The following is a 144,179-nucleotide window of genomic DNA, read 5'->3' on the forward strand; positions in this document are numbered from 1 at the left end:
CCCTTCACCACTATAGCAACTCATTCAATTGATGAGATGAGGTATACATCTCATAAGCAACAGTTAATAGCATTGAAATATTTATATCATTATTACCACAAAGGTAATATTTATTGTAATATGGTATTATACATCTGTAGGTAAATTAATTTTATTTCTTAAATTGAAATTAAATATATTTGCAATCTATCGAGGCAAATATTCTAGAGCTACTCTAGGTGGCTTATAATAATAAAAAAGAAGAAAAATGAAAAGATAGGTAAAATATCTTTCTTTACATCTCATTTAGCAGTTACAATCTGTTCCTTAAATCAGAAACAACACCAAATGACCATATGAGAAAGAGGGGGGGGGGAGAGAGGGAGGGAGAAAGAGAGAGAGATGCTGCTAAGATTATTTGTTTCTGCTGGTTTCATTCAGATAAAGTTTTCTCTTACAGCTTTACTCTCATGTTGGAATGTGTCAGGTGCACCAAATTTGATCATAAATGGTTGAAAAATGATTCTAAAGATCAAACTGAACAGGTTTGGCCAACAGTATCCTAAACATGGTTCCAATATTATTGTCTTGACAGACAATGAAGGATGCAGTCCTATAAACATTTATTTGGAATGTATGTCCCATTGAAAACCGTATGATATATTTCTGAAGAGATATGTACAAGATTATGTGGTAAGGAAATCACAACTTCATTGAAAAACAAATAAGTAGAAGATTAATCAACTTGGATAGCCCAAGGTATATAGGTCCCAGGCTTGTCTCTTGGAATCTAAACAAGAAAGGAACATGAAAAATTAATCATGTGATTGTTTAGTATGAAATAAAACATAATTATTATAGTCAACATTCTAGACTGCATATTTAACTTGCTCGATAAGATATAACACGACATACTGTGGCTTTGTTATGGGCTGCTACAATTACGTGCAATGTAATAGGTCAATATAATCCTGTACACAAAGCATTTTCCTCCAGTCTTGAGAGCAATTAAGGAGAAGTGGGGCAAAGAGATAGAACACTCTGTATTGCTGCAATTTGAACCACGTGGGAGTTTTCTACAACAATGCATTCTATTAGTAGGTTGTGAAAAATATTTTGAGGCATAAAAATACCATAGAATGCTATTGTAATAAAATACATTTGTTTTGCTTTATTTTAGCTGCTCTTTTGCAAGTTTAATCTTAAACATTTCCAAAATATTTGGAAATCTGAAATCTGCTTTTGGTTAGTTTATTGACTTACTCTATATATCTCCATATATTTCCTGAATCTTTTGTAAAACCTTGGATTCAAAGCTTTGCTCTATCATTTCATGAACACTGAACCCGACTGTCTTGAGCAGATAACAAATAGAAGTTTTGTTTTGCTCCAAACCGAAGGTCAGTGTTTTAAGAAGGCAATTATAAAGTTACAATTGCATACATACAAATCCATGATGCACGGCATTTATGCAACATATTTCAAATGTTCAGATTACTTTGCTATGAAATGAACTTTTTAGATTTAATGGGCAAGAAAATAGCATGATACTTTATTTTACTGAATTGCATAACAACACACCTAAATTAAACTTCACAGAAACTCTCATAATATTTGAGCTGGTCCTGGACAAACTCATAATACTAAATTTCAGAGTGCCTAATTCATCTGAATGATAGAAAGCAAAGATAGCAAAAAAAAAAACATTTTAGATTAGTGATATCAGTGAATTGGTGGTTCGTTCAATCTTTATTACGGTCAATAAAAGGCAGACAGAGTAATATAATGGAGTTGGTGATGGGTTACCCATGGGCAATTAAAGTTCACCTAATTTTACATACATCATAGCAAAATTAGGTCACATTCAAAGAAACTATTTTGTACTGATTTAAAACAGTGATTGCATATTTTGAAAGATTATTTTATTAGGCAAGGTGTTATAAATTGAGTCTGTGAGTTCTTATAGAAGATGCAGTACAGTAAGAATATGAGCTATAGTTTCAATGGCCCTTGTCCACAGGGGCACAGTCTCAGCTCATGTACTATATTTCTTTTGCATCAGTCGTCCAAAACTGCTGAGAAGTGTGTTGTAGCGTGATTTTTGGGATGGGTATTTGATATAAATATCCTGTTGCTTTAAGAGGGGGAGTTTGATTATTCAAATAAACATTCTTGAGAAGAGCAGCCTGATCTTGCTGGATTTCCAGATCTTTAATATGTGGTTTGTGCAATAAGTGCACATTCATGCCCCATTATTTTAAAAAATTGGTGGTTCAAAAGGGGGGGAATTTTTACAGCTTCTGCAGTAAAATCACAATAAACTAATATAGCAGAGTTTTAATCACATCAGGCAGCGGTATGATTAAATGCCTTAGTGATTTTGGAAACACAAGGAGAACCAGTCAGAAAAGATTGTTTAGTCCAGGCAGACGGTGAATGTGAAAAAGGAATTCAAAGTAACTCTTCCTTAATTTCACTAGGTATCAGTTGACTGGGAGAATTCCTCTGGCAAGCTTTCAAGCTTCTGTTACATTATGCTATGAGCAATCAAGATTGTTCCGGTAATCCAAGTGGTTCTTTCCTAAATTTGCCAGCTCACAGGGCTTGATGGGGGTGGGAAGATGCAGGAAGACACCCTCCCCCCCCCCCATCTCTCTTTCTCAGCTTAACTTTTTCTCACTTAACTGAACAGTACTGAGCATTTCAGACGATAGTTTTATACTCTTTCATTTACAATCTTTGCCCTGCAAAGTAGAAATGAAGGTTAGAGCAAAGGATAGAGGAAATGACAGGGCAGAGTCTTACCATCTCTGTAAAATAATCAGCACAGGCCATGCGAATCCGCTCTACAGTCAGTGGACTCTCCAGTGGGAACATAGAGTTTAATCCTCTTTCCTTCCGTGCAGCACCTACTGCGTCTCTTATAGCAAAATAGACAGAGGATCCGAGGAATAATCCAGATTCCCCCAATCCCTGGAGAAAAATAAAAATAACCAAAGGGGAGGGGAGAGGAATTATTGGTGCAACATTCTTGTACAATTAGTGTTTTAAGGCTATATCGTACAATAATTCCACACATCTGAAATCAGAACCAGTCATTCCTATTCTGATAGCAGCATCCTAAAACTTTGGAATATTTTCAGTGCATAAAAGACGAAGTTCCTTGTGAACCGGAAATACAGAAAATGTATTACAGTTTGTAGAAATCGTATCCATTTCTAGACATTACACACTGCAGATACTGAAACTCAAATACTATGGCCACCAAATGAAAAGAGATGACTCATTGGAAAAGACTCTGATGTTGGGAAAGATTGAAGGCAAATGGAGGAGGACATGGCAGAGGATAAGATGGTTTTAGATAGTGTCATCAATGCAGTGGGCGTGAGTTTGGGCACACTCCGGGAGACAGCGGAGGACAAGGTGAACCTGACCTGCTACAATCCATGGGTTCATGGAAAGTCGGACAAGACTTAGTGACTGAACAACCTCAAATGTACTTAAAGGGTTCTTACAAATCCAGCTTTCACAGAAAACAACATGGAAGTATTTATGGAGATCTTGCATTTTTAATTTGCATGTTAAGCATGTTAGTAAGTATTAAGCAACATCCTCTTTCTTGGTCATCAATAAACGTTTTACCTGTAAATTGCTTTATAAAATAAAGCTGCTTTTCTTTTCAGGAAAATATTTATGTTTACTATGTGATGCATAGTTTACACATGATTTTGATTCCTTAAGTCTATTTTACTACTTTTATAAAAAAATATAAGATTTACTGCATATAGTGAGACTACTGAACCATCCAAATTTAATGTGCTTTCAGTTGAAGCCAAGCTACCTTCAAAAGTCTATCAAAATTGCCTCAGCTATTAGACCGAAATACTACACATTTTACTTTCATAGATACTAGTGGCTAACAATTTCCTGTTTGTCTAATAATCTTGCTTTCTAAATTAATATATAGATCTTACTGTCCATATGTAGGGTTAGTCTAAAAATGTTCTGCCCAGATCATTTTGACATGGAAAAAGTCCCTGTTTTTTTTTTTTTTTTTTGAATATCTGATGTTGATGTTTTGTTTTTAACGTTAATTTAATTGAAGGGTTGTTCCTTGTGCTCTTAATTTTATTGTATTTTATGTCAACGCTTGGAGTCCTGTGCTTGGGCAAATCTAAATTGTTACAATAAAATAAAATAATCATCATGGCTCCTGGAAAAGTAAGTCATAAACCTGGAGCAGTCTGCAAGCTGTTTTTTATCCTTTAGAAGAGGAAAACAAAGCTTAACAAAACAGAGGCTGCATCCTTCCTCCTACTCACCTCCGTCTTTTGGACATGATCAGGGTCAAACCAAGTTCATATCTTTGCCTAATCCTATCAGACTCAAATTGACCCTCTCTGGCCCAAGACAAAAACCTCTTGTAATCCCATCTTAACCAAAGAATATAAGTCTTCTCACCAGCTCATAGTACAAGCCAAGGGCAATCCTGGGAAGTAGTCAGTGAGGTGCAGTCAGGGGAGGCAGAGCCTCACCACTGTCATCATGAAAAGAAAAAAAATTAAAAGGAAAAAGGCTGAGCTAGTTGCTGCCAGAGTCACAGTGGATGACTCTGCTTAGTGCTTAACTGTTTAAAAAAGCCTCTTAAAAAGCGCCCTCTACAGGAGGAGGCGGGAGAACCACGTGCCTCATTTAGTCTATCTTTATGATCACTCGAGCAGAGCTAAGCAAGGGTTAAAAGGCGAAAAATTCCTTATGTAGATGAGGCACTTGGTTCTCTCACCTCCTCCTGTAGAGGGCGTTTTTTTTAGAGGCTTTTTAAAACAGTTAAGCAGAGTCATCCATTGGGGACTCTGGCAGCAGCTAAACCAGCCTGACCTCAGCAGCTCTTGCCTTTTTCCTTTTATATTTTTACATTTTCATCATGGCAGGCAAGAGAGAGTTGAAATCCTCTGTGATTGTGAAACAGCGGGACGCCTCCATGTCGGACATAGAGGCGGGGCGGCCAAAAGGCACTTTCTTTCTTTTTGCCTCACCAGCCATAAACCTCACCGCACGTCACTGGAAGTAGTAATAACATAGTAATAATCCTCAAAGTTCCATCCTCAATCAGCCTGAAGACTCAACATTCTATTTCTTTTAACAGTGGAACATCCCTGCCTTTGCTGCCTTCTTTGCCTAACAATAGGTGCACTAACAAACTCCTGCTTACCTTCCACAAACTGGCTTCCAAATCCGATCTATAGAATTTCCTGCTTTATAGCCCTTAACTTCAATTGAAATATTTGCTTTCCCCATACTTTGGGATCAGTGGTGGATTTTCATTTTTTTTTACGACCAGTTTGCTCGTGCACTTATGATGCTTCTGCGCATGCACAGAAACATCCAGGGGGGTGGGTGGAGCCTCCTGCCACCGCCACTACTGGTTCACCCGATCTGGGCCAAACCAGAAGCAACCCACTTTTGTTTGATATCCCCTCTTTCTTGTAAACCAGGCACCCAGCAATCATTAAATAAATAGTTGGCATTTTCTTCTTGGGGTTGTGTTCCTCGCTTCACTGAGCTGAGGTGGCGCAGTGGTTAGAGTGCAGTACTGCAGGCCACTTCAGCTGACTGTTAGCTGCAGTTTGGCGGTTCAAATCTCACCGGCTCAAGGTTGACTCAGCCTTCCATCCTTCCGAGGTGGGTGAAATGAGGACCCAGACTGTGGGGGCGATATGCTGACTCTGTAAACCACTTAGAGAGGGCTGAAAGCCCTATGAAGCGGTATATAAGTAACTGCTATTGCTATTACTGCTATAATCCCAGGACAATCTATATTATTTGCTTACCCTGGAGGAATAGATAGCAATTGGATTTGTTGAGTTTGGCAGCAAGAAGATTCTAATCTCTTCTGGAATATCACAAAGACCCGGTATCTTATATGTGTCAGGACCCAATGTATACTGCTGTCCTTCTGGAGAGAATTTTATTTCTTCTGTTGTATACAATCCAAGTCCCTGAACAAAGCCTCCTTCAACCTGAGAAAAATAAAATACACATTTTCTGTTTTTTATATATTTCTTCTAAGAAAACAATAACTTCTTAAGTTTGCCGTACACTAAGTATATTTCCTTGGAAGTTTGTTTCCCTGAATGTGAATAGGCTAGTGCTGTAGAAACAATCTTTTTTGTATTTCTGCAGAGCAGTAATTCTAACAAGTTTCTTAAACTTGGAGATATATATTGGACACTTCTGTTGACTTATGAGAATCCACTAAAATGAAGGATAGGATAGATGATATCCTGACATGATAAATCACACGTCACATTATATGCTGGCTTTCCATTCTTGTTTAATTATTCCATCCTATCCCAGGATGCTTTGGACTTAAGGAACTTTCCACAAAATGTAGAAAATGCATATTGGCTTTCTATTAACTGCCATCCACTCTTAATTTATATTCACATAGGAGGTTTCTTATTATTTATAATTTTCTTTTAAAGATTTATTTGCCAGTTAGGGTTTTTTCTGTTGCCCCATCATATGTACCTTCGAGACAGCCTACCGCCACATACCTCCCAGCGGCCATTAAGATCCCACAGAGTGGGCCTCCTTCAGATGCCGTCAGCCGGTCAGTGTCAGCTGGTGGGCCCCCGGAGGAGAGCCTTCTCTGTGGCTGCTCCGACTCTGTGGAATCAGCTATCTCCAGAGATCCGGACCTTACCCACTCTCATGGCCTTCAGGAAAGCTGTTAAAACCTGGCTGTTCCGGCAGGCCTGGGGGCTGTTGACCTCATTGTTGAGGTCCAGCCCCCATTAGAATGAATGCAACTGGTTTTGTGATTTTAAACTGTCTTTTTTTTCTTCCTGTTTTTTTTCCTTCTCTTTTTTTTTCTTTTTTTGTAAGCCGCCCGGAGTCCTTCGGGATTGGGTGGCATATAAATTTTAATAATAATTAAATAAATAAATATTTCAACTTCACCACATAAGCAATATTTATCTAGAATTAAAGGAACAACAGCAAGAAGTGGCTCTTTGGTCCCCTGCCCTTCTGCACAATGACTTCTCCATTCCAACAAGTCCATTCCCACCATTACTGAAGGAAGACATATTAATTAATTTATTAAATTTATTCACAGCCCATCTCATAGAGAAATGACTTACAGGATACATTAATAGTAGTCTATGTCCCAAAGGATAAAGAGAACCTCTTTCTCAAACATCTATTCTGAGAAGTCCACGGGTGCTTGAGATTTTGAACACAATCTTTTTCAGCTGCAGCTGTCAATGAATTAGCTACTACACTTTGTTCTTCCAAGCACTGCTTCTGTTTTATGTTTATCAGAAATTCCTTTTTGCAAATATTTCATTGCTATAATCTTAGGCCTTTTGCCCTAATTACATCCCTCTTTTCTTCCATTTAGTTTTTTTGTTCCTGAAACAAATCACATATATTGTAGTTTGATTGGAAAGAGAAAGTTTAAAAAAAAGATGCAAAAATAAAAAAAATGTCTTACAGTAACACGTTTGTTACTAATTGTGACACCAGGAGCAATCTGGAAATAAAAATGCCAAGATGGACTAAAAATTAATGCAGATTTGCATTATTTCTCTACAACCATGGTGCTTAGAAGCTTCTTAATATTAAAATGTGAAACAATACAAAAATAAAATAAAATAAATCAATAGTGTAGATTACCAAATCTATAAGAATGCAATACGATCAATAAGAAAAAACTGAACTCTGCATCGGGAATATACAAAAGCATCACACTCTTGTTTAATTATTCCAGCCTATCCCAGGATTGATAAGAAAATTATACGGTAACATTTAATTTATCTTTTTACTTACCACATTTTCTATGTATTTACTACTACAATTCTCATTGTCATGAGATTTAACTGGGCAAAATGTTATATCATAGGGCAAAAAGCTACTTTGGACTAAATAGAAGAATGTGTCCAAAATCCATGACTCCTAAGGGAATTAAATTTGGGCTACTAGCAGCTGCTGCAGTCACATGATCTTTATTTTCAATATTGTGTGACAGTTCCCCAGCCAGTCTCACAATCTCTTGCTTCTTCTTCCATGTAACAGCAGCCACTTCAGAGGTGGTATTCATCTGGTTCTCTCTGGTTCGGGTGAACTGGTAGCGGCAGTTGGGGGAGGCTCCGCCCATCTGTAATGCGTGAGCGCTGCACATGCGTATGTGTGCTCACATTTGCAAACTGGTAGGGGAGGTAAGTAATTCCCACCGCTGAGCCACTTACTTGCCTGTTAGAAGGGAGAAAGAAGGGAGGGAAGGAGGGGTAGAAGGAAGGAAGGAAGGAAGGAAGGAAGGAAGGAAGGAAGGAAGGAAGGAAGGAAGGATCTGAACAATAACATGCAACTGGGATTCATTTCCTTGATCTTTCAGGAAAGGTTGTTTGCTTGTAGTTACAATAAATAGCTTCTCGGCCTTTTGGCTAAGATCAAGTGTAGTGTGTGTGTGAGAGAGTATGGGTGCAGGGGTGGGTTGCTAATCCCGTTCCAACCGAACCGGTTGGAACGGGGCCGGCGGCGTCCTCATGCACGCGCGCAGTTCACGCATGCGTCTTAGCGCCTGCGCGATGCTCCAGCTGCTCGCGGAGACTCGTGCAGGCGCTGTATGTGCCATCCAGCTGCTCGCGGAGAATCGCACAGGCGCTGTATGTGCCATGCGCCTGCGTGGAAGCGCAGAAGCCTTTAAAGACCGGTAAGGAGCGCGGGTGGGCGGGTGGGCCCTTCGCCGTTCCCGAAAGTTACTTACTTCCGGGTTCGCCGACCAACCGGTTCGCGGGGAACGCCGCGAACCGGTTGAAACCCACCCTTGTATGGGTGTGTGTGTGTAGTTACAATAAGGTGGGAATTTAAAGTACATACCTGCCCTATGTCAATGCCTGGATTGATGCTGAAACTACCATCTATGACAATGTCAGTTCGGAGATTCTGTTACAAAGAGAAATTATCATCAAAACATTGTATAGCAGTGCAGGAAAAAAATGAAAAACTACGGACATTCAAGCATATGATATTATAAGGACAAATATATTATTACCATAAAATTTGGGGAAGTTTTTCCAGCAGGCATGATAACATTTGGGGGCTTGGGCTGGAAGGCACTGCACTTTTGAGCTTGTCCTTCTGGAGCCTCTAAGTATGGCTATATGTCTGCTACGTTATGAAGAGAAATAGGCTAAGGGAGGGAGGATCCTAAGCACAATATTTTTCTGCATTTGATAGCTCTAATAGGATCTGTTCTGTCCAAAAAAACCATCACCAACCACTTGGGAGTTCATGAGAACTCTTGATCCAAGCCAGAGACTGATTTCCTCCACAGCCTGCACATGGAGGAAAACATCCCTCAGCCTCTTAAGGTGGTTTTTTCCTCTCTGAACAAAGGTGGCAAACCTCTTCCTCGTTGTCAGATGAGAAATCACATTTGGTGGTTTCGCGATGCACTGTGACAGCTTGACGCATATTTTTCGGGCTGCCATGCTTCTGGCGAGTGACAGTAGACTTGGTTGACGATTCTGTTGCTCTGGCCTCATCCAATGCCATCTGTAGTGTGAGGTTCATCTTGGCCAGCCGCCGCCACTGTAGGTTGATGTCCCTCACTCCGCAGATGATTCAATTGAGCAGCAACTTGTCCAATTCTCTAAACTCGCAGTACCCTGAGGCCTTATGAAGAGTGGCAATGTGCTGGTTGATGGTCTCCCCTTCTTTTTGGCTTCGCAAATTGAATTCGTGCTGCTGCAAGAATTTGGACGGTTTTAAAACATAGTACATCTTAAGCCTGCTCTGTAGCATGGACCAGGTGACCATCTGTATCGGGGTTGGCATGGACAGTGCGTTTACGGTATTGAAAACTTCAGGCCCACAGCAACTCAGGAAGAGTCCGATAGGCCAAGAAGGTCATTGGCCTCCATGAAGCACTCAAATCTCATCATGTAGGAGTCCCAGTGCTTTGTGGCTGGATCGTAGGGAGTGGTGGGGCATGCATTGTCATTGTGACAGGCCGAGGCAACTTTGAATTTGCTGCTCAAAATGTTGATCACTCCGACTGGGATTTTGCTCATCACGTTGTCAGCTCTTTTTGCCTAGCTGTCTTCTGACTTCTGGAAGATGTAGATGATTTGAACTCTTTTCAGTCAGGATTCAAGCCTGATTATGATGCTAAAATGGTATTGATTCTGCTTGTTGATGATCTCTTGGAAGCTCAGTATGGGAAAATGCATCCATTCTGCTCAGCCTTGACCTCTCAGTTGGGTTTTGGTCACTGATCATGGTGTCCTTCTATGCTGGTTTAGGGTATTGGAATGGAAGTTATCATAGTATAGTGGTTTTAGTCATGTCCTTAGAGCCGCTTCCAGTTGGTGTTAGCAGGGTGGGAAAAGTCAAGCGTGAAGTTCTGCTTTGTGAGGTGCCTCAGGGCTCTGCATTCTCCCCATCCCAACTTAATATCTACATGAAACTGCTATCATCTGCTGGCACAGGATGCCATATCATCAATATGCTAATAATACCCTATTCCTTTCCTGATGCCTAGAAACTGTAAAGGTCTGGGTGAGGGTTCAGTTTTAAGCTACCCTCACATTGTCACTTACTGAGATTTTCCATCTTTAACCCTGTCAAAGGTACAGTTCAGAGGTGGGTTCCTACCAGTTCGCACCTATTTGGTAGAACTGGTTCGTCAAATCTACCGAACCGGTTAGAAAGGTTCCACAAGTGGACCCGGAAAGCAGGCCACACCTACAGAAGAGGCTCCAAAATTTTTTGAAACCCACCACTGGTCCTTGGATATGATTATTCTATACTATCATGCTCATATTTATAAAATTCAGTGCCTCTGTGAAAGGTAAGGATGACTGCTGCGTTTGTGGTGCAATCAGAACATTGCGTGTGTTGAAGTTGTTTTAAGGCAAACCAAAGATGCCTTTTAAAAAACAAGTTTACATCCTATTCTTATGCATGTCAGTGCTGTGTGTGAGGTGATTTAAGGTGGTTCTGACAAGTGTCGTCGGCATCTTCATATCTGGTCACATGGGTGGCAAGCCACTCCCATCCGGTCACATGGGCAGCAAGCCACTCCCACAAAGGAGGCCACACCCACAGAGTAGGTTTGAACAATTTTTGAAACCCACCACTGGTACAGTTCCCCAGTCAGTATGTAATTTTGCATTCCTACTGGATTTACAGTAGGAGCAGGTAGGAGCTGTAATGGGAAGGGGTGTGTGTGTGCTTTGCACAGTTTCATTCCTCAATTGCACCCAGATCTGGACTGGAAGGTCTTACTCGCGGTGACTTATACCTTAATTTCTGTTTGGATTATTATCACTTGCTGTACATGGGGCTGCACTTAAACAGGACTTGGAAGCCGAGCTGCTCCAGGAAGCGGCAGTGTGGGCAGTCTTTGGCATTTCTTGTTAAATACTTGTATGACACTTCTGCTCCACAAGCTGTACTGGATTCCAGTAGGCTTTTTGGTGTGATGAAAGATGCTTATTATCACCTATCAAGCTCTACATGACATGAGGACAGGCTACTTATGGGGCTGCCTTTCTCCCACTGCTCTGCCCAGATTTAGTACAAGGTGAACTATGATGTGATTGGGATCATTATTTTATTCTTGAATGCTGGGGATTTTAGCAATAGCAATAGCAATAGCAGTTAGACTTATATACCGCTTCATAGGGCTTTCAGCCCCCTCTAAGCGGTTTACAGAGTCAGCATATCGCCCCCAACAACAATCCGGGTCCTCATTTTACCCACCTCGGAAGGATGGAAGGCTGAGTCAACCTTGAGCCGGTGAGATTAGAACCGCTGAACTGCAGATAGCAGTCAGCTGAAGTGGCCTGCAGTACTGCACCCTAACCACTGCGCCACCTCGGCTCTTATGTGATTAGTGTTTCAATCCTTGTATACCAACTGGAGACTCTGTTGTGAGATGAATGATCATATCAATATTTAAGTGTTTGTATCTTTGAAATACCTGCTGATAAATGTTACGATCTCTCTATGTTTATCCTTCAAAATGTTTGGTGGTTGAGAATTGCTTCAGCAAAAAACCCAAAAGGCAGAAGGGCTACCCCGTAGGCTATCCCATGGTTGAGCAGAAGAGTGGAAATTATGGTCCACTTTCGGACTGGACTTACCTTATGGTCACCAGTGAGGCAGTCAATCTCAACTTCAGAACACGCTGCAGCAAAAACGTAATATGCAAATGCGTGGCCTTCTCCTTTCTCCCAGTCCATATTGACAACATATCCCCTGATGGGAAAAGGGGGGGGGGGAAATGAGAGAGTTTCCTTTATAAATCTTTTCAAACAGACGTACACAAGTCATGTGAAATGATCAAAGTATTAAGATACTTTGAAAGAAATAAAAAAAAAAAAGGATCTGGGGTGAGATTAAGAAGCTCCCTCTGTTTCAGTGGAAAAAACCAAAATGGAAATTGATTGCTAGATAGAAAAAAAAAACAATGCCAGTGGTCATTTCCTGCTGTATCTAATTAAGGGTTCATAAGAGACCTGGAATTTGCTGTGGTAACTTCTGAACTGCCGGAGTTTGTGACTCAAATAAATAGGACACACAGCTTTTGCCAAACATTAACACTGTTACACTGAGCTGCTCCAAAATGATAGCCTCTGCCTTTCCCTTTGAGTCAGTCAGTGACGTGCAGTCAGGGGAGGCAGGGCCTCACCACTGTTATCATGAAAAGAAAAGAAAAATTAAAAGGAAAAAGGCTGAGGTAGTTGCTGCCAGAGTCACAGTGGATGACTCTGCTTAGTGCTTAACTGCTTTAAAAAGCCTCTGAAAAAGTGCCCCCTACAGGAGGAGGTGAGAGAATCACGTGCCTCATTTAGTCTGACTTTATGATCACTTGAGCAGAGTTAAGCAAGGGTTAAAAGCCGAAAAATTCCTTATGCAAAGGAGGCACGTGGTTCTCTCGCCTCCTCCTGTAGAGGGCGCTTTTTTTAGAGGCTTTTTTTAAACAGTTAAGCAGAGTCATCCATTGGGGACTCTGGCAGCAGCTAATCCAGCCTGACCTCAGCAGCTCTTGCCTTTTACATTTTTACATTTTCATCATGGCAGACAAGAGCAGAGTTGAAATCCTCTGTGAAACAGCTGGAAAAGGTATGTGGGTCGGAGGGAGGAATTCAAAATTATTGTAATTTGTAAGTAATTGTAATTTGTATTATTATAAGTAATGTGTGTGTGTGTGTGTGTGTGTGTGTGTGTGTGTGTTTTACCCACCTCTGCTGGCGTGCGGACTGGCACTTTATTTGTTATTTTTTATTTTTTAAAGCCATGCCGCTGCGCCGGCCATAGAGCGGGACGCGTCCCGCTTTATGGCTGGTACAGCGCGGGACTTTAAAGCCATGGCGCCACGCCGGCCATAGAGCCCCGCCGAAGCCCCGACGCTGGCAGACATAGGTTGGCTTTTGCTCGCTTGTCTCACCGGCCATAAACCTCACCACACGTCACTGGAGTCAATTAATGACTTTTCCCAATCCCAATTATAAAATATTTTTGGACCTCATCTGTTGGCATATTTAAAACATTCACATTGAGCTAGACAATACCAGAAGGAAATCCTTCCCTTCTGTTTCTCTGTGCTCTCTCCAGAGAATTAAGGTACTATCAACCTTCCCTTATGTCAGGATAAAACGTATACAGGTATTACATTTTTCTGATCTCATTATCACTTCCAATCAGGCTCTCTTGTGCATCAGTGCCCAATGGTTCTGTTTCTAATTAAGATGATTATTCATGTGCAGAGTGTGATAAGCAAGTCAATAGCTTGTTTCATCCTTTCATTTTCAGATTTGGATCTGTTCCGTCTGTATTCATGTCAGAAGCACCAGCAAAGCTAACTGAAGAGTGCTGCACATTTGAAATGATTTGCCAGTAACAACATTTGTTGTTGCCAAAAGTAGTGCAATTTTGGGTTGCTCCTTTAATGTCCCTATGGCTCTGTTAAGGATTACTGGGTTAAAATTCTTAAGAGTTCTATTGCTATTGTGCAATTGAGCCTTGTTTGAATATACTTGGCCATCAACTCTTTTTCATCATTTAGCGGAGAAGGTCAGATAGTAACAGCTGCAGATCACATGGTATTGCACAGGTACAGTAGATGCAGGGTCATTTGCATGCAAAAGAAGTGTGGTTGCTTGACAATGTAAAATAACAATGGATTTGTAACTGGCTGACCAACCACACTCAACAGGTAGTCCTTAATGGAACTGCATCGACATCAGAGGTGGGTTCCTACCAGTTCGCACCTATTCGGTAGAACCGGTTCATCAAATCTACCAAACCAGTTAGAAGAGGTTCCACCAGTGGACCCGGAAAGCAGGCCACACCTACAGAAGAGGTTCCAAAAATGTTTGAAACCCACCACTGGTCCTTGGATATGATTGTTCTACACTATCATGCTCCTATTTATAAAACTCCGTGCCTCTGTGAAAGGTAAGGATGACTACTGCGTTTGTGGTGCAATCAGAACATTGCGTGTGTTGAAGTTGTTTTAACGCAAACCAAAGATGCCTTTTAAAAAACAAGTTTACATCCTATTCTTATGCATGCCAGTGCTGTGTGTGAGGTAATTGAAGGTGGTTCTGACAAGTGTCGTTGGCATCTTCATATCCGGTCACATGGGCAGCAAGCCACTCCCATCCGGTCACATGGACGGCAAGCCACTCCCACAAAGGAGGCCACACCCACACAGTAGGTTCGAACAATTTTTGAAACCCACCACTGATCTACATGGAAGGAAGTATACAGTGGTGTACCCCAAGCCTCTGTCTTACACCCGGTACTCTTCAATATCTTTCTAGTATAGGGCCTTTGAGAACAATCTTGTTTGCTCTCGCCCTCCCAAGTCTGCAGTGATATTCAACACGTGAAATCCCCATTAAGTCCTGATTTATCACCTTTGCTATTAAAAAAATAAAGCCATTTAGGAATTTGGAACAAATTGCTTACTTGAAGAAGCCAGTTGCAGAGAGGCTGATGCTTTCCTCGTAGGCAGCTTTAATCTGAAAGAAGTAAATAGTTAAGTGGAAACATTTGTAATGCTGACAAAAAATGTATTTGTGCATAAAAGGAAACCAAAATGGGGATATTAAAGGTCAGCCTTCCTTCTTTGCATAAGAGAGGTGTGAAAAAAAAAACCTCATGTTGAATTTGTTCGCTTGTACATCTAGGATTACTTTCTAAAAATGTATCTTTGCTGACATTAAGCAACTTCCCTGGATCCACATCAATTTTAAGACTAGGTGTAGAAGATGCTTCTAGACAAAGTTGCATGAAGTAGCCATCTTGGCTCAAACATTAATTTTATGAGTACTCACACACTTTCTACTTCCAGTGTTCTTGAATGTACTTATAGCTTCTTACTCTTTTTAAAAAAATCTTGTCCAAAATGTTCATTAAAAAGGGAATGGACTATCTCCAAAGAATACTGAGTTGGTTATTCTATTCTTAGGATCCTACGAGAGAGCCCATTGTGCACAGAGCATCAGTAAATATCACACGTCACCAGAATGAGTTCATTGCTGAAATTAGACAATAGCAATAGCAATAGCAGTTAGACTTATATACCGCTTCATAGGGCTTTCAGCCCTCTCTAAGCGGTTTACAGAGTCAGCATATCGCCCGCACAGTCTGGGTCCTCATTTCACCCACCTCGGAAGGATGGAAGGCTGAGTCAACCCTGAGCCGGTGAGATTTGAACCGCTGAACTGCAGATAGCAGTCAGCTGAAGTGGCCTGCAGTACTGCACTCTAACCACTGCGCCACCTCGGCTCGACAACTTAAAGTTTGGACTTTGGACAACAATCCAAAGTTTAGTGGTACCAAGAAATGACATATATCACCAATGCTTCCTGTTAGATAAATTTAGAATTGCTGACTATTTTGATATGGTGTTCTCTTTAACTTCTGCGCTGTTCCTATACTTATAGTTAATATATTAAAAACTATTATCCTGAATAGGGTTAAAATTATTCTGTTTTAAAAATGTAAATGATACCTACCCAATCTTCCCACTTTCCTTTAGGATTTTTTTTAATGATTGGCTCAAGGCGCTTCATTAGAATTTGACAAGCATTCTGTAGAAGATGATACCAAAGAAAACAGGGAAAATTAGTCCCAAAGAATGCACATTATTGTTAAGATGTTATCCAAATTTTATTTTTAAAAGGCACATTTAAGTGTTGCATAGAGGGATTGCCATCTTTTTCTGCAAGAATTGGGACATTTTTAATGTTAACTTGAATAATTGAAGGATTTTTTTCTTAACAGAAACTATAATGTTGTTAAAAATTTTCTAGCATCACAGAAGCTCACATGCCAAAATGCAGTACAAAAGAATACAACACTGCTTTACTAAGTGCACATTGTAACAGAAAATGTGAGTACTTGTTATGGGGAAAGGAATAATACAGCTGTTTAATTATTTTTGAAAGCAAATATAACTGAACTTCAATTGCTTTTCTGCAACTAGACAATGACACAGAGCAGCGGGATGAAGATGCTATTTTACACTAAGTCAAAATGAATTTCTCTGGCCCAGTGCTGTTTGCTAAAGCTTTCCCAAGCAGATTCTTTAATTCTCAAAATTTTCTATCAGCTTTCTGCAATCTTTAGCTCAGACTTGTTTGGCTATTGCAGGCATTAGAGCTCAATCTCTTTGGAATGGAAAAAGATGTTTAGCAAAAACTGCTCTATTTTGTTTGTTAATAATGCTGTAGCAACTTAAATCAGATAATACCTGTTTCTTTTATTAAGGTATTAAAGAATGAATTTGTGATCTCCTGTACGCCTTAAATGAAACATGGAAAGATATTGACTAAGTTCATATGTTGCAGTAAGTTATATTTGGTATGATCTATAAAATTACAATTGTTTTTTGTATTTGCAACTCTATGATGGTGAAGTTTTGAATTAGCACTAGGAAGACACAGGTTCTAAATCTCGTTCATCCTCAGACATGGAAACTGAGTGGGTAATTTTAGACCAAACACTTTCAGCCCTTCATAGAGCATTGCTAGGGGGTGGAGAAGGGGACGGGACATTATGCATCTACATAGAGCTCTTGAAGTAAAGATAGAATGTAAATCTAATAAATAAACACTCCTTGACCTGTTCCCCCATAAATGCTGCCTGAGTTCACACATGTCAAAATCTAAGAAATCATTTATGCTTCAGGGTGATGTATGAACTCAGTTTCTGTATAAAGGCAGAAAAAACTTCCACTATGGCTGTAATATAGCTATGAAAACAGAAGGATCTTTATTAGAAAAAGATGGCAACTTCTGGCAGCGTCTATCTTTTAAACCCAAAAATGTAAACAATTTAATTGGACGCCAAACTATTTCTTTTAAGACAAACGTCCTATATTCCTATATCAGGTTGGAACATTTTAGTAGTAGCAGTAGTAGCAGTAGCAGTTAGACTTATATACCGCTTCATAGGGCTTTCAGCACTCTCTAAGCGGTTTACAGAGTCAGCCTATCGCCCCCACAGTCTGGGTCCTCATTTCACCCACCTCGGAAGGATGGAAGGCTGAGTCAACCTTGAGCCGGTGAGATTAGAACCGCCGAACTGCAGATAACAGTCAGCTGAAGTGGCCTGCAGTACTGCACCCTAACCACTGCGCCACCTCGGCTCTTTTCCCATCAGCACTCCCTACTCTCACAGCAGGAAGCCTCTAGAGGCATAGATCTTTCCCTTCACTAATGGTTTGATGATGATCCTTTAAACTGCAAAGACTCTTATCATTGAGATTCTCCCCATCTTTCAAATCTAGCAGCAGCTGGGGGGGGGGGGGAAGGAAGGCTCCCATTCACAAAAAGGTAAAGCTTAATGTCAGAAGGATTAAGTTCCATCACATTTCAAATGAGTTGAAAAGAACACCACTGATTTATGCATCTAACCTGGACTGCTTTCCCATTGACATCTGCACCGATTGATCCCCCGGTAGCAATTGCGTTCGGTATTGTGACTGTCGTTCTTTCATAGTGGTGTATGTAAGATAGCGGTATCTTTAATTCATGGCTAGCCACCTTGTAGTTTTAAAAAAGAAAAAATATATATATATATATTAGCATTTGTAATCTCCCTGGAGTTACAATCCAAAAGGCAATTACAAATTACTACTACAGGGAAAGCTTTGTTTAAATAATTTATTATTATAAGACGTAAGTACAGGTAGTCCTCAGGTCACGAGACTGGAATTTCAATTGTTAAATATGTGGTTATAAAGTGTGGGACCTCGTGTGAACTCCTTGCTTAGCACTGACAAACCGGGCAGTCCCCACTGCCATCAATTAGTGGCAAACCCTGCGGGTTGTTAAGTGAGGACCTCATGTGACTGCAACATGGGAATAGGTCCTCAAAACCAAATACCAGGCAAGCAAGCTGGTGGGGAAGGGATACAGGTGGGTGCTAAGGAGTGGATGCCATGGAGTTCAGGCAGGCCGTTGCTATAGACAGAAGTTAGCAATAGCAATAGCAATAGCAGTTAGACTTATATACCGCTTCATAGGGCTTTCAGCCCTCTCTAAGCGGTTTACAGAGTCAGCATATCGCCCCCACAGTCTGAGTCCTCATTTCACCCACCTCGGAAGGATGGAAGGCTGAGTCAACCTTGAGCCGGTGAGATTAGAACCGCTGAACTGCAGATAACAGTCAGCTGAAGTGGCCTGCAGTACTGCACCCTAACCATTGCGCCACCTCGGCTCCTCAGAGTTACAGAGTGCAGGTGATGTGGAGGGTGCCCCAGAGTGAGAACAGGTGCCGCGGGAGATGCTACGGAGTGTTGGCAGGCGAGTGCTATGGAGTATGAGATCTCCACCTGGGATCCTCTAGAAGAAAAGGATCAGGAGCAAAAGCAACTTGCAGGGACAACTTGTGCCATCCTGCCACAGAGTGCATAAAAGAGATGCAGCGGACAGTCATTAAGGACTCTGGCTTGGTAGGTGCCATGGATATGTACAATATCCCCATGCCACCTGGGGTTGTCTAGAAAAAAGAAGACAGAGGCAAGATTGCCTTATGAGAGCAGCTTGTGGTCTCCTGTCAGCTTTCCCATTGATTTTGCTTGTGGGAAGCTGGCAGGGAAGGCCACAAAGGCCGATCATGTGACTGTGGGATACTGCAACCATTGTAATTTTGAGCCAATTGCCAACCTCCGAACTTGTAATCATGTGACCATAAGGACACTGCATTGGTTCCACCACAAAACCGCGTTCGACTAAAGCGCGCTCGACGAAACCGCGTAGCTGACATCATCACAGTGCAACGAAAAAAGCACGCTGTAAATGCTAAAGCTAAAATTAACCCCTAAACCTAAACCTAACTCCCCTAAACCTAATCCTAAACCTAACCCTAAACCTAACCCTTAACCTAACCCTAAACCTAACCCTAAACCTAACCCTAACCCTTAAGCTAACGCTAAACCTAATCCTAACCCTTAACCTAACCCTAAACCTAACCCTAACCCTAACCCTAAACCTAACCCTAAACCTAACCCTTACCTTAACTTAAATCGGCTTGCTTTCAAAGCGCTATTTAAAGCGCCCTTTTTTTTCTGCGGACGCTGTTGTTGCCCTGCTGATGACGTCAGCGACGCGGTTTAATCGGGTGCGCTTTAGTGGAGCACGGTTTTGTCGTGCCACGCACTGCATCAATTGCAACTTAGAGCACCGGTCATAAATTCCCTTCATTCAGCACTTTTATAACTTTGAATGGTCACTACACAAACAGTCGTATCCCAGGGACTACATGTAATACATCATATTATTTCAGCACAACAACATATATACAGTAATGACTAGAGATTATTGACACTCTAATGTTGAGAACCTAAATGTTTAAAGATAGAGAAAAAGAAAAAATCATAGTCTTAACTACGATTTGAAATAAGCGTAAGGTTCTTTACGTTTTACATCCACAGTAAATATAGTGTTAAAAGCAATTGCAAATTACATCAAATTTTTATTGTACAATAAAGATTTCTGTCTTAAACTGGATTTTAACACTGTTACTGTCGGTATTGTTACTTATGGATTGTGCGTGTTAAATGAAAAAAGAGGCAAAACAAAATAAAAAGGGACAATGTTTTAAAAAAGGAAATAAGGCTATTTGATTTCTAATTTCCCTTTTTGTGCCTCTACTAATTTGCAGTGTTAATAAACTTTTAGGCCTCCTTGGAAGTCAAACTATAACCATCTACATTGGCTAAGCTGCATAATATATTTAGTGTATGGGAACTATTCTTGGTTAAATTCACTCAACCTTCTATTGTGAATATGTATTGTTAATTTTGCCATTGTTGCATATTCTCCAAGGTTAAGTTCCCAATCGGATATTGTCAGAATTGAATCTTTTTTCCCATGTTGAGCAAAATTTATTCTTACTGCTATAAGCATGTATATCTCACTAAATTATGATATTTATTGTTAATGTTTTCTGAGGTTATTGTACATTCAGTGAGAAAAAAAAACACACTTCAAACGTCCACATTTTCTGCATTGTACTATGTCTATCTTTCAAGCACAGGTAATCCTTAACTTATGACCAAAACAGAGCCTCTCCATTGTGGCTGCAAGTTGTGACAGTCATAAAACGGTCACCAACCTGATGTTAAGGCGTTATTTTGCAATGGTCATTAAGTATACCCTGAGGTTGTTAAGTGAATGAATGGTTTGCTATGGGCTGGTTTTGCTAAAAAACGGAAGTAAATGTCAGTGTTTGGCAAAATCTTTGTAAAATGTGGCTAAGTGATTGATTGCAAGATGCTGCAAACAGTCATAAATGTCGACTGGTAGCTAAGCGCTCAATGCTTACCATTGGGGGTGTGGTGGGTGACCACCTGAACTTGAGGTTTGAGGTTTATTTTATTTATATGCCGCCCTATTCCCTGAGGGACTCAGGGCGGCTCACAAACCCAAGGGGGGGGAGGTAAACACAAGAAACTACAACAGAAAAGGTACAAGGGAATTTAAAAGACAGCCAACAGTCACCCGATTCGAGAGGGGAAGGGAACTCATCAACCCCAGGCCTGCCGACACAGCCAGGTTTTAACGGCTTTTCGGAAGGCCTGGAGAGAGGTGAGGGTCCGAATCTCTGTGGGGAGCTCGTTCCAAAGGGCCGGAGCAGCCACAGAGAAGGCCCTCCCCCGGGTAGTAGCCAGATGACATTGGCCAGTAGATGGAACCCGGAGGAGGCCTAATCTGTGGGATCTGATGGGCCTTTGGGAGGTAATTGGCAGCAGGCAGTCTCTCAAGTACCCAGGTCCAATACCATGAAGGGCTTTATAAGTGACGACTAGCACCTCACTTCAGAATTGGTTCATAAATATCCAGAGGGAGATCCAGCATAACTTCGAATGGTCGCTAAGCATCAGTTGTCAGTCAAGAACTACTCGTAGTTTTTATGGGTTTTTTTTAAGTCTAGGTCCAGTACAGGTGATAAAGTGTTCCTTCTGATTCATGGCATTTCCAACATTTATTATTATATGATTTACCTATCTTGGAAATTATTGATAGATGTGTGTACTATCTAGAAAAAAATTTGTGTCCAATTTTCTTTAGAGTTGTAGCTCAGGATAGGTTTTTATGGATTTGATCCCCAATTCTTCCCATTGTTGTGACTGTTTCTTTGAAAATTTTCATCCATTTTATCATACAATGTTTTATTTGGTCTGTATCTGTGTCTTACCAAAGTAGGAGTTTATGGTTCCACCACAAATCCGCGGTAGACTAAAGCGCGCTCGACGAAAGCGCGTACGTGACGTCATCACAGCGCGACGAAAATGGCACGCTGTGAGCGGTAAATTTAAAATTAACGCGAAAACCTTACCCTAACCCCCCCAAACCTAACCCTAAACCTAACCCTAAGCCTAACCCTTAACCTAACCCTAGACCTAACCCTAAACCTAACCCTTAACCTAACGCTAAACCTAACGCTAACCCTTAACCTAACCCTAAACCTAACCCTAACGCTTAACGTAACCCTAAACCTAACCCTAACCCTTAACCTAACCCTAACCCTAACCCTAACCCTTACCTTTATGTGAATCGGCGTGCTTTAATTTTATTTTAATTTTAATTTAATTTATTTTTAATTTTATTTGTCGCGCTGCTGATGACGTCACGTACGCGCTTTGATCGGGCGCGCTTTAGTGGACCGCGGTTTTGACGGGTCACGGGAGTTTATATCTGTGCCCTAACAAACAGTATTGGTATGCGAGAGGGCAGAGCGGAAATGTTAGGCAATTTGATAAACAAACAAACAATTTGATAAACAAACAAACATGCACATTTACAGTATTTGTGGGCAATAAATATATTGTAATCCATATGCATCCTATAGTAGCCATCCCCAGCTGCTGCCTGTCCCCTGAATTGGACATTCTAGAGAGACATGATGGGGGTTGTAATTCGACACATGGAAAGGGCACTCAGTTTGGAAATATTGCTTTATGCAAGTTAGGAATATTAGACTTTAAAAAAAAAACTTAATTACCTGTAACATCTTGGTATAAAGTCCTTGTCCCATTTCAGATCCACCATGGGATAGTAGTACTGACCCATCTACATAGATATGAACCAGAGCAGCAGCCTACAAAAAAATAGAAATGCATTTATTTACTTACTTGACAAATGTTAGTTTTGATCTTTTAAATTAAATCTTGTTATATAGAAGTAACAAAGGAACAAAGTATCCTTTATCTAGTATATCATTTTTCCCCAAAAGAGTTTAAAATGAGTGATAAAATCAAAGCATAATATTTTAGTATTGGGATACATGTTACAAGTCTGTTTGGACTATTGGAAACTGTGACTTCTAGTCCTCCTTTGGGCAAGGAAACCACCTGAGTTGCTCTTTCTGAACCCTACGTAGAAGGTGCCAGCAAACCATTTCCAAAATGTTGCCAAGAAAGCTGGATAGATCTGCCCTTGTAGTCAACAGGAATCATGATTGACTCTTAAGATGGCTAAAAATAATAAAGATTAAAGAAATAATTCTCTAAAACGATGAGATACAGATTGGACTAGGTCAGGGATCTGCAACCTTAAACACTCAAAGTGTTGAAAACACTGGGAGCCACAAAACCTGGGTAGGGTGGCCAACTCCATGTCACTCACACTCACCCAGTCACATGGCACCCTAGCCACACTTACCCAGGGGGTCATTAGGGCAGAGAACCACATTGGGAACCACAAAATCTTTCTCTCTTTCTCTCCCCTCTCTCAGTATCTTCCCCCTCTCCCCCCTCTCTGTATCTCTTTCCCCTTCTCTGTATCTCTCTCTCTCTCTTTCTCTCCCCCTCTATGTGTCTTTCTCTCCCCCCTCCCTCCCACTCTCCCCCCCTCTCTCTCCCCCTCTCTCTCCCCACCCCTCTCTGTTTGTGTGTGTGTCTTCTCACTCTCTCAGAAAGCCCAGTGAGCTTTCCTTGGGGATCTTCGCTATTCCATTTCTTTCTTCTTGGCAACTGTTTGGAAATTCAGGCTGGTCGAGGAACAAGCATGAGCCGTGGGGGAGGCTTCCCTCCTCCTCCTCTCATGCTTCTCTGGCCGGCTGTGGCAGGGCTGGGAATGTGTGCGCAAGTGGGAAGAATGTCATCAAGTGAGCGGCTGGGCTCGGCCAAAGTGCAGCAAAGGCACACGGCGGAGCTCCCTTTTCCCGCTTCCCTGAGCTTCTTAAAGCCACGGCTGGGCACTGCAGGCCCATCCCCCTTTCTATCATCCCCTTCTCCTGGATCCCATTCCCACCCTGCCAGCCCTCATGTTAACGAAGCCGGTGCTGTTTCTCCATCCCCTGCCGTCGTCCTTACCTTCTCAGGCCAGGTGAGGAGTGACTGGAGAGGAGGATGAGGGGTGGGGCCAGCCAGTGATGGGACAGGGAGCCGCAGCAGAGGAGCCGCAGGTTGCCAACACCCGGACTTATAAGTTATAAATGATGGGCTGGAAAACCTCTGAGGGCTTTGCTTTATTTGAATAGTGAAGTAACAAATTTCTTATGGTATGTTGATTTGCATCTCCAGTAGATCAGTTTCAGAGGTGGGTTCCTACCAGTTCGCACCTATTCGGTAGAACCGGTTCATCAAATCTACCGAACCTATTAGAAGAGGTTCTACCAGTGGGCCCGGAAAGCAGGCCACACCTATAGAAGAGGTTCCAAAATTTTTGAAATCCACCACTGACACACACATACACACACACACACACACACACAAACACAAACACACAAAGAGAGAGAGAGAGAGAGAGAGAGACCGACTCACAGAGAGAGAGAAAGAGAAAGAAAGGAAGAAAGAAAGAAATAAAAAAGAAAAAAAGAAAGAAAAAGAGAGAGATGAAAGAAAAAAAGGAAAAAGGGACAGAGAAACGAAAGGAAGGAAAGAGAGAGAGAGAGAGAGAAAGAAAGAAAAGAAAGAAAGAAAGAAAGAAAGAAAACACATGGCCAGCTAGCCACTCCCACCAGGTCACATGACCGGCAAGCCACTCCCACAAAGGAGGCCACACCCACAGAGTAGGTTCAAATTTTTTTTGAAACCCACCACTGATCAGTTTACTACTATTAATCTATTAATGTTATGACATTGTTCAAAAATTATAATATAGGTAGTCTTCAACTTACAATGATTTGTTTAATGGCAACTTAAAGTTATTCCAGCCTCAGAAAAAGTGCCCACTGAGAGGATGAAGGTTGAAGCTGGGCCTGGGGAAAATGCCCTTCAAGTCACCAAAATGATTTCTATAAGATTTACCTTTCAAGGTTTCTCAAATAATTAACATTTCTAAATATTGAAAAGTAATCATTTTGTAAAAAGGATTGTAAAGTATAGAGTTGTAAAAACTCTATAATGAAGGTAATATTGTTCCTAAACAACATATCATAAGAAGTTTGTTACATATAAATATACAGAATATATAAGAATATAGTATATAGCAGAAGAAAGAACTCTGCCCTGCAAGTTTGGAGAAAAGAAAATTGTTTCTCGTGGTGGCATTTTCCCAAATGAAATTTACTCATCCCTTCAAAACTGCTGTTCCTTTTGCACTTATTATTTTACTTTTTGGGAGGATCACATTCTGAGAAGTGAACATCTTGCCTGGTGGTAAAATGTTTTATTGTATCCAACTGTAAACATCATGGGGATGATTGCAATTCCTTTCTTCTTCCAGTAATTTTGTTTATTGAATTCTTCAGCAGCTTCTTTTCTGATGTAGTAATCAGACTTCTTCAGGCATTCTTTCCAACATGCCAGCAGATTTCTGGCATCCACCTTTTCTTTGTAGGGAGTTTCAGATATCGTTTTGTATAAATTCACCTCCCTGACCTTCAGCAGAGACACAGAAAATACTTTTAGTTACTCCGTATCTTTAAAAAAATCATATAAAACGTGGTATGTGCGTTTATATATTCCGCATTAATAACAATTACCATGCCTTTAGTATGCTAAAAAGAATTACTGTACTCCAAAGGTCCAGTCCACAACAGACATCTGTTCTTTGAGCGGAAAATGAGGATCCAGGAAGACCATCAGATTATGTCCCAGTTTGGGGTGTTAGGGGGGAGGGGGGGCGGGGGATATATAGTATGTGCTAGATTTTATAGTAACGCGATTGCACTTGTATACTGTTGCTCGTTAATTTCACTGTAAAAATAGGACAAGCTGAATATATTAATAGATAGTAGAAATACACCGAAGGGAGGAGTAGAGGGATAGAAGAAAGAGGGGTAGAGAGGGTGGGAGAGAGGACGGGAGGGAGGGTGAGAAGGAAGGGAGGGAGTGTACTGGGAGAGAGGAGTGATAGAGGGGGAGGGGAAGTAGGGTAGAGGGGAATGTTGGAGGGAAGAAGGAAAGTTGGAGAGGGGGGCGAAAGAAAGGGTGTATGGAGGGTCGAAGTGGTACATTGGGTTTGTATTTTGGGGGGTATTGTTGACAAGAGGAATGGCTGTGTTTATTGTTTAATGTTATATGGCCCCGGTTATGCACAGTATATATGTGACTGTACGAAATGAAAATAGAAAAATAAAAACACATTTACATTTAGATTATGTCCCAGTTCTAAATGGGTTAATGCAATCAGAGGACCAGAGGGGACGTTTCCTAGAACTGGGCAGTCAAAGAGCTATAGCTGAGCTGCAATGCTCAGCTTGAGTTGTCCTTCCCATCCAAACCTCCACTGTCTCCGGGGATAGGACAAGGCATTGCTTGGTCGTCCAGGGTCCAGATGTACAGCTGAATATAAATCACCATACTGATGATTCCAACCTTAAAAGTTTCCCACTATAGATATTAAACAAGAGCAGTGACAACTCGGTGACACCCCACAAATCAGGAGAGTTGGGCTTGACTTCTCTCCCCTCAACCTCATTATTATTGCCACGTTGACTCTGTCATCAGTGCTGTCTCAGTCTGTACTATGCCCTAACCTAAAAAGAGCCCGTATATTTTCTTCCTGGATTCTCAGTAATTGTAACCTGGCCATCTTTTCAACAAACCTCTCCCAAAAGATTGAAGACTGGACAAAATATTGTGCTATGAATAGACGTGGCAAGCATGCTAGTCATTGTGCAGAATATACACAGACTCTGTCTACCAATGCCTTGGCCTTCCTTCTTACCCTGTCTTCCCATACATGCTGCCTTAGGCACACTCTTTTCTGCCTGTGTTCAAGATACATTATGCTAAGTTTAAAAACATTTCTGTTCAGTGTTCTGCACAACAATGAAAATGTGATTTATTATGTTTCCTAAACATAATAGTATAAACACACAAACACACACACACACAAACACACACACACCTGGACATTTGTGGCAAAGATGGGAAGAAAAATACTGGTGGTAAACAGGAACTTTGTATAAACAGATCAGTATATTGTAATTAGAACACGCACATAGTTTTCCTATGTATTCCTGTGGTGGATTTGCCCCCCCCCCCCAAAAAAAAGATACTAGCTATAGGAAAGCAATAACTTTCATAACAGATTAATGTCCAACTTTGAAATTGTCATTTTGATAAACACAATATGAAGAGTCCATGATGGCATGCATGCTGGAAGTGGCACACAGAACCCTTTCATGAGCCATCGCTCGCTGCTCTTCTGGGTTCCGGAGCACCAGTCAGCTGGTCTTCACACATGGTGGACTGCCATAAACCGGAAGAGCAGCCGCTTGGTGTGCATGCCCATCCTGGGAACATGATCTTCCAGTTTCTGGCACATGCTTGCGTGCCGGCCACCTGGTCTTCTAGTTTCTGGCGCGCATCCACGCACGAAGACCAGCTGGCCGGTGCTTGTCTCGGTGGCAGGCTGCGGAGGAACACTTCATTGATACTCTTCTGGTTTCCGGCATCCTCAGTAATTACTGGGGAAAATATTCGGGTTTCTCTTCAGATCTTATACATCTTTTATTAGAAGGGATTCCGATCCCTCTCCTTTCTGTCAATTCTACTATGCAAATGAAGACTGATGTATCTGTGTTACATTTGCAAAAGCAACATTATTGTTAAGGTTCCAAATAGCATCCAAAACCTTTTTTTCACCATGCCCCACCTAAGCATCTCTAAAATCCTGATACCCCCCCCTCCCCCGGTGACATATAATTCTTACTTTACTCAAAAAGTGAACTCTACTCACGTGGAGAAAGCCTAAAAGGCTATTAACTTGGTTTAAACAAGGTTCAAATTGCACACACACCCGTGGAGGAGTGGGCCCCACGTTGAGAATCACTGCTCTAAACACACTTTTTTTCCCCATTCCTTTATTTACCTTATCAGGTGAAAGATCAAGGCAATCAGCCACAGCTGATATCCACATCTCCGCACTTAAGGCTGATTGTGCAAATCCAAACCCTCGAAATGCAGTATTTGATGGTAAATTTGTCTTGCAGGCCCATCCCTGGCTTCGGAAGTTGGGGATATCATATGCATTAAAAGATCTTAGCACCACATACTCTATTACCTAATGGACAGGAATAGATAACAAACCGGTTAATTATCGTATCGTATGGAGTTACTCCATAATATTCTACTTATGTTCTTGCTGTCACTATCTAGCTTCTATTTTTCTTTCTATCTTTCTATCTTCTATCTATCTTCCAAGAAGCTATCGCCTGACATTCACCAGATAATACCAGTGGGGAAAGACAGTGGGAATTTATACCAGTGCTATCATTTATCATATGGCACAGAGACAGGGAGACTACAGAATTCTGCCCACCTCCTTTTTTAAAAAAAAAAAAACTTCCAGATTTAAAACATGGACATAAAGCATAGCAATACAGTAGCTTGCAACTATGATAAAACAGAAAAATCTCCAAAATAATACAATACATTGGCAGAATACAAAGTGGGGTTGATCTGCTACAAATGAAGAGCCTTTTCTATAAGGATTATGCATACGAAAAAATTCATAAGCAGAGCACAAAATGTATGGATGAAGGTGGAAAATAAACACCCAGTTTATAATCCAACTCAACTTAGTTTGTTATTGTGTTCATTAAGCAGCGGAAGGCAAACATGACTCTGGGCGTAAAGTTGAAATGAAAAGGAGCAAATCATATCCAACAGACCATAACCATGCAGATTCAGCTACTTTTAGTTATTATATGCCTTGTTTTATAGAGGTAGTCCTCGACTTACGACCACAATTGGGACCAGAATTTCCATTGTGAAACAAGGATGTTGTTAAATGAATTATTACAACCAATTTTTACAACTTTTGTTTGGCACAATTGGTAAGTGAATCACTGCAGTCCTTGTGTGAATCCGTCTTCCTCCATTGGCTTCAGTGGTCAGAAGCCGGCTGGGGTAGGTTGCAAACGATGAATGTGTGACCCAACGATGCTGCGAATGTTGTAAACACCTGCTGGTTGCCTAGGGACCAAATTTTGATCATGTGACCTTAGGGATGCTGCGATACTTGTAACTGCAAGGACTTGTTGTAAATCACTTTTTTAAAAATGTCACTGTAACGTTAAATCGGGGGTGTCCAAACTTGGGAACTTGAAGACTTGTGGACTTCAACTCCCAGAATTCCCCAGCCCTCTTGCTGTGTGATTTTTATGAGCTTATTTTATGGTAGTCGTAAAGCGAACAGTACACTCATAAAATAAGTCAATTCATTCCTATGTGCTGGAATCTGGCAAAAAATACTAAATTGCCGTCACATGTCCATGGAACAGAGCAACCATAAAAGGGTTCACCGACAAAAGGGCGACCAACAAAAGCGCACCCGAGTAAACCGCGGTGACAAAACCGCGAGTTGTAAACCGCGCCGACGAATAAGCTCTGAAGTGCACCAACAGCGCGCCGACAGAAGTGCACTGTAAACCTAACCCTAACCCTAACCCTAAACCTAACCCTAAACCTAACCCCAAACCTAACCCTTACCTTAACTTAAATCGCGCTTCTGTCAGCGCGCTGTTGTCGGAGCGTTGATGATGTTGCGGTTTTAGCGCCGCAGTTTTGTCGGCACACTTTTGTCGTGTGCGCATTTTCGGGTCACGCCATAAAAGCGAGCCAGTTCCCAAGAACCCAAAATGTGGCGCGGTGGGGTGTGCCATTGGAACTCTGAACTGGTTTAAAAGAACCTTTTGTTCTAAGTCTCTTTGTGACCTTGAATGAGGGTTGAGCAACTAGTTTTATTAAGTGAGGACTATTTGTATTGCTGGGTGATAAATCCTCTAATATCATTCAGAAATAGAGTAATTAGAGCTCTGTTAAGATCCTTGTAAAATTGACGACACTGATGAATAAATCCTACCTATTTTGATTCACAGGGACATACCTGCCGTGACCAGGATATATATCTTTTTGTATCTACTTTCCGGGCACTGCTCCCCGAAAAACACTGCATTAGACTAGAGCAGTGATGGCTAAACTTTTTTTCCCTTGCATGCCGAAATTCCGTGGGTGCCCACATCCATAATGCAATGCACCCCACCCCCGCGCATGACCCCGTGTTTCCCCCATGCGCGCACGTGACTCCTCACGCTCTCCTGTGCATATGCGTGACCCCTCCCGTACCCCATTTTGGGCCTAGCAGGCATCTCTGAAGGCCCCTGGGACCAAAATTAGGGTGTGGGGAAGCACCTCACTCCCCCATGCTCCCCCCACCCCCATGCATATGTGTGCAACCCCTTCCCCCATGCATGCGTGACTCCCACGCATACACGTGCATCTCCTGCATCCCCAGCAGAGACCCCAAAATCAGCTGGCCGGCAGGAGACACACATGCATGTGCAATGGAGCTAAGCTGGGAGACGGTCCCATGTGCCACCTGGACTAGAGTGTGCGAAAGCCCTTCTCTATTTCAGGATTTCCAACTGCAATGGGATATACAGTTGGTACTATGATATTGTCACTCTGTCAGTCAGGAAAAGACAGAGGCTTTGCCTGCATGAATTTGGTGTTCTGCATCCCACACCTACTGCTTGAACATCAGGGTTGCTTGCTTGAAATCCACTGAAAGAAAATAAGGTGAAGGCCCTACAGATGTGACAGCTTGCTATAAGTTGCTCACCTCTGTTGCTTTGCATATATACTGAGAGCTTCTGCACAAGAGACAAATTCCTTGTGTGTCTAATCACACTTGGCCAAATAAATAAAGTATTCAAATATTCTAACATCAGCAAATATAAAATTGTTTTTCTCTCAACCAGCACTAAAGTTGTTGTTTCGATCTATGAGTCTTCTGTTATAAAGAAACCTACCATTTCAGATTCATCTGGTGTACATCCAGCATTTGTGAAGAGCAGAAGGTCAACAGCTTTAATTTTGCCGTCTTTCATGAATCCCACCTAAAATCAGAACAGTGTATTGTTAGAAACACATTATCTCTTCCATCCGAATCCCCTGAAGTTTATTGGGCTTTTCTCTGGGCAACAAAAGCACCAGTATTTATTACATCTTTAATGTTTTTCTTCAACAATTTTGATGGTGCTGAAAGGACAATAAGCTGTGTGTCAGATAAGCGTTTTTTTGTAGTTGGGGAGACCATTTGACTGCTGATGTGTCTCCACAGGGAGTCTTCTTGATAGCTACTCATCTCTTTTGCTTAGGATTTTGCTCCTAAGCAAACTCTCTGGAAAGAAATAAATTAAAGAAGGGAATATTTCAGCGATCTCAAACTATTAATAGATTGGCAGCTATTGCAGATGATGAAGAACTTAACACGATACACTTAAAACTGCCCAATTTTTTAATCTTTCTCAAAAACAGTCACACATAAAACATAAGTAAGTAAGTAAGTAAGTAAGGTTGGTAGGTAGGTAGGTAGGTAGGTATGTTGAAAGAAATGTCCTTCTGGGTTCAGCTCCAAGTGGGGAAAAAGACACTGGAGACATGGAGGCTGCTTGGAAAGATGGTTTTAATGGTGGACAGGGCCACGTGGCTTGAGCCCTGAACAGAAAAGGTGATCACATGCTTCAATGTTGGTGGAGAAGAAGAGAAGGGCTGAGGGAGGGGCTTGCTAGGCTTTCTATACCCTGTTTAGTCCCACCTCTCTATTTCCTGTTCCTGTGTAAGAAATGTATTCTGACTGGTTGTCAGACACCCATGGGGCCATGCAGGGGGCTACTCTCTAGGCTGTGATGAGTTCTCAGTTGCCTTGTGGTCAGTTGAGTAATATCCCTTCCCCCTACAGCTGCAGTGAGGAGAAGTCTTTATTATGTAAAGTGGGCTGGCCTGGCCATCTTAATGGCCCATTAGCTGGGAATGGGCAGAAAGCTATAGGCAACTATTCTGTCTTTTGAAACATGTTTCTTTTCACATCCAGAGAAATATTCTGCCTTTTCAATATTTCCTAGGATATTTCATTTTTCTGGGAGAGGGCTGGATGATAACTTCCCACAGGTAGGTAGGTAGGTAGGTAGGTAGGTAGGTTGATTCTGAATTGGAAATTACCAGAGCATGCATGAGAGATACTGACCGAAATAACTCATAAAGATACTTTTTTGCCTGGGGTTAAATCTGCCCTATGTCTAGAAGATGCCTGATTTCTGCATGCTTTCTGCACAGCTTAAGACGTTGTGTACAGCAGCAGTATAAGGGGACAGAGTAGACAAGGAAGAGACATTGTGTTTTTGCTGATGGGCAAGGACAAAGTACGTAAGTCTGTGTAAGGTAATAATTTAGGTATATAAAAGTGCTGCCATTTAGAATCAAAATAGCTTACTTTATATTTTCCATAAAGCGGATGTCGGCCACCATGTATTAGCATGTCATATTCTCGCTCCAGGATAAAACGAACTGGGCAACCTGTTCTACAAAAATGTATGCAACATTATGATGAGTTGCAAGGACACCAAAGAGCATATGCCATAGTGCAGGGATTTCCAAGCCTTTTGTAACAAATTCTTATGGGCATAAAATATCTATGATAGACACGTTAGTGATAAAATTGACACTTATCAGCAGGCAAACAGATTCTTCTCATTTCAGTTCACATTGCTTTTCAACATCTCTGTCTCTCTGTCTCTCTCTGTCCCTCCCTCCCTCCCTCCCATCCCCCTCTCTCAGCAAACACAACACATGGCTGGTCCCAATTAATTTTATAGTCTGCCTTTCATGCAAGAATGCAAGCGCCAATCTGAACACCAGACTAGAGTTTCAGTCTCACCATAGCCATGAAAGTCAGATGGATGACCTTGGGCCAGTCATTCTCTCTCAGTCCAACTCACTTCACAAGTTTACTAACGTGGGGGAAACAGGAGAAGGAAGCTGTGATGGATAGGTTTGCTGCCTTGAGTTATTTGTAAAAATAATAAAGGTAGGATACAAGAGGGGGGGGATGGAGGGAGGAAGGGTGGGAGAGGGAGGGAGGGAGGGAGGAAGAGAGAGAGAGAGAGAGAGAGAAATTAGTGGTGTACCGTGACCCAACAAAAACACGCACGACAAAAGCGCACCGCATAGCTAAAACCGTGACATCATCAACGCGCTGACAACAGCGCTTCGACAACAGCGCGTTGACAGAAGGGCGATTTACAACAGTGCATCGGCAGAAGGGCGATTTAAGTTAAGGTAAGGGTTAGGTTTAGGGTTAGGTTTAGGGTTAGGATTAGGATTAGGTTTAGGTTTAGGTTTAGGGTTAGGGTTAGCGTTACATTTAGGGTTATGGTTAGGGTTAGGGTTAGGTTTACAGTGCCCTTCTGTCGGCGTGCTGTTGTCGGCACGATTCAGCGCTCATTCGTCGGCGCGGTTCAGAACTCGCGGTGACAAAACCGCTTTTGTCGGGCGTGCTTTTGTTGGTGAACCGTGGTGTACATAATGCTCCTTCCTTCTGTGTTTCCCCCACATATTTTACTATGAGGAAGATGTGGCTGAGAGAGTGTGACTGCCCCAGTATTACGGTATCAGTAACCTTCTCTGACTAGAGATAGGCAGTGCAAGTCTAACATTTTAGCTACTGTACCTCACTATCTTTTATCTTTTAAAAATATATACAGGCAAGTGCAGCCCTAGGAATACTATTTAAAAAGTTATGCTTGAAGATGGTGCTTTGGTTTATAGCAGTGATGGTGAACCTTTTTTGGCTCGCGTGCCAAAAAGGGGGAGCGCAGGGGGGGGTGTCGCACGAAGGTGTGCTATACCCATAATGCAAAGCAAGACTCCAGCAATATGCATGACCAGCATTCCCCCCATTTTTTTCATGCTTTTTTCACCCTCCCCAGGCTCCAGAGGCTTTATAGGAGCTTAGGGAGGGCGAAAACAGCTCCTTTGTCCCTTTGGAGCTTTCCTGAAGCCTCCGGAGCACAAAAAACTGGCCCTATGGGCAAACCAGAAGGTTTTAGCCCTCTGGAGTCTTCAGGGGCCTTCTGGATGCTTCCCTGAATGTTCCAGAGGGCAAAAACAACCCTACGAGCAAACCGTCATTCACTTCCGGTTTGTCTGTAGGGCTGTTTTTAGTCCTCCGGAGCCTTCAGGGACCTCCAGGAGGCTTTCCTGAAGGCTCCGGAGGGCTAAAACCGGACCTACGAGCAAACTGGAAGTCTGTTCCTGAACGTCTGGTTTGCCCATAGGGTTGGTTTTTTGTGCTTCGGAGGCTTCAGGGAAGCTCTTGAAGCCTCCGAGGTGGCGGGTAGGGGAGGCTGTTTTCGCCCTCCCCAGGCTCCTATAAAGCTTCTGGAGCCTGGGGAGGGTGAAAAATGGCCTCAAAAAAAGGCTGAGGTCAGCTGGCCAGTGTAAACATGCGTGCTGGCCAGCTGACAGGGCAACTCCTCGCATGCCCTGACAAATGGCTCGGCGTGCCACCTGTGGCACGCGTGCCGTAGATTCGCCATCCTGGGTTCATAGCATTCTGATTTTCCATTAAATGACTAACTAGAATGATAAACATAAACACAGGTAAGGTGCTGAAGATGACAAAGTTGTGTGTGGATACACTGGTGTTTACGGGAGACACAGTTGGAAATCAAGCCATTAGGTATCAAATGTTTTATATATGTTTTCATAAGCAAGCAGTATCAATATTATCACAATTTCCATATATAACAGCTTAATAGACATCAGGTTTCTACCTAAATCCAAAGAAGATGATGTGTGCGAACTGGAGCACATCAACAAATACTGTATCAGATTATAAGGATCTTTAGCTACAATTCATTGATAACTTAATTGCCACGTTCAAAAAAGCTGGTGAAAGAAAGAGAAGTGCGATAATCTAATTTATATGGAAAGTACATTATAGTCAATACTCTACTGCTATTAAGTATGATGCAACTTTAAAAACAGTTAATTTTTAAAGCAGCCACCTGTCTTCTTATATAACATGAGAAGGATGAGTCTCAGTGAATATTCAGTATAGGGGTAGAGTCTCTGTGCCTCAGAAGTGGGTTCCTACCAGTTCGCACCTATTCGGTAGAACCGGTTCGTCAAATCTACCGAACCGGTTAGAAGAGGTTCCACCAGTGGACCCGGAAAGTAGGCCACACCTACAGAAGAGGTTCCAAATTTTTTTGAAACCCACCACTGGTCCTTGGATATGATTATTCTACACTATCATGCTCATATTTATAAAGCTCAGTGCCTCTGTGGAAGGTAAGGATGACTACTGCGTTTGTGGTGCAATCAGAACATTGCGTGTGTTGAAGTTGTTTTAACGCAAACCAAAGATGCCTTTTAAAAAACAAGTTTACATCATATTCTTATGCATGCCAGGGCTGTGTGTGAGGTAATTTAAGATGGTTCTGACAAGTGTCGTCGGCATCTTCATATCCGGTCACATGGGCGGTAAGCCACTCCCACCTGGTCACATGGGCGGCAAGCCACTCCCATCCGGTCACATGGGCGGCAAGCCACTCCCACAAAGGAGGCCACACCCACAGAGTAGGTTCGAACAATTTTTGAAACCCACCACTGCTGGGCCTCTATAGCTCTACATCCTAAATAAATAATTACTTTTCTTCATAGAAATTGATGTCCATAATAGAAAACCAGAGAAAATAAACAAGAAACCATTAAATATGTGAACTGGGTTTCAGTTATTTGAGATGGTTGCTCTTTAGTTTAGCACTTACTTCTTGGCAGCCACTGCTGCTGCCGCTGCATAAAATGGAGGCTTAGTTGTTTTCCCACCGAAAGCTCCTCCAACTCGTTTTGAATGGCACATGATCTTATTGCTCTGAACATCTAACACAGAAGCCACCGTCGTCTATAAAAAAGAAAAGCATTCCCAGGTTGGTCTACACCTGTCAAGCAGCATATTGCCACTTAACAATTTACAGCATGTATACCTAGCAGGGGTGGGTTCCTGCCAGTTCTAAGCTCTTCTATAGAAGAGGTTCCACAAATCTACAGTGCCGTTTAGAACCGGTTCCAGCTCCCTCCCCCCACCCGTCTGCACATCATCAAGATGAAGAGCGAGAGGAGGAATTCTGGGAGTTGAAGTCCACAAGTCTTAAAGCTGTCAAGTTCGAACACCCCTGGGGATTTTTTCTAAAGGGTTAGGGGTGCAAGGATCTTGTAACTTGACAGCTTTAAGACTTGCATGCTTCAATGCTAGAGTTCCTGAGCCAACATGACTGGAGGAGGAATTCTGGGAGTTGAAGTCCACAAGTCTTAAAGCTGTCAAGTTTGAACACCCCTGGGGTTTTTCCCCCTAAAGGGTTAGGGGTGCAAGGGTCTTGTAACTTGACAGCTTTAAGACTTGCACACTTCAATGCCAGAGTTCCTGAGCCAACATTTTGGTTGCTAAGCATCAAGCCACTCGGTCACATGGCTGGCAAGCCACTCCCACTCAATCACATGGCTGGCAAGCCACTCCCACCCAGTCACATGGCCGGCAAGCCACAAAGTAGGCCACACCTACAGAAGAGGTTCTAAAAAAAATTGAAACCCAGCACTGTTTAAAGGTAAAGGTTCCCCCGCACATGCGTGCTAGTTGTTTCCGACTCTAGGGAGCGGTGCTCATCTCCGTTTCAAAGCTGAAGAGTCTATCCAAAGACGTCTCCGTGGTCATGTGGCTGACATGACAAAATGCCAAAGGCGCAAGGAGCGCTGTTACCTTCCCACCAAAGTGGTTCCTATTTTTCTACTTGCATTTTTTACATGCTTTCGAATTGCTAGGTTGGCAGAAGCTGGGACAAGTAAGGGGAGTTCACTCCGTTACACAACGCTAGGGATTCGAGCTGCTGAACTGCCGACCTTTCTGATAGACAAGCTCAGCGTCTTAGCCACTGAGCCACCGTGTTCCCATATGTGTACCTATGAACACATATAATTCCAACTCTATGCATGTATGTATTTGGGAATACTATCCTCAGGATTGTACAAATAAACACATTTCTTTAGATCCATTGTTACTGTCAATTAAAGGTTCTTGAAATAGTCTAGAACTCTAAAACCTGTCTTGTGGAAGTATTTTGGAATTATGCTCACTGGAACGTCCCCAACTCTATCTCAATCATTTTGTAAAAAGCCTTCTAGTTTCTGCTCACTGTGATGAATATGAACAGAGGAAGCATGCAGGAGATGGGGTGCGGGATTCCTGATCACAAAGGATAGGATCGTGTTCCAACAGTGGTTCACCTCAAACTGAAAAGTAATTTTAATGGTCTTTATTGCCTGCCTTCGCTGTTTTAAATTTGTATTTAATTTTTGTAAAATTACCTGGTTATAACCTTAAATGTGCTTTTCAAACAGCAACTCGACTTTCTTTGTTTGAAGGCACTTTGCTTCTCATTCAAAAATCTCTTCAGTTCCAAACTGAAGAAACTTCTTGGGTGAGAAACAAAATGTCTTCAAGGGAAAAAAATAGAAAGTCTACTTGCCTTTTGAAAAGCACCATGAAATGGATGACTCAGAATCTCCATAGATACCTAGTTACAAGCACAAAATAAACGGAGGCAATAAAATCAACTAACATTAATATTATTATTAATGAACACAAAAACCAGTACAATACAATTTTAGAGCATCTTTGGATGAGTGGGTATGTGACTTGCCTCATAGTTACTGCTGAATCAATGGCAAAACCTCAGGTTATCTCACCTGTACCAGTGCAGCATCCTGTGTGGACACATATATATCCATAGTATTATCTTCTTTTCTTGGAATGACACACACACTATTTGTTTCCATATAAAAATGTTCTTGACCCCCAATGTGGAGTTCACCTATTAAAAACAATTGCACCAGGGAGATGATTAGTATCTGATTTCATTTCTTAGTTCAAACTTGATCCTAACTTTGCCTTCCTCAGTCTGTATCTCTCTGGATGTATTGGGTCAACTCTCAAACTTCCCTTGGCAATACAGTTTGGGAATTCTTGAAAGTTCATCAAATAACAGACCAAAAATAATAAAAACAGAATGATAAGTAGCAAATAAATATCAAAGCAGGGAATATTTCATGCCATTATCCTATGATAAATATTTCATTTTATATTTATATATTATATAATATTTCATTTCTAATCCGGAGGTGAAAAGTTCACTTAATTGAGTTTAAGCAAAATGTCAATGAACTAACTGAATCTACACTATAGAAATATACTGCTTATCACTGGGACTTCATGGTTATTCAGGATTGATTCTTCTTACCTTCAATAATTTTGTCCACAATCTGAAATGCTTTTTCTACATCTCCTCTTTCAATTTTTTTATCTTTTGCTAAGAAGGAGTTATGGTTAATTGCTTCCTGGAACAGAGAAGGAAATTTTGAGATCAAGTACAGAATGAATGTATCACATTTTGTCTCGGTACAATTGCATTGACTTTAGTCAAGAAATTGTCTCACTGCAAATCTGAACACAATTGGCTTCTTCCCAGGTCATGAAATAGCTGATCATCAAAATAAAATAAAATACCTGTCATGAAAAATAAAGAAACATTTCCAAAACTGTGTTATTTCATACTGGCCAAAGGTAGGGACATTGCCGATGTGCTGTGAATAGCACTCAGGTCCTAATTCTAACTCTGTAAAAGAGATAATCCAGCTTCATGTGTATACATGGGAAGCACATTTCACGTAAGTATATAGCATACTGGGTTTGTGGAGTTGTGCCATCTTTATGTGAGCCAATGTATGACTATCTTTCTTGATATCAGCAATTAGTGAGTGATGCCTTTCACTTCCTGCCAGTGACATGCGATCAGCTTTATGGCTGGTGAGGCATTTTTTAGACTTGTGGACTTCAACTCCCAGAATTCCACAGCCAGGCATGCTCAGTTCTGATTTAAAGCGACAGCATTTTTCCCCCTTGCAAAATAAATTTCCCCCTTTTTTTTCTTCTCCCTCCCCCTCCTTCCTCCCTCTCTCCCTCCCTCCCCCCTCTCTCAAATAGACACACGCACACAGAGAAATTGGATCCCTCTCTCACTCACACAGTCACTCTTAAACAAACACAAACACAGAAGTTGGATTGGATATATTTTCCAAAGGCTTGAAAGCAGCTCCTCTGCCATACCCCCCCTTCCCCTGCTGTCTTCCAATCGGAACCTTTGATTGCAGGTGAATCACGTTGTAATAAGTGAAGCTGGGCTTATGTACTTTTATCCAGCTGTGTGTGTGTGTGTGTGTGTGTTTGAAAGGGCAACGTGGCTGAGTCAGACTGAGCTATTTGCTCCCAGAGAACTCTAAAAAGCCTCTAAAAATGCCCTCTACAGGAGGCGAGAGAACACGTGCCTCCTTTGCATACGAAATTTTTTGCTTGTTAACCCTTGCTTAACTCTTAAAAGGCGAAAAATTGCTTATGCACAGGAGGCCCCTATTTCTCTGGCCTCTTCCTATAGTTAACACTAAGCACTGTTCCAAGTCACTGTGAATCTGGTAGCAACTACCTTGGCTTTAATTATTTTTTTAAAAATTCTTTAAAATTCTTTCCTTTTCCTCATGACTGGTGAGGCCACGCCTCCCCTGCCTCTAGTGACTGCACGACCCTGCTTCCTGCCCATTCTTGGAGATGCTTGGTGAATTTCTGATCCACTTTGCCTGGATTAATGTTATTTGAAATTAAATGTCAAGGTTTTGAATGACGAACCCTGATCATCTCAGAATGCTGACTTGGTGGGGGACGTCAGTCGGAACCTTATTAAAATTACCTTCCAATTTATACTTGTGTAGTTTTTAAAATGAGGTCTTACACAATCACAAAATACATTTAAAACACATGTCTTACAAACGCATATCCAGACATGTATATAGGACTGTTTGATCAACCATGTGTATGTTGTGTGGAAAAGTGTGCTTATAAACATACCTTTTTATCCTTTTATTATAGAAACACAACAGAAGCAACCATAATTACATATATATTATCAAAGTGAGGCAGGCTGGATATAAATGATTTGACTGTTTAATGTTTTTGGGTTGGAAGGAGTAATGTCTTTGAGCAACTGCTGAATGAAGATCAGAGATTTTTCATTTGGAAAAACTTTGAAATTGGGAAGATAAAATTGGAATGTGAGAGGAGGGATGAAGCTTCCCTAAAACCTATGGTGCAGATGGGAAACCTATAGAGCAGTATTTCTCAACCTTGGTGACTTTAAGTCCTATGGACTTCAACTCCCAGAATCAGCTATGCTGGCTGGGTGTCACCAAGGTTGAGAAACACTGCTATAGAGGATTCCTGCATCTGTTCTTGTTAGCATATGAAAAATAAGCTCCTGATGCATCAATTAAACATAATCTATTTTAGGTTCATCTCGGCTTTACTGGGCAAACTATAGCTAAAGAATAAAGGTGTCACAGAGTTCTTCCTTACTTCTCTGTACTTTTTAATTTGATTCTTCGTTGCATCAGACATTTCTCAAAAATGCATAGAAAGACTTGCCAAAAGAAAAAAAGCAAATAATTAACGAATAGCAATAGCTTCCTGCTAGAAAAGGGAAACTTAATTTGGAGTTTTTAGTTTTAAAAAACTAATGGAGGAAGGGATGTCAGAATTAAATAAATGTTGTTTTCTGTTCTCATAATACTCTAGCTTTGCTGGCTGAAGAACTCTGGGAGTTGAAGTCCACAAGTCTTAAAGTTGCCAAGGTTGGAGACCACCACTGGCTTAAGGACTAATATAGAAGCCAGGATTAATGTTGAAATTCACATAGCAATGGCAGAGAAGGTTTACCTCCTAAGACCCGTCAAATGTAAGTCTCTAGCAGAGGCGTTCCAAAGCATGACCTCTCTGCCAGATCAGATGGGATGGGCAAGTGAAATTGAGGAGAGGCAATCCCCAATATAACACAACCCATGCCATGTACACATTCAAAAAGCAGCAGTCAAAAACCGGTTCCACCACAAAACCGCGGTAGACTAAAGCGCGCTCGACGAAAGCGCATACGTGACGTCATCACAGCGCGACGAAAACAGCACGCTGTGAGCGGTAAACTTAAAATTAACGTGTAAATCTAAACCTAACCCCCCCAAACCTAACCCTAAACCTAACCCTAACCCTAAGCCTAACCCTTAACCTAACCCTAAACCTAACCCTATACCTAACCCTTAACCTAACACTAAACCTAATGCTAACCCTTAACCTAACCCTAACCCTAATGCTTAACGTAACCCTAAACCTAACCCTAACCCTTAACCTAACCCTAACCCTAACCCTTACCTTTATGTGAATCGGCTTGCTTTAAAAGCGCTTTTTAAAGCGCCCTTTTTTCTCCGCGGTCGTATTTGTCGCGCTGCTGATGACGTCAGGTACGCGCTTTAATCGGGCGCAGTTTAGTGGACCGCGGTTTTGACGGGTCATGCAAAAACCAGGGTCACTGAGGGTTTGCTGACAAGGTATGGGGGCTGTGATCTTAGTCAAGGCTAATAGTCATCAAAATGAAAAAAAGTTTTCCCAAATGTTTACCTCAATGGTTAGAATCACTTCCAGATCTTCATAGTCAATCTTCACTTTCTTTGCAGCTTGTTTTGCACACTCAAAGGACGTCGCGACAACACCACAAATAATATGCCCGATGAATATTACCTGCAAGAAACCCAAACCATAGAAACTGCATGACTTTTGAATACAGTATCGTAAAAATATGATTTGATTTTTCTCTAGGAACTTGTTGTAAGGTTATTTATCTTTTTTCAAACAAAGTTTCCGGGTGGGTAGAACAGATTTTTCTCTCCCCATTCCCATAGATCTTGCACACCCCTAATCTTCTCCTGAAGATTTGCGTGGAAACCTTTGACTCTTCCTATAGTGGGAAGTGCTCAAATCAATAGTTATGTCTCCTTGCTTGATTTGTAAGTTTGGTGGTGATTATGATTATGATTATTATTTTTATTATTTATTTGTCTTGTATGCCGCCCACTCCCGGAGGACTCCGGGCGGCTCACAAAAGACAAGGGAAAGGGGGGAACGAGACAAAGACAACATGTTAAAAACAAAACCAACATTCACAATTTCCGTGGAGGTAGATGCTTCTCATCTCCCCCCAGCCTGCTGGAACAGCCAGGACTTGGTGGCTTTGCAGAAGGCCGGGAGGGTAGTAAGGGTCCGGATCTCAACAGGGAGCTCGTTCCAGAGGGCTGGAGCTGCAACAGAGAAGGCCCTCCTCCGGGGAGTCACCAGCCGACATTGGCTGGCAGATGGAATCCGGAGGAGACCCAACCTGTGCGATCTAATGATGTTATCCATTCAGTCATGTACAAGTCTTGGCAATTCTATGCGCCAAGTCTGTCCACATCTTCCGATCTTGCGCTGCTTCTTTGAGTTTTTGTATGCTCTGGATGATGTTATCTTTGATGGTTTCCAGCCATCATGTTATTTGGCAGCCTGGTTTCCTTTTATTGCTAATTCTTGCCAATATAATTGCTTTCTCTGGTGAATTCCCCCACATGACATGGTCAAAAGAAGTGAGACATGGTTTTGTGATTTTTCCAACCAGTGGCATGGTGTTATGTGCTTTACTATTTGCTTGTTGGTCACCTTTGCTGTCTAAGCAATACGCAGAAGCCTTCTCCAGCACCGCAACTCAAACAAGTCAATTTTCTTCCTGTTTTGCTTACAGGTAGCTACGGGAAACACAATAGAGTAGACTAACCCACATTTGGTTGCCAGTCTGATGCCCTTGCTTTTCCATATTCGGCTCCTGTGCGTCATTGCTATGTGACCCATCGCAATCCAATGTTTTATTTCTGGGCTGTGTTTGCCACTTTGAGCAAACAGCGACTCTAGGAAATTGAAATTTTCCATGCATTCTATCTCTTCACCATCGATTTCCATTTTGACATTTCCAGCCTTTGCAGTGGTCTTTTTGATGTTCAGGAAGAGGCCAAAATTCTCACTTTCTTCTTTGATCTTCTTGATCAGATGTTCCAGACCTTCTTTGTTTTTTATAGGAGATTTGTATTGTCAGCATATCCAAGATAGTTGATGTTTCTTCCCCCAATTTTTACCCCAATTTTTGATTCTTTGAGATCTAGCTTCCTCATGATCCTTTCAACATACAGGTTCAGTAAGAAAGGGAAGAGAATGCAACCTTATCATTCCTTTCTCTATCTTAAACCATTCAGAGTCTTCACCAAGTTGATCAGATAGGCTGGTATCCTCAGGTCTTGTAGGGCTCTCCATAGCTTCCTGTTGTGGCCCGGCAGGAGCCGTTGAAGCTGCCACCAGACTCCGACAGCGAGAGGCCCTATGAGTCGGCCCTGGAGGATGTGGAGGACCCTGGACAGGGTTCCGACTCTGAGCAGGGCGCAGAGAGACTGGTTGGCCACCAGGTGGCGCCTGAGCCTTGGATCAGTGGGGAGGAGACAAGAGAGAGTGATCCAGGAACCAACAGTGAGTTGTTCCGGGATGCACGCCATCGAAGGGTTACTCGGCGTCAAGAACAACTATGTAATTACAGGAGGTAATTATGCTCAGCTGATGGTCATTAAGCTCCTTTCCCAGACTATAAAAGAGACTGCTTGTGCCACGCCCTTCTTGCAGAAGTCAACGCTTGGACTAAAGAGAAACGAACTTGGCAGGCTGGATTGCTGCCAGGGTTAGTCTGAATTGCTGCCAAGGTTTGTCGGACTTGCTGCCAAGGTCCTTATCTGTTTGTTTATTTGGCTTTCAGCCACCGAGAGTCTGGTCTTGTTATTAAAGGACATTCCATTTTACGCTTGTCTCGACTTTCGTTGCTGGACGGAGGAGGGGGGCAGAACAGCTTCCCATGATCAACGTAATAGAAAACTTTCTTGTAGTCGATGGAGCCCATGTAAATGATATTTTGATAGCCACGAAATTTTTCTGTTGGTCCTCTCACCAAAATCAATAATTTCGGTTATTCTAAAAGATTGAGCAAGTAGGATACAGGTAGTCCTCTACTTACAACCATTTATTTAGTGACCATTCGAAGTAACAACACCACTTTAAAAAGTGACATATCACCAGTTTTCACACTTGCAACTGCTGCAGCATTCCCAAGGCCATGTGATCAAAATTCAGATCCTTGGCAACTGGCATGTATCTATGACAAGTGCACTGGGCTGGGATCATGTGCTAGGATCATGTAATCTTCTCAGCTGGCTTCTGACAAGCAAAGTCAATCAAGGAAGCCAGATTTGCGGCATTATCCACTTGGCAACTGTAGTGATTTGCTTAAGAACTGTAGCAAAGAGGTCGTAAAATAGGACAATACTCACTTAAGAACTGCCTTGCTTTATAATAGAAATTTTTGAGCTCAATTCCCGTTGTAAGCCAAGGGCTACCTGCAATTGCAAATCTGTACCTTGGGTAAAGAAACCTTAGAACAAGAAGAAACTCCTATACTAACTCATATTGGCATAAGTTGTGCATAAAGCTTAACTGCTGCACAGAAATTAAATATCAAAATAAGAATTACTTCATTGTCTGCAAACACATCCTCTTTGCCATCACCATTTTCCCCTGGAATGTCTCGAGCTGTTACTACATCAACCACACCTGGTTCTTCCAAGGCTTCTGATATATCAATGGCTCTGGAAAAAAGAAGAAACATGTCCCATTTAGCTCAGTTCAAGGAATTGGTTAGACCTGTGATGGCAAACCTATGGCACACGTGCCATAGGTGGCACACGGAGCCCTCTCTGTGGGCATGCCAGCTGTTGCCCAGCTCAGTTCCACCGCACATGTGCACGCACCTCCTGCCAGCCAGCTCATTTTGGGGTCTCTGTCGCGCATGCATGACATGTGCATGCATGGGGGGCTGCACACATGTGGGGGTCACACACATATATGCGCAGGATGGGGGGAACATGGGGGGGTACGTTTTAGAGCATAAAATTGGTGGTTTTTGAATGCTGAATGTGTTCAAAATGATTGTTTCTTGTTTTTTTTTTTATTTCCCCCTTTTTCTCTTTGTGCATCATTTTGCAAAACTAACTATGAAATAAAAAAAATTGGAAGTAGGGAAAGACAAGGAAACTTGTAAAAATTAAGAGTGGATTTCTTGTGAGATGGATATGGCGAACAGTCCAGTGCCTGCAAATTATATTCTGCTCTTATTTTAAAGAATTAAATTCTGAACATCCCTCTTTTCATTTACTTTTTATTTACAACCTTCACTCTTGGCTCTAGCCACAGATGAACTTAAATTTTTAAAGCGGATTTGAAGTGTGTTCTGAACCTGTGGAAATATGGCCCCCCGATATACATTTCTCATGCCTCACGTTACTTACAGAATTTTAGCATGGGCCCGTGTGCTGGTTACCACTGCCATGTACAGTTGCCTCTGTGACGGTTCCATATCATCAACATAGACAGCTTCACCAGTGGCATGTTTAATAGCAGACTCATGGTGGATGGGACGTCCCACAGGGTCCCGAGGAAGTTGTTGAGGATCTACATCCTGTCACATAATAGGAAGTCACTGAAACTATTGGAAAATGGCATTTATAAACCCCTTTCTGTTTTTTCTCGAGAAAAAAGGTTACATTTCTACCTATTTTAAAGTTACTTATCTTTGTGAACCAACAATCACACATAAACTAGTGGGAGGGTAAGTGCATTGTCATAATATCCATATATATCAGAACCTACAAACACTGGGCTGTAAATTCACCCCATTTTCTTTTCTAAGAATGCCTCTGGGAACAATGCCTGAGAAGCATTGTTGCAAATGCAGATTACAACTGGGACTGCATTTTCTTTTGCAATATTTTTATATCCCACTCGTTTTTTGAAAACACAAATATTTTTGAAAATAAAAATAAATAAGGCAGATAATTTGATAGGCGTTAATGTGTGTTGAAAGGGCCATTATTATTTTTTAAATAAAGTTTTATTGTTAGAAAAGAAAATGTTGGACATGGTGAAACTGTCTTGGCGATCTCTCTGCCATACAGAGTATAACACAAGTCTCTTGCGGGACCGCCTCCTGCCACATACCTCCCAACGACCCATAAGATCCCACAGGCTGGGCCTCCTCCGGGTATTGTCAACCGGGCAATGCCGGTTGGCGACTACTTGGGGGAGGCCTTTCTCTGTAGCTGCCCCGGCCCTGTGGAATGATCTACCCGCGGAGATCCGGACCCTTCCCACTCTCTCAGCCTTCCGGAAAGCCATTAAAACCTGGTTGTTCCGGCAGGCCTGGGGCTGTTGACCCCAAAATACGGTCCAGCCCCATTCAGAATAGAGTGCATGATGTGTTGTATTTTATATCTATTTTTCTTCCCTTTATCTTATCTTATTTTCTTTTTTTGGATTATTGTTGTATTGTAAGCCGCCCGGAGTCCTACAGGATTGGGCGGCATATAAATGTTATTAAACTTATAAACTTAAACTTATAAACTTATTCAATATATGTTACTACTTACTAATCATATATAAATATTTAACCTCTTCTACACGCTTGCAGTTACATTTACAATTATATAATATACCATCCAGAGGTGGGTTCCTACCAGTTCGCACCTATTCGGTAGAACCAGTTCGTCAAATCTACCAAACAGGTTAGAAGAGGTTCTACCAGTGGATCTGGAAAGCAGGTCACACCTACAGAAGAGGTTCCAAAAATTTTTGAAACCCACCACTGATACCATCTATGTTGTCTCTTATTTCAATATATGCATCCTTGTGTTTGTTGGTTCCGACTTCCCTTTCTTAAATCCATCCACCGATAAAAATCTGTCCCAAATCTCATAGTACTCTGTCTCTCCTTTATTTTTCAGTTCTAGCTTTAGTCTAACACATTCTGCACAATCAAGTATTTTCTTTGTTATTTCTCTTTCTTTAGATATGTTTCCACTCTTCCATTGTTGGGCATAAACAATTCTCACAGATGATATGTAGTGTGTAATATGTTCACCCTTTGCTTAAATGCTCTTCGATAATTCCTAGTAGGAATATTTCTGGTTTGATTTCCAACCTCTGTCCAGTCATTTCTTCCAACCCCCTTTGAATCCTTTGCCAATATTCTTTTGCTTTCCTACATGACCACCACATGCGGTAGTAGATGTGTTGGAAGGACCATTGTCACTTTCAAGGACCTCATTGGGTATCTACGTCATATATTGTCTGACTTATTATGTACATAACTTGGAAAATGTTCCCAGTAATAGCAGAAAGTCCAGATTTCTAGACAAAGAGCAAAATGCTCTTTTGCTTCAAGAACTACTGTAGGTGGGTAATTAACCAAGCCACAAATGCCACTTCCCATTTTTGAATGATTGTAGAATCATTTCTATTAACTGATTGAGATATTTGTAGATTATTAGAAAACCATATATTTTTTATTTACACATAACTCTCTTTAAAACTACTTCACTCACCTGGTATACTTGCATGCCTTTCGGTGGTGTATCACAGAATTCATCTAAAGCACTAATGTATTCCTTCGATAAATCAGGATAGTTGTATGGAAACTGTAGGAAGTTAGGAATTGATTTAATATATTATACCGATATTTCAAAACTGATTTTGCTAGGGGGGAATCCAAAGTCAAAAGAGTACTGTTATATTCATTGTAACATTAACAATCATTTAGCATTATAAGAATCAACTTACTTTATCTCTTCTAGCTTCATAAAGTAGTCTTTTATTTGTGGTAGAGGAGTGGGAAGAACATTGGAAGTGTCTATTTATATTTTAGATTCAACAAATTTACCATTAATCAAGTTTGAATTCTAAACTGGAAGGATACAACCCCATATCATAAAGTATGATGTGAAATTAGCTTGTATCCCAAGTTCCAATTAACCACAATCTGCACATCATCAGACAATAGTACAAAATCAGAACAGTATGTATTATAGATATTCTTGATGTACTATAGCAGAATATTATGATTTTAAATTATAGTAGTGGCATTTAAGACTCTGGAAACTACATTGGCTAAAAAAATTAATGCAACTAAAAGAATCCATCAATCAATAGCAATAGCAATAGCAGTTAGACTTATATACCGCTTCATAGGGCTTTCAGCCCTCTCTAAGCGGTTTACAGAGTCAGCATATTGCCCCCAACAACAATCCGGATCCTCATTTCACCCACCTCGGAAGGATGGAAGGCTGGGTCAACCCTGAGCCGGTGAGATTTGAACAGCCGAACTGCAGAACTGCAGTCAGCTGAAGTAGTCTGCAGTGCTGCATTTAACCACTGCACCACCTCGGCTCTATAAAATCAAATTTTAGTTTATTCTAATCTAGTTCTATTCAATGAGCCATGTTAGCAAAATATTTCCTAATAGATTCCTTTTTAATATATGGATATGTTTTAGAGTAGAAAACTGGAGTCAAAGGACAGATATATATATACATACATACATACATACATACATACATACATACACACACACACACACACACACACACACACATATACATATATATATAATATCTATTAGATTTTTTCAACCCCTGGTAAGCCCCAATTATGGGAGGAAGCTAACTGCTTCCATCATCTGTCAATCGGCTCGTCACAAGAGTCCATCACGACAGAAACCCAATATTTTTACTGTTGCCAGTAAAAATCCCAGATCCCAGTAAGGGTATGGCTAGCTGATGAGAGCTAAATAGCTTGAAATAGATCTATACTAGTCTCCCTTTATTTATTTATCAGCACAAATAAAAAAACACATATATAATATATATATATATATATGTATTTATGTATGTATGTATGTATGTATGTATGTATGTATGTATGTATGTATGTATATATATATATATATATATATATATATATATATATATATATATATATATATATATATATATATATATGTTTTCTGAGGTTTTCGCGGGTGTTAGTATGTAGGTCTCTAGTTGTTCGGGTTTTCTCCCGCGTAGAATTGGAGATGTCTTGGCGACGTTTCGACGAAGTCACATTCGTCATCTTCAGGCTGCTGCTGACTACTTCAGGTTTGGTGTTTCCAGGAGTAGTGGAACTACACTACTCCTGGAAACACCAAACCTGAAGTAGTCAGCAGCAGCCTGAAGATGACGAATGTGACTTCGTCGAAACGTCGCCAAGACATCTCCAATTCTACGCGGGAGAAAACCCGAACAACTAGAGACCTACATATATATATATATATATATATATATATATATATATATATATATATATATATATATATATATATATATAAATGTACACACACACACAGGCAAAAGTCTAGGCTTATTCTCATAGCTACAATATGGCATTTACATGTGTAGTAACCTGATGTCAGCATATGTGCAAGCATGATAAATAATTACTATCAGAGAGCATAGCATCTGCTGAGAAATAAATCTAATTTACAAAGCTCTTCTTAGTGTAAGCTTCCTAGGATTATCATAACTGAGCTGTTCAAATTCAGACAATGACTAGATGGCAGCAAAGTTACAATTTTCTGTGTCCCCATTGTAGTCCTAAACTTTTCTGTGTAAATTTAACTGATGAAGTAACATTTTTATTGGTTACATTTCTATTCTTAGCCACTAAGGGCGTCTATATCATCCAATTGCTGATAGTGCTCTCCTACCACGCAGAAAATGCTGTTTTATCAAATTATTGATGCATTTTGATATTTGATAAACATTGATTGTTTTGTGAAGAAGCAGCTAAACTTTTTAAGAGTTAACTTAGACAGGCCCATCTAATTTTAATTTTAAAATTACAAGAAGAAAGTCTAGTGGAAAAGATGGCCAGTCCCAGCACATTTTACACACATTTGAGTTTGTTCATAAACGTGAGCAGCCAGTCCCAGGCCGCCAAAGCATAGGGAATTCATGGGGAATTCTGGGAGTTGAAGTCCACAGGACTTAAAGTCACCAAGGTTGAGAAACACTGATCTACACAGACAGAGGTGGGTTCCTACCAGTTCGCACCTATTCGGTAGAACCGGTTCGTCAAATCTGCCGAACCGGTTAGAAGAGGTTCCACCAGTGGACCCGGAAAGCAGGCCACACCTACAGAAGCGGTTCCCAAATTTTTTGAAACCCACCACTGGTCCTTGGATATGATTATTCTACACTATCATGCTCCTATTTATAAAACTCAGTGCCTCTGTGAAAGGTAAGGATGACTACTGCGTTTGTGGCGCAATCAGAACATTGCGTGTGTTGAAGTTGTTTTAACGCAAACCAAAGATGCCTTTTAAAAAACAAGTTTACATCATATTCTTATGCATGCCAGTGCTGTGTGTGAGGTAATTTAAGGCGGTTCTGACAAGTGTCGTCGGCATCTTCATATCCGGTCACATGGGCGGCAAGCCACTCCCATCAGGTCACATGGGCGCCAAGCCACTCCCACAAAGGAGGCCACCCCCACAGAGTAGGTTCGAACAATTTTTGAAACCCACCACTGTACACAGAGGACTTTTATCATCCAAATAGCTCTGGAAAAACGGTTTGGGTATACAGAAAGCCTATTACTTACCATGTTTTTTAAATCGTGTAGCACTTTCAGATAGAATCGGAAGAAGAAACTGATGAGCATAGTGCGTCTGTATTCTACTTTCCCACCGGCTGCTGAGGGAGAGAGTGTGATTTCTTCAAGGATTAATTGGCAAGCTTCGTTCAGCATCTCTTCATTCCAATTTCTGGGAGGGAAAAGTCATTAATCAAGCAATGCTTAGTTAGATGAGCACAATACAGAAGGAAAATGTTTGGATGAGCAGTGAGAAGCCCCTCCAAATACAGGTAGTCCTCGACTTACAGCAGTTTGATTAAGGACCAAAGTTAAAACCCCACTGAAAAAGGTGACTTAGGACCATTTTTTACGCTGATAACCATTGCAATGTCCCATGCTCATGTGATAAAAAAATTCAGATGCCTGGCAATTTATGGCAGTTGCAATGTCCCGTGGTCACCTTTCGCGATCTTCTGACAAGCAAGATAGCTAGATTCAAAGCTAGATTCACTTAACAGTTGTGTTTCTAACTTAACTGCAGTGATTCGCTTAACAAAGGTGGCAAGAAAAGTCCCCCCCTTGGGGCAAGACCCACTTAACAAATGTCTCCCTTAACCACAAAAATTTTCGGCTCAATTGTGGTCATAAGCTGAGGACTACCTGTACAATCTTGCACTGTAACATCGCTGCTTACATCCTTGTTGACAGTTGTAGTGGTACTATTGAGTATTGCAATGACAAATTCAAGATTTACACAATAAGTATTATTTATATATATATATATATATATATATATATATATGTATGTATGTATGTATGTATGTATGTATGTATGTATATAAGTATAAGTATATAAGTATATAAGTATACTTATATATATATAAGTATTATATATATATATATATGTTTTCTGAGGTTTTCGCGGGTGTTAGTATGTAGGTCTCTAGTTGTTCGGGTTTTCTCACGCGTAGAATTGGAGATGTCTTGGCGACGTTTCAACGAAGTCTCATTCGTCATCTTCAGGCTGCTTCAGACTACTTCAGGTTTGAAGTAGTCCTGGAAACACCAAACCTGAAGTAGTCTGAAGCAGCCTGAAGATGACGAATGAGACTTCGTCGAAACGTCGCCAAGACATCTCCAATTCTACGCGGGAGAAAACCCGAACAACTTATATATATATATATATAGGGGGGAAATGTAGTTGGGATGGATTGCCACAGGTAGGGGAATAAGAAATGATACTAAATTATAACTCATTAAATGAAATAATAAATGTATAAGAATGATAAATGTTAAAACACCTGTAACCAAACGACATACTGAATGTGGTGATGGTTTTTTTTTTTCTTTTTTGTGTTTTTTTTCCCTCTCTTTTTCTTTTTTGTTTTTGTTTTTCCATTGTTGTGTGTATATGTTGTCTATGTAATAAAAAAAAATCTTATTTTTTAAAAAAAGATTTACACAATAAAACCTTTCAAGAATGCAGAGCTAATTCTGTGCTTTTATTTTGGGATAATTATTAGCCTACACAAAGTTAGTAATATGACATTGTCCTCTTATGGAAATGTCTACTTACTATGTCAGTAAGTGTACATTTAGGAAATATACAGGAAACATCAGCCAAAAGTTTAGATTGTAATTTTTATTCACCTATCATGTCCTTCCCAAGGACTTGGGAGAGGCAGATTATATTATTTGAATTATTATTACACTATAATATAGTAATGTGAAATTACAGCTACTAGTTCTGCTATTGGCATGCATATGCATCAAATTCTTCCAGAGAACTAGTTCGGAAGGTTACAAATGGTGATCCTGTGACTCCAGAAAAGGGCAACCGTTATAAATACACGTCAATTGTCAAGTATCTGAATTTTGATCATGTGACCATGGGGATGCTGCAATGGTTTGTAAGTGTTCAAACTTACCATAAGCCGTATTTTTCAGTGCTTCTGTAAGTTTGAACAGTCACTAAACGAATGTTATAAGTTGAGGACTACTTGTAATCAGATGTAACAATGCAGAAATTATTGGATGTTCAAATTTAGTCCTTCTCCTGCAAACTTTTAAATCTTTCCAAAAAAGTTGAAGAGCCCTCAGGGCAACATATAAAGAGTTCAGAAGGAACAAAACAAGGGCCAATCCCACTGGAGAAGGAACATTTCTTTTTCATGATATTAGATGGTGCTTAAGCACAATTTCATTGACCTATGTTCTCTGAGTCATCTGTATAAATAGTAAATAGTATCATTGACTTATACCTTCCAATGAGCTTCTGGCAGGAATTTCGTGCACTCACAGTTGTACAATCAATGCCTCCATATAAAATAATGAGGTCCTGAATGATATCTGTGCCTGATTGGAAAAGGACTTTCATTGCAGAATTTGTCACCGAGAGTGCATTTCTTTTACGATCTGCCTGTCGGAAGGCTGATATGAATTCATTCTGGCAGAAGGAAGAAAGAAATCTGAGTGTTTCCTCTACATACTGAAATGCTCTCCATTCCTTAGTTCACATATGAAAAAAAATGCTTATCCTGAAAACAAAGGCCTATGAAAGAAACGCAGCCAAGTGATACATGGCATTACTCATGCTTTTAAGCAAGAAAATGTTACCAAGACATTGAACCAAACTACTAATACTATAGTCCTATGTGTTCTGACCCCCCTCTTTGCTCGTTCAGAAACGACAGCCACACACAGCTTGCAAAGGAATGTCTTTATCAGTCCCGGCTTTTGCTGGCTGCGAGCCCAAATAAACATAGATAAATTCTCTGGCAAAAAGTTACACAGCAAATGCAAAAACAAACTCTCACAGCAAACCAGGTTTACATAAAGCAAATCACTTATCCAAGTGCTTCTTGAATCATGAACACGAACTAGAACAGGAACGGAACGGGACTAACGAACGAACGTTGACTTCTGCAACTAAGGCGTGGCACCATCAGTCTTTTATCTGCAGGAGAAGACCCTAATGAGCAACAGCTGCTCATTATCCTGTATCCCGAAACAACTCACAGGTTTCTGCTGAGTCACAACACCTATGAATAACATTAGTTTAACCCATCTAACTCCCACCCCATCCCACCAGAATTCCCCCCCCCATCCCAACCTTGTACAGTTTCAACTTGTACTGTTAATAATGGGGTGGGGAACCATTTTCTAAAATATTTGGGTTACTGTATTTTTCGGAGTATAAGACACACCTTTTTTCCTCAAAAAAGAGGATGGAAATCTGGATGCATCTTATACACTGAATACATCATTTTTGTCCTGCCGAAACCCCGCCCCTTTGCAAAATGGCCGTGCATAGACTTTAGGAGGCTTCCAGAGTGCTCCTGGGGACTGGGGAGGGCAGAAATGAGCAAAAAATGGGACGGTTCTTGCTCGTTTTTGCCCTCCCAGCCCCGAGGAGCTCTTTATAAGCCTCCTAAAGGCTATGCATGCCCTTTTTTTGACAAAAAACGGGCCCATTTTTCATGAAAATGGGCTGTTTTTTGCTCATTTATGCTTCCCCCCAGCCCCCAGGAGCCTCTACAAACCTCCTAAAGGTTATTCATGCCCTTCTTTGTCAAAAATGGGCTGTTTTTGGGAGGTCTGCAGAGTGTAAAAACTTTTTAAAAATTTTTTGCCTCTTCGAAATCTTGGTGTATCTTACACTCCAAAAAATACGGTATGTATGATAGTACAGTGGAAAGAAACAGAGATACAAATCTCAATATAGGCTGAACAAAGTATACCACAACGCATGGTTAGTTCTCAATACTGTGCATGCTAGTCTTTCCACAGACTATATGATCAGAGATGGAGAAAAATGCATGGACTTACTTCCTTTGAGAAGGGAATAAAAACAGAGACAATGACTTCATTTCCCAAAAGGTCTGCTTGAGGCATTCGTTCAAGGAATTCATCATTTAGTGGAATCTCCCGTGTGCCATCTGATAGAGGAAGTAACAATTTTTAGAGAAAGTGCTCTACACAAAAGAGAAAAATACTGATATGCCCAAGAGAAGCATTTTTGCAGTCAATTAATTATTCTATTATTTTTGAATGATTCTTCAGATTTGAATGACTGCTAGCAATGAATAATTCTATTCTTTCCAGATTTGTTGGTCATGATCTCTGATTCCCACCAACACTGTACCCACAGTTCTCTGTCCAAATCTATTGTATATGCCAGAGGTGGGTTCCTACCAGTTCGCACCTATTCGGTAGAACCGGTTCGTCAAATCTACCGAACCGGTTAGAAGAGGTTCCACCAGTGGACCCGGAAAGCAGGCCACACCTACAGAAGAGGGTCCAAAATTTTTTGAAACCCATCATTGGTATATGCCTACAGGAATGGAGATTCTTTGGGCAAAATTTGTTTGTTTATTATTTAACCATGTGTTCTGCAGTTTGGCCATCGTCCTACATTTTATCCTACTAGTGAAGAAAATATCACATCAATTGATGGCATAAAGAGAAGATTTCAAGGTTTTAAAAGTAAAGTACACTTCTTAAGTGCAAAGTCTCCCCTCCCCTTTCCTTCCCTCCCCTTCACTGTTTAGGAATTGCTGCTATTTGCAGCATCCGGGAAGGACTGAGATCAATTAATTATGCTTTAATTTATTGCTAGCATTTAAAATGTGAGAGGTCGTTAGTAGTATTTATAGTATTTATAATTGTAATATTTCCCCATAATCTTATGGGAATATACCAGTCTTCGCATATATCAGGGCGTCTCTAATTGTGCTGGGATTAGAACTTCAGAATTCACAGCTAAGTATGGATGTTGGCTTAACACAGATGGAGCACACAAGATTAGGCAGTCTAGTTTGCACACTGCATAAATATAAAATAGGATGCTTTTCATTTACCTTCTGATGCAAGATAGAGAATAGCTTTCCCAGCTGCCAGGACAGGGTTCAAATCCCAGGTGGATCCTCTGCTTACAATGTGTCCTCCTAAACACTAAGGAATAAGGCTTATTTGCTTCTTGTCCATATCTCTATACAGATTTGAAACACAATGATCAGAACGTAGAGATCTTTTTTATTCATAGAGTATCAAGTTAGTGAAATAACCTTGTTCAATAATAACAGCAATGTTAGCCTTGCTCAATAGTAACAGCAATTTTAGCCTTGTTGAATAATAACAGCAATTTTAGCCTTGTTCAATAATAATAGCAATTTTCAAATGTTGGCAGTAAAATTATCTGTATTCAGAAGTCAACCCACTGAATTCAGAGGGATCTGTTAATGTAAATGCCTCCTAAAGTATAGCTGAAAATTACTGCAACATATTCAATAAAAATTACCTCATTACTATTGTCTATAGATTATTTTTATTCACATTGTAACTTTTCCCATTATTTTTATTTAAGTAAATGCTTTGTAACATTCTCTTGTATATTGATAATTTAATAGGAGAGGCTGCTATGGGGATGAAAACTGTGATAATGGAGTTTTCACCCTTTACATAGTTCCATATAATATTGCAATGCAAATACAAAAAAAATTGTATTGTGATTTCACAATGCACATTTTATAATTTGAGGTTAGGAATAATTACAGTCTCTCATGAATTTCTGAATTGGATTGCATAGCTTGCCAATCAACGAATAACCCAAGAATTCTTCTTTAACTCTTAAAAGAAAAGACATTTTAAAAAATTACCATTAAAGTCTCAACTGCTAGATTGGGTTTTCTTGGTGGGCGCCAATAAGGACTTGTAAATCTCTAAGCTAGAAATCAGAACAACATGTGCATTGAATATGGGGTAGGCACATTCCTGCTAGTGGATTTTTTCCCATAGGTTGTGAAAGAAAAATATTACATAGACATTCCTCTTCTCACAATTGGCCTGCCACCTTTTCACTGGTAGGCAGGGGTCTATGGTAGATTGCTAGAAATAGGTGAATCCTGCTCTTATATTCTCCTGAGATGATAGGCTGGGGAATAGCTTGCAGAGACATGTACAGCTATTGAGATGAAGTGATATGCAAATTGGGAATGAAAATCAAGTAAAAAACCCACAGCCAGACTTCTGATCTGTTCTCCAGCCAGAGTCCTCAGTTGCTTCAAGAGGGTACAATAAATCTTGGTCTTCTCCGTTGGGAGCTCTGAGACAACGCTTAATAGGAAGTCTCTCAACTGGGCAAGGCGGGTGGCTGCTCCTATTAGTATGCCTAAAATCAAAGAATTTTCAAAGAACATGATTACTTAGGAAGATTAGAAACAATAACAGTAAGAATAACAATGCACAGGGTCAACTGAACTAGAGATAGATAGATAGGTAGGTAGGTAGGTAGGTAGGTAGGTAGGTAGATAGATAGATAGATAGATAGATAGATAGATAGATAGATAGATAGATAGATAGATAGATTTGCAGATTTGCAATCTCAGCATAATTGTGATCATAATTGTATGCCGTCATTATATTGGACGTGATGTGATATGCAGCCTTTACAACAGAATAACAAGTAAAGAACGAATATGAGAGAAAATGATGTTTACATAGGCAAGTAGCTACTCATATCGAGCCAGGGTGGGCATGCCTTGTCCACAGCAGAGGAAAATGAAGGCAGAGATCAGATGGGGATGGCAGGCCACTGGGGCACATAAATTATCAGGGGCATTGGGGGCGTTGTACTGCAGCGCTGTGATAGCTGACCATGGGGTGAGACTTGAGGTGGCACTCCTCGACAGTGCCAGGAACACTACAGTGGAAGTAATGGCCAGGGTATGAGGGTAGCCGAAGTGGCGCAGTGGTTAGGGTGCAGTACTGCAGGCCACTTCAGCTGACTGTTATCTGCAGTTCAGCGGTTCTAATCTCACCGGCTCAGGGTTGACTCAGCCTTCCATCTTTCTGAGGTGGGTGAAATGAGGACCCGGACTGTGGGGGTGATATGCTGACTCTGTAAACCGCTTAGAGAGGGCTGAAAGCCCTATGAAGCGGTATATAAGTCTAACTGCTATTGCTATTGCTATAGCCAGCTGAAACTGCAGAAGGCAGTTTGAAGTCTTTACTGCAGATGCTACCAGCACCACTAAGGAGTGCTACTTTGCAGAGATGGGGGATGGGTGAATACAAGGGGAATTGAAACGCTCCTGTGGTCATAAGTGCAAGCGGGCAGCTAAGCACCAGAATTTTGATCAAGTGACCACAGGAGAATTACAGCCGCTGTGACTCTGGAGACCAGGCCATTCATTCAGCACCACCATAACTTTGAATGTCCACTGAATGAACAGTCATTAAGCAAACACCACCTGTGCATTTTAAGCCTTTCTTTATTCGAAAAGACTTTCTGCAGTTCTTTGGCACAGAGCTTGCTGATTATTGCCGTTTGTGCATGCGAGACAATGTTTAGAGACTGCCACATTTAACAACCATTCCTAATTACAATGGGGATGAAAAACTAACATAACCAATCCTCACTTTTACAACCTTTGCAGATCTGTAAAATTTTAAAAAGCTGAAGTAATGTCATAAACCAAGTCATGATTTCACTCAGCGACCACCTTACTTAACAATCAAGTTACCAGTTCCAATTATGGTCACTGAGAACTAGTTGTGAAAATTATGTTTTGTTGCTCCAATTCCTTTTGCCCCTTATTTAAAATGGACACTGTATGTCCCACAACAGAGGCGTACCGTTCTCTTCAATGCTGGTGACATGCAGTTCTGGAACCCTTACAGGATGGAGGAAAAGGGGATAATAAACATCCAGAAGTTTCCTATCAAGTGCTAATGGGGAGAAAATAAGAATCAGAGGTCAGAAACAGAATGCAAAACCAAATCTTGGGTAGCAGAAGCAGTCTATGCAAATGTTTACTGTGCAGAATAGCTGCCTGATGAACCTGGAATGAGTTCTGGGACAACCAGAAGTAACATACGTATATACTCGAGTATAGGCCGACCCGAATATAAGCCGAGGCACCTAATTTTACCACAAAAAACTGGAAAAGTTATTGACTCGAGTATAAGCCTAGGGTGGGAAATGCAGCAGCTACCGGTAAATTTCAAAAATAAAAATAGATACCAATAATGTTTTTGAATATTTATTTCAAAGAAAAACAGTAAACTAGCGGTGTATTCAATGAAATACTTCACTCACCTCATGATGCTGATGTCCCGCTGTGATGATGATGTCCCGTGCAGGCGCGGGAGCGATGTCCCGCCTCCTATGACACACGGCACAGTGATTCCTATCATTGGATCACTGTACCAGAGGAGGCGGGACATCGCTATGTGGCTGCTTGCCATAACAAGGAGGAGGTGGGACATCGTTGCAGAGCGGCAGGAGGGGGAGGAAGGGGAATCGTAAGACAGCCCTGCATTACATTAGAACGTGAGGAGGGGGGATGGTGCGGTGCGCGCTGCGCGGCAAACTGACACAGAGGGAGGGGAAACTCACAGGGGCACTGGGCCATTCACGAGTGTCACCCAGCGGCATGGCCCCGCCCCTTTTTCTCCTCCATTTCGGGCAATTTTTTCACTGACTCGAGTATAAGCCGAGGCAGCTTTTTTCAGCCCAAAAAGTGGGCTGAAAAACTCGGCTTATACTTGAGTATATACGGTATATGGGCAGATAAACTTTTGAGAGAAAAGTAGTGAGCATGTAAGTACATAATGAGCCTGAAGCTATTCAAGCTGTTCTTTTGTTCTGCTGAACTTGAAAACACAACTGCCACCATCATGTCTACTTCTATCCCCACGGAGGTAATTTAGACAGCTAGAGGAGGGTCCATGCAACCTATGTGGAACCCTGAGCTAGGCTGCTTTCATGTAGATTTATCATCTGGCAAAGTAAGGGAATGACATTTTTAATGATCTCCTTCAATTAAAAAGAATTAATTCATTAAAAATAATATTAAAAACCCCTGATGTTTCTATTGTAAAAACAATCAAAAGCAAAACTTTCACAGCCTGCCCATTTTTTTTTTGCACCAGGGAGTTTTGGGCTGGTTTTATAAACAAAGCGCATTCAAATTACATTCCCTCCTTGTTCCCTGTTGTGGTACAGCTCTTTCTGTTAGTTGATTCTCCTGCTCGTTGAAGTCTATACCTGGTAAATTGCCTTTAAAAAGGTGTGTGGGAAGTTATCATCCAGCTCTCTCCCAGAAAAATGAAATATCCTAGGAAATATTGAAAAGGCAGAATATTTCTCTGGATGTGAGGAGAAAGAGACGTGTTTTGAAAGACAGAATAGTTGCCTGTAGCTTCCTGCCCATCCCCACTGTTAATGGGCCATTGAGAAGGCCAGACTAGTCCCTTTTACATAATAAAGACTTCCCCACTGCAGCTGCAGGGGGAAGGAATGTTGGAACTTTACTCAACTGACCACATGGCATCTGAGAACTCAACCAAACCTGGATTCAAAACACAGCCTAGAGAGTAGCCCCTGCATGGCCCCATGGGAGTCTGACAACCAATCAGAATACATTTCTTACACAGGAACAGGAAACAGAGAGGTGGGACTGAACAGGTTATAAAAAGCCTAGCAAGCCCCTTCTTCACCCCTTCTCTTCTCCACCAACATTGAAGCATGTGACCACCTTTTCTGTTCAGGGCTCAAGCCATGTGGTCCTGGCCACCAATAAACCATCTTTCCAAGCAGCCTCCATGTCTCCAGTGTCTTTTCCCCCACTTGGAGCCGAACCCAGAAGGACATTTCTTTCATCAGGTAGCTGGTATGTTTTGTATCAGCTCAATGCACCAACAACTACTGTTTCCTATTACTGCAATGGTGTATCCATACCACCCACATATGCATGTACAGGAAAGGGTATTCCGCAACTTCTCAGTGAATGAGTTCAACAGTTTGCTTTATGCTTCTTCCGTCATGTCACATTTCCTCATGTCTGACCATGTGACATATGGGGTTCTATCTACTTACCTACACATGTATTTCCTACAACAAGAGGTGCTTGGGGGTAGGTAGCCTTCAGCTGGAGAAGTTCTTTTAGAGATGCAGGAGAAATCCACGTTGTCCTTTTCCCCTTGAAAACCAGAGTTTTCTCCCTGATCTCTCCAGCCATTCTCTGTGAGGAAAGGCAACACTGATGGAGACTGTACATACTCTTAATATTATTCAATTAGTGGCCTTTTTCACAGAACAGAATCTCCTCCAGAGCATCTACTGCTTCTGTGTCTCTTCTGCGGCCGTGACATATCCAAATGAGTTGCTGCTTGATGGGGGCATGAATTAATAGACACAGCAGGAACTATACGTACAACTCAGTCTAATAGCATTCATTCATGTTCATGGTTCTTACTGCAGGAGAGCTATATTTCTTTTGCATTAACATGGGAATCATGTGCCATAAGCTACCCACGCAACTGTTTTAAGACAAGTGGCATTTTGTGTGTGAGAATTTCAGGTTTGTTTTTCAAAGGGGATTTAAATAATATCTGTGCAACTGGGACATTTGTTATCTTGTGGAATGAACTCCCCGCAGGGATTCGGACCCTCACCTCTCTCCAGGCCTTCCGAAAAGCCGTCAAAACCTGGCTTTGCCGGCAGGCCTGGGGGTGATGAGTTCCCTCCCCTCTCGACATGTATGGTTGTGCGACTGTTGTCTACTTTTATTATTTGTATTTTGTCTTTTATGTTCCCCCCTTTTTCCCCCCTTGAATTGTTCGCTGCCCTGAGTCCTCCCGGAGAAGGGCGGCATACAAATAATAAAATACAAATACAAATCTTGCATTGACAGCTTGGTCACCATGTCAGCCCAACAACTTTTTAGTTTCTGCATTCTATTAAAACTGTAGCTTTAGACTATGCTTTATTTTTAAAGGCTGATAAAAGCCACTTATACTACTGCAGACGGGACAGAGATTTACAAATAAAAATTGGCCATTTTCAATGTGCACTTGTATGGCTGCTCTATGACAAATATTCCCCCTTTTTTTTTAAACAAAAAGAAATCACTCTGAATGTCTCATCTGCTAACTCCTTCTGGCCTGCTCACATTTAAAGGGAGGAAAAATGGGATAGATACTGCATTGAAAGTTCTACAGATTTAAAATTGCTTTTAGCAACTAGCCATAAAATGTTAGCAGTTAGTAATGACTGAAAAAAAAAAACAAAATCTGGAAACATAAGGAATGTAGGTGCCAAAAAAGATGCCATAAAAATGGAAAAGAAAAGTACTGAATTGAGAGAATGCAATTATAATCAGCAGAGTGGGCCAAAACCGGAAACAAATGCTGCTGTACCATACTATGGAGTTCCATCTATAGACGGGATGGTGAACCTATGGCACGCATGCCATAGGTGGCACGCGGAGCCATTTGTCAGGGCACGCGAGGCGCTGGCCAGCTGAGTTCACCCTTTTTTAAAGCCATTTTTTGCCCTCCCCAGGTTCCAGAGGCTTTATAGGAGCCCAGGGAGGGCAAAAAGAGCCTCCTATCCCTGGAGGCCCTCCGGAGGCTTCATGAACTTCCCTGAAGCCTCCAGAGTGCAAAAAAACCGGCCCTATGGGCAAACCGGAAGTGTGGGAACGGACTTCCGGTTTGCTTGGAGGGTTGTTTTGAGCGCTCCGGAGGCTTCAGGGAAGCCTCCTGAAGGTCCCTGAAGCCTCCAGAGGGCCTACGGTGGGGCGGGGGAGGCTTTTTTCTCCCTCTTCAGGCTCCTATGAAGCCTCTGGAGCCTGGGGAGGGCGAAAAAAACATGCAAAAAATTGGGGGTCACACCTGTAGTGCTTCCCCCACTTATGGCACGCGAGCCAAAAAAGGTTCACCATCGCTGACCTATAGCATCTCAAGTCAATAGGCTGCAATACAGGAAATCTTGTAAAAGACTATAAAACTTTACAAACTGGATAATGGAACTCCAAATGCCCAGTTAAGAATTGAGACCGTGACCCGTCAAAAGCGCGGAGGACAAAATCGCGCTCGACGAAAGCACGCATGTGACGTCATCACAGCGCGACGAAAAAAATTAAAAATTGAAATAAAATTAAAATTAAAGCAAGCCGATTCACATAAAGGTAAGGGTTAGGTTTAGGTTTAGGGTTAGGTTAAGGGTTAGGGTTAGGTTTAGAGCGTTAGCGTTAGGTTTAGCGTTAGGTTTAGCGTTACGTTAACGGTTAGGTTTAGGGTTAGATTTAGGGTTAGGTTAAGGGTTAGGTTTAGGGTTAGGTTTAGGGTTAGGTTTGGGGGGGTTAGGGTAAGGTTTTAGCTTTATTTTTACATTTTTCGATCACAGCGTGATGTTTTCGTCGTGCTGTGATGACATCAAATGCGCGCTTTCGTCGAGCGCGATTTTGTCCTCCGCGATTTTGTGGTGGAACCATTGAGACAGGCATGCCTCAAATTCAGGAAAGAGCCTGGAAGATAATGATCATTTATTGGCTTAAAATGCATTTCTTTCCAGAGGGACTGTCCTCACTAGTGTTGACTGACAATTTCCCCTCCCCCTGGAAACAGGCAATTGATCACAAGCTGGGTTCTTATGGGTTCCCACCATCATTCTTAATGTCCCTAGGCTTTGATCAAGCAAATCAAGTAGTAATCAATAGAACGAGGGACATGGAGTTCCAAGAAGAACTAAATAGGTTGCCTCTCCTCAGTAGGGACAGAATCAAACAGGGTGTGTGGGAATCGGCAAGATATCTAAATGACCTGATCTCTCCAAAACAAAGAATAGCTTTCTTCAGAGCCAGATTTAACATTCTTCCTTCAGCACTCCTCCAGGGCAGGTATAAGAGAACACCTATAGCAGAACGGGTTTGTATATGTGGTAAAGGAGAAGTGGAAGATAATTAACATGTACTATTACACTGCGAGCTATACAGAGCTTGTAGGTCTGCACATATTCTCCCCTTATTAGAGAGATTGCCAGGGAGGGCAGACCATTTTTATCTAGGCTTTCTCCTCCAGGACACTAACCCGGTTACCACGTATGCAGTGGCAAAGTTCTGTGCGGCTACAATGTCCATAAGAAAAAAATTGCCTACAGAAGTATAGTTGTCATCTGGTTCCAATTATAGCAATATAGCAATAGCAGTTAGACTTATATACCGCTTCATAGGGCTTTCAGCCCTCTCTAAGCGGTTTACAGAGTCAGCATATTGCCCCCAACAACAATCCGGGTCCTCATTTTACCCACCTCGGAAGGATGGAAGGCTGAGTCAACCCTGAGCCGGTGAGATTTGAACAGCCGAACTGCAGTCAGCTGAAGTAGCCTGCAGTGCTGCATTTAACCACTGCGCCACCTCGGCTCTTATCTGGACATACCTTTAACAATCTTTGGACCATTATGTTGTTATCCACTTTTAATGTCAATACTTTTTAATTATATTTTAATGTTAGTATTTTTTTAAATAGTGTAAAGACTAATATATATTGCTGGTCTTTGACTGTAATAAAGATCTTACTTACTTACAAACTAGATAAAAAGATTGATCTCCTACCATTAGTTCAGGAGGAAATATGTAATCCTGGGTTGGATCCCCGGGATAGAATTTTTCTGGTTTACATAGGCCTGAACAGATCTAAAAGAAAAGTAATATCATATTATACCATGCCAGGCCATGCCATACAATACCAAGATTAAAAGTGGACGGGTAATTTACAAGAGTGGTTATTTGAATGGGGTAATGCTAAGCCACTTTAGTTGACTCCCTTGTATACCAATGGAACAGAAAATCCCAATTAATGCTTGAGACAGGAATGCTCGCAATCTCAGTAAGGGCTTGGAGGAAGATGATAAACTACTGGCTGGAAATCTTTTCAGTTGGATTGACCCTTTGAGTTTTAACAGATAATCCCCCCCCTCCCGGCCGGAAACAGGCCATACAGGAGAAACCGGTATCATACAGACATTATATTCCATTCCTCATTCATTTAGGATATGGGCAAACCAAATATCTGTTCCCTCAGAAAGTAAAGGATATGGAATTTCAGGTTAAAGTTAATAGGTTGCCCGAGATGGTACAAATTGGATAGAGCAAATAAGCGCACCTGGGAACTGGCAGTATGTCTATACAAAATAACTTCCCCCAGGGTGAGACAGTATTTTTCAAAGGCAAGCATAAAGTCTTATCAGCTGCACTGCTGCAAGGCAGATACTCCAAAACCCCATTAACCGAGCATTGCCTGCCCAAAGTGGGGACAAAAGATCAAAACCATTTCACGTACATTACTATAAAGATATTTCTCTACGTAGTAGGCTGAATTGTTATTATCCTTCTCATCTTCTCATCTTTCCTACTATCGTCTCCTATTGGTATCTATGATTTATCACTTGTTATATTTTACGATGGATTATTGTAACTATGGTCTATGACCTATCATTTTGGGGTTTGCGTGTGCACTAAGAGCTTATGCACTGGACACAAATTCCTTGTGTGTCCTGTCACACTTGTCCAATAAAGAATTCTATTCTACATTGTAAACTCTGTAGGAATATCTGATCTGCTTACATTCTCCACCTCCTATGTACATTTTCAAGAAGACCCAACTGTTTCTAAGTGAATCTTCATCTAGAAATACCTGTGCAGTAGTCAAATTCTATTTTGCCACAATGAAAATAAGGCCTAGGGGAATGATTGCTTCGGTATTATTTATCACTTTAGATTTAACACATATTAGCTATCTTGTTGTAGATACATACATACATACATGCATACGTGCATTTATACATTATAGTAGGGTGTCACATTTGTAGGTATTATTTTACATTTATTATGCTAGTAATTAATTATTGCATTTTATTTTAGTGTTGTTTTTAAATTTTCTGGTCCTTGACTAAATAAATTATTATAATTAGGTGGAAATGAGGCTCTGATGGAAGTAGTTTATTGGGGACGGTGGCTATCGAGACAAGGCCAGTGAAAGGACTTTCTGTGCTCCTCAGATGAGCATTGGTAGAATACAGAAACAATCCTGTACCAATAATGTAAGAGTTCTTTAAGAGTAGAAAATGTTCTCTGCGAACCAGGTCATCCCCTGAAGAGGAGAATATGTAAACACAACAACGGATAGAGTGGATGGAGGGAGGAGTAGAAGGAAAAATAGGAAGGAGAGGAGAAAGGAGAGGAATAGGAGAAAGGGAAAGGCAGAGGAAGAATGGGAGGGAATGTAAGAGTAGGAAAGAGGGGAGGAATGGGAAGAAGAGGGGAAGGGTAAAGGGGAGGAAGGGGAAAGAGAGAAGGGAAAGGAGAGGAGGAAGGAAGGAGAGAAGAAAGAAAAGAAAGGGGGTAGGAAGGAGGTAGGGAAGGAGGGAGGGAAGCAAGGAGGGAAGGAAGGAGGGAAGGAAGGAGAGAAGGAGAGAAGAAAGGAGGGAATGTAGGAGAGAAGGAAGGGGGAAGGAAGGAGGAAAGGAAGGGGGAAAGGAAGGAGAGAAGGAGAGAAGAAAGGAGGGAAGGAAGGAAGGAGGGAAGGAAGGAGAGAAGGAGAGAAGGAGGGAAGGGGGAAGGAGGGAGGGAAGGAAGGAGGGAAGGAAGGAGAGTAGGAGAGAAGAAACGAGGGAAGGAAAGAGGGAGGGAGGGAAGAAGAAGTAGGACCATTGTAAGATAAGATGGATCTATGGGATGGTAAGAAAGCAATCTTCAAGTATATTGTCAACTGTAGGGAAAAATTGTTATAAATACATATTATTAATAACAGTTATGAGATCATATAATTGTGAATGTATATATGAAATTGATAAAATAAAATTAAAAAAAAAAGAAAAAAAAAGAAAAAAAAGAAAATGTTCTCTGCCAACTTTTCTAAAGGAACTGAGAAAACAACAACAGGTTTTCTGTTTAATCTCTTTAGAGTACATTAATTCTTTTTAAAAAAATAAAAAGGCAGGCACTGTTCACAGAACGGAATCCTGCTGGCCACGCTCAATTTTCTTGTTCCAGATTAAGTATCGGAACCAATTAACACCTGGATATTTATGCAGGTGTTAGGCAAAGATCTTCCTCTGCTGTATTATTGAAAGGTGTGGTGAACATTTTTTAATTTACGTGAAAAACCCCCAGGGCAATTTAATTTAAACATTGTTACATTTGAGTCCTGTCAAAGAGTTAATCAACAAATTATACAAATCACAATACCATCCTTGTCAGAACTTGTCTCAGCACAAAACAGCTTTGGACGACAAAATGTTCAGACAATCTTTGGAAATAATTCCATTAAACTAGAGAATTACAAAACCCCTGCATCATGCATCTTTTACAGCTGGTGAGATTTCACTTGACTAGTGAAGCAAACTAGTCTCCTCTTCCCTCTAAGAATTATATTATTAATATTATTAGATTTCATTTAAAATTAAATTACTTCTAAATATGGGTAGAAAATTGCTATTCCATCTTCTGAAATAGCAATGCATGGATATAGAAATATATCAACTCTTGATTCTGCAATCCCATGTCTATTTATGTGAAAATAAACTTCACTGAACACTTCTGATTCAACAGGGAAAGGATTCAGATACCATTGGATCAAGGATTTGGCAATTTCCAATCATTTTTCATAGCAACCATAGGTAAGTCTATGAGATGTGGACTGCAACTGCAGATGACTAATAAATGCAAGAATAGCTAGGAAAAAACTAACTTGCTGACATTTGGATGTTAGGAAACAATCCCTGTGACTTATTTATGTCAGATATTAGGATGCCAGGACAAAGAGCTGTGAACTAGCACAGATGCCAATTGTCAGCAGGGTAAAATCTAATAAGGTTAGTAAATGTCAAAACCTGAAAAGGGAAGGATATATTTTCCACTCCAAATAATGTAAATACTGTCAAACACTGTGCACTTTGTACATGTTTAGAGGCTAATTCAAAATCTAGTGCAGTCATTAACAACTTTTTATGTCCCCTATTAATTAAGTAGGCTGTAATTAATGTAGCGGTTCTTCACACACACACACACACACACACACACACACACACACACACACTACAAGCCATTTCCAAGGTAGAGAGTATCAGATAAAAGAGACCTCATCGTAAGATTGGGAGTCTAGACATTCCTATAAGATTGATATATACCACCCAAAATAAATCCTTTGGGACTTGCATCGTGAGCTCATTCATGAAAGGACAAAAATCATAAATGCTGTAGCCTACCTTTCCTCTTCTTAATGATGGATCTTCTGCATAAGTCTCTTTCTCTTTACTCTCCTCTTTTTCCATGCAACATTTCCCACTCCCTGCCAATGGGCAGCATTCCTAAGAAAAAAAATTCATTCCATGATATTCAGGAATATTGTGATAACACTGGAAAGAAAGCTAAGAGGGGGTTACTTATTATTGTTTTCAATTATTTTATTGCTGTATATATCTTTGTGGCAGAGGTGGGTTCCTACCAGTTCGCACCTATTCGGTAGAACCGGTTTGTCAAATCTACCGAACCGGTTAGAAGAGGTTCCATCAGTGGACCCGGAAAGCAGGCCACACCTACAGAAGAGGTTCCAAAATTTTTTGAAACCCACCATTGCTTTGTGGCCTTCACAAAACAATCACTTCTTCTATCCACTTTTGCAATAGAGCAGCATTTTCTTAAAGCATTTTCTTAAATTCTTAAATATTTTCTTAAAGAAAATATATACAAAATGTTTTATCGTTGGCATTTATCACCAACAAGATTGGCTAAAATGTACCCAAACGTGACGCCGACCTGCTGGAAGTGTAAAAAAAGTACAAGGGACTTATTATCACATATGGTGGACCTGCCCGGAAACACAAAAATATTGGACAAAAATTTGGAAATGGGTGCAAGAAATTACAGGATACAAAATACAAACCCGAAATCTTTCTGCTGGGAATAATCAAAGGGAAATATACAAAGAAAATTAAGTACATATTAACACATCTGCTAACTACAGCTAGAATAGCATTTGCCCAATGCTGGAAACAAAATAATACCCCCTCAGACGAATTAGTGATAAAAAAAACCTTTGGATTGTGCAGAGATGGACAAATTAACACTGGAATTAAAAGATAAGGAAGAGTCGGAATATTATGAAATTTGGAACAATTGGTACAAATGGCTGCAAAACAGGAACAAAATTAATTAAGCCAAAAAAAAGAAAAGAAAAAAAAAAGATTTTTTTCCATTAATGGGCACTTTCAGCAAGATCAATGCATTGATCATCCATTGTTTTCTTACCGAAGAAAAAGCACTAAAGCTGTCCAGTATAGGTCTGTATCCAGTACAACGACACAAATTACCTGGAAGTAACGATCAAACACAATAAATTTATTTCAGCGATCAATATGCATTTTGTATCCTCCTTTTAATGCCCGTGCCTCACTTGGGCAGGTTAACCATAATTATAATCAACATAAAGTTTACGTAATTTACAAAAGAAACAATTTTTATAAAAAAAACTACTTCGTAAGAGCAAACCAAAGCAGGAAGAAATATCTTCAAATAAACTTTTATTCAGAGCATAGAAAGAATGCAGCAGTTTTTCTTCCTAATAGTTCTCTGCAGGCATGGGATTGTTCTCCATGGTGGAAGTGCTTCCCCTCTGATCAAATCTTTGCTCCCTTCAATAAAATAAATCTGTAGGTTAAGATTGTTCCCATAAACAAATAGAATGCTAAAGGATACACAAAGAAGGTAGCCTTAACCATAACTTAATGTGATTACTTTATATATATTAATTTATTAAATTTAATCATACATTAATTGGTGTATATGTTTTGTGCCATTTGTACTTTAAAAATATTTTAAAATACTTAAGGCCAACTGGAGCCAGGACCTGGGTAGAAGGTTTAGTCATTGGTTATTCCCACTTTATATTTTATATGTTTAAAAATACAAGCGGAAAGTAGAGAAGAGAAATATTGGAGGTATTTGGTAGCAGAACCAAGAAAAAACTGTTTGGGAGGCAAATACTTAGATACACACAGGTATCCTCGACTTGTGATCACAATTGAGCCCAAAATTCTCCTGGTAAATGAGACAGTTGTTAAATGAATTTTGCCCCATTTTACAACCTTTATTCCCACAGTTGTTAAGTTACTAACATGGTGGCTAAGTGAATCTGGCTTCCCCGTTGATTTTGTTGTCAGAAGGTTGCAAAAGATGATTTACCTGACCCTGGGACACTGCAACCGTCATAAATATGAGTCAGTTGCCAATTACATGAATTTTGATCATGTGACTATAGGGATGCTGCAACAGTCATAAATGTGAAAAACAGGAATAAGTCACTGTTTTGAGTGCTTTGAATTGACACTAAACAAACTGTTATAAGTTGAGGAGTACCTGTAAAAATAGCCGCTTCTTTTGGTGTATGACTAAATTGATAACAAACAGAGAAAGAAAAATGATTTTTGGGAGCCTACCATCCAAAGATGAAACAATCTGCTCCATGCTGGGTTCAGGATGATTTCTCAGGAGGGAATACATAGACATCACCATCCCAGGAGTACAGAAGCCACACTGAGAGCCAAAACACTTTGCCAGCCTTTCCTGGAATCAAAATATCTAAATTTATGATCCACAGGAAAATATTATCTTGTAGATATATTTATTACTATTTTTTCATAGCCTGGACATGAATTAACTATTGTTGCAATGATTTATTCATGAAATATTATTCTTATGACTTTATTATTCAAACTCTATATTGTGGTTACAGATTTCTCCGCTAGTTATTACAAAAAGCAATTAAGGATCAACTTTTACTTTTTTAAAAGAGAAAATGATGTTGTATATAAAACATGTCTAAACTGAGGCTACAGAAATTGTCACAACTGTTCTTTCTCCTCTGCTGCAGACACTGCATGAATCTTGAGCAAAAGCTGCATTGCAAGGGCTGATGCCTGTACAAATTTTCACCACATGCAGTACAACTGCAAAAGCAATGCTACACTTGTTTTTCACTGCCTTAGACTATAGACTGCAGTGCAAGACTTAAGAAGAAATCTTCCTAATTGTTTTATCTCTGTATTACAAAGCTCCTACATGTCCACATTTTTTTATGCAGGAACTTGACAATTTGCCATATTTTTACTATCACAATAAATGGAAATGTTTCTAAACATGGAGATCTCACCGTAAAGGACCCATGGCAATAGAGATCAGACAAGTGCATTATCATTTCAAAATGCCACATGAAAATTCAGTTACATGAACGCGATGGCGCAGTGGTTAGAGTGCAGCACTGCAGTCTACTTCTGCTGATCACTGGCTGCCAGCAGTTTGGCAGATCGAATCCCACCAGGCTCAAGGTTGACTCAGCCTCCCATCCTTCTGAGGTGGGTAAAATGAGGAGCCAGATTGTTGGGGGCAATAGGCTGATTGTGTAAACTGCTTAGGGCTCTAAAGCACTATGAAGCTGTATATAAGTCTATGTGCTATTGCTATTGCTACAACTCTTGAAAGAATCTGTCATAAACCTGATCCTACATTGCAAGGCGTATTGCAGGGGGGAAACGGACGGACTTCCCTTCTCAGGTAAATGTGGGTCACAGCTAGGGAAGCAGATACCTTGGCACATATATCAGTGGAAGGGAAGGAATCTGTGATGCGACCACAACAGCCAGATAAGGAGTACAAAGCAAAAGAAATACTTAGTGAGATGGGAGCTAAAGAAGTTGGGAACGGAAAACTGTTAGGAGTTATTCTTCAATTCAGATCAGAGGTGGGTTCCTACCAGTTCGCACCTATTCGGTAGAACCGGTTCGTCAAATCTACCAAACCGGTTAGAAGAGGTTCCACCAGTGGACCCGGAAAGCAGGCCACACCTACAGAAGAGGTTCCAAAATTTTTTGAAACCCACCACTGCCCCTCGCCAGACAGACTGACACACACAGAAAGAGAAAGAGAAAGAAAGGAAGAAATAAATAAATAAAAAAAGAAAAAAGAAAGAGAGAGAGAGAGATGAAAGAAAAAAGAAAAAAGGGACAGAAAGACAAAAGGAAGGAGAGAGAGAGAGAGAGGGAGAGAGAGAGAAAGAAAGAAAGAAAACACATGGCCGGCAAGCCACTCCCACCAGGTCACATGGCCGGCAAGCCACTCCCACAAAGGAGGCCACACCCACAGAGTAGGTTCCAACATTTTTTGAAACCCACCACTGATTCAGATGGTATGAAATAGAGAAAAACTATAGATTCAAATTCTCAATTCAATTATGAAAGAAGCACTGTAAGTCATACCTTAACTAGTTTAACCGCTTATCTATTATTCTTACCTGTATAGGATTAAGTTTGGTCTTTGTGGTTCCCACTCCTTCTACAGTGGTTACGGCAGCACCATGGATGGAGCATAATGGAAGTAGACAAGAGTTGGCTGGATAATGACTTTGGGATGTAAAGGAGCGTATCCACATGCATAACCATTAAATTGTTACAGATGATCTCCACACCATCTATGGGGCCTCAGCATTTCATAGCCCTCCAGAGAAATCCCACTATTGGGCCACAACCTTGGAATAATATTTTCTATGTCTTGAGACAAAGTGGATGCAAATTTACATTAAATATCCATGTGTTAACTTTAACTTTAATGGTATTTGTATGCCGCCCACTCCCTAGGGACTCTGGGCGGCTCACAACGAATAAAAACAACAAATAAAAACATTTAAAACATATAAAATTACAAAATTAAAATCAACACAGCATCCATTTCATCAAATGGGGCTGGAATACTCAACAGCCCCAGGCCTGCCGGAACAGCCAGGTCTTAGTCGCTTTACGGAAGGCCGGGAGGGTGGTGAGGGTCCGGATCTCAGCAGGAAGCTCGTTCCACAAGGCCGCCTTGTGTTGATTTTCATTAGAGATATAACAGAATTCAAAAATAATTCCTGTGATGTAAATTGAAATAAAAAGCTGTGAGAAGGAAGCCTGTGTGCTTGGTGGTTCCCTACAAAACTCCTCTTTTCTTGTTTTCTTTTTTTTTTTTACACTTTCTTGCTTTGAAACCAAAATTGGACCAGACAGCCATGAGGAAAACATTAGAATAGCAGAGAGAGTATCAAATAGATTGACGTAAACGGTGCATTCCCTCAATCACGAGAATCCAATTACAAATCGTTACTTTGCTAACGATTCAAAAGAATTGCAGCCAAGGAAAGTGCTACAGAGATCCACAAGCATCCCATCACCTTATATAATAAGGAAAGTGGAGAGGGGCAGTGAATATCTTCTTTTTTCTTTATTATTTTCTTTCCCTCGCTGTAAGCCGCCCGGAGTCCTCCGGGATTGGGCGGCCTATAAAAAAAATTAAACTTGAAACTTGAAACTTTTGAAGCACTGTAGCTTGAACGGGTGTTTATTGTTTTAACTGAAACTTGACATCATTAAACCCATGTGGGCCCACTGCAGAGGTGGGTTCCTACCAGTTCGCACCTATTCGGTAGAACCGGTTCGTCAAATCTACTGAACTGGTTAGAAGAGGTTCCACCAGTGGACCCGGAAAGCAGGCCACACCTACAGAAGAGGTTCCAAACTTTTTTGAAACCCACCCCTGGTCCTTGGATATGATTATTCTACACTATCATGCTCCTATTTATAAAACTCAGTGCCTCTGTGAAAGGTAAGGATGACTACTGCGTTTGTGGTGCAATCAGAACATTGCGTGTGTTGAAGTTGTTTTAACGCAAACCAAAGATGCCTTTTAAAAAACAAGTTGACATCCTATTCTTATGCATGCCAGTGCTGTGTGTGAGGTAATTTAAGGTCGTTCTGACAAGTGTCGTCGGCATCTTCATATCCGGTCACATGAGCAGCAAGCCACTCCCATCTGGTCACATGGGTGGCAAGCCACTCCCACAAAGGAGGCCACACCCACAGAGTAAGTTCGAACAATTTTTGAAACCCATCACTGGCTCACTGAGATTCCAACCATTTTACTACTCTGTTTTGGGTATTCTTGACTGACAGAATTATTCTTTTTCTATCTGTATTTCCACAATTCTTTGGGGGGAAAGCAACATCAGAGGGTTTCCTTCATTTTGCAAAATCTTTAGACAGAATCCCCTTCCCCCCTTTCTGAAGGATACTGTATCTTGTTGGTTTCAGGATTATAGGTTGATATCATCACAGTGCAGGCTCCACAGCCTCCAATTCCACAGCCATATTTAGTTCCGGTCAGGTGGACTGATACAGTCATATTGTTAAGGGAAAAAAACAAAACACCGATTCCCATCTAAGACTGCATATTTTGCCAAAACAATTTCCCCATTACTTTCAATTTCCATAGGGAGCAAGTTGGAAAAAAATAAATACAGGTAGTCCTTAACTTACAGCCACAATTGGGACCAGAATGACAATTGTTAAGCAAGGCAGTCCTTAAGTAAGTCATGTCTGATTTTACAACTTTTTTTTTGCCACAGTTATGAAGCAAATCAGTGCAATTTTTAAGGGAATTGTGTGTTGGTTCAGCACATCTGGTTTGACTTTGCTTGTCAGAATAAATACAAACCAAAAGGCTCTGTTTTCCTAGGAAACTGAGGTTTACTTCGGTTACAGGAAAACGATCCTGCATTTTGCATGATCAACAGAATTTGTTATGTAACGCTGTAAAGAAAATGGATACGTTCCTTTCTCAGGTAATTAAGCAAGTATTCTTCAGGATCAGGATAACTGTCTGTCACCTGCATTGAAAGAAGATTTAACCTTTATAAGGATATAATGCACTTTTCCCCAAGAGGCTTAATGTTGCTTTTAAGAGTTGAAATTAATACCACATGTTTTTTCTTTCCTCTTACTTAGGCTTAGCATTACAGGCTTACAAATCTCTTAGCAGGTTTGAATTAATTCAACTGAGACTTGAGTCATCTGTTAGAAGGACAATGCAAAGTTGTTTGGACTGCAGACATTCAGGTACAATAAGACCATTAGGATAAGAAGGGGAAAGGTGGGACATGGCATAAGCCATAAGAAAAATCATAGCAAATCAAAATATAAGAAATAGACCTTATTTCCTTTCGTCTTCCCTCTCTCCTTTCCTTCCTTCCCTCTTCCTTCCCTTCCTCAGCATAGCTCTATTTACATTTTACTCTCTATGCAATGCATGAAACATTCTTTTCAGTATTGATGTGTTGAACAAACAAGCAAAGTTCTATTAAAAGATTTCTATTCTGTCATAAGTACAACTTCACTGTACATATAGGTTTATAGTCATTTATGATATGAAAACTATTTTATTTTTTGCCTCTCCTTAAAAGGTAAAAGTTCCCCCTCACACAGGTGGTTTCCTGGGCATTTCTTTTATATTTTAATACCCTGCTTTGTGCTTTTATCACACTGTATTAGAATTATAAAAATATAAAAAAGCAAAAATGTGGTTCACTTCAGACTTAAGGGATGGGAACATTGAAAGTTCCATATTTTAAACCTCTCCCTCAAAATTTTCTAGTTGAAAATTCATAAAATATATTTCTGGATGCCTTCTTGTTTTTTGCATGTGTCATACAAACTAAAGTTCCTCTTGAGAATATCAATTTGTAGTAAATCTGGCAAAAAGCTACTTAACATATTTGTAAATTGATGCTATAAATATAAAACTGCATAATTATCAGTTTTAAATAGAAAAAAGAAATATTATCTGATTTATTTCTTAACAACTTCAGATGATTGGTTAGCAATGTCTTAATTAGCTTAGTCTTGGCTAATCTTTACATTAATTACAATGATAAAATAATAGTTACACAACATAACAAAATCATTTCTGTAACAGTTCAGTTTATTTACTTGGTTTAAGAGCACTGTATTCCTGTCCTAAGGCTGCATTCAAATACTTGGGAGAATAATTTTACAAGTCAATAAATATGTTGCAATAATGTAGTTTTATTTCTGTGTAGACAATTACTATTGCACGTACACAAATCTGTCCCTTGTACTATAAAGATATAATATATTTCAAGTCAGAATGAATCACTGCAGTGTCAGGAATAATATAGTATCATAAGGCATTCCTCCCCTTCCTGATTTTTTTTAAAAAGAGTATATGTTCTGTTAGAGAAAAGAAATCCTTACCTTCCTTCCATTCACAAAAAATACAAGTTCATCTGATGGTTGAGGACAAGCCATTTTGCAACTGAAAAGTACACTTTAAGAACTATCAGGAATGATGTGGTAAAGAATGAAGGATTTTGCAGTGGCAGTCAATTTCTAAAAACTAAGCAACAAATGAAATAAGGACGAGGGAGGAGCCTGAATAGAATTATTCAAAATCTCCTTGGAAGGTTGTGTTTCTTCACCTCCAAGCATAGATGGATTTATTTAGTTGGAAGAATTTAACACTATTTAGATGTAAATCAAGTTAATTTAAAAACTGCTGCACTAGGTTAAGTTTAGAGTTCAAGAATTGGCAAAGAAAACACTATCTGGATTTTCCCCTTAGAGGAACCTCTACTCATTTATTCCTATTTCACTCTAGAAGGTAGGGAATTTTAGGAAGAGAAACATCCAGTAAAATGATGGGAGAATGAGGGGGATGTGCAAAAAGTAAGAGATGAAAAAAACCCTCTCTTTTCTCTGCTGGAAATTCTGCTAGATCACAGCTTGATGAAATGGCCCTCATGACTGAGTTGGAATCATCTGTTTAGTAAGCATGGCGTTTTCCCAGTGCTTTAACTGGGAGAAATGATGCACCAGAGGGAAAAACCTTTTGAACCAAGGTACCTCAAGTGGGTTAATTTACAGAATGCATCCAAAATCCAGGACTCGGGACTCCCGTAGAACTGAAATTTGGCAAATTTTTATAAAACATAAACTTTTAACATAAAACCCTTCGTGACATAATACAAAATGCTCCAAACCATTTCCTCTGCTGATGTTTGATTATGCTAAATAGTTCAACACAAACTATTTTCAAGGCAATACATATCTGAATGCATCCCAACTTTTCCAGTGAAGGCAGTATATTAGAAGCTCGGTGACTGCTGAAGTCATTGAGAAATCTGATAAAGAAATCTCTCTGAAAATATGACCACGAGTTACAGTTTTTAATTTGTATTTGTATTTATTAATGCTTATAGGCCGTCCTTTTCCCTGCGGGGACTCAGGGCGGCTTACATAAAATAAGGGGGGGGGGGGAATATACAGACAATAGACACAACAATACATAGAAGTAAAATAGTAAGCAACGTTCATTCATCATTCGGGTGGGGACAGTTATCTTTGTCCCCAGGCCTGACAGGCTAGCCAGGTCTTAAGGGCTGTGCGGAAGGTCTGGATGGTGGTGAGGGTACGAATCTCCACGGGGAGATCGTTCCAAAGGGTCGGAGCTACTACTGAAAAGGCTCTCCTCCGTGTAGTTGCCAGTCGGCACTGACTGGCAGATGGAACTCGGAGGAGGCCTAATCTATGTGATCTAATTGGTCGCAGGGAGGTAATTGGCAGGAGGCGGTCTCTCAAGTACGCAGACCCACTACCATGAAGGGCTTTATGAGTGATAAGTAGCACCTTGAAGCGCACCCGGAGATCGACAGGCAGCCAGCGCAGCTCGCGGAGGATAGGTGTTATGTGGGCGAACCGAGGTGCACCCACAATCACTCGCGCGGCTGCGTTCTGGACTAGCTGAAGTCGCCGGATGCTCTTCAAGGGCAGCCCCATGTAAAGCACATTGCAGTACTCCAGCCTAGAGGTCACAAGGGCCCGAGTGACTGTTGTGAGGGCCTCCTGGTTCAGGTAGGGTCGCAACTGGCGCACCAGTTTTTTAAAATACTTTGCTAAAAAGCCTATTTCATATAGTACAAAGTACTTAGGAAGTTAAAACCCAGCCTTCTCCCAGAAAAAATGAAATATCCTAGGAAATATGGAAAAGGCAGAATATTTCCCTGGATGTGAAAAGGAAGAAACATGTTTTAAAGAGAGAATAGCTCCCTGCAGCTTCCTGCCCCCACACCCCTTTGTCAATGAGCCATTAAAGCCCGAACTAGTCCACTTTATAATTATAAAGGTAGTATCAGCTTTCCACATGGCATTTGAGAACTCAACCAAACTTGGAATTCAAAACACAGCCTAGAGCAGTGTTTCTCAACCTTAGCAACTTGAAGATGTCTGGACTTCAACTCCCAGAATTCCCCAGCCAGCGAATGCTGGCTGGGGAATTCTGGGAGTTGAAGTCCGGACATCTTCAAGTTGCCAAGGTTGAGAAACACTGGCCTAGAGAGTTGCCCCTGCATAGCCCCATGGGAGTCTGACAACCAATCAGAATACAAGCTCAAGATCAAAGGCCAGAGAGGGCATAAAACCAGGGACTCAGCTTATCTTCCTTCCTTCTCTTCTTCTCCACCAACATTGAAGCATGTGATCACCTTTTTCTGTTCTGGGCTCAAGGCACGTGGTCCTGTCCACCATTAAAACCATCTTTCCAAGCAGCCTCCATGTCTCCAGTGTCTTCTTCCCCACTTGGAGCCGAACCCAGAAGGACATTTCTTTCAACAGTGCAATATTTATTTCATTTAGGTATAGGATTATGGTATATGCTAACATAACCATTAAAATCAAAGATCAATTGTACACTTTTTTTCTTTCTTTATAACATTTTTAGACTTCCTGGGTTTCAAAGGCGTCTAAGCAATGTGCAGTGCAAGAATATAAATTATGAATTACGAATTACTATACAGTATATAATATAAAACAGGCATAAAAACCTTAGCTCTGAAAATTCCATGATCAATTCAAAAGTCAGTCTGCAAAAATTGCTGTTATTACTGGATGGAAAGCTATGGAAATACAAGTCACCATTGCCTGGAAGCAAGTTGTTGCAAAGGAGGGATACGTCAGTGAGACTGTTCCGTTTCATCCCTTCTTCCTGTTATACCTTGAGACACTCCTTTGTCATCCATTCTGCATGAGAAAAAGTTACTTGCAAAAGGCTGTCTATTAGATAGCCAGGCCTCTAGCTGTACATGAATGTATAAATATTGAGCAGTATATGAATTGCCCTTTGAAATAATTGATAACCAATGTTGTCACATAACTCTTTGGGTAGGTGTGGCGGTCACCCATGGCCCAGTGCATAACAGGGCATGCGCAGCCACGCTGAACCACACAGGAAAAAACAAGTCCCAAAAGATAAAACATCCTGACCAGGATATGACCATATATAGACAGAACTTCCCTGAGCAGTAGATTAGCAATTGTAGTTTGACAGGCTGTTTTTAATCACATGCTGATTGCTCCTCCTGCCTTTGTCCTATCTCAATAAAAGGGGCTACCAGACCCCAATCTGGGTCGCCTCATCCCGAGGAAGTTCGTGTCTGTGTCTTTTCTCAACATTGGCCTCATGAGGCGAACCACGGGTACTTCGCAAACCAATGATGTTTCTGCGCTAATATTTGCAGCCTATTAAGCATGCAAACCAGGGCTTTTGGGGCCGGCCGAAGCTTCCAATGGTCTTCAAATGCATATAGCAAAAACACAGAAATCTAGTTATGAGATAACAATGCATCCTGTTCCAAGTAAAGGTCTCATACAGGGGTCCCCAACCCAGGAGTCCGTGGACTGGCACCAATCCATGCCATGCCAGAAATCACACCATGCAAACAGCGAAGCCTCATCTGCGGGATGCAGGCAGCACATGAAACCACACCTCCTCTGGTCCGCGTAAAAACCTCTCTCCATTGAACTGGTCCCTGGTGCCCAAAAGGTTGGGGGATGCTGCTCTAATAGGCAGTCCAGAGTTGGGCCATAGGTGCCTGGCCACAGATTCTACCTGTCCATCAGGAGCTGTGAGTTCAGAAGAGCCCCACGTTGTGGCTCTTCTTTTTCTGGTGAAGAATAATCTACATAGCTGAGAATCAAAGTTGATATTATCATGGTGTCAGTAGCCATAAAAGGTTTCAGCCACTCTGTTTTGCTTGGGTTCCTTCCAATTCAAGTGTGGGCAGTTTCCACACACCGCAATAACTTTTTTAAATACATTTTTATTTTTATTACACAGACAACACATACATACAACAATAAAATAGAAAAACAACAACAAAAAAAGCATCATCACATACAGCATGTCGTTTGGTTACAGGTGTTTTAACATCCATATTCTCGAATAATATTTACCATCACAGATTTTTCATCTAGTATAACTAAATGCCTCGCTTTCATTGTACAGTATATGTAGTATTATTTTTCCCCCCAATAAATCATAGTTCCCTTACATTCTTGATTATCTATTTGATAACAGTATACCTTTATATAATCCCCATGTGAAAGAAAATATTTTTTTTAACCAACCATTTATATTTATATATCACTATTTTCCATTATACATAATTCTACCAATCAACTATCAGGTATGCTTATGTTCATTGTTATCCTTGTACCTCATACCTTCAAACAGAAATCTTATTCCTTCATTTTTCAACACAATATTCTAAATAGTCGCTACATATATATATACCAATTTTTAATTATTCCCTTATTAAAATTATTTATCAACAACAAGATATCATTGTAATATGTTCTTAAGGTTATGCATTATATACACTGCAACAACTTTTATTGGCTTTCCCATTCAGCTCAGGGTGACATTATAGAGATGGATATCACATGCATATTGATAAAAGCTCCTCCTGAACAGATGGGTCAGTTCTTCTTGCTCTTTCATGTAGATGTTCAATGGGACTGGAGACATGACCAAGAACTGGAAATAATTGATTTCTATGAGGAAATATTATATCATATGATCTTCATGAACAGGTTGCAGGAGATGGAGGTTCCTGTATCACTAAAAACAAAAGTATATCTGGCATTTCATACCTGTGGGAGTTTTAGCTCTTTTTGCATGGGAGAATAGCAGTTATTCCCATGGATGTTTGTACAACCCATGAGGAAGGACGTTGGACACTATGATGCAAGTCCTGGCTTCCATGATTCTTGTATCCTGGTACGGAACTCACTTGAATCTTCTTAGTGGAGTCTTATGATTACCATAGGTCATAATTTTAAATTAAAAAATGCTTTCTGAAGAGGAAAGAATTAAGTTCTCACTTCTCCTCTCTTGATTTACTGTAGGTTTAGTAATCTCATTTTGTAAAAGAGGGGGAGAACATAGTGAAACTCACTGGAGAAAATACCTGACTCTGCGCTACATATATTTGACCCCAAGGAATTTCAGGCAATAGAAAAACAAGTTTCAGCTGGCCTTACTTCTGATGCTGTGGGTGCCACATTGTTTTTATTGGAATTATATGTACACTTGCAAGACCTGTAAGATTTGTTCTTTAATCTGAAAGAACAGCACATTTCCGTAACGTATCTCAAAGCAAACAATCTTCACGAATATCACCATGATATTCTGGAGAAAGAAGAGTAACTCGATAACTTCTAACATTTTTGGCTAGAAAGATTTCTTGAGTTTCACTTCTTGGATTCTTGGGATTTTGTTGGGTCTCAGTGAGGTGGTGATGCTGACTCCTTTAAGCAACCCATTTGAAAGTTGTCTCTAAAGTTGATACTTAGAAAACTGACTTTTATTTATTATTTTTCTGTAAACTTGAAACAATTCTTTGCAGAAAAGAGGCACTTACTACTGAGAGATTTCTTCTGTCCCAATATTAAACCTTCCTTAGCTCATGTTCTATGCACAATAAGAGCATTTTCTCCATCATTTCTACAGCTGGGTTACTGATGCACATGGTTATCTTGGCAGACAAAGACAGTGCATGATGGCACTATGGATTCTAGTAGCGTTCTTCACAATTACGTTGCACATAGTAGATTCAATCAGATTAAAAACATATGCTAGAGATGAGAAGGTTTTACAAGCTTCAGTGTGACATAGTACAACCAATTTCATTTCTAGTGTTAGAGATGTCCTTTTCTTTTGGGGTAGGAGGGTTGAACAAGATGTTGATTGCTGGTTTGTCCCTACAGTAATTGAAGTAACCACCAAGATGAATTCCAGTTTGTGGCAGTAAATTCCAGTTAACTCTGCTCCATGGCTGTGAAAAGGAATAGGAATATATGTTCTTCAAAGAAGGTATAATATAGTACTACAATTTGGTTCAGACTGCTTAAGTAGCTGGTTAAATATGGGAATCACAATGTTTATTAGGATCGCTTCTGATTTGAAGATTCACATCAAACTGGAAACTTGAATTAGGTCAATTTGATATTAACAATTCATTTTTCCAATTTGATTTGGAAAAAGAAAATGTAGGACAAGTGGTGGGATTCAATTTTTTTTACTACCTGTTCCGTGGGCGTGGCTTGATGGGTATGGTAGGGGAAGGATACTGTAAAATCTCCATTCCCTCCACACTAAAGGGGAAGGTTACTGCAAAAAAAGAGCCGAGGTGGCACAGTGGTTAGGGTGCAGTACTGCAGGCCACTTCAGCTGACTGTTATCTGCAGTTCAGCGGTTCTAATCTCACCGGCTCAAGGTTGACTCAGCCTTCCATCCTTCCAAGGTGGGTGAAATGAGGACCCAGACTGTGGGGGCGATATGCTGACTCTGTAAACTGCTTAGAGAGGGCTGAAAGCCCTATGAAGCGGTATATAAGTCTAATTGCTATTGCTATTGCTAAAATCCCATTCCCTCCCAATCAGCTGGGACTCGAGAGGCAGAGAATAGATGGGAGCAGGGCCAGTCAGAGGTGGCATTCTCTGAACTATTCAAAATTTCTTCTACCGGTTCTCCAAAATTGGTAAGAACCTTCTGAATATCACCTCTGATTTTCAGCTTTATCTTCTATTGAATTGAATTTCTAAATCTAAGTTTCATACTGCCTGATACCCATTGCATTCAGAAAAAAAGATCAAAAGGAAATTCAAAATAAGTGCACTCTAAAAATTTAAATTTTCTAAGTAAGCAGAACTTCTTTGGTATAACACTCCCAAGGAAAGAACAAGACAATATATTATACAAGTTAGAAAATTTAAAGAAATCCTTATTGGTCACAATGGACACAGCAGAGCCGCTTATAGATCTGGTTTCCCCAATAATTGAGCCTCTCACTTCTCCCTCAGAGGACAAGGGATTACATGAATACAAGATCATGGAAAATAGAAGCCAAGACCCAAAGAGGGTATTAGAGATCCCAGTAGAGATGGAGATGTTTTCATCCCTGTGTGAATATCCCATGATACCTTCAGCACCTTCAGCACCAAACCAAGAAACCGAGAGTTGACCCACGTCAGAGCCACCATCTCAAAGAATGAAAGATGACCTAATAATGCCTTGCCCCACACCCAGAGAAGAGGCATCGGAATGACAAGCTCTGTTAGCTGGTGCGAAAACTTCTTACCCTGAACAAGTTCCTCAAGAGTGTACACATGATCTAGATGGGCCCTCCCTATTTTTAAAGAAGACCAATTTGGTGTGCGATGACACCTCAATCCATGATAACAGCCAGACAACTTTCCTTTGTATAAATCAAGTTTCCTGATGAGCTGCAAAAGATGATCCACTTTCCCTTATAACCTAGAATATAGCAGGTTGGTCTGTTCCATCAAAACACCAACTCTTTTTTGACTATATATCACAATTTGACATCCTCTTCTTGCAGGAAGCCTGGGCCTCCACTGAGATTCAGTTAGATGGCTATTGGGTTAACTCAATCCTGGCTGTCCCAAGCAAGGTGGTGTGGGGGAGAGCTAAACAGGGGGGTATTGTGACATTAGTTAACACATCCTTGCAATTTAAATGTGTACCACTGCCATCTTTCCAGCCATGGGTTGTAACTACATTACTCTTATTTAAACAGGTGGAGATTTTGCTTTTTAATATCTATATTCCTCCACTTAATAAGAATAATGTGATTAACAAGATTTGGGACAGCATAGAAGATTTTATTCTTGGCTGTTCAGCCAAATTCCCCAAAGCTGAAATAATTATAGGTGGGGACTTAAACGCTAGAATGGGACCAAATGATCAAGCATTATTTAATTATTTTAAGATTCACTATGATGAAAATGAAACAGGAGAATCTTTGCATTCCAGACAATTTAAAGACCCTAAAACTAATCGGGCAGGTTTATGTGTAAGACGAATTACTGTACATTAGGATTGTTGTATCCTTAACGGGTCCCCATGGGGCGACTTTCCAGCAGAATATACTTATCGGGGAGCAGGAAGAAAATCCACAGTTGATTACTGGATAATATCATATGACCTCCTGAAGTTCTTACAGAAGATGGAGGTAGACTCACGACTGGAAAGCGATCATAATACAATACTCCTTACTCTCACATTGCACCAGAAATCTCTAAGGACAGGCACAGCCTACCTACCCAGGTTAGAGACTCAAAATACCCAGGTAAAAATTAAATGGAACGTTAAGGAAGTTACCAAGTGGATGTTAGCCCCTGAAACCATAAAGCTATGTACATCCCTACTAAGAAATAAGTGTGGAGGATCTTACCTAGAGGGGTTTGAATCCTTAATTTTAATTTTGAATTTGGTTCTCAGTAACAGATCACTAGCTCACACCAAAAGGCCGGTTTCAAAGAACAAAAAATGGCTCGATAGAGATTGCGTGCAACTAAAAAGGATAGATAATATGGAATACAAGAAAAGTAAAAGTGCCCCCTTTGAAGATCACACTTACTACTTAAAGCAGCTGAAAGCACAATATAAGAACCTTCTAAAAGAAAAGAAAAGTGCGGCTCTGAAGGAGTCTTGGCATAGACTAATTACGGCAGTCAGGACAAAAAATATATCTCTTTTTTGGTACATCACCAGGGGATTGGGAATACCTCCCCTACCCCCAAAAAATCAGGTTCCGATTCATGCCTGGGAAGAGTATTTTAGGGAGCTTTATACAGATCCTGACTATGTAACGAAGGAGAGCCAAGCTAGTTTGGACCAAACTCCTTATTGGCCCCCTGTTACACCAGAAGAGATATCCCGGTTGATCGGAGCCCTAAAGGCTAATAAGGCACCTGGGGTTGATAATGTCCTGCCAGAAATAATTAAAAAGAACGCCAGTTGGTGGGCTCCACTTTTAGCATCACTTTTTACATTTATAGATAAAAGAGGCCATATGCCTAGAGATTGGGGAGTAGCAATTATCATTCCAATTTATAAAAAAGGTAATAGAAATGACCCAGGCTATTATAGACCCATTAGTCTTCACAGTGGTGGGTTTCAAAAATTGTTCGAACCTACTCTGTGGGTGTGGCCTCCTTTGTGGGTGTGGCTTGCCACCCATGTGACCGGTGGAAGTGGCTTGCCGCCCATGTGACCGGATATGAAGATGCCGACGACACTTGTCAGAACCACTTTAAATTACCTCTCACACAGCACTGGCATGCATAAGAATATGATGTAAACTTGTTTTTTAAAAGGCATCTTTGGTTTGGGTTAAAACAACTTCAACACACACAACGTTCTGATAGCACCACAAACGCAGTAGTCACCCTTACCTTTCTCAGAGGCACTGAGTTTTATAAATATGAGCATTATAGTGTAGAATAATCATATCCAAGGACCAGTGGTGGGTTTCAAAATTTTTTGGAACCTCTTCTGTAGGTGTGGCCTGCTTTCCGGGTCCACTGGTGGAACCTCTTCTAACTGGTTCGGTAGATTTGACGAACTGGCTCTACCGAAGATGTGCGAACTGGTAGGAACCCACCTCTGGTCTTCTAAGTGCTATTAGTAAACTGTATGCCAAACACCTAAATTATAAACTTCAAGATTGGTTAATATCAGGGGGGATAATCAAAGACGAACAAGCCGGTTTTAGAGAAGGAAGATCTACAGTGGATCATATCTTGGTACTCCACCATTTAGTACAAAAATACACATATAAAAAAAAATCCTCTCTTTTTGTGGCCTTCCTGGATTTTAAACAGGCCTTTGATTCAATATCCAGGATCACCCTCTGGGAGAAATTAAAATGCACCATGATCGATAAATGCCTCCTCTTCCTCATACAAAAATTGTATGCCAATTCCACCTTGAAAGTGAGGTGCAATCCCCAAGGGAGTTTAACCGGCTCATTAAGGGTACAAAAAGGGGTACGGCAGGGTTGCATCCCGTCCCTCTCCCTCTTTAACTTCTATATTAATCCCCTGATAGATCTCCTACAGAACCCTGATTTCCATTCTCCTAACCTAGCACAACGCAAAGTGCCAATTCTCTTATATGTTGATGATGCCGCTATCATTTCACAAACCCCTGTAGGACTGAAGAGAGCAATTAGGGCAACACTCGGCTATTGCAGGCAAAACAAGCTGGTCCTTAACTTTGATAAATCAAAAAATTTAGTGTTTGCTAAAAGACCAAGCCAATACTCCTGGAAAATAGAAGGACATAGTTTGGAACAGGTTAGAACATTTAGATACCTTGGGGTGGTTTTTCACTCGCAAGGGACATGGAAGGCACACCTGGATCACACATTGCAAGTAGCCAATAGGTCCTCAAATGCAATTTCTTTTATATAGGTGGAGGTCAGATTGTACCTGCTGCCTTAAAACTCTTTGAGGCCAAAACATTGGCACAAATCCTATAGGGGGCACAAACAGGAATCCTTGCAAAGAAAGACTTATTAGACACCATACAAACCAAATTCCTGCGAGCCATCTTAGCTGCACCCAACGGAACTCCAAATGCCCAGTTAAGAATTGAGACAGGCATGCCTCAAATTCAGGAAAGAGCCTGGAAGATGATGATCATTCATTGGCTTAAAATGAATTTCTTCCCAGAGGGACTGTCCCCACTAGTGTTGACTGACAATTCCCCCCCCCCCCCTGGAAACAGGCAATTGATCACAAGCTGGGCTCTTATGGGCTCTCACCATTATTCTTAATGTCCCTAGGCTTTGAGCAAGCAAAGCAAGTAGTAATCAATAGAATGAAGGACACGGAGTTCCAAGAAGAACTAAATAGGTTGCCTCTCCACAGTAGGGACAGAATCAAAGAGGGTGTGTGGGAATCGGCAAGATATCTAAATGACCTGATCTCCCCAAAACAAAGAATAGCTTTCTTCAGAGCCAGATTTAACATCCTTCCTTCAGCACTCCTCCAGGGCAGGTATAAGAGAACAGCTATAGCCGAACACGTTTGTATATGTGGTAAAGGAGAAGTGGAAGATAATTCACATCAGTGGTGGGTTTCAAATTTTTTTTAGAACCTCTTCTGTAGGTGTGGCCTGCTTTGTGGGAGTGGCTTGCAGGCCATGTGACTGGGTGGGAGTGGCTTGCAGGCTATGTGACTGGGTGGGAGTGGCTTGCCAGCCATGTGACTGGCTGGGCATGGCCAACTTGTAAAATATGGTGAAACTTGCTTAACAACGCTCTTGCTTAGCAACTAAAATGTTGGCTCAGAAAACTCTGGCATTTGAAGCAGGCAAGTCTTAAAACTATCAAGTTAAAAGACCCTTGCACTCCTAACCCTTTAGAAAAAAAAAACCCAGGGGTGTTCAAACTTGACAGCTTTAAGACTTGTGGACTTCAACTCCCAGAATTCCTCCTCTCGCTCTTCACCTTGATGATGTGCGGACGGGCGGTGGGAGGGAACTGGAACCGGTTCTAAACGGCAATGTAGATTTGTGGAACCTCTTCTATAGAAGAGGTTAGAACTGGCAGGAACCAACCTCTGAGATGGACATATACATTTGAGAAATAAATAGGGAAGGAGACATCAAAAAGTGATAGCAACAAATCAACTAGTCCAGCCTTCCCTAATTTGATACCCTCTGGATACTGATCAATATTATTTGATTTATAATTTTACATACGGTGTTTATATTTTTAATATTTTATTTGCACACCTACTATATCTGTGGTAGCGAACCTATGGCACATGTGCCCGAAGTGGCATGCGAAGCCATGTTACCTGGCATGTGTGCCCTTGCCTGTTTGTCTTCCAGGTTTCTGGTGCGCATGCATGCACAATGATCAGCTGTCCTTCATGTGTATGGCAATGCCAAAAACCAGTGTGCGCATGTGTGCCAGCAAGCTGATTATTGGGTGCGCATGTGAGTCAGACGTTCGGATTTTCCGGAGTGTGACCCCGATGAGCGCACACGCACAGGCACAATGTTTCCATGTGACGTTTTTGGCACTTGGTGCCAAAAAGGTTCGCCATCACTGACCTATATAGTTCCTTTGTGAGGGAGATGGGCAGTTCCTAAATATGATAAATACATAAAATAGAATTTATATTTATTATTGATCTAATTCTCCCAGCAATTCACATTCTTTGAATGGGTTATAAAGATAATTTCTCTCTCCAGTTCCAGAATTCCCAACCCATATTTTCATTAGCCATGTGGGCTGGAGAGTCTCAAAATTTCAGACAATACTGATATATTTCTAACAGACTATTTGCAATCTGATAAAGTTTCAGGAGAAGTTTTGGAAAACTACTAAGTGCAAATTCTTCAGTTACCTATTAAACAATCACCGCCAACAAGTTTCTGCCCTAAGGGATTGAAAAATATTATCGGCTAGAATGTGCAACTAATCCAGTTGTTGAAACGTTGTAACCTCATTTTTCTCTCTCTCAATAAACCTTGTGGAGAAAGACTCTGAGAGACAAACTTGCTTTTGTTGAATTAACTGCCATAAGCTTGACAATATCTGGGGTCTCAAGCTGGGAAAATATACAAATATATGTGCTCCTAAATCAGTGGTGGGTTTCAAAAATTTTTGGAGCCTCCTCTGTAGGTGTGGCCTGCTTTCTGGGTCCATTGGTGGAACCTCTTCTAATCGGTTCGGTAGATTTGATGAACCGGTTCTACTGAATAGGTACAAACTGGTAGGAACCCACCTCTGATTCACATGTTCTATTACACTGCGAGCTATACAGAGCTTGTAGGTCTGCACATATTCTCCCCTTATTAGAGAGATTGCCAGGGAGGGCAGACAGTTTTTATCTAGTGTCCTCCAGGACACTAACCCGGTTACCACGTATGCAGTGGCAAAGTTCTGTGCGGCTGCAATGTCCATAAGAAAAAAATTGGCTACAGATGTATAGTTGTCATCTGGTACCAATTATCTGGACATATCTCTAACAATCTTTGGACCATTGTATTTACTCCTATACTTAACAGTGTTGCACCCAGATAAACCAGGGAGTGACCTGAACAATCTGAGAACATGTATGTTATTTTCCACTTTTAACGTCAATACTTTTTAATTTTATCTTAATGTCAGTACTTTTTAACATATTGTAAAAACTAATGTGTATTGCTGGTCTTTGATCGTAATAAAGATTTACTTACTTACTTTGGTATAACTAGAGTGAAGGACTTTTTAACTTCCTGATTCCAATTGATTTAGAGAATAAATCAGACTTACTCGCCAAAAGTTAACTGATGTCAGTGACTTGGGCCAGACTTTATATTTATGAAGCCCTCATTGATTTGAAAATAAGAATGCTTGTGATTTATTACATGCCTTTGCACATGCCTATGCTAACTTTAAGAGTCATTTTCTTGTTTGTTTTGAATCATGTTTGGCTTAACAGTAGCGTTTAGTTGTTATAAAAACACACAGAAAGTTTTAAAGGTGTACAACTGTAACGTGGGAAGAAGCATGTTTCAAAATTTAGAATCATAATCATAGGAAATGTGCTATTTTAATTGCCCTTCTCTATGTGTTTATAAAAGATGTAAAATAAATATTTGACTCATCAACTCCAGGTGTGTGGAAAGCAATTAATTATATTGTGTAGAAAGCAATAAATTATATTCATGCAAGTGCAATCAGAATTGATATTTTATAATATAATACAACCATAACAAATTATTTTAAAAAATGAAAACAAAAGTGCTTGTGTAACTCTAGAATTATTCAGCGCATTCTTCAACAATGTTTCCAAGTTTAGTCTGTGGGAAGTTATCATCCAGCCCTCTCCCAGAAAAATGAAATATCCTAGGAAATATTGAAAAGGCAGAATATTTCTCTAGATGTGAAAAGAAGCATGTTTTAAAAGACAGAATAGTTGCCTGTAGCTTCTTGCCCACCCCCACTTTGTCAATAGGCCCATTAAGACTAGCCAGGCTAGCCCACTTTACATAATAAAGACTTCAGCAGCAGCTACAGAAAGGCATGATTGGCCTTTTACTCAGGTCTCCACATGGCATCTGAGAACTCATCTATGGATTCAAAACAGCCTAGAGAGTAGCCCCCTGCATGGCACCATGGGAGTCTGACAACCAATCAGAATACATTTCTTACACAGGAACAGGAAACAGAGAGGTGGGACTAAACAGGGTATAAAAAGCCTAGCAAGCCACTTCCTCAGTCCTTCTCTTCTTCTCCATCAACATTGAAACATGTGATCACCTTTTCTGTACAGGGCTCAAGCCATGTGGTCCTGTCCACCATTAAAACCATCTTTCCAAGCAGCCTCCATGTCTCCAGTGTCTTTTTCCCCACTTGGAGCCGAACCCAGAAGGACATTTATTTCAACAAGTCCATTTCTTAAGCTGAGAGTAATAGGACTGGTTAAAACCACTGGTTATGTCTTGGCTCTAAAATAATATGAAAACATTTTTTTCCCATAGCAACTGGCATTGTTAGCACATTGAGATTAAAAACCTTATTTCTAGGTGGATGCTTGGTGGATGATATACAATCCTTTTCCTCAATCAACACCATTCCCCGGCGTGACCCTGGGCAGGCCTGCTCTTGCTAAGAAGTAGTGATATTAATGAATAGAAAATCTGGAAGAAATCCAAAATTTTATTCACCTCACAAATATAATTTGTCTATTTTTCTGCATGAAATAGGATAAAAAAAAAGTGTCCTCAATTACCATCCTCAAATTTCTCAAGATAAGAGGTGGCCATAAATATGTGCAGCACTCAAAACTATTCAAAGCCAAACCAATAGGACTTTTTTATGATGCCCAGCTGGCCCCTTCTCCAATTTTGCACTATTACCATAGAACCTGCTCTACCCAAATTTCTAAGATTGTCCCTTCAAGTTTCAAAATATGTCTCTAATGCCTCCCTGAGATTGGAGACAAGCCTCATGAAAGTAGAGGTTGGGAGGCCATAAAGAAATGGCTACATCACATAGTAAAATTCATGCATACTTACGTATAAAGGAAAACATGTATTTTATGCAAGGAAAAAGCATATATCTAGAATAAATGCCCACATCTGAGCTTTAACCCTATATAAAGAAATACTATACTGTATATGTTAAACTATAGGAGGTATTTACTTTAACTCTTAACAGAAAATGTGTTTGTAATAAGCTAATACATTCCATTTCATTGATACAGTAATGATTTTTAAACTAAAATAACCAATAAAAGGGAGTTGGAAAAAACAGTGCTTTGCAGCTATTACCCAAAGTTATGTAACCAAGTGGGTTGAATAAATATAATATTTTTGACCTCCACTGATTGTCTGATGTGTTTTGTTTCCAGCTAGGAATGAACCCAGCGAAGGTGTTTTAATCCTTCTGACAGAAGAGAAGAAAGAACAGGGACATTTGCACGGAAATATTTTCAAGATCCTTCTGTTTTGTGATGAAATGCTATACTGCTGTTAGTTATTGCAAAGGTCCCTGTGCAGAATTACTCATGAGACTGGCAAGTGACATTTCTGCAGAAGATTCAGGGGCCTCAACGCTTCTATCATAACACTGCAATCTCCTTTTTCTGGGAGGTCAAAGATTTGTGCCATAAAAACTTTCACTTTTCCAAAGTTGCAGTCTCAACACTCACATTTAACATGTGAGTTAATAGGATTTTCTCCCACTAAATCAGTAGATAAACTGGCTTTCTTGGTAGCTAGATTCACAAGATTTATTAGAAGGCAAACTGATGACCTTGCTATCCTCACAGCCTCAAACTACTGTATAATCTTCCATTATTTAATTTTGTAAATATCTCTGGGCCCTTAAGTAGGCATTTGTGAGCATTTAGCATCTCTTGGTTTCTTTTAATCTAAAGGATCAAAAGAATAATTAAACCAAATGCAGAATTTGCCTGTAAGGCATCAAGAGCAAATTAGTGTTGATATGTATCATGTTCCTGAATTAGAAAATGTATTGCTTGCTTGACATTTACTGCTACTGTATTTACATCCATTCCAACAGAAACAAATGAACCACAGGGCATTAGAAAAGGTTGCGGTACTTCTTGCAAAGAAGTGAACATTAGATATTAGATATCTGAGCCGAGGTGGCACAGTGGTTAGGGTGCAGTACTACAGGCCACTTTAGCTGACTGTGATCTGCAGTTCAGCGGTTCAAATCTCACCGGCTCAAGGTCGACTCAGCCTTCCATCCTTCCGAGGTGGGTGAAATGAGGACCCAGACTGTTGGGGCGATATGCTGACTCTGTAAACCGCTTAGAGAGGGCTGAAAGCGCTATATAAGTCAAACAAACAAACAAACAAACAAACAAACAAATAAATTGGAAGCTTTAACTCTCAGTTAGCAATCTATGATGAAAAATTACAATCCACATTCTATTTAAATGTAATGCTCTGGAACTTTATCCATAAAACAATCTGAATGTATTACACCTCAAAATTTGCCTACAGAAAATCTTTTTGAGTTTCAAAAGATTCTAAAATTTTTAAATTCTAATAGAAGAGGAATACTGAAAAATAGACCCAAAATGAAGACGTGAAAAACACTGGAACTAGAAAAACTGAATACATTTCCAACATCTCACCAGTAGCCATTGGGGGAGGTGTGGCCAGCGGCACAGCGGTACAAGGTGCACCTCAGGGGTCCTGTGGGATCGTCGATATCACGGCCATGGGGGAGGGGGTCTTTTTAGACTGATGCCATCCCATAGAGACGGTGAACAAGAGAGGCACGAGCCAGTGAGCACAGAGAAAATGCAAATTCCCTTGTGCGGCTGGAAGAAGTCTCTCAACCTGGTGATTGTGAAAACGGCCATTGCGAGCCGTTGAGAAACTGCATCAGTCACAAGGGAAAATCAGAAGTAACCAGTGTGAATCATCTGGGTGAGAGACTTGTTATACTTTAAAATAAATGTTTCCTTTTAAAAACTCCTTAGATTAAGTAAGAGAGGAGAAGACAGCACTAAGAAAGGAGGTGGGAGTGGGTTTTTGCTCCCTCCTCTATAATACAGCGGTAAGGAAAGTGGGCAGGCCCAGTGGGAGAAAGAACTGAAAGGAAAGTAAACTTGGAACATGTGGAAATAAGAGGAGAATATCCAAAAGCCAGAGTATTTTTAAAATTGTTATTGTGAACAAATGCATTTAATTTATATCAAGGTGGCAAAGGAGATTAAGTGAATTATTTGAAAAACAACCTAGAAAACTTTGTCTATTTTTTAACTGTGAGAGCTGATCACAGTGCCACCTAGGGGTACAAGTGGGATTGAGATTGAATCAACTGAGTCATATGAGCTAAACAATGAAAGTAAATGACTTTGACAAAACCAGCTGAATGTCAGGTTTCCTAAAAATGCCCTAATTGATTCATGAGTATCGAGCCAGGTTTCAATACAAAACTAGTCATTTATTAGCACCATTAGGCAAGGCCTTTTTTTGCAGTCAGATCTGAGCTTTGTTTGAATTATAGCTGAACGTTACCCGTTCCCTCCCTCAGTCTGTGTCATAAATCACATTCCTCAATGAGGTGCACTCCTCCCAAGCCTGCTGCAGTAATCTGTGATTTGACCCTAGCTGAAAGTATGCGTGGAATGTGGGCCCTCCAGCAAAATGGGGAATTCAATTCAGCCAGCATAAAGGGACCTGTGGCACATCTCCCCTTAGCCAGCCACCAATGTTTGGGCTGCAACCTGCGAATCAAGCACCACCGGGGTGGGCTTTCTTCCCGGGTCATGGATGGGCCCCATACTAATGGGCGGCTGCCCCTCCTCAGCAGATGACACCATTTCAGATAACTGGCCTGGGGCAGCCCCAGGGACTAGGCCCCCCACTGGTTCCCGCCCCACCAGCAATGCCTCAACAGGCTTTTGGCCAACCTCTGCAGTTAGGAGCAGCTCACCAAGGGGCCTACCACCCTAAGCAGCTGGCCAATGGCCCGCTCAAATTCAACCACCAGTCCTGCCGGCTCCCATACCTCCACAGTTCTGGACAATGTTTGATGGGACCCCAGAGAAGCTAGCTTATTTCCTGAATCGAGTCTGGGCGTACATTGATCAGGTTGGAGTACAATACTCTTCCGACAGAGAATTTATTCAAGAAATAGCAGAGGGAATGAATGAAAGGGAGGCTGCATAGTGGATAACAGAGCTCCACAAGGAGGCAGCTCTTGAGCCAGAAGATGCAACAGGGTTCATCCAACTGATGCGCGCCTGATTTAGTGATGTGGCCCAATACGTGGAAGCAGAAGAGCAGATCCAGGGATTGCGAGAGGCTGGTCGTCCTGTGAAGGCATTAGTTTGGGAGTTCAGGAGAACGGCTGGAAGACTAAGAGACTGGCCAGAAAAACTCCTGGTCCACACATTCAAAAATGCCTTAGATCCCGAACTGAGGCAAACGTGCAGCATAAGGGAGGTCCCAGAATGAATCCAGAATTGGTCTTGCCCCTGGACATTTGGGTATGGCCTCTAGGGTTTCAGTCTTTGATAGTGGGGCATCCAAGCTGTAGTTGATATTCACCTGGGGCATTCTATCTATCATCTTGTTGTTGATGGAAAATGGGCGGTTCAATTTGGATTGGAAGTGCTCAGCCCAACGCCGTAGAATCAGAGTCTTCTCAGGGATGAGAGTTGCACCATCTGAGTCCAGTAGAGGGCAGCTCCCTGAGGGATGAGGCCATACAACGATCTGAGGGCTTCATAGAATCATTTAGCATAGTTTTTATCAGCAAACATCTAAACTTCATCTGCTTTGATACTCCACCAGGAGTCCCGCATCTTGCTAAGGTTGCTCTGTATGGTCCTGCATATGTTGTTAAAGGCATTTTTCTGAGCTGTTGACAATGAGTCGTTCTGATAAGCATGGTGAAGGCAGTGCCTTTCAGCAAGTAGGGCTTGGGCTCTTCATCATTTTCATCAAACCAGTCCTGCTGTTTTCTGTATGAGGGTCCAAGAGCCTTTAGTGGAGAAGAGTGCACTGTATCCCGAAACCATTCCCAGTCCTTCACAGCATTCCCCTCTAATTGCAGCTCTGAGAGTTGGTTGTCAAGATCTTCTGCTAGTGAAACTGCTGTGTTGGGCTTCCTCGGTTTATTGACGTTGATCTGTTTCATCACAGCTTTGTTTCTCTGTGAACGTCTCTTTGGCTTGATGTGAAAGCTTAATTTGGAGATGATGAGTCTATGGTCAGTCCAACAGTTAGTGCTCGGCATGGCTTTGGTCACCCTTACATCCTGTCTGTCTTTCCTCTGCACAATGACATAATCAATAAGATGCCAGTGCTTGGAGCGTGGTTGCATCCAGGACATCTTTTTGCGAGTGAGCAGGTGAAAGATGGTTTCAGAAATAGAAATCTGAAGTACAGCTTTTAGACTTCATTCATTCCAAGTTCCCTCATCTCTCCCCCCACCTGCATTTTTCAGGAAGGGAGGTGGAGGAGAAAAGGCTAGTACTATTCAATGTCATGATAATTGAAGGAACCAGCACTAAGTTTTTATAGTTTCCAAAGATGCCCTTGTTTTCTCTACTTCTTAACTTGAATTACTTTGACTGTCCTATTTTATTTGACAGCAGTGTTACTTGAAGGGTTAGTAATCAATAATTCCACATTTGCCAGTACATGGATACTAGAATCCACCTTTCACTACAGTTACCAGATATCTGAATGGGCAAAGGATGATAATGATGATTGGAAAGTAGGGCAATGGGGGATAAAAGGAGAATACATTGTTTAACTTTCTTGGCACTTGCAACAAACATTACAGTGAAAAACTGAGGGGGAAAATCTATTTAGATCTACATATATATGACATTACTTCTACAATATCAATCAGAAAGACTGGTTTTTCAACTGCAATATTTTTCCAGCATACCTTTACTTATTTATCTACCGATTGCATTGATCATGGGAGGGCCAGTTTGGTGTAGTGATTAAGACATCAGACTAGAAACGAGTCTCTAAAAACTAGTTCCTAGGCACAAAGAAGCCAAATGGGGGATTTGGACCAGTCTCTCTTTCTCAGCCACTTCTGAAAAACTTTGCCAAGAAAACTGGGATTTGTCCAGATAGTTGCCAGGAATCAACACAGACTTGAAGGCATGGGTATGCTTGTGAGCACACACACAAACACAGAATTATCATAGATTTAAAGAATTGAAAACAATTGCTGGAATTGAAGACACTTGCTGGAATTAGGAATATACTAAAAATGCTGTACAATATTTAATTTTAGGGCTCTGCCTACCAGATACAGGAGGACAAAAAGAGGACAATCCTCACTCCCTATTTCCAGCCCTTATTTATCCTAGATTAGAAAACTTCCAACCTCTTTAATAACTGAATAGTCTTATTCTAAACCCTATTTTCTTGCAAACAACACTCTTTTCCTGTTTAAGCCACCAGACACATTATGTTTATTTTAACTTTGGTTAAAACTTCAGTGTTTATAAAAACTTATTGTTTATTCTTTGTCCCCTTATAGAGAAGTTGTTCATATAATCAGATATCCTTGATTGATCATGGGCAGATTCCCAGACAGGTGTTTGTAATGTAATCTTAGCAGGAAAGGTGGACAAAACTTCCACCCTTCCCAAATAATTACAATATATTTGATTATATTGCCAAGACAATCCAAACTGAGACAGCAAATCACTATCTCAAAGTGTTATTTTGATAGGGAAAGGTTGCCTAACAAAGGATTCCTAATGACAAGTACAATAATTTTAAGTTCCAAAGATATTTCAAAAGATAATCTTCAGATTTTGTTGTTGTTGCCAGTTCTTTTCTAGAGCTGTGATCTTTAATTGTGAGGTATAATATACCTAGACTAACAAATGAAAAAATGGGTGACTATGCACAACACATTGGCCACAAACTAGCTGATCTCTGTTCATCATCACTGTCTTTGATCTCTCAGTGGCTTTTTATACCATCCGATCATTATAATTTTTTGCATCAATTTTCAAAGACTGGAATGAGTGGGGGGGGGAGGCATAGAGTGGCACTAGTTTTCCTCTTTTCTCAGATGATAATTCCAATCAACAAAAGTAGGAGAGAAGAGATTTCCCTCTAGGCTTCCACTCTGAGGATTCCTAAGACCTATAGATTTTTTTTGTGTGCTCCTATTTAATTTCTAAATGAAGTCACTGGGTAAATTCATTTCTCACCCTCCCCAAGCCTCCATGCGTGCCCTGCACTTACCTGCATCCAAAATGGGCCACATGTGGACTCCTGGGAGGGGACGGGGAGAATGGGTGGGGCCAGCCAGGATTTGTGGTTTTTCCATACTGCACAGAATCTTAGCTAGAGGTTCTCCGGAACCCCTGCAAACCTCAGCAGCCCACCTGGCATTATCCCTTGCTGATGATATTTCAGTTATAATTCCAATCTCTGTTTGAATAAATTATGTCACTAAGGTCTTCTCAAGCATCTAGAATCTATGGGGATCTAAATGGAGTAGAACAGGCTTCATTCTACTCTAAGAAAACTATTGTTAAGTAATCTCCACTTTCTTGCAATGTCTCAAAAATAAAGTTAAGAAAGCATCCTGCACAAAGGATTCCAGCTCTACTTAATCCATAGCTGCTATTTCTAAGAATAGATCTAGGATGTGATTTTTCTAATATCTGTAGGGATAGAAAACCCTCAAACTATGTAACCTTGTTCTGAAACCATATTTATTCATCCATAACAGCTAAAGTGTTACAATTTTTTTTCATTTTACTTACAATTTATAACTTTTGAAATCATTTTAATTCAGAAAATGCTATGTAATCTTTAAAAAGGTTAAATGTGTATAGATAACAAAATGTTTTCCAATACATACTTACTTTGCTGATTTCACTTTGAAACTTGGTAAGAGATTAAAGAGAACGATTAAAGGAAAATAAATGAGAACACTAAGAAAGAAATTATGAAATCTATTTAAAGGATAGCATATTCATAGTAATTATTGTTTTCTGTATGTTTCCTTTAGATTAACCTTGAATTTTTGCTTATTTTTCACTTTAAAATCTGGAAAATTAAGAAATGTGTCCTTTGTAGCATCCTCTCTTCTCCTCAGTTTGCTGTAAAACAAAATGATTAAATCACTATTGGGTATAAAACAATATTCATACAGTATAAAGGTTTTAATTTATAGTTTATCTATCATTAACTAATTTGTATGAATTCTTGATACTGCAGGCCTAGGGTTACCAGACATCTGGTGAAAAGAGACTTGTCCTCTTTTTTTTGTCCCCTAACCTGTCTGGCAAGCATAGCCTTAAAATCATGCATTTTTCCTTCTATGAAATTTTCTATGATAACAAGAAAGGTCAGACGTTTAAGTATATATACACTTTACAATGTATATCTACATTGTATATATTAGGATGATGGATCTGGATAAGAGAGGATCTTGATTCAAGTCCTCAGAGGACAAAGAACACATCGAGAAAGTTTGGGCAATTCATTCTATTAGCCCAAATAACTCACTTGGCAATTACAAAGATTGATTTTTCCCTGCCTCTTCGGCTGCACCTTCACAAAATATGCACCATTATAATGTGCACCATTACACAAACATTTTAACCTGTATCTATTGCTCATGCCTGAAATGTACTGGGAATTCCAGTGAACCCTCTTTATTTATTTTGTTAGACTTATACAGATCCATGAGAACTCTGCTCAAAGTGACACTAAAAACAAAAGGATGGTAAGAAGTACAAGGGAAGAGATCTGCATAGAAAAGATTATCGATTTTCAAAAAAGATAAGTCCAAGCACCATCAAATTTGCATGAAGAGGCAAATTAAAAGCTGACATTCATTTAATTATGACAATGACCTTGTTTATAGAGGTTGTTGAAATAAATACAACATTATTTTTATGGACTTTAAAAGGGTTGGTATACTAAATTCATTATACCTACTCGATATACCTACTAGATATAGAGTAATATCTATTCTATTGCAGAAACCAAATTGTTGGTTTAAAAATCCCTCTAACTTTGATATGTCTGAAGTTATCAGAAATCAAACTTAACAATTGAAGAATTTACTTTTCCAAAAACAAGAGATTAGGAAAGTAAATATATTCTAACCTTTGGATGCTGGTTTCTTTGTAGCAAACTGTTGTTCACCTGAGTCTAACAGGTGGTACAGAATGTGCTTCTATATCTTTCTTGGATTTGGGATTTGAATTTATACCAATATTTTTCAATTCTTGAAGAGGCTTACTCCCTAGGAATTCAATTAAGACTTAAATCACTAATTATAAATATTTTTGAATTTTTAAAAAGTCACCTATGTTTTATTAGAAAATATGTGTTATTTTAGCAAAAACTGCCTAGAGTCATTTGACAGTGAAATGGACCACATTTCAATTTAATAAATAAATAAAATAAATCAGCTCCGCATGAATATGTTTGGATTACACAGGAAGGTCTTTGAAGCATCTTTGAGATGGTTTAGAATCTTACTATTCATAAATTTGGCCAAACTCATTGGAGAAAGCATGTTGCCCACTGTGTTGTTGAGCACAAAAAGAAGACCTATGTTTATCTTTCTTAGATCTTCATTAGACCAAACTCAAAAACAAAAAGACCTTTCAATCAACTAATTTATATTACTTCATGTCCATGACTAGATCAAAAAGAATTTTGTGATTATTTTGAAACATTAAGATATGTATTGTGCATATGCTTTCATGACAACCAGTGCCTGTGTATTATTTTCACTCGTCAGACATACATACTAATTATAGAAAAATAAGTTGACACCTAAAATAAAGGCCATGGAATAACAAGCAAGTTACAATATTTGACATGTAGGGGGGATATTTTATAGGGTTGGTAGTGAATGCACCTCACGTATGTGGAGAGATCCCTTTTACCATCAAGAAACCAAAAATGACTTAATGTTAGAGACAAGGTGACCACTACACCTAACTCCATGCTTTTAGGTATTATACAGAACATGTATTTATTATCTGGACCAAAAAACTGCGACAACTGTATTTGTCCTATTTCCTTTGATGGGCATTTTTGCCTGAGTCTTTTGTATCAGGCATTCTTAGATTTGTAATGCCATTAAGAAAATGAAAATATAAATAAGTAAGTAAGGTGCTAACATTCCTTTTTTGTATATGGTAGCAATAATATAGTTTTGTGTGGGTTTTTTTGTGGGATTCAAATAACTTAACAACTGGTTCTCTGGCCTAATGACCAGCTGGGTAGGCGTGGCTCGGTGGTCATGTAACTGTGTGGGCGTGGCCAACTGACTCAGGTCAATGGGTGCTTTGCCTTAGCTGTTACAATGTAATAAGGGTTAACCAGAGAGGCAGTTTCTGTAAGAATGGCAATAAAGATTAGGCTAAAAACAACACCAGAATGTTTCCATCCTGCCTTTCTTTCAGGATTAGCCCTATAAAGTGGGGGAAAAAAACAAAATAAGATTTCTTTCAACAACCGGTTCTCCAAACTGCTTAGAAAGTTGACCAGTTCTCTCAAATAGGTGCAAACTGGCTGAATCCCACCAGATTTTTTTAGTTTTCAACCAGAGCAAGTATTTTAGCTGCATCGCAATTAGGATTATACATACCAGAATCTTGCACTGGCTTTCTGTTGCACGATTCTTCAAAAATTATATCTGGCTTCTTTGTAAAATCGCAAACATTTTCTTCTTGATAATACCTTTCAGATTTATTTATAAGAGCGATATTCTCCTTTGTATTTTGATCATGCATACAAACAAAGTAAGTTTTTCTGTTTGGCTTTGATGTGGAACCCTTTTTTCCCTTTATTACTTCAACAGAAATTTCAGCATCTTTTAGGGAACATGGAGTTACTCTCTGAACACTGAAAATTCTTCCTTCCTCTTCAGATGCTTTATGTGGAATATTTTCATCATATAATTTTTGCTTGTGTGATTTCTGTTTCACATACATTTTTTTCTCATCAAGAGAGCCTGAATATATACTAGACGTCTTCTGGCTAGCTTTTGTAACAAGTTTTCTTTTGTCATTTTGCAAAATCTTTGAAACATCTAAATCATTTGTAGATCCTTCTGCTGTTATATTGTGTTTGCAAGTTACTTCTTCACTGTTGCATCCACATTTTATGTTGGTACTTTGACCATGTTTTCTTTGGCAGTCATATCTGCATTTCTCGGAACCAAATTTTTTCAAATTTCTTAAATGCTGTATGTTTTCCATTTCATAATAGCTTGATTTGTTGATTTGGGAAGTATCAGGATAACTCTTACTTATGTTTAAATTTTCTTGTTTATCCATTATGGGGCTTGCCAATGGTAGCAAATTTTCAATATTACTATCTTGTAATAAAATAGGATGTAAAGTAGATACTTCCAAATTTTCTGCTGGATTCTGCCTAATTACTCCCTCTATTGTTTCAGAAATTATTTTTTTCTCTTTTTCTGACTCTAAAATATTAGTAGTTTGCAGTTGACGGCTGAGATCTATTAAATGCAGGTGCTTGTAATTTTTGCTACTATCTTTATTATCTTCTTCAATATCTTCTTCACTGGCATTTTTCAGGTCCACTTCCCAGGATGATGTCTTTTGAAACAATTCTACTTTCAGTGGTAATGTTTTCTTTGATTTAATGGTTTGGATGGTTTTTGGAACATTTTCATATATATTTTTTTGGCTCATTTCTATATTTTTAATGTGTTTTTTTGTACTTGCAAATGTTACTTTTCTTAGATTTCCTGAAAAATTGTCAGATTTAACCTTATTAAGCTTCTTATCTCTAGATTTAATTATAGCTATTTCACCCAATTCACTCACAGTTAATTCCATATCAGCATCATATATAGTTTCCTCTGATTTTTGATTTTTGATTAAATCTTCTTTGTTCATGTAAACAAGCTTGCTACTAGGTTGGGAAGTCAATTGAATATGTGAAACACCATTTGGGTTTCTCTGATTACTGATATCATTATTGCAAACTCTGGTCGTGCAAAAATGCAATATACTATCTCTTTTGGTACCAAAATGGTTTAAAATAGGGTGAATACTTGAAATGCACATTTCTTTCTTTTTTTCACTTATATATAGATGGATTGGAAAGGGATTTTTATGTCCTTTTGACTGACTTTCACATTCATCTGCAAATGATGCATAATCTAGAGAGGTACTATTAGAGATTTGTTTCATAGGAGACTGCTTTTCTGAAAAGCAAAATTAAAAAAACTTTAAAATGTACAAGTTTTATTTTAATATTTATAATATTGGATTTATATTGCTATTAAACAAATGAAATCTTATTTCAGTACTAATCACAATGCAATATTTGACTGACTTATAGACCTTTGCACAAGTATTCATTAGGACAACATATATTTTAAAAATGATTATGAAGAAGTCAGAGGTGGTATTCAGCAGGTTCTGACCAGTTCTGGAGAACTGGTAGCGGAAATTTTGAGTAGTTCAGAGAACCGGTAAATATCACTTGTGATTGGCCCCGCCCCATCTATTCTCTGCCTCCCGAGTCCCAGCTGATTGGGAGGGAATGGAGATTTTACAGAATCCTTCCCCTGTCACGCCCACCAAGCCATGCCCACCAAGCCACACCATGCCCATCCAGCCACGCCCACAGAACAGGTAGTAAAAATTTTTTAATCCCACCACTGGAAGAAGTGCTCTGGATATCCTGCTGGCACATTATCTCTCTGTTATTCATTACTTTATTGTTCAGTTATTTTTAATGAAAGAAACATTTTTTCATTAAAAAAACCTCAAGCAGTTTGAAACAAGAATTTGCAGTTATTTTAAAAGTTCTATTAACTTAAATGAGTCAATTCCTAAAAGTGCCACATTTTTTCCAATGATTTTTCTATCTAAAAAAATGTCTATTTAATACATTTGTTAAAAATGCCAATTGAATGAGTCATATTATTAGGGCTTCTCTGAAGCTTACGTTTGAATCAGTGTTCTCCTGTATAATTTCTTTTTCACCAACTATCAATTGTTTTCCTTATATAAGGATTTTTATTTCCTTTTCCTTGAACATTTCTCTGTTTTGTTTTGTTTTTGGCTTCTGAATTAGCTAGCTGACAGAATAAATTCCAAATGTTGAATTATTCTATAGCATGTGTTATTGTTCGTTATTGTCTTTGTTCTGAGTTCCTCAGGTGATGTTTCTTCCCAAACATCATCATGGTGGACTTTTGGAGCATTGAGAATTTTAATTCTATTTGTCAATTGTCTAGTCTCTTTCAGAAAATCACATCTGGGTTGTGTGATGATAATTTGGGATGAATTAGGATCCCCCCCCCTCTCTCTCTCAGCACAATATATTAATTATATCTTGCTCCACTACATAAAAAATAATACAGTATACCTTCTGGAAATGTATTTGTGGCAAATTCTGTTTCCATTGTATTTATTTCGCTTGGTTTTGGCATTTGCTTAGGGTATAATATCTGCATGTTCATATAGTCTGCTGTAATTTCTTTTGAGAGTACAGGTATCTGCTTAAAAGGGCCATCTGTGTCACATACAAACAAGTTTCCTTTCCCTTCGCCATCACTTTCTACAATATGAGGAGTGATCAAATATTGCTCAGTAGGTCTGAAAGAAAAAAGGAAAAGGAGAGAATTATTAAGAATGAATAATATTCATTAATATAAACATTTAAAAAACAAAATGAATTTTGATTGTATGATGAATTGTGTTTACACCTTTAAAAAAGGAACAGAATAAAGGCTCATGATTTAAATAGTAATGTAACATGATTTGAACCAGAGTACAAAAGTATTCAATTAATAGCATATCATATTATCGAAACATATCCACATACAACGTAGAGAAAATAAGAACTAGACTTAATATTTAATTTAAAATCAATTGGATATTCTACATAGTCATACTATACAGTAATATAAATTGTAGCTTGTGCTAGCAAAATAAAAACAAATGATAATTTCATAAATTTTCTGATGTGAAAATAGCTCATTATATTGGTTATGCATATTTTGGATTCAAGAGTACACATTTTTTTCGGAGTAAAAATAACTCTGAAACTGTTTCTGAAGTAGATCTTCACAGTTCATTGAATTGGCAGATTTTCCTGTTTTCATTTTTATCTTGTTTAATATTTAAACTCAAATATTACCTTATTTGATTTTTTGAAAGCTTGGATTCAGGACCAGAATTGCTGCATTGAACATCATCCATTGTTACAGGTTTGGGGATACACTATTCAAAGAAAAATATGTTAGCATATTCCTCATATTCCATTCATTTTCATGACTTGGAATTCTGAAACTTGTGGCTGCTCTTGCAAAATGGAACATCTTGCACTTCCTATCTGTTACTCCAACTTATCTTTTGCCATTGTTATGATTAGATGGGGAGACAAAGCTGCAGTTATCTCTTCATTCTCTAAGAAAATACCATTTTGATCAAAGAACATGAACAAACAGCTCATGCTAAAAGGCTGCCTTTTTTCTTCATTTGAAGCTGGCTTTTAATTTTTCTAACTAAAATATGTAATGTTTTAATTTTTAACATGAGAAGTCAAAAGGTGTAAGAAGCCCTGGAGCTTGTCAGCATATTTATACTTAGTGTTTAAATTGTGGGGATTTTCTCCAAGGAAATATTAACCAGTAAGCACATTCTGTATATTGCAAGTAGTCCACATTTAGTCATGGATAGTGAAGCATTCACAACTTTGAAGCATCTTTCTTAGTTGTATGGTTTTCTTAGTGATCATGTCATTGAGTAACCATTTCAGCAGAATCAATTGCAGTTGCTAAATATAAGCCCTGGTGGTGCAGTTGTTAGAATGCAGTATTACAGGCTTCTCCGCCCAGTCTGGAATTTGATTCTGTTGTGCTCAAGGTTGATTCAGCCTTCCATCCGTCTGAAGTTGCTAAAATGAGGACCCAGATTGTAGGGGGCAATATGCCGGTATTGTAAACCACTTAGAGAGTGCTGTAAAGCACTATAAAGTGATATGTAAGTCTAAGTGTTATTTTTATTGCTATAAGGTTCAACTGTTTGCAGCTATTGGCTAGGACAGTGGCCCCCAACCATTTGGGCACCAGGGACCAGTTCCACAGAGAGGATTTTTCATGGACCGGAGGGGCCGTGGTTTTGTGTGTTGCCTGCATCCCGCGGATGGAGCTTTGCTTGTTTGCCCAGTCTGGTTTCTGGCATGCTGCGGACTGGTCCCGGAACAGGGGTTGGGGACACTATTCTAGTCTGTTTCATAAAGCTGTTCTGCTGTATAGGGAGGTGGCCCCCAACCTTTGAAGCATGGGGGCCCGGCTGTGGGAGAAGAGGGGAACAGGACCACACAAGCAATGTGCCAACACGCATGTGTAGCTTGACTCGCATGAACAGCAGCCTGGCACACATGCACATGCATCTTGACTTCAAGTTGAGCTGTGCATGCCTGTGAACCGGCTTGCTGCTCATGTGAGTCGAACTGCACGCACGGACATACGCTGGCCCACCATTCATGAGAGTTGAGCTGTGTGCACCATGGACTAGGAAATGTAAAGCACACAATATATTCATATGCACAGTGCTTATTTATAAAAATGCTTGTTTTACCAAAACACAGATGAAAATAAAGGTCATGTATACACATTGTATACTTACAACAGAAACTTCATTTTGAAGTATTAACATATTTAAGTCATATACATTATTTTATAAATAATCTTATATCAAAACATACTATTTTGCATTACTGCACTCCTCAGAAATAAGGATGGCATCATCTCTCTAGAGTTCTGGAAAGCTTTGAAAATCTGGCTTCGATCCCGGGCCTGGGGCTGATGTTTGTTATTTGTTTAATGGCCCTTGTTTTGTTATGTGAATTTTACCACTACAGCACGTTAATCTGGGATGTTTCTGTTGATTTAATATTTTTAGTTGTTTTTAGGTCTCTTTGATTTTTGTGCACTGTCCATTAGAGACCGAGAATCAACGAATTTAAATAAATAATAAATAATGTATGTAGATCTGAACTGATGTCTATATACGTATTTCAGGTGAATAGAATGTTGGTAATTTTTTATTCACTACTTTTTTCTTGTATTTTCATCTGAGTAATGTATGAAAATATCTGTGGGGGGGGGGAAATTAGAACTAAGATTTGTAATGATGAGTTACAAACATAGATGCAATAGTGATCCTGCTTAGGTCTGTGATATAATAGTCATACAACTGGCACATACCTCAGAGAAGGTGCTTAATTCAATTTCAGTTAAAATATTATTATTCATGAATGCTTGAATTTCTTTTAGAGTTTTGTTCTGTGTATTAAAAAATAAATAAATATATAATATATATGATATGTTGTTATTTATACAACCAAAGTAAGTAAGAAAAAAGGTAGATTAAAAAATGTTCTTAATGTTAAGACAAAGAAACAGGCAATATTGAAATCTTTGATCTAGGGAAGCACAATAAATCTATAGTCACATTATTCTGAGACTGAAGAGATGCCTCAGCTACATTAGCAATAGGTCTGCCATGTCCAATGTGAGTTCAGAATGGGATTAAGAAACATCATAAAAATTGTACACATGATACAAAAAGCTAGTGATGAACCAAAGCCTTGGGAAACATTTCATCTGATTTACCCTTTTCAATTTACCCTCATCCATTCAAACCAAATAGTATAGAAGGAGACATGGCAATGTGAAGTTTTTATAGCATGATGAGGGATAGTGCTGTAAGTCTGCTAATGTCTTATACACTGTTGGAACTGCCAATGATACACGAAACATTCAATTGATGAATCTGCCTTGGTACAACATATTTGGTATTTTGTCATCAGAGCAAATTTCTAATAAATCTCATAGTGTCTTGATTATTGGAGTATGAGCATACAAAAATTGATGGTACGTCCTATTATCTGTTTCTGAACAAGAGAGAGAGGCATTCCTTCTTGGAAATGCTGGTTGCTGAAATTACTAATTAAATGGGTTATTTATGCACACTGCTAATAGCTATGCATGCTTACAAGCAAGATAAAGCCAAATAGATATTATCACATTTCCATGTATTCTAGAAAGGGAGAGAGGGATACTTATTTTATAAATATCTATATATTAATAAATATTAATAAATCTAGGCAGCATACTAAAAAACAGAGACATTACCCTGCCAACAAAAGTGTGTAAAATCAAGGCTATGTTTTTCCGAGTTGCAATGTATGGCTGTGAAAGTTGGACCATAAGAAAGGCTGAGGGCCAAAGAATTGAAGCCTTCAAACTGTGGTGCTGGAGAAGACTCCCTTGGACTGCAAGATGATCAAATCGGTCAGTCCTAGGGGAGATCGAACGTTGGTGCTTACATGAACATCGCTTCTCATGACTGGAGCAGGAGGTGCTACAGTTGGGCTGTTATCAGTGCTGATTGGTCCATACGATAACCGATGCCCCCTTTGCTCGCAGCTATAGTCAATTTTGTAATTTGTAATTTAGAGAATATAGTCGAATTAACCTAATTATTCTATGTCAATTAGTTGACGTTCCACAAATTCTACACTAGCTAAAGTACTGTCGGCCTAATCGGACCATAGACTGAGAGGAACTGGGCAGAAGGAGTAGAGGTGTGGCTGCAACACTTTCTCTCAGTCTATGGACCAATCAGCACTGATAACAGCCCAACTGTAGCACCTCCCGCTCCCTATAATGGAGAACAACCCTGACTGCTCTTTAGAAGGCCAAATCCTGAAGATGAAACTCAAATACTTTGGCCACCTAAGGAGAAGGAAGGACTCACTGGGGAAGAGCCTCATGCTGGGAAAGATGGAGGGCAAAAGAAGGGGACGACAGAGAATGAGGTGGCTGGATGGAGTCACCGAAGAGTCGGCATGAGTTTAAATGGACTCCAGGGGATGATAGAGGACAGGAAGGCCCGGAGGAACATTGTACATGGGATCATGATGTGTCAGACACAACTTCGCAACTAACAACAACAAAATGTATTATTTTTCTTTGGACTGAAACTATTCATTGTGATTTTGACCTCCAATTATTTAGTAGGGAATTTTCATCATTTTCTTCTCTGCAGAAGCTCTCAGAGATAGCCAGCATGGTCCAGAGTTAAGATGTTGAGTTAAGACCCTAGTCCACCTTTAGCCATAAAAGTTCACTGGTGATTTTGAAGCAGGGAAAAAAAGAGATGGCACAGTTCAGAGAAAAGAGAAAGAAACTCAATTAACCTTGCTCTGATTCCTTTTGATATAAGGGGAGATAGAGGGAAATTCTGGAAGGCTTTGGAAATTCTGTAATTATAACCTAAAACAATTAAATAGCTTCCCTATCATTCTTGTGTTGTGTATCCCTGACAATCTATTTTGAAGAATAAATACGATGTATGCCACCTTCAACTTCTATAGAAAAGACAGAATATAAATCTAATAATTAAATAAATCCAACAGATGAGATTCTGAGGACATTAAAGGAATTGCAAAGAAAAATTAAATTGCCCCCTGAACATTTTACTGATATAAGCCATTAATAGGGAGAAATAATTGGATATTTGGGGTTATTTTTATTTTTCTAAACAGTGAATCAAATATTAGATCCCACCATTTACTTTTTAGAACATACCAGGTCACTTAGCTTTCGTCGAAGTAAGATATTCTGCATGTTCAGCCCATCCAATTCTTTTTGTAATAACAACTTTTCATTATTCAGCTGCTGCAAATTTTCATTTTCTATACTAAGGGCCATTGCCAATACCTTATTATTAAGTTTCAAAGAATTTTTTAAAAATGAGGAGTTGCCTGAATAAAATGAAAAGAAAAAATAAGGGCATGTTCATACTGTTATTATCTCTAATCTATAAATCCTCAGAAGTATTTGTATTGTATTTGTATTTAGTTTATTTGTATGCCACCCTTCTCCAGGAGGGACTCAGGGCGGCGAACAACTCAGGGGGGAAAGGGGACATAAACACAGTACACATAATTAAAATACACGAAAATCACACAGCCATACCAGTCGAGAGGGGAGGGGAACTCATCAACCCCAGGCCTGCCGGCATAGCCAGGTTTTGACGGCTTTCCAGAAAGCCTGGAGAGAGGTGAGGGTCCGGATCTCTGCGGGGAGTTCATTCCAAAGGGCCGGAGCTGCTACAGAGAAGGCCCTCCCCCGGGTAGTAGCCAGATGGCATTGGCTGGTGGACGGAACCCGGAGGAGGCCGACCCTGTGAGATCTAACGGGTCTTTGGGAGGTAATTGGCAGCAGGTGGTCTCTCAAGTACCCAGGTCCAATACCATGAAGGGCTTTATAAGTTGCGACTAGCACTTTGAAGCGTATCCGGAGACCGATCGGTAGCCAGTGCAGCTCGCGGAGGATAGGTATAACGTGGGTGTACCGAGGTGCACCCACAATCACTCGCGCAGCTGCATTCTGGACGAGTTGAAGTCTCCGAATACTCTTCAAAGGCTGCCCCATGTAGAGAGCATTGCAGTAGTCCAGTCTTGAGGTCACAAGGGCGTGAGTGACTGTTGCGAGTGCCTCCCGGTTCAGTACTGTAGTTTGAATGATAGTGACATAACCATATATTTTTTCCTAAACTTACTATACTGTCATATTATTGGAGCGTAGAATACTAAAGTGAGAAATATTAAATAGTCAGACTTTACAGCTTAGGAAACCAAAATGAAGCCAGAGAATGACTTATCAATCAATGACTTTCTGCAATCAAATTATTTTTTCACTGCTAAAGCAGCAGTCTAACAACCAAAACGATGCATGGATATCACCAGATGGTGTGCACAGAAATCAAACTGACTACAATTGGTAGAAGTATATGGAAGAACCCGGTTATAATAGCAAAGTTATAGCCAGGGGCTGACTGTGGAACAGATCACAAATAACTCATATAAGTTGTAAGTTAAGCTAAAGTAGAACAACAAAACTAATCAATATTCATAGTATGATCTTGAGTATATCCCATCATTTTCAAACAGTACATGGGGAATTGCATTGAAATCCTGAACCTCACTGATAGGGAATCAGAGGACCTTTAGAATGAAATTGAAGTTGTTAAGGCTCAATGATGAAACAGAAGAAAGAATTTGGATGTTAGAATGGATGATAGAAATTGCCAAGAGAAAAGAAACTAAAGTCAAGAAAGAAATATCTCATGCAAGAATAAAGAATTTCAGGAAGCTGTTATATAAAAAAAGAAATATTACAATAACATATAAAGACATTGAAGATAGAAACAGACCAAAATCTACCTAACTCAGGAGATTCCAATCTTGAATTGGTACACTAAAGGATACCAGTGCATAGATATTATCTATGGTGTAACAGACTGGTTGCAAATCAACGAAGGAATGGGATAAAGCTGTATATTTATTTATTCAACTTATATGATGAATATATATTGAGGGAAGTTAGATTGGAACATGTGTGGTTTTAAAACGGCTAAGAAAAATCAATGACCTGTGCTATGCTGATGTCACTATTCTGATAGTTGTAATGCAGATTATTTGGGATTTCTAATATTTATTTACTGTACACAGAGTACAATAAAAATACAGGACTACATTTAGTACAAACTAATGACAAGTTCAACAACCAACTTTAGAACTGACAATGAAGATACTAAAGTGATATGCTGAACTATAATAAAGATTTGGTTTGATTTGACATTGAAGTGGGCCTTTTAAAAGATTATGTGTTTTAAGATCAACTATCAACAGTAAGAGAACCACAATCAAGAAATATATTGCATACTAGTAACTGATAGAGTAATTATAAAGAATTTAGAAAAGATATTTGGATCCATAAAGATTAGAATTGTGCAGGCAATGATTTTTCTTATGACCATAGAAGTTAAAGTAGGATTTGAAGAAGGCAGAAAGAGTGGTTTTCAACTTTCATGGTAATAAATATCATGGATAAAAATGAAAAGAAATGGATCACTGAACAAATTAATTCAGAGTTCTCACTGAAGGCATAAATCCTGGAGCACCGGGGAACTACCTGAGGTTTGGAAAAGAGCTGATATAGTTCCCTTTTTCAAAAAAAGGGAAAAAACAGACCCAGGAAACTACAGACCAATCAGCCTAACATCAATACCTGGGAAGATACTGGAAAAGATAATAAAAAACAGATCTGTGAACATCTAGAAACAAATGAAATTATAACTAGAAGCCAGCATGAGTTTGTTAAAAGCAGATAACGCCAAACCAGACTAAATTAGTAGACCAGTGAAATGCTGTGGACATGGTATACTTAGACAAAGCAGACCACAATTTATTTCTTGGTAAGCTAGAAAAAAGTGGGATAGGCAGCATCACCACCAGATGGATATGTAACTGGCTGACAAACCAGGAGAGAACTAAGCAGTAGGGTACCATAAGGTTCCGTCTTGGACCCAGTACTCTTCAGGATCTTTATAAATGACTTCGATGAGGGAATAGAACGGGAACTCATCCAATCTGCAGATAACTCTAAGCTGGCAGGAATAGCCAACACTCCAGAAGACAAGCTCAGGATCTAAAAAGGTTCTTGACAGACTTGAACAATGGGCCCTATCCAACAACATGAAATTTAATGTGAAGAAAAGCAAGATTTTACACCCAGACAGGAAAAGATTCAGATTCAGATTCAGATTTAGTTTATTTGTATGCCGCCCTTCTCCGGGAGGGACTCAGGGTGGCGAACAACTCCGAAGGGGAAAAAGGGGGACACAGAGACAATACACGTAATTAAAATACACAAAAAATCATACAGCCATACAAGTCGAGAGAGGAAGGGAACTCATCAACCCCAGGCCTGCCGGCACAGTCAGGTTTTGACGGTTTTCCGGAAGGCCTAGAGAGAGGTGAGGGTCCGAATCTCCACGGGGAGTTCATTCCAAAGGGCCGGAGCTGATACAGAGAAGGCCCTCCCCCGGGTAGTAGCCAGATGGCATTGGCTGGTGGACGGAACCCGGAGGAGGCCGACCCTGTGCGATCTAACAGGTCTATAGGAGGTAATTGGCAGCAGGCGGTCTCAGCCAAAGATACAAGTACAGATTAGGCAAAACCTGGCTCAAAAATAATAACTGTGACAGGGACCTTAAGAGTCTTAGCAGATGATCACTTGAATATGAGTCAACAGTGTGCGGCAGCAGTCAAAAAATAGCTAATACAATCCTTGGTTGTATAAAGAGAAGCACAGAATCAAAATCATATGAAGTATTAATACTGCTTTATAAATCCTTAGTAAGACCATACCTAGACTACTGCGTCCAGTTTTGGTCACATTACAAAAAAGATGTTAAGACTTTGGAAAAAGGCGCAAAGGACAGCAACTAAGATGATTAAAGGCCTTGAGGCAAAACATATGAAGAACAGTTGCAGGAATTGGGTATGGCTAGTCTAGACAAAAGAATTAGAGGTGGCATGATAGCAGTATTCCAGGGGTTGCCACAAAGATAGGGGCTCAACTTATTTTCCAAAGCACTAGCAGACAAGACAAGAAACAAGGGATGGAAACTAATCAAGGAGACAAGTAACCTGGAATTAAAGAGAAACCTCTTAACAGGGAGAACAATTAAGCAGCAGAACAGCTCGCTGTTGTAGATTACAGAAGTTGTAGGTTCTTCATCACTAGAGGTTCTTAAGAAAAGACTGGACAACACCTATCTCAAATGGTATAGGGTCTCCTGCTTGAGAGGGGGTTGGACTAGAAAGCCTTCAAGGCCCTTCCGGTTCCATTGTGATTGAACTGATTGAAATGACGAGGTTCACATTACCATATTTTGAACACATTGTATAACTATCTTGCTCTCTGGAGAAGTCTGTAAAGTTGGAAAAAAGGGAAAAAAGGAAATCAGAAGCCAGGAGGCTAGACTCAACAGCTGTGGCAAAGGGAACACTGATGGAAGATTTGAAGAGTAACTGTTTGTGGACCAATCATCTTAGAGAAAATCTATATGGTTGCTAACAGTCAGCATCGACTGATGGCACATAATCAAGGCAATCTGATAGATCCAACATCCCATTAGCTCTTAGTCTTGTTGTTTTTACTTTATTTTGCCTAAATATGTGTTGGTAACTAAATATATACTGCAGAAATTCAAAACTTTTTATTTTTGCAAGTATGAGTCTGATTACTTATAATTTAATTAGCACTTACTAGTTATCTTGGTTTTGGTTTTAAATGGAAGAGAAGCATTCAGCTTTTTAACTTGTAGAGCTCTATTTTTCTTCTTCATCACACGTTTTTTAATACCCCAATTTACATCATTTTCCATCTTTAATTTATTATCCTGAAGACCTAACAATGGATATCATGAAAAAAATATATTAACATTTGCATTTAAAATATTTTGAAGTGTGTAATGTGAGTTAGGGGACAAATTCCTTGTATGTCTAATCACATTTGGCCATATAAAGTATTTTATTCTATTTATCTCTATTATTCAGCCCAAATATATTCATGTTTCTAAATATGATAGTCACACCCCTAAGATCACTTTAACAATTCAGTCCAGTTATCCAATTTCAATGCATATTGTATTGAAAGTCAGTTCCTCAACAAAATTGCAAGATTTTCTATTTTTAAAATTATCTATGATGTTTACATAACATTTCTGTGTCTTTTAAAATTTAACATTGGTTTCAGGAACTCTATACTAGTTCTGGCAAACTAGTGTTCTCTCTTGATCACATGTTAATGGCATTACCAGAACAATTGTTTGTACTCTAAAATTTAAATTATTTAAATTCCAGTTTCTGGAAAAGGTAGTTTTTTTTACTTAAGCCAACAAGATCCCAATTTACTACTCAAATATATTGTACATGGTGGAAAATGTAGTAATCTGTCTAGATCACTAGCCTGTATATTATACCAGCCATGTTAGTCAAAAGACTTCAACTATTTTTTTACTTGAAAATACCAACATAAGATCTATTTTTCCTTGCTGAGTAGGGTGGGCTAATCCCAATGGAACAAGACGGTGCCTCCAATAACCTGGTCCTATGCCATGAAATGCAATAAAAGGCTCCTATGGGGGCAGCAAAATATTACAATGTATTTTCCTTCCATCTTCAGGACAGGAGAAAATGACTGGAGCTTCAAAGGGAAATCTCTGCATTGAGAGCAGTGGTGGGTTTCAAAAATTGTTGGAACCTACTCTGTGGGTGTGGCCTCCTTTGTGGGAGTGGCTTGCCACCCATGTGACCAAATGGGAGTGGCTTGCTGCCCATGTGGCCGGATATGAAATTATGAATTAGTACTTAGGTCGGTCCAAGTAGCTATTCAGAAATTCTAGCATTGAAGCATGCAAATCTTAAAGCTGTCACGTTATAAGATCCTTGCCAGTGGTGGGTTTCAAAATTTTTTGGAACCTCTTCTGTAGGTATGGCCTGCTTTCCGGGTCCACTGGTGGAACCTCTTCTAGCCGGTTTGGTAGATTTGACGAAGCGGTTCTACTGAATAGGTGCGAACTGGTAGGAACCCACCTCTGACTGAGAGGATTTTTGAGCTACTCTTAATTGTCTATGCTTTCAGAGTGCTCTTGGTTTCCTATCTTAACTGCTTTTTTCTGAGAAAAAAAATCTTGAAAAATTGCAAATGGAGGCACAAATGTTTAGACCCATGAATGATAAAAGCCTGCGCTGGAAACATCATTATCATTTGCATTCTTTTTCCACATGAGCATTAATTTCTATTTCTGAACTTTTAGCATTCAGATCACATTCTGGGAGTCATGACTCAAATTAAATGCCTTTATGGATTTTCCTCTTATTTATTAGTAACCACAAATAGATAATGGGAATAATCAAAACCTTTGTAAGAAACTGATGGAGATAATATTGTTTTTTGCAAAGAAAGCAATTTTGAAGAGTTGTGGGTATAAAAGTTCAGTAGCACATTGGGATATCAAAGGTAAAAAGTTGAAGACTGAGACTGCTATTCCGATAAGTGAACCAGCTTGGCGAAGCAAATTAGTTAACAGTTTTAACCACACAGTCTAGTCATATAGTGGAGAAATTAATCAATCGCTTGCTCAATATATTATGCTTATGATGCAAGGATTGTAAGGAAACAAGACATACAGGTTAATAAATAAAAAAGGGACAAAAGGTAGTATGGAAAAAGGGGAACTGGGCAAAAGGTGGGGAAACAGATTAAGCAGGGGGGAAATTCATGGAGAAACAGGTGTTCCGGGAGGATTGCAACCCTGTGGTTTTTGTCAAAGGGGACTCCAGGGAAGGATTTGTGGTTTGAGTGAAGGGAATAAAAAGCTGAAGAAATATGTTCCCCCGTGTGTGTACTTGCAAGAACGTATTTTACATGCAATAAATTACTTGCTGCTTCACTTTATGACCTTGAATTCCTGACTGGTGAGTCTGTTTCTCACGCCTTCAAGCCCTCTCCTTAGCCAAGCAAATGAAAGCGTGACCCGTCAAAACCGTGTTCCACAAAAGCGTGGTCGACGAAATCGCGTATGTGACGTCATCACAGTGCGACGAAAAAGATTGAAAAATTGAAATAAAAATTAAATTACAGCAAGCCGATTCACATAAAGGTAAGGGTTAGGTTTAGGGTTAGGGTTAGGTTAAGGGTTAGGGTTAGGTTTAGAGCGTTAGCGTTACGTTTAGCGTTAAGGGTTAGCGTTAGGTTTTTCGTTAGGTTAAGGGTTAGGTTTAGGGTTAGGTTAAGGGTTAGGTTTAGGGTTAGGTTTGGGGGGGTTAGGGTAAGATATTCGCTTTATTTTTACATTTTTCGATCTTTTTCGTCGCACTGTGATGACGTCACATACGCGCTTTCGTCGACCGCGCTTTTGTCTACCGCAGTTTTGTGGTGGAACCAATGAAAGAACTGCTAATAAGTGCGTTGATCAACCAAGTTTCATCTTCTGAATTCTAAGGAAAAAAATATATGCTGTGGTGTTTGCCAACATGCACAAACCTTGTTAGGGAACAGAAAACAAGTGTGGGAGGATTAGAAAAATTTTGGTATTAAATATTATGGATGTTTATCTAAAACAGGATATGAGGATTTAATGTTAATGGAGGGTTTTATAAATAAGAAAATGAAATGCCAGCATGTGGTTATGTATGGTATATTTTAGGATGAAGGACGTTTAAATAACTATAGTCAGGATAGGATGTATAGTCAGTGTAGGATGATTGGTATATTTTAGGATGAAGGACGTTTAAATAACTACAGTCAAATAAAAGTGGAGGCATGATGATGGTAATATAATAAATATTTTGAGTTAAGATATTTGAATTAATATGAATTATATTTGATGACGGTGGAAGAGATGCACAAGAGCCTTTTGTAACCCAGCTGATACACTTTCTGCAGTATGTAAAGGAGGAGGATCTGTATGTTTGTTTTGAAAATAAAAAAAAGAAAACAAATGGGGAAAAACGCTTAAATAACTATAGTCAAATAAAAGTGGAGGCATGATGATGGTAATATAACAAATATTTGAGTTAAGATATTTGAATTAATATGAATTAATATGAAGATATTTGAAGATATCAAAGATATTTGATATATGAAGATATTTGAATTAATATGAATTATATTTGATGACGGTGGAAGAGATGCACAAGAGCCTTTTGTAACCCAGCTGATACACTTTCTACAGTATGTAAAGGAGGAGGATTTGTATGTTTGTTTTGAAAATAAAAAAAGAAAACAAGTGGGGAAAAACGCTTTCATATTAAGAAAAGAAGAAAGTGATTCTCACCACTGACCGGGGGAGGGGGTGGGGGGAGAAGAGAACCATAACACGTCGTAATTTCTCACCCGGGAGACCTCAATAAATTATGCTTGTTTTTGTTTTCTTTTTTTTTTAAAAAGCTCGCAACTTCGACGCTCTCTCCAATTTAAGAGAAGGGATACGGCGCTCAAAACGGCAGAACCGTTTAATTGCGGCCTCGAGGATTCAGGCGCGCGCGGGCACTCAGCACCTTAAACCAGTGTTTCTCAACCGTGGCGACTTGAAAAGTCCTGTGGAACTTCAACTCCCAGAATCCCCCAGCACAGCTCTGCTGTGCTGGGGGATTCTGGGAGTTGAAGTCCACAGGACTTTCAAGTCGTTGAGAAGCACAACCGTTACGAACAACGGCTGGCGCGCGTGGACCCGCTTGATCATAAAGTACGGTGAAAGAGCGGTCGGCGGGCAGCTGGGGCGGGACTCGCTCGGCTAGTGTCTGCCATGACGGGGGAGGTCTTTGGACTTTCTAGACGACCCCCCCCCCCCCTATTCTTGCCCTGTCATCCTCCTCATGCTTGCCTCGACGCGCGAGGGGCCTCACGGAGGGAGGGACACTTTTTCCCCACAAGTGGTTTCTTGTCGTCCTATAATTGCATCCATGGATTTTTTTTGATCCGGGGGATGCTTTAAGAGCGGGCGCTTCCCGCTGCCCCCCTTCCCCCCCATCCAGTCCTCGCATGACTCTTCTTCCGCCTCCGTCCTTTCCGCCGGATATGGAGATGGGAAAGGTAGGCGGGGTTTTGAGTGCCACTCCCGAACATTTCCGGGCGGAACTTCGGACTAGGAAGGTAATGGACCGCGGAGCGTTTCTTGGGGCTTCGCCTCGCTCGGATCCCCTTCTTATGCCGTTACAGCGAAGCCCTTGTGCTCGCGGCTTCCTCGTCCTCCTCCTCCTCCTCCTCCTCCTCCTCCTGCAGTCGCTGCTGTTTTGGGGCTGTAGAAGAAGGAAGGGGAGCGGCTTGGGTTTCTTTCCCCCCTCCCTCCCTCCTGCCCGGATGCTGCGTTGCCTGTCCCATGGCAACGCATAATGTCTTCTTTTATTTTTTTTAATTGAAAATTTTGAAGAAAAAAAAACTTTTACAAATGTTTACCTCCCCCCCCCTACCCTCCCCACCTAACCCCCCCCCCGGCTTCCCCCCCCCGGCTTCCCAGAACCAATAAATCTTTAACAAAGATATTCTAAGATAAACTTTAAAAAAAAAGTTAGTATCATCTTTCATTTGAGCTTTAACTCCTCTTTGCTAGGCTAGCTCTAAACAGATCATATCATTCCTTGTTTCTTCAGGCATAAGCTATCTGGAATAGCAATAGCAGTTAGACTTATATACCGCTTCATAGGGCTTTCAGCCCTCTCTAAGCGGTTTACAGAGTCAGCATATTGCCCCCAACAACAATCCGGGTCCTCATTTCACCCACCTCGGAAGGATGGAAGGCTGAGTCAACCCTGAGCTGGTGAGATTTGAACCGCCGAACTGCAGATAGCAGTCAGCTGAAGTGGCCTGCAGTGTCCCATATTTATTTTGAGTATAGTCAATCCATCTTCTCCACTCCAGTTTATATCTCTCATTTGAGTGGTTCTTGAGTGCTGATATTTTAGCCATTTCTGCTAAGTTTGTGACTTTTAATGTCCATTCTTGAATAGTAGGCAAATCTTCCTTCTTCCAGTATTGCGCCACCAGCAGTCTTGCTGCGGTTATTAAATGCAAAATCAGGTTAATCTCTACAACTGTACAGTCAGTAATTATACCTAACAAAAATAACTTGAGGGGTAAACTTTATCCTTTTTTAAATAACATTTTGCATAATCCACCATATTTTTATCCAAAATACTTTAACCTTTTTACAAGTCCACCATATATGATAGTATGTAGCATCAGCACAATCACATCTCCAGCATTTAGGTTGTAAATTCGGATACATAAGAGGCCAGTGCCTAATGTCTTCTTAAAGAGGAGGCAGATTGATTGATTTAGCAGAGAAGGCAGGATTCCTTCAAATAAGATTGCAAAAATCTGGTCAACCACCAGATAGGAGACAGAGCTTATTTGGACAATTTCATTGGACCAAGACATTCTTTTCCATTAATAGTTCTCTTGTGTTTTCTCATGGCACAGTGTATTTGGAACAAGGAATAGGAGCCCATATATTGAAGTGCTTTACTCATCAATATGTTTTATTATTATTTGCTAAACAACTTTATATAAACCAGGCTGTTTTAATGGACTCAATGTATTTGTCTAGAAAAAGTCATAGAGCATGTGTGCATTTATTTGATTTATAACCCACAGTTGCACAGCAGCTCAAGGTGCCTAGAGGCTGGCTCCTATTTTCCACCACAATGGCAATCCTACAAGGTCTCCAAAGCTTGGGTAATCCCTTCTGAAAAGAGGTTCTAATAAAAACATATGTTACTCTTGGCATTGAGCATTTTGATGAAAAGTATATACTTTATGTCCAGAATTGCAAACCTATGGCATGTGTGCCACAGGTGGCACACAGAATCCTCTCTGCGGGCATGTGAGCCGTCGTCCCAGCTCAATTCTGCTGCGCATGCGCTTACACCTCCGCTGGCCAGCTGGTTTTCAGGTCTCTGCAGTGCATGCATGGGGTTGGGTCGCACTTGGGGGGTTGCTCATGCATGTGGGGGGGTCATGCATGCATGCGTCGGGTGGGGTGCACATGGAGGTTGTCACGCATGCACGCAAGGGGGTGGAGCGCGGGAGGGGTCACACATGCATTGCATTATGAGTGTTTGTGTGTGTGCCGCACACACTTTTGTGTGTGTACTTTCAGCACTCGGTGCGAAAAAGGTTAGCCATCACTGCTTTATGCTATGGTTAATCATTTTATTATTTTACTAGGTCTAGAAATGCCTGAGGACATGGTCTACTCTAGCTCCAAATAGGCCTTTCCTAGTGTAGGAAACATTACTTTCCCAACGTACAGTATTTCTACTACTGTGACCAAGTTTCTTGGGATTAATGTTAAATAAGAATAGTTGGATTTTCATTTATAGATAACATTTGCTTTCGCTGTAATGGTTGAGAAAAAGCCACCTAGAAACAAGGCATTTGTAAATTATCTAATATTGGGATGCTCTCCAGATGTGTCAGAACTGCCACTCACAACATTCCAGCCACCATGACCGAGGAATGAGAATTATAGCAATTGAATCTCCAACAATTTTAAGAATGCTTGGTTAGAAGTGTGACCTAACATGTGCATTCTCATGATGGTGTGGATCTTAAGCATTTAAGAGATTTCTACTAATTGTCCAAAGGATTGAGCTGAAACATCAGCACAACATTTAAGTCATTTAACTATTATTTTTGAGTGATAATGCTATCAGAATGCTAATTTTCTTAATCTTCTAAATTCAATTTTATATAAAATCTATTTCAGGTGTCAAAACACATAATCGAATCAACAATATTAGCTGACAGCAAGTGATGGATGACAGCAAGTCTGAAACGATGGTAGATATTATTCGACTTAACGTTGGAGGCTTTATGTATACCGCTAGACGTGAATCTTTATGCCGTTTTAAAGATTCGATGTTAGCAGCCATGTTCAGTGGAAGATTTCCTTTAAAAATGGATAATTCAGGTAAAAAGATTCCTAAATTATAACTAGCTAACACTTCAAAAGGGGAACAAATGCATTTCTGTGTTTACCATAAGATAACTTGGTTGTAGACTTCTTTGCCTTATTTTTCCTATGAGCTTCACTACAACCTCGTGATTTCTTCCTTCTGCATCAGTTCATTCTTAGTGCAGCCCTCATTCTGCAGATCTGTACCATTTCATTCTACATAGAAATAAGTGTCCTGAGTTCAGTGGTGGGTTTCAAATATTGTTCGAACCTACTCTGTGGGTGTGGCCTCCTTTGTGGGAGTGGCTTGCCCATGTGACCAGATGGGAGTGGCTTGCTGCCCATGTGACCAGATATGAAGATGCCGACGACACTTGTCAGAACGACCTTAACTTACCTCACACACAGCACTGGCATGCATAAGAATAGGATGTAAACTTGTTTTTTAAAAGGCATCTTTGGTTTGCATTAAAACAACTTCAACACATGCAACGCAATGTTCTGATTGCACCACAAACACAGTGGTCATCCTTACCTTTCACAGAGGCACTGAGTTTTAAAAATATGAGCATGATAGTGCAGAATAATCATATCCAAGGACCAGTGGTGGGTTTCAAAAATTTTTGGAGCCTCTTCTGTAGGTGTGGCCTGCTTTCCGGGTCCACTGGTGGAACCTCTTCTGACCGGTTCAGTAGATTTGACGAACTGGTTCTATCAAATAGGTGCGAACTGGTAGGAACCCACCTCTGCCTGAGTTAAAGCCCAATGCACAGTTGGGGATATGATTAGAGTTGAAGGGGAAATATTTCATCAGTTTTTTGTTAGTATTTAATGGTTGGAACATTTTGTGGCGCCGAGGTGGCGCAGTGGTTAGAGTGCAGCACTGCAGGCTACTTCAGCTGACTGCAGTTCTGCAGTTCTGTTCAAATCTCACCGGCTCAGGGTTGACTCAGCCTTCCATCCTTCTGAGGTGGGTAAAATGAGGACCCGGATTGTTGTTGGGGGCAATATGCTGACTCTGTAAACTGCTTAGAGAGGGCTGAAAGCCCTATGAAGCGGTATATAAGTCTAACTGCTATTGCTATTGCTATTCAGGGCCATGTACAAGCTCCTGAAAGAAATAGATATATTTTTGAAGTAAACTCTCTTAAACAAATAAAGTCTTTGGTCAAGGACAGTTCAAACCTCAGCTACATATATTCTCTTCTATTAATATGATATGATGTTGGAAAATATACCTTCTGACTATGGTAGGTGTTCAAATTTGACAGAATTGAACAATGCTTTCTATGTAAACAGTAGCAAACTAGAATGGCTTATGCATTAATCTAGTACAATGTGTTGAACTATGTCCAACTTGGTTAATACAAATTAAAAGTTTAATTGTATTTTCTTGTTTGTTAACACAGATTTACTGGGCAATATAATATACTATAGTAATGGAGGTATACAATGTATCTGTACATTTTTTTGTATCTGTTTTCAGGAGCATGTCTTATTGATCGTGATGGCAATCTTTTTAAATACCTCTTAAATTATCTTCATGGAGAAGTTTGGATTCCTGAAAATGAGGAAACACGAATTGCATTACAAGAAGAAGCTGATTATTTTGGCATCCCTTACCCTTACAGTCTTGTTGACCATCTAGCTAATGAAATGGAGACATACTGTTTTAAAACAAATGTAGAACTTAAGAAGGTCAGAATTTTCCTATGTTCTTAAATTATTCTGCAATATATATTCAAAATTTGGTGAAGGACAAGTAATGCATATTTCTCAGCTGGAAAATAACTTTTACCCTTTTATTTGGGCTTATTCCACAAACCATTTTGTCTAGGATGGGCTGGCAGTGAAAAACGTTTTTTAAAAAAAGTTAGTCGTGTGTGTGTGCATGTGTGTGTGTGAGAATACATGTGAATAAATATTTATTTATTATTGGTAGGACTAAAGAAAATATTTGCAGTGTAATGTGCCAATCCTCACAATCCAATTGTAAGACATTTTTCATGCACTTATATGCAAGTTTTTATGCATACATTAAAGCATAGCCCTTCACTAATTGTAAACACAATTCAGCAATCCATTTCAATATTACTTTATTTTTTCTTAACATACTTTTAATAAAAATCTGTTTAAAATATTGTTAAGCTGTTTTTCAGAGTAGAAGTGGTAAGACTGCAGATATCAGGGTTTTTACTATTGGCAAAATACTATGACTTCAATTATTATTATTATTATTATTATACAATTGTATCACAGCGGCCAGTTGTTTCGCCGGATTTGGCATTGGTTACTAGTCGGGCCCCACCCAGGGGCCTAGGACGTTGTAACGTATTTTCGTAATATGCGTGCAGATCCAAGCAGTGCAGCTTTTTGCATTTGACTGATAGTGATTTTGTCAATTTTTAACTGTTTTAAATGTTGTTGTTGTTGTTATTATTATTATTATTATTATTATTATTATTATTTTATTAGGTTTGTATGCCGCCCTATTCCCGAGAGACTCAGGGAGGGGATACAAAAAAATAAAATAAAAAACAGCAATTTAAAATTCTACAACAGCCGTAACCTCGAATGGGGCTGGATAGTTCAACAGCCCCAGGCCTGCTGGAACAGCCAGGTCTTAACTGCTTTGCGGAAGGCCGGAAGGGTAGTAAGGGTCCGGATCACCACGGGGAGATCGTTCCAGAGGGCCGGAGCAGCTACAGAGAAGGCCCTCCCCCGAGGGGTCGCCAGCCGACATTGACCGGCAGATGGAATTCGGAGGAGGCCTAGTCTGTGCGATCTGATAGGTTTTGGGGAGGTGACTGGCAGGAGGCGGTCTCAATTCAATTGACATTGAATTGATTCAATGTCAATTCATTGACATTGAATTCTGTCAATGTAATCAATGGGATTACATGGACAGAATTCAATATTTTGGATACTTTTTAATAACTCAAATTATGTAAACTATATTAAATAACCAGATTGTTTGATTGAATATATGTGTTGGTATATTCCTTTTCTAGGCACTTGTAGGTTTTTGTGACTCTTATGGCTTAATCTGCACTAAACCAACAGTTTGGGTCTTGCATTACCTCAACACTTCTGGTGCCAGCTGTGAGAGTAGAGTAATTGGAATATATGCGACAAAAGCAGATGGAATAACTGCAGTTGAAAAGGAACTAGGAGGACGAATAAATAGTAAAAATATTTACAAAAGGTGAGATGTTTCTCAGTCAGGTGATTATATATATATTAACATACGATTATAAATGAATTTATATAACTCATTATGCAATTTCTGTTTAGAGAAAACAAATGGCAGATATGCTCCAGATGCTTTAGACTTCAGTATTACTCATTCCTTGTCCTGTGAACAGTGACATACAGCTACCACGAAGTTAGGTTCCTACTATTGTGCTCAACAATAGGGACAGTTTTCTAAACATAAGCAAATCTTTCATTGTGTCATTCCTTTTGAGATTTGCTTATCTACCCAAATTGGTTAAGATTGCAGTCTTATATTTAGTCACAATAATATAATCCCATGAAATGTAATAAAATAGAAATTACTTTTGGGTAGAAGAATATACTGTCTTAATATTACTTAGAGTAACATTGAAGTTTTAATATTAAGACTCTCCAATTACGTTTCTATATTGGTGTATTAACATCTGCTAGAAGATGCCTGCAGATATTCAGTTTCTCTGCTCTGGAATATTTGAGTACATCTGATACAGTTTTGAAGGGTATATAGGAAAAGGAGAGCAAGAGAAAATCCAGTAATGGAACTATATTTCTACTTCTGTTATGTCTGTGTAGTACTGTACACAGACTGTTGCTAATAATTGTTATTAATAAAACTAAGAGCCGAGGGCAGTGGTTAGGGTGCAGTACTGCAGGCCACTTCAGCTGACTATTATCTGCAGTTCAGCGGTTCAAATCTCACCGGCTCAAGGTTGACTCAGCCTTCCAGCCTTTCTGAGGTGGGTGAAATGAGGACCCAGACTGTGGAGGCGATATGCTGACTCTGTAAACCGCTTAGAGAGGCCTGAAAGCCCTATGAAGCGGTATATAAGTCTAACTGCTATTGCTATTGCTATAAACCTGGTATATTTAGACATATATTGGCCAGAAAATTCAATAAACAGTAATTCAGTCAAATGTAATCAATTCATTGGTTTTGGGGTAGTTACTCTTGCTGTCCATTCAGTTTGCTTATCTGGATACCTAGATGGAATTATTATGTAAAAATAACTAGGCAAGTAAGAATGATGCATTTAGTCTTACAAATCATGTTATCAACATTCAGCAATGAAGACAGTGTAATCTAGTGCTGGTGCTTGGCTGAATAAAATAATTCACTTAAACACATAATTGTGCCTTATTATGCTATGTTGCTTTCTTTCAACCATTTCTGTTTCTTGGGTAAGAAAAAGTAACATTAGCAAAAACAATGTCTTTTTCTACATTTTTTTTTCTAGAGAGGCTGGAAACAACATCCAGTACATTTGGAGTTACTATTCAGTAACAGAACTGAAGAAGATAATGGATGCATTTGAGGCTTGGGAAGGAAGAGGTATGTGTATGTGTGTGTATGTGTGTGTATGTGTATTTATATTTGAAGATGGGATTTTATAAAAATATAATTATGGTTGGGGGGCTTGAAGGTTAACCAGGCTATTTTTTCATTTATTTTTTATTCATTTTATTCATTCAGCAACATAAGAAAAAGGGAATAACTGGCTCTTAATGAAACAAAACCAGAATCTTGGGCATTATTATTACTCAGGCTCAATCTATTATTTCACTATAGTAAAAAGGTAACCAGCAATTGTGAAATTCAAGAAATACCATTTCAAATATCATTTATTGGGTTCATGCTATCATGTGCTGGCATGATAGTTTATCCATTTATCCATATCATCCATGATATCCATTTCTGACAGAACAAGTATTGTGAATTTTGAAAACATGCACGTACTACCCTGTTCTGATCCCCCTCATTCCACACCAAAGCACACTCTGAGCCAGAGATAAATTACAGCATTTAATTAACAGACAGACAGGTCCTTGGCAGCAACCCAGCACAGACTAGCTCGGGCAGCAATAAACACAGATAAGGTTTGGCAGCAATCCAGCCTGCCAAGCTCACACAAAGTTCTCCGACATTTGATTCTGTGTTGATTTCTGCAAAGAGGGGCGTGTGCACAAGTAGCCTTTATATAGTCTGGAGAGGAGCCTAATAACTACCAGCTGAGTGCAATTACCTCCTGTAGCTGCGCAACTGTTCCTGACGCCTATTAGCTCTTCGATGGTGTGCATCCAGGAACAACTTACTACTGGCCTCTGGCTCACTCTCCCTTGTCTCCCCCACTGGTCCAAGGCTCAGGTGCCTCCTGGTGGCCAACCAGCCTCTCTGCGCCCTGCTCAGAGTCGGAACCCTGTCCAGGGTCCTCCACATCCTCAAGAGCCGACTCCCCTTGCTGTCGGAGTCTGGTGGCAGCTCCACCGACTCCTGCTGGGCCACAACACTTCCCTAAAGAAGTCAGTTAAGTATAACAGCCATTATTTTGTTCCTTTTTAAGAAACATATTACTATTTCAAGCAAGTGCCTGAAATTGAGAAAAATAACAAATTATAAAAAGGTAAATAATATTATAAATTAGAAAGTAGGAGTTGTATCCTGCAATCTCTCCCTCCCCCCACATATCAAGATCTGGCTATCCCGTCAGGCCTGGGGATAAGATCCTAATCTCGCCCCGCCCGAATGTCGAATGAATGTTGTGTTTTATTGGTTATTTTCCTTTATTCACATTTTCTTTTGTGTCCTGTCTTACACTCCCCTCCTATGAAATGTAAGCCGCCCTGAGTCCCTGTAGGGAAAAGGGCGGCCTATAAATGTCAATAAAATGAAATGAAAAAATATAAACAGAACAAGTACAGCAGGTTGAAAATCTTCCAAATGTTGGGAGGTATGCGGTAAAAGCATACTCAAATTGCTCCTGGTCTGTGGCCCATTGGGAACTGGGCTGCGGAAGTGGCAAGCGAGCATGCAAAGCTCCATTTGTGCACATGAAACCATCCTTTTCCCTGGTGTTGCTGCCGGCTGCAGGTCCAGAGCTGGAAAGGTTGGGGGCCATTGAGTAAAAGGATGAAGAGAGGGAACAAGATTTCATATTTTTATGTCAGCGACTTCACTTACCTAATGCTGGATGTAGTTCACTTTTGTACGTAGAAAAAGATATTCAGAACATTGCTCTTTAATTGTGGGGGTTCACCGACAAATGCGCGCCCGACAAAAGCGCGCCAACAAAACCACGGCGAGAAAACAGCGAGGTCGAAAGCGCGCCCACAACAGCGCGCCCACAACAGCGCTCCGACAAAAGCGCACCATCAACAAACAACTTGAAAGCAAGGTAATAACCCTAACCCTAACCCTTACCTTAACCCTAATCGCGCTTTTGTCGGCGCGCTGTTGTGGGCATGATTTCGACCTCGCTGTTTCCTCGTTGCGGTTTTGTCGGCGCGCTTTATTCGTGTGCGCATTTGTCGGGTCACGAATTGTGGGAACACACAGAGAGATTCTTGTAATGAAGGTATGTTTCCAGTTGCATTAACACATTCCTCATTGCATATCAGTAAATTTCAGGTAGAAGTTACCAAATATATGCATCTTGAATATTGTGAAATGATGTGTTTGAACTTACAAGGTGCCAGCTACTGGCGAGTACCACAGGAGCTGATGGAGTGTTGGACTCTTGAGGAGCATTCTTTGAAAGGAAGCCTTCAGAATATGTCTCCCGTACGTAAACGGTAGGTATGGTGGTTCATTTGCCTGTTTTTAGCCTTTACATAATAAAGAATAAAAGTTATATTTGCACTCAAGTTTTTGTATTCAGTATCTTTCGATAGAAGAATCATGTGTATTACCATGTGATATGCAGTTAGTATGTTATAGAAGGTTCAGTAAACCCTCCTGCTTTCACTATGTTAAACAATATATTACAGAATACTAGGGTTGTGTATCTGTTTTGAAATTTATTAGGAAGAAATGTTTTAGACCTTGTGCAACTCATTTCATAGTGCAACTTTTTTCTCAACTCCATTCCAACCTGAAATAAAGTGTTTTTGCTTTAAGAATCGCATTTAATTCATTAATTCAATTTGAATAGCCTATCTCAACAAGTAATTCTTGGCAGTGAACAATCTTGAACCAATTTTCAATGAAGGCATTTCTTAAAACAGCAATAACTTTTTTTCACTCATTTTGGAAATTTCTTTAATGAGTATTCTTCTCCTGCTCCTCCTCCTCTCACAAAAATCCATGTGTTATTCTCTTTACTATGAAATAAAGTGCAAAGCCCATTTTGTAATAATAATGACTATAAGAAAATATACTTTAAAATATGATGTAGTTATATTTGGTACTAAATAAGAAGATATTTTTCTATTGTTTGTACCAAATACAAAGGATTATTAGTATCAACGTGTTTTCCTAGTTTCTCATCCTTGATGTTTGAAATTTTTGATATATGTGTATATAGCTTTTAAGACAGATATTATCTATACCGTGTACGGGTTCTGGGAAGTCGGGGGGGGGGAAGAGGAGGGGGATCGGGGGGGAGGGTGGAGGGAGGGAGGGATATATATTAGGCTAGACACGATGTGTTAGATCTCAATGCAATGTGACTTCACATGTATACTGTTTTTCTCTAATTTTTCTTTAAAAATAGGATAAGCCAAATACATTAACATATAGTGGAGGAGGGGAGGAGGAGTAGGAAAGAAGAAAAATGGGTAGAGAGGGATGGGAGAGAGGGTGGGGGGGAGGTGAAAAAGAAGGGGGGAGTGGATCTGGAGAGAGGAGTGGTAGAGGGCGAGGGGAAGTAGGGTAGAGGGGGATGATGGAGGGAAGATAGAAAGTTGGAGGGTGGTGGAAGAAAAAGGTGTATGGAGAATGGAAGAGGTATATTGGGCTTTTATTTTCTGGGGCATTGTCGACAAGAGGAATTGATGCAATTATTGTTTAATACTGTATGGTGTATACATGTGAGTGTATGAAAATGAAAATAAAATATACTAAAACAAAACAAAAACAAAAAAAAGGCAGATATTAGAGTAAAAATAATTTTTGCATATGTTGAATATTATACTTCTGTCTTTACTGGACTTAAGAATTTTTTTTCCAGGCGAATAATTGGTTCTCTTGATGGGGAAGAAGAAACTCAGCAGAATAGCAGAATAGCTTGGAAGCCAGTTCAATTCTCTGGCCCCTCCACAAGTACCCACATCAAAGTTAAGAACTCAGCTTCTCTAAAGATAGCAGCATCTTCTCATGCCCAAACAGCTCTGAAGTGTCCTACCAGAGAGACCTCTTTAACAAGCAAAAAGATTTTCAGAACTCTTCATGCAAGGACAGTATCATTGACTAAAAATTCTCAGACCTCTCTTAGAAACGCTGACCAGGGGGAAGTTGGCCAAATGATCCCCAAGTCTCCCTCATCCAGAAAGTTTGCAACCGGCCGGGTGATAAAACTGAAGCGGACTCCACTCTGTAATGAATCACAGACTCCACATTCTTCAACAGTTGTGAAGAAAGCTAAAGAGCAATTTCCATCTGCTGCAGTTACTGAGACTTCTACATGTCACTCGTTAAACGGTGAGGATTCGGGCCTTTCCCTGAAGTGCACTAGCATCAGAGATGGTCTGCAGAATAGCCAGCTGAGTGGCGATGTGTGACACTAGTCTTCAAGGTCATTCTTTTTTTTAAACTTCAGAAACTTTTACCACCCGAGAGTACAAAACAATCCCAGGTTGCACAAAAACAACCTCTACAATGTGCTCTACATGGGGCTGCCCTTGAAGAGTGTTCGAAGACTTCAGCTAGTCCAGAATGCAGCCGTGCAAGCGATCGTGGGTGCACCCAGGTACACCCACATTACACCTATCCTCCGCGAGCTGCACTGGCTACCTATTAGTCTCCGGACTCGCTTCAAGGTGCTAGTTGTTACTTATAAAGCCCTACATGGCATCGGACCTGGGTACCTGAGAGACCGCCTCCTGCCAATTACCTCCCAAAGACCGATCAGATCGCACAGACTAGGCCTCCTCCGGATCCCATCTGCCAGCCAATGTCGGCTGGCGACTCCCCGGGGGACAGCCTTCTCTGTTGCAGCTCCAGCCCTCTGGAACGAGCTCCCCGTGGAGATCCGGACCCTTACTACTCTCCCGGCCTTCCGCAAAGCCACGAAGACCTGGCTGCTCTGGCAGGCTGGGGGGCTGTTGAAATAGTCAGCCCCACAGGAACTATGAATGTTGTGTATTTTAAATTGTTATTTGTCTATTTATCCCCTTCCTTTGTTTATTGTAAGCCACCCGGAGTCCTTCGGGAGTGGGCGGCATACAAGACCAATCAATTCAATTCAATTCAATATTGGAAATAGGTCAAAATGCTCTAGTAAGAGGGTGGATGGTAGTCAGTTGGTGTTCACTTTTGTAAAGTACATTATAAATCATGAACTACAGATTAAATGTGGAACATTGGTCATTTTAGAACAGTGTTTCTCAACTTTGGCCACTTGAAGATGTCCGGACTTTCAACTCCCAGAATTCCCCAGCCAGCGAATGCTGGCTGGGGAATTCTGGGAGTTGAAATCCGGACATCTTCAAGTGGCCAAGGTTGAGAAACACTGTTTTAGAATATTATTTATGCTAGATTGGGTGTGTTCCAAGGTTTTTTAACTTTTTGAAACCTTGTGCAGTTTGATCTGGAGCTACTCAGCCTTCCATCCTTCTGAGATTGGTAAAATGAGGACCTAGATTGTTAGGGAGAATAAGCTGATTAAACTGCTTAGAGAGGATTGTAAAGCACTATGAAGTGGCATATAAATCTTAAGTGCTATTGCTATAGAGAACAATGAAGTCTCTTCCTCCTGAAACTAAGATTTTTACTCTGCCATTATTTTGGCTGTTCTGCTTTCATAGGTATGACCACATATTTCCATGATGTTAACCACGTTATGTTAAACATATATTAATATGGTTTGAGATAGACTCTCTTACTACAAAGCAAGCAGAGATTCTTACGAAGATAGGTTCTCTGAGCATGCAGGAAAGCTGTGAATACAGAAGGATCTTGACAAACTTGAACATTGGGCACTATCTAATAAAATGAAATTCAATGGTGAAAAGAGTAAGGTTCTACATTTAGGCAAGAAAAATGAAATGCACAGGTACAGTATAAGTGGTATCTTGCTCGATAGTAGTAACTGTGAGAGGGATCTTGGAATCCTAGTGGACAACCATTTAAATATGAGCCAGCAGTGTGCAGCAGCTACCAAAAAAGCCAACACAGTTCTAGGCTACATAAACAGAGGGATAGAATCAAGATCATGTGAAGTGTTAATACCACTATATAATGCTTTGGTAAGGCCACACTTGGAATACTGCATTCAGTTTTGTTCGCCACAATGTAGAAAAGATGTGGAGACTCTAGAAAGAGTGCAGAGAAGAGCAACAAAGATGATTAGGGGACTGGAGGCTAAAACATATGAAGAACAGTTGCAGCCACTGGGTATGTCTAGTTTAATGAAAAGAAGGACTAGGGGAGACATGATAGCAGTGTTCCAATATCTCAGGGGTTGCCACAAAGAAGAGGGAGTCACACTATTCTCCAAGGCACCTGAGGGTAGAACAAGAAGCAATGGGTGGAAACTAATCAAGAAAAGAAGCAACTTAGAACTGAGGAGAAATTTCCTGACAGAACAATTAATCAGTGGAACAGCTTTCCTCCAGAAGTTGTGAATGCCCCAACACTGGAAGTCTTTAAGAAGATGTTGGATAGCCATTTGGATAGAAAGATGTTGTATAGAAATGGTGTAGGGTTTCCTGTCTAGGCAGGGTGTTGGACTAGAAGACCTCCAAGGTCTCTTCCAACTCTGCTATTGTATTAAAAATATTTTTATCTGCTGACAAAATTTTCTTTGGAGTCTATTCTTCCACATTCTCTAGAAACATTGCTTTTGCTAAACGGTGGGGGTTTCCCTATAACTTGCTCTGTTCTTCCCAAACCTTCTGTTTTCCTACCTAGCCTTCTGGTTCGAGCATAGAAAACAATATTTGATAATCAGAAATGTATTTTCACCCAATACCTTAAAACAGTGTTTCTCAACCTTGGCAACTTGAAGATGTCCGGACTTCAACTCCCAGAATTCCCCAGCCAGCGAATGCTGGCTGGGGGATTCTGGGAGTTGAAGTCCGGACATCTTCAAGTTGCCAAGGTTGAGAAACACTGCCTTAAAAGTTTGTAAATACCTTTTCTTGAGGCTGGTAGGACACTTTCATACCACCACTATTTCCAATTACGTCAAAATCCTTCCATCCCCATTTATTCCAACACAATTCGTGCTGGACTCTTCGGTCAATATCCTAACTTCATTTGGGGGGGGGGGGCATTTGTCTGGCCATAAAACTCCTTTCCCCTTCAGAAAAGAATTGAAGCATCAAGACCTCATTACCCTTGAAAGGGAGAGCCCAGGCGCTGAAAAGCTTGCTGAGCACTTCTTTGCAAATGGGAAATTGATTACTCTACCCATAGGTTCCATGTAGCTGTAAGTGTTAACAGAACCAAGGCTTGTTTTTGACAGGTATGCCCTTTTTTTCTGAATATTTAATCTTGTAGCAGCCACAGGATCATTCTGCAGGGGTGGGCTGCACATCCTCGCTTTCGCCTGGCTTCAAACAAATTGCAAATTGTCTAAGGCAGCCACAGTGAATAGAGGAGGCAAGGCGAGGCCGTCAGCTGTGCTGCCTGGGCGGAGAACAACACAAAAGATTGAGATAAAACACAGCTCTGGGGCAGGTGGGCGGGCCCAGCCGCTGGTCAGAAATACTGGTTCGCCCAGGCAGCAGCCCGCCTCTCTCATTCTGGCTTGCTATTCCCCCTCCTTGTGTTAAAGAAACAGAGTGAGCATTGGAGGTCAAATCTTTTATCTCTGGAAATAGGCAGCTGTTTCTCTTAGCAATGTGAACAGAAGCTTGCAATGGTGCTGTGGGTTGGTACAGAATATGCAACAGTGCTCAAGGCATTCATTTAGAAGCACTTTTTAGAGATTTTTTAAGGCTTTTCTTAACCTTAATGGGTGGCTTTGGTCTTCTGGACCAAGACAAGCCTGTGTAAAAACAGAGGCACTTGACTATCAATAAATAAGACTTCTTAAAATGAAATATTTTAATTCTTTTAAGCCTGGAGATGTATGACTTTTGAAGACACTGAATGGGAGCAGTGTCTTCCTTTTTAAGAACTGAATAGAAGCTAGCTATGAAAATCCTAAAGGAAAACTAAATTCCCCTCCCTTGTCATTTTTGGCAGCGTGAGAAATGCTTTTTATCAAAGAAAGAAAAGGTAGCATGCATATATATTGGTTAAAATATTTGACCAGGATTTGTGAAACTCGTTATGTTTAAGGAGATATTATAACTAATGGGAAGAAAGATGAATTTGCCCCCTTTCCTGCCTCCCAGCAAATATGGCTACAGTAATTCAGGGGTGTCAAACTCGACTTCATTGAGGCTTCAGGGTTGTGTTTCACCTTGGGGGGGGGGGGTCGGGGTGAGTGTGGCCAGCTTGACATCACTTATGTCGGAAGTACCTTGGCCCAAGCACTCTGCCAGGTAAATGGGCTCCTGAGCTCCGTTTTTGGCTGTGACGGCCTCCTGCAACCCTCTACCAGTGAAAACAGAGCTCAGGAGGGACACGACCCTCCCGAGCTCTGCTTTTGCTGGCAGAGAGCTGCAGGAGGCGGTCGCCGCCAAAAACAGCTCGGGAGCTGTATTCGCTGGCGGAAGCACCGTGGGCTGATCCTTCCCTATTTCCAGGGTGGACTTGGGTCTTGAGTTTGACACCTCTGCAGTAATTGGATCAGAGGTCCAAGAGGGCTGGAGGAAGATGAAGTAGCCTATTGCAGTGGTTCCCAAACTTGGCAACTTTAAGACTTGTGGACTTCAACTCCCAGAATTCTCCAGCCAGCAGCTGGCTAGAGAATTCTGAGAGTTGAAGTCCACAAGTCTTAAAGTTGCCAAGTTTGGGAACCACTGGCCTATTGCAATAATAGTGGGAATGTTAAGTTTGCCCTCTTGAACTCTTCAAGTTTAGGGATCACTCCACTCCTGGAAACAAAAAAGAATCTGAGACTGAAACACATTCAATTTTTAGTGCCCCAAAATAAGAAGTCATTAAAAAGAACTGAAAGGTTTGGAAAAACTATACTGTGTAAGTTATATAAATTTCAAATGGAAAAAAAACACGTTTTACAAATATAGCATGGAACAATTAATATACAGTTTTTCTATTACTATGCTTGACCTTGAGTATTTTTTTCTGGATGTGACATTGGGTCACACACGGTAACTGAGATTTGTCATGTACAATTGTTCTATCTAATATGGAAGCATGAAAAATGTTATTTATTTACATAACACTCCACTACTAGAGATGCCAATATTTTACTTCTTTTAATACTGAATGACTGAAAACAAGCTAGGCAGTAATTAACATTACCTGTAATGACATCCCCTTACAGTTTATTTTTCAATATCAGTCTAGTAGCGTGGCACGACAAAAGCGCGCTCGACTAAAGTGCGCCCGATTAAACCACGTCGCTGACGTCATCAACAAGGTGACAACAGCGAGCGCGGAGAAAGAAGGGCGCTTTAAATAGTGCTTTGAAAGCAAGCCGATTCAAGTTAAGGTAAGGGTTAGGGTTAGGTTAAGGGTTAGGGTTAGGTTAAGGGTTAGGATTAGGTTTAGCGTTAGGTTAAGGGTTAGGTTAAGGGTTAGGTTTAGGGTTAGGTTTAGGGTTAGGTTAAGGGTTAGGTTTAGGATTAGGTTTAGGGGGGGTTAGGTTTAGGTTTTAATTTTAGGTTTAGCATTTACAGTGTGCTTTTTTCTCCGCGCTGTTATGACATCAGCTACGCGGTTTTGTTGAGCGCCCTTTAGTCGAACGCGGTTTTGTCGTGGAACCGTCTAGTAGATCTGTAACTACTGCTGGCTAAAGCGGCATTATTATGAAAAAATAATCTTGACTATATTGAGCAAAGCTTTCCATGTAGAAAACAAGATAAAAGTTAAGACCGTTTTAGCAAGTTTTACCACAATTGTAATATTTTTCTCAAGCTATTCCATCAGTATTTGTGGAGTACATAATAAGGAAGGGGAGAAGCACCTTTAGTGAAAAAAAATTAAGATGACTGTTTTCATGCCACCAAAGTCACAGCTGCCACAGTGACTGGAAGGACAGGTTTCTCTCCAGAAGTCTCTATTCTTGGAGGACATAAATTACAGGGAGAAACCCTCGCTATATTGCTGCACAAAGGACTGGGCTCTGTAGGGACTGGAATAGGAGGCTTTTGCTGTGCTTTCTCTGGGTATGCTCCCTTTTCTTGATTTTTTACGGGTGTTGGTTGCTCTTGAGTTTTTACCACTCCTTTGTTTTTGGGCCTAAAACTATGATGGTGCTGCCGTCGGTATTCATGTCGGGAGTGACTCTTGGGGTTGCTCTGATCAGACTCATCACCGGGATTTTGAGGTTTGAGAGAACCATTCATTCGAATGCTATGGTAATGTCCATGAAATCTTCGTCTCGGCCCTGAAGGCACATTCTGTCCAGGAAGAAAAAAAGGATTCATTTCAGTGCAATTTCAGTTCAGTTTGATTATTATGTCTACCAAAGCATATCTATTATATTATGCATGTCAGCACCGCAGTCAATCAGGCTGTTTTAATGATCCCATCAACGTTGCTGCCTCTGCTGCAGAAGTGGGTTCCTACCAGTTTGCACCTATTCGGTAGAACCGGTTCGTCAAATCTACCGAACCGGTTAGAAGAGGTTCCACCAGTGGACCCGGAAAGCAGGCCACACCTACAGAAGAGGTTCCAAAATTTTTTGAAACCCACCACTGGTCCTTGGATATGATTATTCTACACTATCATGCTCATATTTATAAAAACTCAGAGCCTCTGTGAAAGGTAAGGATGACTACTGCGTTTGTGGTGCAATCAGAACATTGCGTGTGTTGAAGTTGTTTTAACGCAAACCAAAGATGCCTTTTAAAAAACAAGTTTACATCCTATTCTTATGCAGGCCAGTGCTGTGTGTGAGGTCATTTAAGGTGGTTCTGACAAGTGTCGTCGGCATCTTCATATCCGGTCACATGGGCAGCAAGCCACTCCCATCCGGTCACATGGGTGACAAGCCACTCCCATCCGGTCACATGGGTGACAAGCCACTTCCATCCGGTCACATGGGCAGCAAGCCACTCCCACAAAGGAGGCCACAACCACAGAGTAGGTTTGAACAATTTTTGAAACCCACCACTGCTCTGCTTGCTGGAGGTATAAAATCATATCCTTCCCCAGTTCCTTCTTGGGGGAACTGGGGGTGGGTTGGGAGATAACAAAACAATAAGCTAATTGCTGGCAACTTGGTTGAATTGCTACCACTGTAATTGCATTCTTCTGACAGAAAGACAAAATGACACTGGGCTTGGCTTAGCTCAACTTTACCATATTTTGGAAAATGAAGCATTTTCAGTGTTCAGTATTTGGTCCAGGAATAGATGCAATTGGCACACAAGATAAATTTGTGCAAAGGACCCCTGGCCATGGTTGCCCACCTACTCTTTTAAAAGGAGTCATTGTTTCTAAAAGAACCCCAAATTGATTAGTCATGAATGACAACAGATTTATAGCCATCATTGAATAAAACTGGACATAACAACACTTAAGCCTATTCCAAAACACTTTCAGAACGATAGATTGCTTTCCAAAATAACGAAGTAACACATCATTAATTCATTGTTCTGGAGACATTTCATTATCTAGATAGAGTTGATATAAGTGAAAGACAGAAAAGGGTTTATATATGGATGTGAGATTAAGCCACCATTGTGATATCTTCAATTCATTAATCAATGCAGCTCATTTTGGACTGAAAAAGGATGTATATTTTACTCGTTTTAAAATTTAAAAACGTAAGGATTAGACCTGATAAAATATCTTGACTATGTGTCTGTAAAAGGCTTCTCGTACAGTTGTAAATTTTAAATTTTATAATTTTTATGCTGATTCACAGACAAAACTTTTTCCTTGGCCTTTACCTGCTTATTTGTTGAAATTACACGAGAAGAGGATTCTGTAACTGGGAGAACTTGGCTTGAACCTTTAGTTATTGCTGTTTTGTGCTCAGAAGTCTTGGCAGGAGTCTGATTGACATATTTTTGGTTGTACGTATTTCGCATGCTAGTCACAGATTTGGAAATTTCTGATTGAAGGAACATACTGGATGGTGTTCTAGAGGAGTAATTGTTTTTTGGATGGAAAACTACAAAGGAAAATGCAAATTGTATCATATAATATATTGACATGGATTCCAGAAAAATTAAACCAAAGGCAGTATATACATTATATTTACTACAGCGTCCGATAAGATCTCACAGGATGGGCCTTCTCCGGGGTGCTGTCGACTAGACAATGTCGGCTGGCGGCTCCTCGGGGGAGGGCCTTCTCTGTAGCTGCCCCGGCCCTATGGAACAATCTACCCCCAGAGATCCGGACCCTCCCCACTCTCTCGGCCTTCCGAAAGTCTACTAATACTTGGCTGTTCCGGCAGGCCTGGGGCTGTTGACCTCATGAACGAGGTCCAGCCCCACTAAGGTTGAGTGTATGATGTGCCTTTTAATTTGTTCTCTCTCTATTTTATTTTTTTTTAGTATTTTTTAGAATTGTTGTATGTAAGCCGCCTGGAGTCCTTCGGGATTGGGCGGCATACAAATTTATTAAATCTTGAATCTTGAATTTTACTAGCTATGAAAATGGTTCTAACAAGTGTTTTAAAGAGCAATTAATGAAGAAGCTGAGACTTTGCTACAACTTACTTTCTCCACACTGTAATATCTGCATTTTTAACTGCTCAGTGTCACAGGAAAAGCGGGCAGCTCTACCCAATTCTTCATCATATTTACGTTCACTTACAAAGTGCTACAATGAAGGGAAAAGTAACATAAATAGCCTCACATGATTACATAACTAGAAAAATCGCATCAATGTGTTGAACAAAAGCTTTTTAAGGAGATAAGTGTTCCAATCTTAGAAAGTTTGGATATTTTTTTTATATTTTGTAAAAAGCTATTGTAAAATATGATTCAGAAACAGTGGTATAATAGCCTCTCCTCGTATTTGATAGAGGTACTTGCTTGTCACTGGAAAAAAAAATAACTTCAGTTATACAAGGGAATTAAGCATGAGGCTCAAAAGGAAAAAAAAACACTGCAACTTTAATAGAACTGGAAAGAAAAGCAGGAATATTACTAAGCTTATATGAATCTGAATACTGTTATTACTCTTAACTGCAAAATACAAGAGGGATAGCACAGTTTTAAGTAAGATGACATTGTTAAAAAGCTAGATTTATACTTCGATTGAGCCTTGTGGTGAGAACCTGTGGCTCTAAGTGCTGAAATAGAGAGGCGTTACTTGTGTACAGCTATGCTTATTTTAAAGAGAAAATACCCTTTTAAAGCTGACCTTAATTTCAGCTCGCAATTCAGCCAGTTGAATCTCGGCCATCTGACTTGCCAAATCCGTTAGTCTCTTTAATTCCTCAGCTTTTTTTTGACGTGCAGTCAAAATATCCACTGTCAAAGAAAAAAAAAGGACAGTGCAAAATATTAAATGCTCTCGTGAAAGAGATAACCACTACGAAAAATTAAGTGACCCCCCCTCAATGCATGAAATTACTTCTTTCTTTCCCATGTTACATTATCTATAGCTTGCCTTTCTCTAAAAAGCTCAGAGTGGGAGTATTCCCACCCCCAATGCTATCTTAACAGTTTTCCATTCACCCTGGGAAAATTCTAGACTTTCTCTTTTCTACTGCAACTTCCAGGAATGCCTTTTCCCAAGAAAAGTGAATGATTTAAAAGAGAGGCGGGAATCATCCCAAATCTGTTGGCGCAGTACTGGAAACCAACTTTATCAGTCCTCTGCAAAGACGTAATAGCCTTTAATCTCATTTTTTTTTCTTTTCCTTCTGCCAGTGTTGGGTTGAACATCTTTAGCAAGCATTACTTGATTTTTTTTTATTTCCAGTATGAAAAATATGGATTTATATTTTTATCTTATTAATTTAGACCACACTACCTAGACATAATAGTGGACCTGTACACACTGTCCTGCATCCACATTCATTGGAGAAGTCAATGATGTTAGGAATGTGTTGTGGCCCAGCAGGAGCCGTTGGAGCTGCCACCAGACTCCGACAGCGAGGGGCCCTATGAGTCGGCTTTGGAGGATGTGGAGGACCCTGGACAGGGTTCCGACTCTGAGCAGGGTGCAGAGAGGCTTGTTGGCCACCAGGAGGCGCCTGAGCCTTGGACCAGTGGGGAGGAGACAAGGGAGTGTAATCCGGACGTCAGCAGTGGGGAGGAGCCAAGGGAGTTGTTCCTGGATGCCCGGGACCGGAGAGCTAATAGGTGTAAGGACAGTTGCGCAGTTACAGGAGGTAATTGCACTCAGCTGGTGGTAATTAGGCTCCTCTCCAGACTATAAAAGGAATGCTTGTGCACACGCCCCTTTTGCAGAAGTCAACACAGGAACTAATGTTGGAGAACAGTATTGTGAGCTTGGCAGGCTGGATTGCTGCCAAGGCTTATCTGTGCCGGTTTGCTGCCAAAGGCCCTGTCTGTCTGTTAATAAATTCCGTAAAGTATCTTTGGCTCGGAGTGTTTTGGTGTGGGACGAGGGGGGGTCAGAACAGGAATGGTTAGTGGAACAAGAAGGGGAAAACAAAAAACTCCTTGGCTTCATAACATCAAAACGGATACAAAGATGAACATCCAACAACTAAAAGAAAGTGTTCTACAGGATAGCACACTTGCCTCCAAGTTGCCAAAAGTTGAACATGAATGAATGGTTAAAACAACAACACTTTTGTCAATTAAAGAAAAAAGTGGGAAAAAAGGACCCATCTTCACTGTTAAAAATATTTCATTGTTCATCTAAACTGTTCATAGCTAGTGCAACAGGAAGAAGCTGAGTTCAATGCAGAGATGTTATTAACTTCTTTTTTTTATTTCCTTTGTCTTAATATATTTTAGACTGTGTTTGTTAAAAATCTATACCGTTTACGGGCTCTGGGAAGTCGGGGGGGAGGGAGGTGGGGTGTTAGGGGGGAGGGGGGGAGGGGGATACATAGTATGTGTTAGATTTTAAAGTAACGTGACTGCACTTGTATACTGTTGCTCTTTAATTCCACTGTAAAAATAGGACAAGCTGAATATATTAATAGATTGTAGAAATACACCGAAGGGAGGAGTAGAGGGATAGAAGAAAGAGGGGTAGAGAGGGTGGGAGAGAGGACTGGAGGGAGGGGGAGAAGGAAGGGAGGGAGGGAGTGTATCGGGAGAGAGGAGTGGTAGAGGGGGAGGGGAAGTAGGGTAGAGGGGAATGATGGAGGGAAGATGGAAAGTTGGAGGGGGGCGAAAGAAAGGGTGTATGGAGGGTCGAAGAGGTACATTGGGTTTCTATTTTGGGGGGTACTGCTGATAAGAGGAATGGCTGTGTTTATTGTTTAATGTTATATGGCCTCGGTTATGCACAGTGTTTATGTGACTGTACGAAAATGAAAATGGAAAATAAAAACACAATTACCAAGAAATATATATATATATTTCATTGTTTACTCTCCAATCAATGGTAAGTTCCAAACACCTAACTATTGAATGTACAGCAACCAAATTATTCTTCAGTCTCTGTGATATTAGCTGGGGAAATTTATGGCCAAATTGAAATGTATATGACATTCAAAGTTATTTTTGAAATAAACTTGGCCGTTTTAATGTTAATTTCTACTTACTGGCTTCTTGTTTAACCTTGTCGACTTCTGTCATTAAAGCCACTTCCTTGTCGATGATACTAAAAATGGAAACAATTTAATTTAGGACAATATTAATAAGAGGTTTTATTAATTATGTCCTTCAAAAAAGGCTTTCAAACAGAATTTATGGTAAGAGCTGTGAAAAATATTGCTTTCTGAAGAAAAATATATAAAAAAATTAAGAAATCATCTTTCTTTTTCCTTCGGAGTCATCAAACACACTACTTCATTACAACAGCTCTAGTTCTTTCTGTATTAGTGTACAGATCCACCATTAAACCATTACAAACAAAACAAGAGTAAATGCAATATGGCTAATAACACAATGCTTTTGCCCATATGTTGAGTTATTTGTATTAGGGTTACATTCTTATATATGATCCTTAAACTCACTACACATGGTCTTAAATCAAATCATGTCAGTATGTCAAATGAAGTCACCATCAAAGGTTTCTATAAGGGTTTAATCATTGTTCATTTTTGTAATGTTCATAAGACTCTATTATAGCTACACTGATGATGCCATAATATAATTCATTTTTTAAACATAATGTTGAACATAATAGTATATTTTCTACCAACCGAACATGTTTCATCTTCTCTGTTGATGTTCTCTTGGTTCATTTAACCTGCTAAATGGGATTTTAGAAACTTCAAATTTAGTCCCTTCCAACTCTGTTATTCTTTATTCTAAAAGTGTATCCTAATATAAAGAAATACGGAAAGTAGTAACACATTGGACACTTATTGATCTCCATGACATATTTTGCTGCTGTACAATTCCCCACCCAATCTATGAATTAAAAGGAAACACTATATATGAGTTAATTGTGGCTTGTCAGTTTATACACACCGTCAAATTGTCCTATTATTGTATTGCTGTATATTGCTAAATACTCAGAAAAATGCCACACTGATGCATCTTTTTCTTCACTATAACTCAAGAGGATAAAAAACATCCCAGAATCCTCTGGGCTTTGAGAAAATGTTTCTTCCACTGATGCAGTTTCAGTTTGTAAAATGCTTTGTATTTCGGGACATTGCTTGTGTTTCATTAAATTACCCTTTGCTTTTTAGAACATCTTGTTTTATGAATGGAATTGACTTAAATACGCTGCTTAAGAAACAATTTACACAACTGCCAATGTCTCCCTGTAGATGGCACTCTACACATATTAAGTAGCATGATATTGTATCAAAGTCATTCACACAATTATAACATTAGCAATTTAGCAGCAGTGGGCAGCTGGTACCCTTCTCCAGGACACTCTCCTTTTAAGAAACATTTGAACGTTTAAAAGTCTCTCTCTTTGTAACTTAGAATTCCCCAGGAAGGCATGGAAATTTATAATAGACCATTTTTTTAAGATGGCAAAATAAGTAGTTACAGGGCAGATCTGAACATTGTACCAGGGGTGGGTTTCAACTGGTCCGCGCGGACCGGTTAGTCGATGAACCCGGAAGTAAGTAACTTCCGGGAACGCCAAAGGGCCCGCCCGCCTGCCTGCGCTCCTTACCGATCTTCGAAAGCTTCTGTGCTTCCACGCCGGCGCATGGCACATACAGCGCCTGCGCGATTCTCCGCGAGCATCTGGAGCATCACGCAAGCGCTAAGATGCATGCGTGAACTGCGTGCGTGCACGAGGATGCCGCCGGCCCCGTTCCAACCGTATCGGTTGGAAACGGGATGAGCAACCCACCACTGCATTGTACCTTTGGTTGGGTGGCACTTGATTCCACATTTAGCTACAGAGCAATAACTTCTTTCCATGTTTAATACAGGTTAAAGAGATTTGAATAATCCGTTGTAGAATATGATAATATTGGGATATTTACATAAGCTCTTTCTGCAAGATAGAAAAATGCTGTTTCCAGGCGCCAACATTTGCTTTGGAATTAAGCCCTTTAAATAATTGTTTTATTTCAAGGTGTAACTTCCAAATTTCCACTGTGATCCTGATAGCTGAGCTACTTTGTCAAGGCTAATATTTGTCTTGGTTGCTCTTTCCTTTCAGGTAGAGATATCTGAAAATTTGACACTCTCATTTTATGGCAGGAATTGATGATTTTCCCCTAATATCCCTGCTTTGATCCATATATTGCTACTGTTGTATTTATGAAGGGAAGGAAGAAGGGGATATCCTGAATTATAAAGGAGTCACATGTTGTCACATAACTCCTTGTGTAGGTGTGGTGGTCACCCATGGCCCAGTGCATAACAGGGCATGCGCAGCCACGCTGAACCACACAGGAAAAAACAAACTCCATAACATCCTGATAGTTCATAACATAACATCCTGATAGTTCGCTCTAGATGTGCCTTACCCAACGACGCCCAGGATTTGACCATATATAGACAGAACTTCCCTGAGCAGTAGATTAGCAATTGTAGTTTGACAGGCTGTCTTAAATCACATGCTGATTGCTCCTCCTGCCTTTGTCCTATCTCAATAAAAGGGGCTACCAGACCCATTCTGGGTCACCTCATCCTGAGAAAGCTCGTGTCCGTGTCTTTTCTCAACATTGGCCTCATGAGCGAACCACGGGTACTTCACAGTCACAGAAATGTAACAAGCACAATATCAGCAACCAAACAAACAACAAGTACAAATAAACATGATACAAAGTATGTTTCATGGCATATGTATCTGATAAATCTGTTTGGAGGCAAGTCCTATTGAGCTAGGTGGGCTTACTCAAAGATTAGTGGGTTCTTTTCACAAGAGAAGGAAAATTATGCTAGTTGTAGGTACTGTATATTGAATGCATTTGTTAGATGCTGACAGTTCCCTGTTAGATTTGGAAAAGAAATTCAAAGGTTCAGAGGAATTAATAATTCATACATACTTACAACTTTTACAGTATCAAAACAACAAACCATATCTCCATGCTTAACTTGGTCCATTTTGCTAACTGGGATCGGATGATCCAAAACTGGCTTTTAGCTGATGGGAAATGCTTCCTATGCATGAGACAGGCCTCACTTAGTGGCTCACCTTGCGGTTCCACCACAAAACCGCGGTCAACTAAAGCGCGCTCGACGAAACCGCATACCTGACGTTATCACAGTGCGACGAAAAAAGCACGCTGTGAGCGGTAAAGCTAAAATTAACGCGTAAACCTAAACCTAACCCCCCCAAACCTAACCCTAAACCTAACCCTAAACCTAACCCTTAACCTAACCCTAACCCTAAACTTAACCCTAAACCTAACCCTTAACCTAACGCTAAACCTAACGCTAACCCTTAACCTAACCCTAAACCTAACCCTAACGCTTAACGTAACCCTAAACCTAACCCTAACCCTTAACCTAACCCTAACCCTAACCCTAACCCTAACGCTTAACGTAACCCTAAACCTAACCCTAACCCTTAACCTAACCCTAACCCTAACCCTTACCTTTACGTGAATCGGCTTGCTTTAAAAGCGCTTTTTAAAGCGCCCTTTTTTCTCCACGGTCGTTGTCGCGCTGCTGATGACGTCAGTGACGCGCTTTAATCGGGCGCGCTTTAGTGGACCGTGGTTTTGTCGTGCCACGCACCTCGCTTCCCCTGGTTGGAGACTTTTTGGACTACTGTGACTTATGGCAAGGAGAGCTGGAGTAGCTGCAGAGATGTATGAAAATTGGATACAGGTAATCCTCGTGTAATGCCTAATCACTTAGTGAATGTTCAGAGTTACAACACACTCCCCAAAGTGACTTATGACCTGAATTTGAAGTTTCAATGGCCCCCTCTCCTGTATCACATTATTGCATTTTGGACACTTAGCAACTGGCCCACTGGTGTAGACCATGTGCCCCACACATGATCACACATGGTCACGTGTTGTGGCTCGGCAGAAGCTTTGGGAGCTGTTATCAGACTCTGACAGCGAGGGGCCCTATGAGTCAGGCCTGGAGGAGGCGGAGGGCCCTGGACAGGCTTCTGACTCCGAGCAGGGCTCAGAGAAACTAGTTGGTCCCCAGGTAATGACTGAGCCTTGGATCAGTGAGAGAGGCTGACACAGAAACCTCCTGTGAGTTGTTTCGGGATGCACGCAGGAGAAGGGCTGACCGACAAGGAACAATTGAGGACACACAGGAGATGATAACGAGCAGCTGTTGCTCGTTAGGATCTCCTCCTGTGGATAAAAGACTGATGGTGCCACGCCCTGGTTGCAGAAGTCAACGTTTCGTTTCTGTTCTAGTCAATGTTCTCTGTTCGTGTGCAACCATCGAGAAAAGCATTTGGATAAGTGACTTGATTTATATAATCCTGTTTTGTAGTAGTTTATGAGTTAGGACTTTTGCCAGAGAATTTATCTGTGTTTATTTTGGGCTCGCAGCCAGCAAGAGCCGGGACTGATAAAAACATTCCTTTGAACGCTCTGTTTGGCTTTCATTTCTGAACGGACAAGGTGGGGGTCAGAACAGTCACGTGAGCACAATTTATTTTGTGTGTGTATGTGTGTGCAGAAACCAGCATTTAGTTCCAAATTATTTGCTAATTACTGGTGCCCTCACTTAACTCCCAAGGGCACCTCATGTGACATACTTCCCTTAATCCTGACCTGTGAAGAGGACTCCTGCAATCTGCTTGTTTTTTGTTTCCTTAGAATTGGGATGAGCTGGAGTATCTTTCTGTGCCTAGGAACCAAGGACATCACTCGCTCCTGTGTGAGAAAGGAGATCTTTCCTTCTTGAAACTTAAGATGTTAGCCGGCCAGCTGTTAAGAAATGTGGGGCCCAGTTTGGCCGCCATTATATCCACACGAATTGCACTTCTTGTAGAATGTGAAATGTGAAATACTTGCAGATAGAGATTGAATCAGAATTCTTAGCATGTC

General features: G+C 40.2%; 3 protein-coding genes across 5 annotated transcripts in view; 1 reads left to right on the top strand and 2 right to left on the bottom strand.

The window, feature by feature from the left end:
- Nucleotides 1–715: 715 nt before the first annotated feature.
- Nucleotides 716–75,219, bottom strand: AOX1 (aldehyde oxidase 1). The gene is made up of 35 exons (XM_032234944.1): nt 75,166–75,219; nt 73,724–73,781; nt 73,188–73,284; nt 71,379–71,487; nt 69,529–69,655; nt 68,342–68,403; nt 67,330–67,401; nt 63,647–63,727; nt 60,127–60,271; nt 57,882–57,974; nt 56,264–56,415; nt 55,106–55,199; nt 54,075–54,184; nt 52,508–52,692; nt 50,274–50,436; nt 47,180–47,272; nt 45,089–45,258; nt 44,275–44,389; nt 41,301–41,420; nt 38,047–38,143; nt 37,496–37,620; nt 35,524–35,657; nt 32,184–32,271; nt 30,721–30,807; nt 27,777–27,968; nt 25,109–25,336; nt 22,516–22,611; nt 17,922–18,050; nt 16,020–16,094; nt 14,968–15,020; nt 12,135–12,249; nt 8,863–8,928; nt 5,811–5,999; nt 2,785–2,952; nt 716–769 (listed from the first exon to the last, which is right to left on the bottom strand). The coding sequence occupies exons 1-35, from the start codon at nt 75,217–75,219 to the stop codon at nt 716–718; spliced, it is 3,996 nt and encodes a 1,331-aa protein (XP_032090835.1).
- Nucleotides 75,220–116,148: 40,929 nt separating this feature from the next.
- Nucleotides 116,149–128,327, top strand: KCTD18 (potassium channel tetramerization domain containing 18). 3 transcript variants are annotated; one of them, XM_032237375.1, is made up of 7 exons: nt 116,149–116,223; nt 119,245–119,448; nt 120,920–121,131; nt 122,445–122,638; nt 123,903–123,997; nt 126,132–126,234; nt 127,611–128,327. In XM_032237375.1, the coding sequence occupies exons 2-7, from the start codon at nt 119,292–119,294 to the stop codon at nt 128,158–128,160; spliced, it is 1,311 nt and encodes a 436-aa protein (XP_032093266.1). In that variant the 5' UTR covers nt 116,149–116,223; nt 119,245–119,291; the 3' UTR covers nt 128,161–128,327. The 3 variants fall into 3 exon arrangements, with proteins under 3 accessions (XP_032093266.1, XP_032093257.1, XP_032093274.1); XM_032237366.1 differs by lacking the exon at nt 116,149–116,223 and adding an exon at nt 116,563–116,630; XM_032237383.1 differs by lacking the exon at nt 116,149–116,223 and adding an exon at nt 117,256–117,294.
- Nucleotides 128,328–133,365: 5,038 nt separating this feature from the next.
- SPATS2L (spermatogenesis associated serine rich 2 like) overlaps nt 133,366–144,179 on the bottom strand; it is a 51,643-nt gene continuing 40,829 nt past the window's right edge. The window contains exons 8-12 of the mRNA XM_032235900.1: nt 139,332–139,390; nt 137,003–137,112; nt 136,354–136,456; nt 135,577–135,800; nt 133,366–134,079 (exon numbers count right to left, since the gene is read on the bottom strand). Coding sequence (XP_032091791.1) covers nt 133,675–134,079; nt 135,577–135,800; nt 136,354–136,456; nt 137,003–137,112; nt 139,332–139,390 — 901 coding nt within the window. The 3' untranslated portion in view covers nt 133,366–133,674. The remainder of the gene's footprint in view (nt 134,080–135,576; nt 135,801–136,353; nt 136,457–137,002; nt 137,113–139,331; nt 139,391–144,179) is intronic.

Source organism: Thamnophis elegans, chromosome 1 (genome assembly GCF_009769535.1).
Source record: "Thamnophis elegans isolate rThaEle1 chromosome 1, rThaEle1.pri, whole genome shotgun sequence".
NCBI lineage: Eukaryota > Metazoa > Chordata > Lepidosauria > Squamata > Colubridae > Thamnophis > Thamnophis elegans.

Bases quoted from the DNA above. Each gene is read 5' to 3' on its own strand.
- KCTD18 (XM_032237375.1), top strand. From the start codon at position 119,292: ATGGATGACAGCAAGTCTGAAACGATGGTAGATATTATTCGACTTAAC. The intron at 121,132-122,444 runs GTCAGAATTTTC...TTCCTTTTCTAG, and splicing joins CAAATGTAGAACTTAAGAAG to GCACTTGTAGGTTTTTGTGA. The intron at 126,235-127,610 runs GTAGGTATGGTG...TTTTTTTTCCAG, and splicing joins ATGTCTCCCGTACGTAAACG to GCGAATAATTGGTTCTCTTG.
- AOX1 (XM_032234944.1), bottom strand. From the start codon at position 75,219: ATGGCTTGTCCTCAACCATCAGATGAACTTGTATTTTTTGTGAATGGA. The intron at 68,404-69,528 runs GTAGGCTCCCAA...CGTTACTTCCAG, and splicing joins GATTGTTTCATCTTTGGATG to GTAATTTGTGTCGTTGTACT. The intron at 56,416-57,881 runs GTACGCCTCTGT...CTTTGATTTTAG, and splicing joins CACCAGCATTGAAGAGAACG to GCATACTAATAGGAGCAGCC.